The following is a 139,875-nucleotide window of genomic DNA, read 5'->3' on the forward strand; positions in this document are numbered from 1 at the left end:
ATATATTGTTGAGAATCAACCCGACCACAACTGGTTGATACGTATATGAATGCGGGTGCAAAGATCGAGAATGACAATACGCAGACAAACAGAAATACCGAGACAAGATATTTTATGTGGGAAACCCGAAAGGGAAAGACCACGGGGGTCCACAAACCCCAAGAAAAAATTCACTATATATAGAGAGAGGAATACAAGGAGACTCGTAGGCACCAACCTCGAGCTCGTCTTCGTCTAACAAACGGCGGCAGAGTTGCAACTCTCACTCTCTCACACACACTCACTCAGTTATCGTGGCAACAACCAACTATATCATTTTCACAATGATCATCATATATTCTAAGTACTTGCCCTGTGTATATTTATACTCGTATACAAGTTGGGCTATTTACAAATATAGCCCACTAAGGGCACAATGAGGTTATTTACAATTATAGCCCCGAGTCGACTTCGACCGATTCGATTCGAATTAGATTATTCGGCCATGACCGAATCGAAGAATCTGTTTGATTTTTTGGCCTCGACCAAGTTGTTGTCACCTATTCGGTTCTCCTTTTTCTTCAACTCATGCTCCTCTTCCCATCCTAAGGGACCTGTTACCTAACATATATCGCATATATCACTTTGCCAACTAATATATGGGATTGGTGGGTTCGAAACACAAATTTCTCACCTCTCTATTACTCCATAGATAGCCTCTTAATTTACTAGATGCCATCATGGAATGTAGGGGTTGAACCCATGACCTTTGTAGTCTCTGGTGGGCAACATTACCAACTAAGATACATCCATTAGGTTTCTCTCTATTTTTGTCTCTTCCTCTCAATTACTTTCCTTAGTGGTAAGTTGTTACATTGCTAGCATTATATATTGGGTTTGAAACCCAATTTCCTAACTTCTCTATATACATGATCTCCTAGTCTCCATTGGGCAACCTTAGTAATTGAGCTAGTTCTCTCTGTCTCTGTGTGTGTCTCACTCACACGCACACACATGTTGACTAGCGAATATGAAAGAAGGGCAAATGTTAGCAAATCAATTAATGAAATCCCTCATTTTTCTTTTGCTCATATCTCCTTCTTGACAACTATTGATTTTCATTTGAAATTTTAGGTTAATCCCCTTGTTACATAAGTTAATGTATATAGTATAATTAAGTAGAGTCCAACTTATTCATTTTCATAATTTATTTGCAGCTATTATTAATCAAATCCTCCTATTTTTAAGATTTAGAGAGAATTTATGGAGTGATGTGCTACTAAATTACTAATGAGATTAGAGAATTGCCTTTTCTTTACCACATGTAGTTTGGAAAACAAAAAAAACATATATTCTCTAATTCATGTGGCATATGAGCATAGTTTGAACTTTGGTCATTCTCACTAGAAAATATTTTAGGAAAGCGTTATAATGAAAGGGATCACATTTACAAAAGTATTGCATAAACAATCAACATTGTGTCACATTTTCGCCTTTCTCATGTATTAATTGGTTAGTTTGTACATTACCATCATTTATTTAATTCTCTCTACTTTCATAACAACACTTGTTAACCTGAAATGTGGGCCTAGCGAAATTCAGACCTTTTTTTAGTGTGCCAAGTTGAATGGCACAATTTGATGATCAACATTCACCATCTAACCTGGATCTCTTCAACGCGAAAGTAATCGGGGCACATTCCACAAAGTAAAATTTGAAGCGTTTTAGCTCTTATGATAGAAATTGCCATGAGACACAAATTCACACATAATGTGTTCGTGATTAAATTTATGACAAAACTTAGGAAGGTAAACATAAGGCATGTAATGGTTGTAGTTCCTTGGAGAAAGCTTACTTAGAAATTGATTGTTGTAACTTGTGTCCATACCCATACCCTTTAATGATACTATTATATCTTAGCATTGACTTTTTTGAGACATTTCATTCAACTATTTATTTCCTTTCGATGATATACTACAACATACCTATATGGGACATTACATCTTCAAAGTATACATGAGTACGACTAATCTCTCTCTTATTTTATTGTCTTGTTGGCCACGTGATCTAATTTTTCAATTCCTCATGCAACTTCACAATCATGGAGGTGTGATAGTCTTAGAAGAGCGTTATACCAAATATTGAGATTTAACTTGTGATGCATTTTCAAGATGAGGCCCAATTCATGTTATGATGAGAGGGAACTTACACACATGAGCAAATATATAAGAAATGGTTGTTTCTTGCATATCATGGAAGAACCACAAATCCAAGTTGGTTTGAGAACAGAAATACAACCAATGTTGTAGTTTTGAGATAATCTAACTTGAAATTGGATAAGCTTTTTGTTATGACACAGTTATTGTGACATAGTGGCTTGGCAATCAACATGACTATGGCTAAATTCTTAGTGTTGCCCATTGTCAAATATAAAGTCATTAGGTAACCATGTGCTAAGAAGACAAGGTAATCATAAGTGGTCCATAGTTTCATTCAAACCTGGAATTGATATACCTATACAACATCCTTGATACATATTTTAAAATGTGAGAATGGAAGCTAACATAACTCAAAGATGTAAAATTAAAGCAACAATATTTTATGCATCATGCATGTGTGGCACATAGATGGAGTATTTCAACAACTTCATGGAAATGAAATGAAGAATCATACAAAATAGATTTAGGCACCACAATTTAGGAGTTAAGAAAATGACCCCATGTTTCTATTTCTTCTATAACGTGGAGGAAGAAGAACAAATATTTAATACTATCAAAGTTTAAAAGTACATAATGAAAATAAGAACAATGGTGTGCAATCGGCTCCCAAACCACGAGGGAAGTTTACCACAAAAAAACTACAAAAACAAATATCGTACTTTCAATTAAGCCCAAAACATTTTTAAATGGACTCTAAGGTTCCATGTAGAGGACAAAGGAAGGAAAATGAGAATGTGAGTTCATTATTCATATTACACTCGATCACATTGGAAACTTTATGCATTTGGGAATCATGGGACATTGCCCAAGTTCACATATCTACATCCACACTCAAAAGGGAGAGATAGGGCATCACATTGACGTGCATGCACACACATGTTGGAAATAGAAATTGAGGGTTGCTTTGATTTTAGACAAAGCAAGAGGATATGTAACTTACGTTGCCTCGATGTATCAAAAACATTAGATCGTGTCTCTTTGGAATCCCTCAGATTGGGGACTCTAGAAATGAACTCATAAAAGGTTATATAAGCTTGCAAGAACTCATGATGATGATAGAACCATCTTCACATGACACTATGCATGCTCTTTTATAGACCACAAAACCCAAAAAACAACAAAATCTAGCAACTACATTGGTTTTGCATTATAACTTTTACATTATCTTATTATTCTACTATTTTAAAATCCCCACCCAATGATTAAGGAGTGCATTGTAGGGATTCCCATGGCCATGTTGTCCACCCGAGGAACGTTATATTTATCATCATCATCCCCTTGGTCTAAGGTCAACCTTGCTTTCATATATCATGTTTTTTAAGGGTTGAACATGCCTCCTAGGGTTCTATATATGATTTCTAATGTTCAATTTCCTACTCACATCATACTAATTTACAAGATGCTTAGAATTGAATTTGAGGTTGTCTCTAGGTCCAAACAACCAAGCCGAAGAGCTAGCTAGATATTAACGCCATAAGGACAAATAATGCCTACCTTAGAATGACATAGATGAAATATGACAAGTTTGGAGTACATATACCATATGTATTGAATGGATCACTTAGATATACTATTGCAATTTCTTACATAAAGGTTCATTTGCTCGATATGAAAGGATATATATTAATGCATGCATGTACCATTTTGCTCATATGCCTTATTGTTCAATATGGGTTTTAATACCTCTCTCTCTCTCTCTCTCTCTCTCTCTCTCTCATGTGTGCATGTGTCCCTCTCAAAAACTCGACACAACATTTGCATCGGAACTGTCTTTTGAATCTTTCTAGTTATATATATGTACGCGAGAGAGAAAAAGAGAGTGTGTCAATACTCAAAAAGAGCCAGAGTTTGGTGTGAATAACAAGCACATGGAGTATCAAAAACCACTTTATAATTTCAACATTGAGCATAAAGACAAATGCAACAAGCTTAAGATGTATTTAGAACAAATATCAAAAACATGACACCAACATTGGCATTGGAATTGTCTTTTGGCTCTTCCTACTTATATATATGTATGCGAGAGAGAAAAAGAGTTACAAGTGTGTCAATGCTTGAAAAAGAACCGTGGGCTCGGTGTGAATAGCATGGAGTATCAAAAACCACTTCATAATTTCGACATCGAGCATAAAGACATGTGCAACAAGTTTAAGATGTTTTTAGAACAAATACCGATGTACACGTTTAGAGAAAAAGAAAAGAAAATCTCCGACCGTTTCATTACGTTTAAATCACGTCTTCCTTTTCATAAGACAACAAATCAACTACGAAACCAATGATTGAAAAGGGTTAAAGCAAAGACATGTTTCAATGAGGAATTAACTTCTCCTCTTTCTTTTTTTGTAAGTCCCCTTCCTTTTTCCCCTAAAAGTCCCAACAAACAAAAAAATGAAAAGCAAAAAGTGTGATCCTAAATTTCAACTAAACAAGCTTCCCTTTTTTGACCAATGACCCCCCCAAACTAACAAACTCCCTTTTTTTCCTTCTCCCTCCTGCAATCAAATCTCACCTCTTCTCCTTCAATGTCTCATGGTGATGATTTCATGATTTCATGATCTCAATCTCTTCTTCCATCTCCATCTCCATCTCCTTCTTCTTCTTCCTTTCTCATCCAGCCAATGAAAGACTTGCCATCCATTGATCTTTAAAGCCTTCTTCTTAATCCATCACCTAGAAATGGTTTCAATTCTGACATTCTTAATTGATCCTTTGCCTCCTCCCTCTTGCCGATCATAAAATTAAGCGCATCGATGGCGAACTTGACACCCGGAGTTCTCCTCAAGCTCCTCCAACACACGAATCCGGACGTAAAAGCTGCCGCAGGGGAACATCCCTCAGCTTTATTACAAGTGATCAGCATTGTACCTGCCCTTGCTGGAGATGATCTATGGCCTAATCAAGGTTTCTACCTCAAGCTCTCCGACTCATCTCACGCGGCTTTCGTATCTCTTGCCGATGAGCACAATGACCTGATTTTGGGAGATAAGCTGCAATTAGGGCAATTCATTCAAGTGGATAAACTTGAAGCAGGGCATCCCCTGCCAATTTTGAGGGCGGGAAGACCCATTCCAGGAAGGCGTCCTTGCATCGGCACTCCTCAAGACATCTTTAGCACGGCTCTCCCGTCACTGCATACTCAGGAGAACACGAAATCACCATCACTCGTATCATATTTGTCACCGCCATTGACATCACATCTATCCCCAAAGTCATCACATCTGTCACCGATGTCATCAAATCCATCAACATTGATGACATCACATCAATCCCCGATGTCATCACATCAATCCCCGATGACATCACAACCATCCCCGATGATGACATCGCATCGATCCCCAATGACATTACAACCATCCCCAATGATGACATCACATCGATCCCCAATGACATCACAACCATCCCCAATGACATCACATCGATCCCCGATGACATCATGCCCAAGGCCACCGCCGTTGTCTCTTGATCCCATCACGGCAAGGGAAATCGGCCTGCCAAAAATCAAGCCAAAACGTGGGCTCCCTGATGATGATTCAATTTCCCTAGATGATGAAGTCAACTCTGATGGTGGAAGCACTTCCACCAATCTAGATCCCAAAACCAGTCTTATACAGCACAGAAAACCTTATTCCACTCATTCCAATGATGGCAGCCACAAGGGTTTGATATCAACATCAGCATCAAATTCGAAGTTGACATTCTCTCCATCAAAGCTGTCATCGTCATCATCAGTATCATCAACACCAAAGCCATCATTCTCACCATTACCATTAAATCTCACATCATCACAATCAACATTGACATCCAAACAACCATTATTAAGATGTGAGGTTTCATCACCAACATCAGAGTTGCCATTGAGATCAAAGAAGACATTACCGCCGCCGCCGTCAAAACAAACAAAATCAACATTTGAGGAGCATGGAATCCTCTCCAAGTCTGCTGATAGAGGAAGAACTAGTTCTCCATTGGCCAAATCCTCTTCATCACGTAAGGCAGTAGTTAATTCCCGGGTTGCTTGCCCAGCCGAGAGAACAGTCCCATACAAGGGAGTGCCTACCTCTCCAACCATTCACCACACATTTACAAGCTTACGTGAAAAGAAGAAGAGTGTTGTTGGGAATGATCCAGCTCGTGGATCCCGAGACGGAAACTTGCTTTCGAAAGCCCTACGAAAAAGCTGGGATGACACAGGAAAAGATTCCAAAGAACAATCAACCCTTAAAAATTCCACCAATAAGGACAGCACAATCCATGTTCGTACTTTTTTTCATGTCTATACTCTTGCTTTTGCTGTTTTGAAAGTTCAGGTTCGATTGATTGCAGAATGCCAACCTTCAGCATATATGTGTGCCAAACCAAATTTCATGATTGTACTCTCCTAATCACATCACTAAAGTGATTGGATCAATAAAATGACATGTTCCAAATCATATCATGACTAGCGCCAGCTAGCTTGTATATTAGATCAGTGTGTACATAAAACATAACCTGTACACTCCTAATATGCAGGTGATTCATATAGTGAAGAGAGTGTAGATTGGCTGAATAATTTTTGAAGGGCGTCAAAAGGATAGCTACTACCACTTTATATCCAAATAAACTAGATATTCAGAATGGAGAGAGTGTGGATTGGCTGAATAATTTTGAAGGGTTGCACAAGGGTAGCTACCACCACTTTGTATGCAAATAAACTATATATCCATGTCTGTATATGTTGCTGTTCAAATGTTGATCAATACCCTTCATTAACCCCTAATGATGAATTTGTGTATATGCTCATAACACAGCTTGGGTTGTGCATGCCATTATCTCTGTGAGGCGTTCTGGTATTGGTTGCAAAAGAGTGTTGTGTGCATTTTCCTGCATGATCGTTGCATATTTTGTCAATAAACACGTCAAGATGGCTCCTACACTAGCATTAGTTTTTTCATCAATTTAACGGATCCAAATGTAAGACTTACAATGGCCCTTACTAAACATAATTGGTTTTATGTCAAACTTGGATTCAAATCTTATGTTTGTTTCATGGTTTAGTATGAAGACATGTTAATATTGGTAAGATTATCAGGTTTCAGTTCCAAAGACAAGAGCTTCCAACAATCAGAACATCAAACAAGATGCTACAGTGGCTTCCAAAGAAGCAATAGAAGCAAAAACCCCAAAAATCAGAAGTAACACTCAAAAGTCTAGAGAACCCAACCCTATTGCAGTTTCAAAAGAAGGATCAGTAAAGCCCCTTAAATTACGAGGTAATGACAGAAAAACTGCTATTGCAGCTTCAAAAGAAGGGGAAACAAAACTGGGCATGAATGGTCCATCCAGGGTCACAACTACTGAAAAGCGAGATGCTGAAATTCCAGAAACTTTAATCAAGGCTCCAGTTTATAATAAACGATTAACTGATGGGAGTATTCAGTGGGACTGCCTTCCATCAGATCTAGTCACACTTGGAAATGTAAGATCTCACTTATGATGCAATCAATGTCCAGCTAGTTTTCTTAGAGGAAAAAATGAAATGTGCACTTTATTCAACTTTCAGGAGGTTATGCACAAGAGAAATGCAGCCTCATTAGCTGCTGAAGAGGCATTGAAGGAAGCATCTGCAGCTGAAACTGTTCTTAGAAGCTTGAGGTATTAGTATACACATCAAACATTTCGATGTCTTTTCTTTATGTTAACGTCAATAGTTTTATTATTGAACCATTTTTTTTCTAGAAATGACCCCATCTATGTCATGTTATTTAAGAGAGAAAATCTGAAAATGCATAGGTTATGAGAATCAGCACTGCATGCTTTCATCTCCATTTGCAATGTGATTTTTGTATCAAAGGAATTGGTTGAAGAGTCAGGATACAAGATGAAATATTATTATTGAATTTTAATACTTGAGTTCACCATACATTTTGTCCCTGATGTAAAAGTAATCAAGAGGTTATATTATGTGATTAAAAGTACAATGATCCACGATCATATATATAGGGAAAATGACTGGTAGAGCGATGAGGTAGAAGATGATCAAGTGACTATTATATACTTGGATCATAGACCACATGATTTCTATAGACATAGTCACAGGAGATCTGAAACAACAAGCAAAAACCAGAAATCAATTTCCAGAAGCATATTAAGTCATAAATTATAAGTTTGCTCAGGATGTGATATTTCTAACATCATTTGTTAATCATGCTAAACTTTGCTGAAAAATGCGATTTTTCTAACTATAGGAATAATGCTTCTGATTTTGCAGCATGTTTTCAGAACTATGTTCCTCATCCAGCGTTGAAAATCCACAATCATCAGTGGAGCAGTTTTTGGATCTTCAAAAGTTGCTCTCACAAGCAATAGCCGTAGCAGATGCATTTAATGGAATGGAAAATGCAAGCAAGTCAATAGATGTAGAGGCAAATTTAATGCAAGAGTACCAAAGCATTTGCATTGAGAAAGGAAAAAGGGCACAACTATGGGTGAGAGCTGCTTTATCAACTGATTTAGCTTCTTTTACACTCTTGACAAAACCTATAAGCACTAGAGTCTCCAAGAAAGGAACATCATCTAAAGAAACCCCATCCACAAACGATGTATTTCGTGATCAATCATGCCATTTCGCACTAGTGTTGGAAAGAGAATCTGGTGAAGAATCCTTGCGAAGTAGAAATCCAGGCCTTCAGAATAAAATCAACAAGACAAATGACAATGGTGGGTCTGAAGCTCAATCAAAGCCACTTAATTCAGCCAGAAATTCAACACAGAAAATTTCCAGGAAGGCTGAAAATGCTACAGCTATAGGCAAGAGAAAGCTCAAAGACCATCCAATTGCTGCTCAACCTTCACAACAAGCTGATAAATGGATCAAAGGCTGTGGCTTGAAGGACATCTTGGACCTTGCAAAGCAGCTTCAACAAGAATCTCAAAACTGGTTTTTCGGCTTCTTTGAGGCTGCATTAGACTCTGGGTTTCATTTATCGGCTGGAATAGAAACATCTCATAATCAGGATAATAGCCAAATTGTGGCTATGCTATCACAGCTTAAAAGGGTGAATGACTGGCTAGACCATCTAGAAGAAGAAGAAGTTTTGGCTAATACTCTTTCTGGTTTGAAGCAAAAGATTTACCATTTCCTTATACAACATGTGGAATTGGCTGCCACTGCATTGGGCAATCAGACCAAAAGTATAGAAGCCTAGAACCACATTCCGCCTAACAAATACTCTAGTTTGTCTGAAAGCAAGATGTCCGCCATTTATTCATACATGTGCTCTTCCATTGGAAAATAAATCAAGCCAAATCATGTGCAGAAGAAGCATAAGTGTTTCATTCTGATGTCAAAAAAAGGGCAAAGAAAAATGCTCTGAAAGGAAAATTTTAAAACAAATCAATTTGGCTAGAATTCTAGAATCCAAAATATCGTCATGTTGCTTCACAATGTGGAATTAGTTTATCTTGCCTTCGGAAACAGGTCCAATTTGAGAGGAAGAAGCCCAAAAATGCATCTTAAGATCACCCAGTGGAAAAAGAAAGAGAAAAAGAAGAAGAAGGAGAACACATTTCATCCACAAAAAGAAAGAAAGGGGGATGTATGATTGCTTACCTATCCAATTAACATCCCATTTCTGCACGGTGATGGTATCAGCAAAATCCCTCCGTAAACTCTTCAAAAACAGGTTAGACAAGAAATGGGTCCTTTTTATTTATTTATTTGCAAGTCTGGTTGGTTATCAGAAGCTAAAAGAAGGAAGGGGATGAAACAGGGCAGCTTTCATACAGCCATATTAAGTCTTAAGGTTTTTCTTCTCAGAAAAACCCATTGTTTAGCTTTTAACATGTGCAAGCAATTGTGTGTAGATACTAGATACTAGAGATCATTAGGAATATATTGAGATATCATTAGGAACAAATATATTATGTATATATATCTTACAATGATCAATACAGGAAAGAGATATACAAGGGTTATTGGAAGTTACAAGTCACGATACGGGGGGAGTTGTGGCTATATATACCACTTGCGTCGGAAAAGTTGTCGATAACTACCCTTATGCATGTGTGTATCTAACTAGATGGGAAACCGCATGCATGTATGTGTTTGAAAGAAGCATCGACCAAGATAATGTGACACCTCTCCCTCTGGTGGCATTGAGATTTTATATGCCGCAAGCATCTAAAAATGTCCATTGATGTTTGATCCAAAGAAAGAGATATGGTTGATCCAACAACTAAAGTTTGACCTTACACAATCTTGGGACTCTTATTTCCAATGCATACTGAAGGTTCCTTCTATGTTTGAATAGAGAATGATATATGGTTATCCAACCAGATGGGGGAATCGAAAGTCATTTTATGAGGCTCCCCACCTACAATAAATCACACGCATGGAACTATTCTCGTGACCCCCACATGCAAGGGTAGTTTCAAGTCATAGCCTAATCACCTTACTTTCCATAAGCTTTGGTCATTTGTCTCCTTCCTCCTTGATCATGTGTAATCACATTAACTTTGTTGTAAATATTATGATGTCTCGTACTGTGATTTATGAAAAAACATCTATTTTACTTGATATGACTTGTAACTAGGGACTTTGAACTAAATGTTTAAGTAAGGTGTTGCATGCTTCTTTTTTCAAGGAACGTGGCATTGGACAGATGTGACAAACTCAAACCCAACCCATGAGATTATAAACCGTTTAATCCACAATATAATATCTTCTAAATGTATTGATATAACTCTTTCAATTTGAAAAGGCCCATAAATATCTTGATTCCTTTAATAATTGTTAGTTGTAAGACAATGCTTATCAAGGACATGAAAGTAGTAACTTGGCAAAATCCTATAAGTAGACTATTTATTCATTGAAACATATATATGATTAAGTTTGAAGTGTGGAATACCCATCAATCAATCTTTGTGCTTTGAATGGTGGTTTCTAAACATCAAAGAGGTTCCCAATAGTGGGAATTTTTTTTTTGAAAAAGTATGCAAATATTGTAGAGTTTGGACCAATAGATCATCTCAAAATTACAAGTATTATCCCTTCAAAATTACAAGTATTCTATTAATATGCTCCAATTTGTATGCATGTTTTGGTATCACGAACATACTAAAGCCATATTTTATTTATGTCTGTATGCATATCCCTGCCTCCAAACTTGAGAGAATCCTAGTTCAATCCTCGTTATTGGTTTGGTGTAATTACATATGTTGTATTCCGTCAGTCATGGATGCAAGAAGCTATCTATATAAAGTTGTCATCAGCCCCTCTCAAGTTGATCTCATGGGTTCCAAGCTTCTGAATTGTTCTTGTTCTTGTTCTTTTGATTCAAATACTTGCATGCACTACACTGTTAAGCTATCAAATGAAGTCTAATGCACGAGGTAGGATTGAACGGATCGCGAGGGTTGCCAAAGCAACCATGTTCTCAACTCAAGTAGCTTGCGACTTATCTCTTCCATATGCATCTTATGATTTGCCGATCACTTACCCAATATACCAATCTTGCCTTCACAAGGTATCATCTCAAAGGGTCTTGCTTATGCTAAACGTCTAACTTTACAAACACTTAATGATTTTCACATTGTCACTCAAACTAATCCTCATATTCAGATACACACATTCTTCACCATTTAAATACCTATCATACTCAGTTCATGGCTTACAATTATACGTTGAAAATAATAAAAATGATCATAGTATACTGTTGAATGTGTATAAGAATTGAATTACATGCAATAAAAGCCTTACACAAACTATCTTGATCTTTTTTCACATTGTAATGGACATATTTATATGTTTTAGGTGGTTCATCACTTGCCATTCCCTAAAGTAAGGTCCATTGGTTGATTGACTAACATTCACTTTCATCTAAATTTGTGAGCCTTTCTATTCGAAGGTCCCTTTACTTCCAAACATAGCCTATATCCCAAATGTATACATGTTATATCCTTATCATCATGTTCATGCATGCTAGACAACCAACAAATTGCATTGTTCTAAGGTTTTGTGTGATGTTGTGGTTTGGATTATTGTAAACGTTTTAGCCACAACTTTAATTCGTTGTCACATTCTTACTACATCAATAGGAACGACCATTGTCACATGGAGCTACATTATAAGTGTACAATCAATATCTATCTACCTATCCATATATATATAAATTCATATGATCAAGCGAATACATTGTCAAAACAATTGCGATTGCATCATAAAGGAGCCCCATAAGCAAGAGAGAGTCAACAATATAGTACAACGAGTCATAGGAATAGTTAAACGAGCAAAGGTTGGGTGTGATGTGGATATTGTGGAACCATACAGAATAGAGACCTATGTGTATATCCTAAGAAACAAAGAAAACAAGATGGAAAAGCTACAAAGAATAACACAAATGTCTTTGAACATGGAAAGTGTGTGACGGGGGGATGGATAACAAACAAACAATTAGAGATAAAAGTGAAGGAAGCAATGGGAATGGGCCAAGGGTTTGATCTCTTTGTTGTGTGTCTATATCATATCTACAAAACTATAGACATAATATAGACACACAACACATTAAGTGTGATAAAAACGAAGAGTTTGAGAAATGAAAGGAGAGTGACATAGAGGTTCCGCCCAATTATGGGATATGTATATATCGTTGATGTTTGATCGCGAAAGATGCATAAGGTATCAGGGGGGCTATGGTTCAACCGGAGTACGTGGAATGGAATGCCTTCACTTTTGATCGCCAAGTTCGCGCGAGGAAATATGCTGCAGAGTTCAAAAAAGGACATCACTGTTGTGGCAATTGATAGTGTTAGAGAGAAGCCATGGAATCTGAACCAACGAAAGGGAGGCGAATGTGCAAGGTGACATGCCATCATAATTGACATCTGAATTGAATTGGCGTGTAGGGAGGGTTGAGACGAAGTTCGTAGTTGTAGAGTATTCAGATGCCTAGAAGTCTACTAAAGTTCCTTCTAAAGTTTGTTCTTTAAGCGTAGTAGAATTTAGATCCATAGAGTTCTACTAAAGTTCCATCTAAAGTTGGTCATGGATAATGGTGGTGTTTTTTCGTAAGTAAAAGCATTTACTTACTTACGAAGAAGAGAGACAGAGAGAGCAAGCAAAAGCCTTTTCTTCTTCTTCTTCTTCTACACATTCAAAATCTCGCTCTGTACTTTCCCGCCGAATACAACTCTTTCTTCTCTCTCTCTCTCTCTCTCTCTCTCTCTCTCTCTCTCTCTGTCTCTGTCTCCGTGGCCATGGCTGACGACGATAGCTCTGTCGAGGACTCCTCAGACATATTCTCAGGACTTCGTTTTCTTCTCTCTGGCTTCGATCCGGATACATACGATCAGGTATTCTCCATTTCCATGTGTTTTCACTGATCCCTCATCCTCACCCAAAATGTAAACCAAATTCTGCTCGAAAAATCTAACCCTGAATCTAAAACACTTACAACCTAAAATCGTAATCTTTTCCAGAACCATAACCCTGGCCCTAACTTTCGGATTGTTTTGTCACAGCTTTCTGCTGCTCTCGAGCAGAATGGAGGCGTTAATATGGAAGAATTTGATGCTTCGTGCACACATGTAGTTGTCTCGAAATCAGTTATATGGGTAAGCGGAAAGGAGAAGAAAAACAGAAGTGTGATGTAAAAGATGTTCAAAAGAAGATGAATATAATATAAAATTCACTCGATTCCGGAGTAGTATGAAACGTTTGAGGCTTGCTGTGAATTTCAAGTATGTTATTTGAACATATGGACAAATCCGGTGCCCAGAAATGTAGACCCAAACTCAGGGTACTTTTCTTCTGCATCACTCTAAAAATATTGATGAATACAATGCATTTTCCACACAGGTCACTGTCTAGTTGCAGATAAATGTTAAATGAAACATATGAGTTTAGAATAATATCCTGGAGCACATGAATGAATATTATGCAACTTGCATACATGATGTAGTATTGTGGACACTTCAAGAGCAGGAAAAAACACGGGTGAATGGGGTTTGAAGAAATCCAATGTTAATGATTTTTACATTTTGAACTATTTCAAAATTCCCCTGAAAATGAAGGCACATACATCTCTATATTACGAGAAGTTTTAGAGTAAATTCTTCAAAATTATATATCGAGATGTTTGGGTATCTGCTCTGAAAAATTTCATCAAATTTAAGCGGTAAAACATTTGTACATAAAAAAACTCTGAGAGAATTTTTATATGTATCATACTATATATTGAATTCCAAGAATGATTAATTTCACCACAGGATGATCCAATTTGTGAGATAGCAAGGAAAAATGGGACGTTTCTTGTGACGGAGATATGGGTTTCGGATTGCTTGGAGATTGGTGTGATTGCTGATGTAAACCATGTATGTGATTTGATTTCTGCTTTACATGATATTGAGAAGCACATCCACATAGATATGCAGACCTCATGGTCATTTCTTTGTATAAGTTTATTGCATTTTCACCTCACATTGAGATTTCCTAGCTAAATTTTGATGGTTTATCAAAAAGAAATGGTGTGTGTCTGCCTTTAAGTTAATTCTACAAGCTTTTGAATACATAGAATCTGGACCGATAGACACTTGTAATGTGTCAACATGGACATGGAGAAATATAGATGTCTTATTTGGTTTGTCATTTTACTAGATATAAGAGATGGACTTATACCATGCAGTGTCTAGATTTAAGAGAAATATAGATGTCTTATTTGGTTTGTCATTTTACTAGATATAAGAGATGGACTTATACCATGCAGTGTCTAGATTTAAGAGAAATATAGATGTCTTATTTGGTTTGTCATTTTACTAGATTTAAGAGATGCTTTTGAATACATAGAATCTGGACCGATAGACACTTGTAATGTGTCAACATAGACATGGAGAAATATAGATGTCTTATTTGGTTTGTCATTTTACTAGATATAAGAGATGGACTTATACCATGCAGTGTCTAGATTTAAGAGACGGACTTATATCATGCAGTGTTATTTGATAAGTGATATTTTGTATTCTTTATTCTTTAGTGATGCCAATATATTTGCTATCTTTGCTTTATTTTAGCCATGATCACATTATGATGTGATAATTTATGATAGTTTTATTAATTACTTGCCATTATATGTGATGCACCAATCTTGCCACTATTAGAACTCACTCTCCAATTCAAAAGCTTTCACAGAATAACTAAAGGGAGAGTTATATTTAAGTGAACATTTTAAGATCGAAGTTTCATATACAATTTTCTTCAATTTGAATATTGGTCATTCTGTTTTGCCATATTTACATCAAAATCTTTCACAGAATAACTAAAGAGAGAGTTCTATTTAAACACATACGCATGAGTGGTAGGATAGTAGGGAGCGAGAGGTAAGGATCTTTTTTAACATCTTGCAGGTTGTATATAGACCTCTTCGTAATTTGGAAGGAATTCCTGGAAGCGATGATCTTGTCGTGTGCTTGACAGGTTATCAATCTCAAGCTCGTACAAATGTCATGGTAACTCGTTATATACCACTCTTACAAATTTGCAAATATTCATGATTTTTATGGCATAGTACTATATTGTGCAATAGCTACCAAACACAGTAGTGAGATATGATATATTATAGTGAAAGGTACGAATTAGTTTGGAAAAAGTGATAACTAATTTGTTTATAAGAAATTTGACGCATGGTGTGGCACATGTGTTTGTACGACTGATGTGGTTGCATCAAGAACTCTAATGGTATTCTAATGTAATGTTTTAATCTGTCAAAGTAATTGATGTTATGGTTAGAAGGAGGACCTGGTCAAAAGCATGCCAGATGTTGTGTAAATGACTTGTTTGTTACTTTTAAACTACTTGTTTATTTTAATCTCAATGTTAATTTGCAGAGGATGGTGTATTTGATGGGAGCAAAGTTCTCTAAACCTTTGGTTGCAATTAGTGTTACACATCTAGTATGTTATAAGTTTGAAGGTAATAATATTATAAACATTTCTTAATGTTTTTCTTTGCATTTAAGAAAAATTGATAGCATTGTTGATCTATATTAAATATCATACTGTGAAAGAACTTGAGGAGATGATTCTAGAATTGTAAACTTCTTTTTGAATATGAATTTAAGTGTATTTTTCTCGTACTTGATTTGATGGTCTCTATTTGCTTGAGTCCCAGGTTACTCATAGTATGGGTTATATGGTCCTCGAGAGGAAGCTCGCTATATGTTCATGTGTTTGTACAACATGAAAGGAGAGTGCCACATAAAGTCTCTTATTGTCTCTAGATGGTGCTTTTTTGTTGCATATTTTCGTTTCAATCTATCTTTGGCTGCTTGTACCATGGAAAATTTTGCCAAGAGTGCACACAAATGTAATTATCTTCTTCAAAGAAGGATATCCAAGGTTGAAAGGCATTCCATTTGAGTTCATTGACTACTTCAGCTTGACCCTTTTTTGGCTGTTGTGTAGGTTGTTGACTTATGGCTAATCGAGTTCAATGTTTACCTCCTTTTTATAACTTCCACTTGTCCGGTTTCTTTAACTTAACTTTGAATTGTAAAAAACATAGCATGAAAACCCCCCGAAATTGCAAGCAGAAACTCTAAATGCAGCAATTAGCCCTGGAAGACAGAAACTGTAAAATGCAACAAGAAATGAAAGAAAGAAAGAAAGAAAGAAAGAAAGAAATATGAACATCTACTAGAGGGCAATATTGTCCAATGAGACAATCATGTTATTTATATGGGTGAATTCATGTAAACTGTTCCAAAACAAAAATAAAAGCTTTAGGTTTCCTAAAGCTCCACAATCATGATCTTAATGTGTGTGGTGCATTGATTTTTGAGATAGTTTACAAGCATGGAGTGCATAGCTAATGTGTATGGGTAGTGTTGATTGGATTTTGTATTCAAGGTTGGTGCAGTGAAAGGACATTATGACAAAGTTTAAGAATTATATTTGGGTGTCCACATTGGACTGGACATGATGAACAATCTCCATTGTAGTTTTCATTGCTTTTCTTGATTGATGGTGATTCCTCAACATGTTATTGGAGCTAAGGAACTATGGAAGGAATTAGTGATGTACTATTGTTGTTGCAACCCACATCCTAATATAACATTTGGTTTTCTCATCCTTTTGAAGCTTGAGCAAGATTTGCCAAAACGGTCTTGGGTCAGCCGTGTTCACCATTTATTGAATGGGGATGAAGTCTGTATAGTGGGTATCATACTTCTCTGTGATGTAGGTGAAAGTTACACAAATTGTGCCTTGCATTCAATCTAATCTTCACACATTACAAAATTTTTAGCTCTATAAATGCTAAGTTCTTGTCTTGCCTCGATCTGCAGTTGGGAATAGAAAACTTTGGTTTGCCCTATTGCTTTGCGATTCCTATGGGGCATGTTGATGTTCATGTACCTTGGTTTTTGTATGAAGTTCATGAAATGATCTTTGTAGCAGGCTATCTTTGGGAGAAATGACTCCCCTGGGCCGATCACATTTTTTGGGGAAACCTCGATTTTTGTGAAGTTCATGAAATGATCTTTGTAGTAGGCCAGCTATAGAGGCAGTAGCTCCCGTGGTGTGAAGATTGGTTTTGTATAAAGTTATTGAAATGATCTTTGTAGCAGGCCATCTTTGTGGTAAGTGGCTCACTTAGTGTGAGCCCCGTCTCTTCGATATAGAGCTGCCATAGAGATTGCTGCAATATCTTGTTACTTTCATCATGTTGGAGAGGTGTACAATATCGAAAGGGTGGCATGTTCTCAGTATTGAGGCAATTGTTGTTGATCTACTTCATCAACTGTGAGTACTATGATCCTTCTTTGAGTTTTATTGTTGTCATTTGCTTCCATGCTTCAAACATCTTATGTATAATTCTCTGAGATGGCATGGTTTCAATCCGGTTGATGAGGTTCATTGTCTGGAATAATGCCACTGCCGTCATGTGGGATGCTTCCAACTGAGCATGGATGATCTCATGTAGGATGGATGCTTTGCTATGTAAAATTTGTGTCAGAATCATGATTTGTGGATGCTCTATTTGTGTCCACATAACATGGGGAGGCTTGGAGGTAATATGGTGAAACAGTACATGAGGGCAAGAGTGATCATGGTGTCAAATAACCAAATAACCATACTTTAGTATTGGGCTCTTGGAAGTGTGCTTGGTGGCATGGTCCTTCTAGCTTGGCTAGAGCTGCATATCCTTGAGTGAGTTGATCTTTAGTGGCTTGGTTTATAGAGAAGCTTTCAGATTCTTGTAAATGTGACTCCTATATATAGAGAGGAATCCACTTCTTCAACTTGTCCTCTTGATAGCCTATAGGGGAAAAATAACTTATTTGTGAGTCTGCGCAGATTTGTGGAAGATCATGGCCTTATTCTTTTCTAGTTTTATTGTGAGCTCTTTTTTGCATCAAAATCCATGTAAGGCATTGGGATGATTTTGTAGATCTGTATAAGACCTAGAGACCAAGAACATAAAGAAGAATGTGAACATGTATATCTAATATGTCAACTCTTTTGCTGCTGTCACGTGTGTTGTTTGCTACCTCATTGATATAGAGTTTGAAGACGGTATGGGAGAGTGGGCATTCTTGTTTCACACCAATGGTGCTTGTGATAACCTTCAAAGCCCCCTAGAAGCCTAACTTGTCCTGACACTTTCTCATATAATGGACATATACCCCATGCCATGTTAGGATGAATTTTGGGTGCACAGAGTCTTTGTGGGAGATGTTCTCTTATGACATTATCAGATGCCTTGTAAAAATCTACAAAGCATCAATACAATCACATGTTTTGCACCTTTCTAGGATTTGGTTGGCGGTAGAGTACGCTCTCCTAAATCTTGCTTGGCTTTGTGCTCGTATCTCTATTGACCTGGGTGTAAGTGTTGACTACTTCTCTATAAAATTTGGCCAGTGTGTGGTCAATTGTGACAGTTAAATAATTCCTTGGTTGGAAGGGGTCCTCTCACTTATGAACATGCACGATCATGCACATGGTCCACTTATTGGAATGTCCTCAAACAAGGCCCTAGTGAAAATGTGTGCAAGGATTGGGAGAACTGTACTTACTGCATATATGAGGTGCTTGCATTGTAGTCCTGTGTAGTCAGAAAACCTTGTATGAGCTGAAGGTGGAGGAAGCAGGGCAAGTCTTTGAGGATTGTGGTAGAGGGGGCTGGTGAGGGACATTATACAATCTTTCTGCTTAAAAATGCCAGAATTGTGGTTCCTTGATTGGAGCCAGGTTATGGGGTTTTTTGATACGTTGTTAGGTAGAGTCTGAGTGTTTGCTTATGAAGAGGTGGTATAAATTCCAATATTGTGCTTCCTCAAAAGAATGTCTTTTTTGCCTCATAATAGTTTGCACTTGCTTGTGAGCTATTTGTTGTGTAAACACATCTCTTTTGGTTCAGGCATATTTCCATGGAGGTTATGTGATAAAAAAAGCTAGAGAGAGAGAGAGAGAGAGAGAGAGAGAGAGAGAGAGAGAGAGAGAGAGAGAGAGAGAGTGAAAGCCCAGATGGATGTAGCTCAGTTGGTAAGATTGTTCAATGGAGACCAGAAGAAGGTCATGTTTTCAAAACCTACATTCCCCAGTGGCATCAACTAAATTAAGAGAATTTATATGGAGTGATAGAGGCGAGAAAGATAGACCTTGAACCCAAGGCTTAGGATTAATAGAGAGAGAGAGAGAGAGAGAGAGAGAGAGCTTGGAAGCCACAGGTGCCAAGTTTTCTCTGGCGAAACAGATTGGGCTTAAATTGGTTAATCATAAATGGCTCGAAGACTGGTAAAATTGCATAAAAGCAAGGTGCATTTGATTATCGGCATATGATGTTTTTATTTAACCGGAATTTCCTTGGATGGTTTGGCAGTTTGAAATCATGGTCAATCTTGTCTGAAGAGGATTATATGAAGAGGTATTTTTTCATTGTCGAAGATTTGTTTGCATTGATGATAATAGTGCTGATTCCAACTGATCTATGATGCCGTCTCTTTCAATTTTTGTAGTGGTGTGGAAGCTGAACTGCTGGAGGCAGAGGCTAAGGATTCTGAGGATAATGGAAGCAGTAGAGTTGAGGCAACAAGTGAGCATCGAATAAGCAATATAGCTGCTGGAGTTTGTGAATCCGGAAAACAGGAGTTTGTGTCCACTAATAGAGTGGCAGTTAATGGAACTTTAAATTCATCTGGGGTTGAGGCCTCTAAGTCCATGCCTGCTCGATGTGTAGAAGTTCTGGTGCAGGATCTGATAAGTGATGCACAAACAGTCAAGTATGAGGTTGACACTACTGTTGCTGAAAATATGCTCATTGATGACGAAAGTGGAAACTTCCATAGAGGAGATCCAGCTAGGAGGCATCCTATTTCTAGAACAGAGGAGACACTAGCAAAAATTTCTCTAGATCATGTTGAGTGTACTAGTGGGGACATGAAGAATCATGAAAAACCATGTGGAGAAAGCACAAATTCAGTACAAATATTTATTACCAGGAAATCGGAAGCAGTTTCTTCCCCCAAGGCAAACAGAATTAAAACATACAGTAACCCAGTAACTACAGATAATGCTCATTCCAAAGAAAACAATCAGAGTGAAAGTTCCCCAGCTAAAGTTGTGTCAGTAGTGGTAGTGAATAATTCTAAGATATGTTCTCCGTGCAGTGATAACTTGCTAGCCAATGAGCATACTGATACCAGTGAGTTTAAATTAAGTGATTTAAACATAGTGAAGAATATAGATGTACAAGTCACTCCATGCTGTAACATTAACCTAAGAAAGGAAATCTCAGGTCACATGCAAATAGAGGAAAACTATGAGGCATCCTCATATCCTTCCTTTCTACACAAGCATGAACAGCTAAATAAAAGTAATGTTGTGGCAAATGCAATATCTGTTGGTCAAAGTCAGTTAAAGGGTAACAAGAAACGAAAGAGTCTGACAGATAGTAGTTTGGAAACTGTGGTCGGCAACCATCTAGAATGTATCGAGAACACCTCTTCTAGATTAGTAGATACAAACATTGCAATCATTTCTGATATTGATGCTGTTCCTCTAGGGCATCCTAATATTATGACAAATGGTGCAGGATGTGTGACGCCTGTGGATAGAAGTGAAATAAAAGGTAACAGAAAATGTAAAAGTAGGGAAACTAGTATTGTAAAAGATCTAGATGACACAAGCCATACAGAATGTATGATATCTACTCCTTTATCTGTGGTTATATCCAAGTCTACAAGACATTCTTCTGGCTCAAAAGGAAACTTATCTGAAGATGTGCAAGCAGACCACAGTTCTACAGTTACAATGAAACATTCTAAAAGGAAACAGAGGGCAGCCTCACAGCAAGGCCATGAAAAGGATGTTGATCCAATAAATTCATTGTCTTTGGAAAAGTTAGTCTCTTTTGATGCAACTTTTCCTCATAGTACATCAAAGAAGAGTTCAGTTCAAACAACTAAAATCAACGAAAATGTTCATGACGCAATCATTAAAGATTGTGAGAAGGAAGAGGATGAGAATGAAGTTCATGCTGACAACAAAAAATACAATGGCAAAAAAAATGACAGAGATATGTTAGTTGAACGTGCAGAAAACTATACAAAGGTCAGTAAGAAACAGGCAATAGTTAGTGCAAATTGGCTTCAGCATGCTGAGTCGAATTTCCATGAAAGGGAGGAGCTAGTAAAGAAGGGTACAGTAATAAGCAATAGGAGAAAGAAGACACGACTGAATGATAATCAGGATGACTGTATAGTAAAAAAAAATCAGGTGAAAAATAGCAAGGCTGTAGCTCCAAAGAGGCGTAATGCTAAAAATTACATGGCTGTTGATGCCACATTTTGTGATAAAGAAAATGTTGTTACTAGTCAAGGTTGTGAAACAAAGTCTTTGTCCAAAATCTCTAAAACTAGTTCTGTACTGAAAGACTCAACAAAAGTTATTACTTTCCCCAGCAAATGTATGCTTCCAAACATTGCAAAAGAAACATGTTTTGCTCTGAGTGGACGTAAAAGTGAAGTAAAACCTTTTCAAGCTATTGTGAAAAGGCTTGGAGGTAAGCTTTGTAGAGATTCTCACCAATGGTCTCATCAAACAACACATTTAATAACAGTAGGGCAGCTTCGACGAACTGAAAAATTCTTTGCAGCTGCAGCAGCTGGAAGGTGAACTTTGTTATTTGAGTTAACTTAACTTTGTGCAGTCATTTTACGTGTTGACCTTGTTTTCTGCATAATGCCAATTGACAATGGCAGGTGGATTCTCCAAGATGATTATTTGAAAGATAGTGCTGATGCAGGCGTTTTTCTAGATGAGAAGAAGTATGAATGGTATGGATCAGGGATGACAGAGGATGGTTCTATCTGCCTTGAGGCTCCAAGGAAGTGGCGAGAACAGAGAGAAAATTCAGGTTGCTGCGCTCTAGAAGGTTTGCGCATTCTTCTTTATGGGGAGTGCATAATACCATCATTGGTAAGCTTGGTTCAAGGATGCACTGTCCTAAGTTGATTGTTATTAATCTCATCTTTTCTACGTGGGTTCATATTCACCTTATGTTTTTACATCAGGACACATTGAAACGTGCAATTAGAGCAGGTGGAGCTGAGCTTTTGGCAACATCCCCACCCTACACACGCTTTCTGGGGTCTGGAGTTCATGTTGCTATTGTTAGCCCTGGAACTCCCAAGGCTGATTTCTGGGTCCAGGAGTTTCTCAACCATAACCTTGCTTGTGTAACCACAGATTTCTTTGTGAGTTTTGTATGCAAGCCGAACTTGTCTCTAGATCAGCATGTATTGTATGATTCATTTAGTGCAGTTGAGAAGGTAGTGGCACAGCTGAAGAGCAATGAAAGAGCTGAGAAGAAATGGACTGATGCGGAAGCCTGTGATGGTGAAGAGATCCGATGTTCTGTATGTGGCTCATCTGATCGAGAGGATGTAATGCTTCTCTGTGGAGATGATATTGGAAATGGATGTGGCATTGCAATGCACACGGATTGTTGCAAGCCTCCTCTTGCTGAAGTACCCGTGAATGACTGGTTCTGTGTGCAATGCACGAAGCCAGCCTTGCTTCAGCCGAAAAAGAAACCGAAAAGAAAAGTTGTTTAGCCTTTTTATCGCAAGCCATGATTGATTGTTCAACAGAAAATCATCATCAAAGAAATTTTAGCTAGTCCTTTCATCTCATAAGCTATGCTTGATCCAGAATAAAAACAAAATGATAAGAAATGCATGCTAGCTGTTCCTCTCATAAACCTGTCTGCCTATTAATATATAATGAACATGTTCAGTGTAAGGCAGTATAAATTGCTGAGGAACCATCTAGAAAATTTCTAGCTGTTATGTCATTGATGAGTGAACATGAGATATAATTGCCATGCTTGTAGCTCTTTCCATGTGGCCCACTTAATGAATTCCTTCAAATATGTTAGTAAATTGTATTTGGAGCAGCTCATTGTCAAAGCTGCAGTATTACATGATTTTTATCTGCTGTAATGGAATGATGTCTACAATCAAGAATGTATAAATAAATTCTCATGATAAATTGATGGCAAAATAAGTGGTCCAATGATAGGGCATCAATGGCAGTTGAAATTAGAGCATTTTGTTGTGCATTTTGACTGGTTGCCTGCACTACCATGTAGATTTAGATTTGTGATTTTTACCAAAGTCTATATAATATAACATCCTTTGCAATATAACATGACCTTGCTGGGGTAAATATCATATTGCTGACTCAAATATGACAAGAAAGTCAGTAGGTATATCAGAATAATGTAACCATAATTTTCTCAATGCAAACATAAAATCTGGTGTGCTTTGCATCTGAGCTAAACCTGGTTTTTTGCTGGATTTGGTAAAATATATGAAGTCAATCAAAGTAGAATGATGCAACTTCTTTTAAATCTATTAATGTTAGTATCAGTCTCAAAATTCCCTTAATTTTTTCAACACTAAGTCAAGCCAGACTTTGAGATTCTCGTGTTATAGCAGTTGCAGCAATGTCCAAAGCCCAAGTTTGAATTACTGAATTTTTAATCTTAAACTTTTGATAATATTGGACATCAAAACATAGGGTCCTGACTCCTTTTCAATAGATCTAATTGCTTGGGAAAAGGCATCGTCGGCGAGCTCCATATTTCCCCACTTTTGACAAGCGCCTAACATCATGATCCATGTAACAAGGCTAGGCTCATGTGGCATGCTTTCAAGTAAGGTTAATGCTTCATCAAGTTGACCTGCCCTGCAAAGAACATCAAGCAAACTATTATGATGTTTCCTGGATAAATTAATTCCACACTCCTTGTTCATAAGATTCACATAGTTCTGGACATTTCCCACAAGGCCAGCATGGCTGCATGCTGTGAGAATACAGTGAAGTGAGTACTCATCTGGCTTTATTCCTTCATTCTCCATAACCTTGAATAAACTTGAAACCTTTTTGATATCGCCTAGGCGAGCATATCCCATACTTAATGCGCTCCATCCAACAAGATCTTTTCTTGGCATTGAATCAAATATTTTTTGGGCGTCAAACATACTACCACATTTGGAATACATGTCAACAAGAGAAGTCTGCACCGTTAAATCCGTTATCTTAAGTTGGTTAGGTTTGTAGACTTGAACATGTATCTTTTTCCCGGCCTCAATAATTGCTGCATCACCAGCTGTTGTAAGAATACTGGCAAATACCACATCATCTGGCAATATACCTTGCTCTTGCATCTGTGAAAAAAGTCTAAAAACCTTCTCAGTTTCGCCTTCCTGAGCTTGGTAAAGAATCACAGTATTCCATGACACACCATTTGTGAACACGCCTTCTGATTGCATTCGTCCCAAACAATATTCTGCTTCCTCTGGAAATCCATTATGAATGTATGCAGCGATAAGTGCATTCCAGGAGACTACATCACGGGTTTGAATTTCATCAAATAATACTTGAGATTCTAGCAAAAACCCAGATTTCCCATACATATCTATGAGGACGTTTCCAATAAAAAGATCATTTTCATATCCCTCCTTTACAACTTTTGCATGTATTACACGGCCCTTATCAACAGCACCTGCTTTACAACAAGCTTTCACGCAACAAAGAAACATAACACGATCCGGAGACATCCCTTCCAATATCATTTGCTCTATACAAGACATTGCTTCATCCACAAGTCCATGCTCTGAATACCCATCAATAATTGCTGTCCACGCAACAACATCTCTGTGAGGTATCTCATTAAATAATTCTCTTGCCTCCATTATCAAACCACATTTAGCATACATAGCTACTAAGGTGCTAGCGGCACAAGAGGCTACCTCAAGTCCCTCTGTAATAATATCTGCATGTAATTGCAAACCCTTATCTATGGCACCTATACTGGCACAAGCTTTAAGGCTGCATATATAAGTGACTGCATTTGGAGAGATGCCATCACATTGCATTTTTCTTATACAATCAAGGGCCTCCTCAAAAAGCCCTTGCTCGGTATAGCCCGATATAAGTGCAGTCCATGAGACCACATCTCTAACTTGAAATTCATTAAACACTTCTTTAGCTTCTACAAGTAAGCCACACTTGGCATACATATCCACCAGTGTGCTACCAATGAATGCCTCAGCTTCATATCCTTCTTTAACTATATCACAATGTATTTTCTGGCCTAATTGTATTGCTCTTATGCTACTACAAGCTTTCACACCACAAATAAATGTGATAAGTGTAGGAATGATGTCTTCATATTGCATTTGTTCAAAATGATTTAGAGCCTCTTCCCCTTCCCCATGTTCAACATAACCTGCAATTAATGCATTCCATGCAACAGCATCCCGAGATGGCATCCTATCAAGCACTTCCTCTGCTTCTGCAAGAAATCCATTCTTGGCATATAAATCTATGAGACCACTACACACAAAAGGATGCCATTCAAATCCAAGTTTAACAATATCTCCATATATATACTGCCCAGTTTCCATCTTCTTTAACTTTGTACATGCTTTGAGCAAGGAAACTAATGCATGGACATCAAGTTTCATCAGATGTCCTTGCATTTTTGCGAACAAATCAAGGGCTTGTTCGAAATCTCCACATTGGACGTATCCTTGTATCAAAGAGGACCAAGAATACTCGTTCCGATAACAAAGCTTAAAAAATAGCTTTTCTGCTTCAAATAAATCCCCACACTCTACAAACATTGGAACAAGATAATTCCCATATAACCTGTGCGTTTCCAGCCCATACTTAGCAATGTGCATATACAATTGTTTGGCATGCGAATTCTTCTTTGCGTTCCTGAAATTGTGAGTAATATCGATCAAGTCATCCAAAGAAGGTGGCTCTGATGTGTTTTTGAGCCATGAAAGCGTCTCCTTAAGAGTTATACTGTCCCAAGAAGCCATTTGTGAAGGATTAAAAGCATCCTCGACAATTTTTTCATTGGAGATGGTTTCATCAATACCACGCCTGAATTGATATGGTACGGGGAAGGTCGAGATTCCTTCCATGTGTATCTTAAATCATAGAGTCTAATGCTATGAAACCATCATAATTGAACATAGAGCATATGATCTGAAGCGATGAAACCATCATAATTGGACATAGAGCATATAATCTCAGGCGATGAAACTATCATAAACTCAACATAAAACAGAGAATTTCAAGCTATGAAATGATGCATCATTTTTCTCGCATATAACTACAGTCCTCTGTTTCCTCTCGGAAAAGACATGGTGAGCAATCCTATATCATTATCTTTTTAACTACAATAACTTAAGAGGAATCATGAACACTTGTGAACGAAGTTTAGGGAAATCTTCAAATATAGCCTTCGAGGCTCCTCATGCTTTGAGAAATATCACTACATTACCCTCCTAGCCCAAAATGTGAAGTTAATATTCTGCGCACATGATCATAAACCGTAAAATAGTTTCAATGCACATATTTCGGCGAACTACCGTGCTGATTTTTACATACCATGCTCATCACCATGTTGATAATCACATAAATAATCTTAGTGGCCATTGTATGAGTTGTTCGTAAAACAAGTATATATCACCCTAACATGAGTATATATTATCATTATGCTAGAGTCACATCAAGATTTACAATCAAGGTGTACTTTATCAATGATTAATATCTGTAACTAGAATTAGAGACAAATAAGAGTGTTGATAGATTTTGCCAATAAAGGTCAATTAATATTTGTTGGCTTTGCTATTATCTAACCTTTCCAAGTGATACAATTTTAACTTTATTTAGAGGATAAATTAGTTCTTTTTATTTACCAAGGGTACGTCGACAAAGTACAAGGGGTAATTTGATATTACCCCAAAGATGAGACCTATCTTTGACATTTTTAACATAGAAAAAGCACTATATACAATATCACAAATATTTCTAGGATTTAGTAATGGAGACAAGGTCTACATGATACTCTCGCAAATATTCCCCATCAATTTGATTCAATGAAGTTATGAATTGTATGTTCGCGATCTTATTTTTTCAAAGTGTTTCAAACATTAAAGAGTGGTCGAGTGTGTGCTTTCGGATGTTCAAGTTGAAAGCAATGTGTTTGGTGTTGTATCCATTATAGCAAACCTTACATGCTTGTTTGAGGTCATGTAATTAACCAATTTGTCTTACGAATATATCTATGGCTTTACAAATACAACCCAATGGATAAAAACAATCGAAAGGACCAAAGGCTAAAGGCATCTATAGAAAAGAAACAGTGTGGTCTACTTTGCCATAACTCTCATCGTGGTCATGCTTGGACACAACAATTATGTAATTAGAATTGTTTGCACATGGAGATTGACAAAGGTTGAAGCAATGCCTTTTAAAGGCAGTTGATTAGTTGGTATACATGACATGCCACACAAAGAATAATTATAGGAAAATATATTGACACAAGATAGTGATGAAATTGATCAAAAGTTACCTTTCTTCTTTCTTCGTTAAAAGATGGTGTGTTAATATACAGCACTACTAATACATGGTCATGATCACTGGCAAAACATCGAAGACACTAGACAAGTGGCAATTTGGTAAGTCTGACATTGGGAAATGCAAGTGTTGGATATCAAATGGCTGGACCCCTAGTGTCAAAACCCCAGGTGACTCCAATGCGAACTAATAACAAACACAATAAGACCCCTTCCAAACAAGAAATATGATCCACAATACCATCATAGAGAGAAGCAATTTGTGAAATGCAAGTGTTGGATATCAAATGGCTGCACCCCTAGTGTCAAAACCCCAGGTGACTCCAATGCGAACTAATAACAAATACAATAAGACCCCTTCCAAACAAGAAATATGATCCACAATACCATCATAGAGAGAAGCAATTTGTGTCTTACAATTGTACCATATTAAGACCTGGCACCCTAGTTCTAAACCATAATCTTTATTAACCTAGAGGCAAAAAGGTTCATGATTTACTATGCTTTATTTTTCACTCTCAAAGCTTCAACACTATCTACTCCTGTTTGCATGTGAGCTTCAGCATATATATTCTTCATGCAGACATATGCAGCAGCACAAGTTTTGTCCAACTGTATCGATTGCTCAAATGCCCATAATCCAAGCTCCACATTTACCCACTTGCGACAAGCACCCAGTACAGCCAGGAACAGTGGAAGATGGTCAGAAGTTGACACCTTTTGTAACAAAGCTTTGGCCTTGTCAAAATGTCCAGCCCTTCCAAATAGATCAATCATACACGTATAGTGCTCTTGAGATGGAGTGAGACAATAAACATCACGCATTTCACTGAACAACTTTTCTCCCTCCCTTAAGAGCCCTGCATGACTACATGCAGTCAGCAAGACAAGGAAAGATACAGGATTTGGCACAATGCCTTCTATAGTCATTGCTCTATATAGATCCAAAACGATATTAATTTGGCCTAAGTGAGAATATCCGGTGATAAGGGCATTCCAAGACACAATATCTCGTTCCGGAAGTTGTTCAAATACTTCTTGTGCTTTCTCCAAGGCACCACACTTTGCATACATGTCTAACAATGCGTTACCAAGCACAATATCTTTCTGCAATAGCCCTTGCTTTCTGATCTCAACATCCATGTCTTCCCCAATCTCAAGAGATCCTACCATGCCACAAGATTTCATTGCACAAATATAAGTTACTGAATTTGGGCGTATGCCCCCATCTTGCATCTTCTTGAAGCATTTAAGGCCTTCATTAGCAAGTCCATGCTTGGTATATCCAGCAATTAGGGTTGTCCAAGACACGACATCCGGCACCAGAATCCTTTTGAACACTTCCGATGCTTTGTCAAGCATACCACACTTAACATACATGCCTAGCAGAGCATTGGCAATCATAATATCTTTCTGCAATAATCCTTTCTTTCTGATCTCAGCATCTATGTCTTCCCCAATTTCTAGAGATCGTACAATGCCACAGGCTTTCAAAACACATATATAAGTTGATGTATTTGGTAAAACCCCCTCATCTTGCATCTGGCTGAAGCATTTTAGAGCTTCATCCCCAAGTCCATGCTCAGTATATCCAGCTATCAAGGTAGTCCAAGAGGACACGTGTTTTATTTGAAGTTGATTAAATATTTTCCGCGCCTTCCCTAATGCACCACATTTTATATACATGTCTATCAATGCAGTGCACAGTGCAGTGTCTTTTTGCAATAACCCTTGTTTTTGGACCTCAATCTCTATGTCTTCTCCGATCTCTATACATCCTGTAATGCCACAAGCTCTCAAAATGCAAATATAAGTTATTGAATTTGGAAAGATTCCCTCATTTCGCATCTGCTTGCTGCATCTCAAGGCCTCAACATTGAACCCATGCTCAACATATCCAGAAATTAAGGCAGTCCAAGACACAACATTTCGTACTGGAAACTGTTCGAATACTTCTCGTGCTTTCTCCAGTGCCCCACACTTGGCATACATATCTACCAAAGCAGTGTTGAGCATAACATCTTTCTGCAATAACCCTTGCTTTCTGACCTCAGCATCTATGGCCTCCCCAATATCTAGAGAGCCGATAACACCACATGCTTTCAAAATGCACATATAAGTCACTACATTTGGGCACACTCCCTCACCTTGCATTTGTCTAAAGCAGCTAATAGCATCATCACCTAGTCCATGTTGGACATACCCATCAATGAGGGCAGTCCAAGAAACAACATTTCGAATGGGGAGTTGTTCAAATACTCCTTTTGCTTTCTCAAATGCACCACACTTAGCGTACATGGCTACTACTGCAGTGCTCAGCACAATGTGCTCAGGTAATAGCCCCAACTTTCTGACCTCTACATCTATACATTCTCCAACCTCGAGTGACCTTTCAAGTCCAGAAGCTTTCAAAACACATATGTAGGTTTCTAAATTAGGTAATACTCCTTCATCTTGCATATTTTTAAAGCATTGTAAGGCTTCTTTACCAAGCCCATGTTGTGTATATCCACCTATAAGGGCTGTAAAAGAAATCACATCCCGCTTCAGAAGGTGATCAAACACTTCTTGTGCTTCTCTCAATGCACCACATTTGGCATATGTTTTAATCAGGGCAGTCGCAATATAAATATCCTTACTAATCAAGTTTTTCCTTAGCAAATCGCCATGTATTTCTCTCACTTTCCACAATTGTTTGTCCTTTCCCAAGGATTTTATGAGCTTCAAGAGCGAAGATCGGTCCTGGAATTTCAATTCAATGGATGCATTCTCTTTGAGCTCGGTTAACTTGAGCTTAAACAGAGGTGGGTTATCCCATCCCTCTATCCATAAGGGCTTTCTTGTTTGTTTGTCTCTGAAGTCTGTAGATTTTGGGCTTCTCTGTGATGGAAAGCTTTAGGTTCACAAAGTAAAACAAAAACAATGCAAAAACATAAAAGACAAGATAAATGAAATAAAAAACACAAGATAAATGAAATAAAAAACACAAGAATAATTTATAAAATACAAAAGAAAAACTTGGATTTCTTGGTGATGAGAAATTTAACGGTGAAACAAAAACAATTGGGCTTCTGAATAATGAAAAGATTTAGAGCTCAAAAAAGAAGTCTTTAGAATCAAAATTGAAGAAATGACAGGGGATTGTTTGATTCTTTGTTTGCTTTATGTACCTTTTGTTGTCGATGATCCCAGAAAGCAGAGGGGTCTTCGAAGAACACATTCCGTAGGAGGTTTGTGACTATGAAAGATATGATTGATTGCAACAGAGGGCAGTATTTTCTAATCAATGATAAATGAAAAGATAAATGATCATTAATATTTCCAATTAAGATTCTTTGTCTGCAATCCTAAGCTTCTGGTGGAGATGGATATGATATTGTCAGAAATGTCCGTAGGCCCATTAGCTCAGTTGGTTAGAGCGTCGTGCTAATAACGCGAAGGTCGCAGGTTCGAGACCTGCATGGGCCATGAGCTCTGTAAACATTTCAGTATGATTACATTTATTTAACTCATGATTAAAAATGTTCGTCCTTTTGTGAAAAGAACCCATATTCTCTATGCTATCAAAAATGGGAAATGGGTCTTTTTTACATAACTCATGTCTTCTTGCTCATCTTTCTCTTCTTCGTATCTCATTTCCGTCTTATTTGAAATAATTTCCTTCGTTCATGCTTTTCGAAAAGAACACATGTTCTAATGCCATCAAAAACACTCAGCCAAGGGAAGAACAAACCTCGTCAATTTGTCTTCTAGGGATCTCTGTGATAATGGAGGTTGGGTATACAATGGTTATGGAGAGAGTATTAGAGAAATGCTAGTCATATGCAAGTGTTTTGTATGAGGTACTTAGTTAAAAATGATGTATTGCTTTAATTCCTCCCATACACTACTATTCCATTGTGTATCTATCCACAAAGTGGTAACTACGGGTCATTTTTTTTTACTACCAATAATGCAAAACAAATAGAAAGGTCATGTATAAGAAGCATGCATTGACAAAATCTTAATATAAAATGTGAAAGACTAGTTATATCGGGCCTATTAGCTCAGTTGGTTAGAGCGTCGTGCTAATAACGCGAAGGTCGCAGGTTCGAGACCTGCATAGGCCATTTCTTTTACTTTATCCACAATTATTCTCTTCTCCTAACTGATAACGAATTCCAGTCGGATTGGCATGTCATTTATGTATGAGCAAAAAAAGCTTAAGCAGAGCAGGCAAGCTTTTTTGAAAGCTTCTTTACTTTTATTTTTATCCTTCCTACACTCAAAACTCTAATTCACCAATGAGCATTCCCCCAGTGAATAAAGTAGTCTTTTTTTGAAACCCTAATAAACCAAAAAGAAAGGAGACGTAGAACAAATCCAAGGTATGTGAGTAAGGTGTCTTTTGAAACCCTAATAACCAAAACGAAAGGATACGCAGAACAAATCCAAGGTATATCATGTATGTATATGTATGTATGTGTATACATCACTGATCAGTGCTAAATTGTTGCGGGGCTACATGATTTGTGTACATACACCAACACGAGAAGAGCTGGTGCGTAGCTCATACATATCACCAGTCCTTCCTTCATCCCTCAAATCTTGCATTCATTCTTCTTCCACAAGTATCTTCTCCCTGCCCCTCTTCTGTGTCTCTGATTCGTACACACTACTATGTCTGTATGTAATTGGCATGTGCACGCAGATATGTAAGTATGTGTGTATGTATATATAAATTGTATGTATCTCAATTGTATGTATGTATGTAAATGTATGTATATGTGTACGTATGTACGCTTTTATGTATTTCAAACCCCCCTCTGTCATATGTATACATATACATATATAATTGATTACTAGTTTCTGACCATTGCATTTTCAATTCTACTCCATTCCTGTCCCTGTCTTTTTGAAAGTTTGTATATATCTCCTGTCTTTATGAATTTCAACCCCCCCCCCCCCACCTTTTCCCTTTTTTGCAAACTATTGATTACCTGTACTTACATTGCAAAATTAACCTTCAAACATTTCTGAAAGTGATGTCACATAACCATAGGCAAGCTGTGAAGTTTTGTGACATATATCTATGTCTATGTCTATATATATATATATATATATATATATATATATATATATGTAGAGAGAGAGAGAGAGACCATTCACTTAGGCACCACCAGCGCTGATGCTTTTTCTCTTTCTTAATTTATCGCCTAGTTTACTTTTAATGCATAACCTAATAAGAGATTATGAAAGAATACCACAAATTTGATGCCATACATATAATTTGTACATCACATACATACACATATTATGACAGATACATGTGCAATGGGTAGGGTAGATATATACATATATTATATATCATAGCCAAATTCATGGGCTGATCTTAGTGGGCATGCTTCTTGGATGTCTCGGCATCATCGGAAGTCCCGGAGGTCATTTATATGGCTTCCCTATTCTCTGTTATGTCTCTTTGTTTTGATTGCACTGAGTTGGTCAGTTTGGAATATTGGTCTAAAAGTTTTATTGAGCCAAACATTGATGCATGAAGAAAACAAAATTTCAATACCCATTTTGCAAATCAAGAGTGTGGATTTGGAGGATTTTCAAGCTGATCATTATAATGACCCATGGAAATCACAGAACAGAACATCTGTTTCGTCCATAAACCAGGAGTTTATTTCTCCAATTTTCCAAAATGAAGATAAATCTGATGAAAATATGATCTCCCCCATTGGTTTTGTAAAGGAATTAGAACTGAGTGTAGATTTGGAAAGAGAGATTGTCTCCAATAAAAATCAGTCATCGAGTGTTTTGATAAAGGAATTAACCTCACCACAACCCAAGGCTTCATCACGCCATTTGGATAGAGATCTGGTTCCTAATGCATCGCATCATGTATCAACTTATACAACTCACCAAGGTTTCTCTAATGGTATGCCTCACAAGTGAGTTTTGCAATCTATATGAAACAATGGAAATAATAATCACCAAATCTCGTAATTTATATTGTAAGCTACTCAAATTAATCTTTAGTCTAATAAAATATGTTTTGAGCTACTTAAATTAATCTTTAGTCTTGCAATTTATATTGTAAGCTACTCAAATTAATCTTTAGTCTTGTAATTTATATTGTAAGCTACTGAAATTAATCTTTAGACTTGTAATTTATATTGTAAGCTCTGTCATGACACATGAGTGATTTCCAATTAATTACTTCATTTTGAGTTCATAATTGTATTTCTTGTTAAGATCACTTCTGGGGAGTAACCTAATTTTGCTCCCTCTTGTAGTAGTAGATCATGGAAAGGTGGTCAACATCAGAATCAATGGCATCGATGATCCTTACCATGATCAAACAACTTTTAAAGAGGATTTCAACAAGATGCTGCCCACATTCAAGATATTTGTCTATCCTCATAATATGCGAAATGATCCATTCTCTAACATTTTTGCACCGATGGATGGGGAACCTAGTGGCAATTATGCCAGTGAATACTATTTCAAAAAGTCCCTTTTCAACAGTGGTTTTATTACCAAAAATGCATCCGAGGCCGACATGTTTTATCTCCCATTCTCGATTACAAAGTTAAGACATGACAAACGAGTCGGGGTTCAAAAGCTGGATAAGTTTGTGTCATCATACATGGAAACAGTAAGGCAAAAGTGGCCATATTGGAATAGAACATCTGGGGCAGATCATTTCTTTGTTTCCTGTCATTCTATCACTAAATTGGTATCAGACAAAGTTGTGCACCTTAGGAGAAACGCCATTCAAGTGGTTTGCTCTTCAAACGTATTTGTGCAAGGGTATGTGCCTCATAAAGATATCTCAATGCCTCAAGTGTGGCCAAGGAAAGGCACACCATCAAATGCAAAGCTTATAGAGGAAAGGTTAGTACTACCAAACTATGTTAAATTTGCCTTATTAATTTCCGCATTCTGTTCATCGCCTCTCTCTCAATGATTTGGGTCAAGAAAAGGTACTAATGACCAATTGGGTAAATATTCCTTGTTCTCACATCCCCTTTTTCCTTAGTAAAAGCATTATGTGTAGTAGATGAACGTGTATGTGGAATTTGAGATATGTATATGCAGTTTTCTCATACTGAGCAATTAACTTTATCTAGTATAATCATTGATTGATTGATTGATTAATCATGCCACCATCTCAACTCTATATCCCACTTACCTGTATCTAGTATAGTGATTGATTAATCATGGCACAATCTCAACTCTAGATCTAACTTAACTATATCTAGTATAGTGATTGATTAATCATGCCACAATCTCAGGTCTAGATCTAACTTAACTATATCTAGTATAGTGATTGATTAATCATACCACAATCTCAATCTAGATCTAACTTTTATCTCTCGATAATGAAGCTTGGCAATTGCATTAGTGGTGACTACTTGATTTAATTCTTTCATCCCCTTGGAAGGTTAGCTTCCTAATTGTACTTATTTCATATAAAAAAAGTTTAGCACCTAATTGTTGCTACATATTTCATATAAATTTTTTTTAGCTTCCTAATTGTTACTACTTATTTCATTTCATATAAAAAAAGTTTAGCTTCCTAATTGTTACTGCTTATTTCATATAAAAAAATTTAGCTTCCTAATTGTTACTAATTTCATATAAAAAAGTTTGGCCACTATTTATTTCATATTCATTTCTCTTAATTGGGGGGAAGGGGGGGGAGAGGGTTGAACTACTAAGTCTAAGGCTTCACAAGGCACCAATCCAACCCACTAGGCCCAACTTATTTGACACTTGATATCAAAACCATTATTTAGAAAGACCCCAAATGTAGCTTTATGTCCTTGTATGTTTTTTTCTCTTTTGTTTCAGAAAAGTTTTGGCATTCTTTGCCGGAGCTGCAAATTCACCCACACGAGCAGAATTAGTCAAGGTGTGGTCACGCGATAAAGACATTTTAGTCTATTCAAAGCGTATCTCGACACCATACTCGCGGGCGTTGCTTACAAGCAAGTTTTGTCTCCATGTGAAAGGTTACGAGGTGAATACCGCCAGAATAGCCGATGCGATGCATTTTGGATGTGTCCCTGTCATCCTAGCTAATCACTACGACCTTCCTTACTCGAATATCTTGGATTGGGAAGCTTTCTCTCTTGTTGTAGAAGCCTCCAACATTCCATTGTTGAAACAAATCCTCCAAGAGGTGTCGTCAGCTCGATACAAGCAATTGCAAAAGAATGTAATGATGATACGAAAACACTTCCAATGGAACTCTCCACCACGTGAATATGATGCTTTTTACATGGTGATGTATGAACTATGGACAAGAAGGCATGTTTTAAGACCCTTAATCTAAAGACTCCTAATGATTAGGCTATGAGGAATGTTAGGAAATGTCCACTTTTGTGAGCTACTTGTGGGTGTCCACATCGCCCATTACGTTATGAGAATATCTAGATGCTATTGTATTTTTACATCCAAATGGAATGTATCGACATTAGTGTATTTTACATGTAAAGTGTGCATTCTAATCCTTACATTTGCGTAATGTTGTATGCAATGGACTTTGCCTTCCTGTGAGTTAATAAAATTTGTCGTCTCAACAATAAGCTTCCTTTCTTGCTTTCAAAGTAATTCACATGTATATGTTGGTAATCAAGTGTCATGATGCTATAATAATATATAATTATTAGGGATTTGATGAAATAATTGGTGTGAGATTGTAAATTGTCATTGACCTAGAAATAACCCATGTTCACTAGTATATATGAGTATCACAAGATTGGGTATGTGGATCTCATTTATAAAGATTAAAGGGTTTGGAGATCATGTTAGTTATTTTTCTTTGGTTTTGTAAAAACTTAAAAGTGTAGGGAGATTCGAGGATTGGAGTTTAAGATACTTTAGGTGACCAAAGACGGCACATCATGATAAATGTTCACCTAAAGTTCGGTTATCGATATTTGTTTTAATGTTTGTGATTAGAAACCGCCCAATTTCAATAAAAAAAGATTGATGTTACTCTAATATTTTGTTCATTGGAATGTGTGCTCAAATTTCATGAAATAAAAAATATACATATAACTAAATAGATATACTTGCTTGTATTTCAAAATGGTTTGCTACCACTATTCTCCATCGTAAATAATTACAAATATTATGGTGGCTGTTTTTTCTAAGCGATTATTTATTAGTCTCTTCATTTTATTGGATCCAAAGCTCGCCTATTTCAACATGTTGTTATAAGTTTGAATTTCCTTATAAAATAGCATGTTGTTTTCATCATTTGTATGTTTACTCAGAAACAAGTGAGGTATTTTGAACTATGGTTTCAATGCATCTATATAGGTTGAAGCAAAATACATAGACAAATAGTGGTGCACACATAATTTGTTGGTCATGAGAGACCAAATGTTTGTCATCTAAAATGATATGAAGTTGGATACTAGGAAATTAGTTTTTGGGAGACACAAAAGACGTAAATGAATTATGTATTCTACATTCAAGAGGTCTATGTAAAGTTAAAACCTTTTTGGAATCATGATTGGGTAACTTTGAATGATATATTGACCAACTAGTCCTTGAAGTTGGTAAACAATAAAAGGTATAAATTCCCTTAATATAAAAGTTGAGAAAACATTTATACACCCAAAATCTATCTTTTATCCATGATTTCCTTTTGCAATGCAACCATGTGATGTCAATGATAGTTTAATGTAATTGAGATTTAACATTAATGTATCGATGCGAATGGAATAATTGGTGGTGAAGATTAATAGTGCACATTTCGTTAAGATTAAGGGTGGTCTCAAACTAAAAATAGGAAACAAGTTTAAAAATCATTTATTCAAGAAAACAACCCACACATTTTAGGTTACGATGTAAACATTTATCATTTCATTTTGAAAGTTAGGTGATACTCGTGTATTGGATTGAATGTTTGAACACTTTCATGTGATGTATAAAGGCATCAATGCCATTACTATCACATACAAAATAAATCACTCGTGATAGATGAATTGCAATTGGTGGAAGATTTTCTAATTAGCACGGAAATGAAAAACCACTAGCGACCTTGACTAGTTAGCAACTATAACTATTATGAATTGAACTCATGATGAGCGATATAATAAGATATTAAGAGAAAGAAAGAATGAAGGGTGTTTAACACATCGATAATTCCCCGAGCAAAGGACACGAGACAAACATAAAGTATCATTGGTGTTCCATACCATTGATTCACTGAATATTACCTTATGTTATACCTTGGTATTTGAATAATGGATCATAGGAATATAGCTTTGCCTAACCTATATAACCTCAACAATGTATTAAGATGTTGTAATAAAAGGGGTAGCAAGTTCCCTTTACATAGTCCAACACCTAAGGCTCCCATACCACCACGTGTTCCCATACCACTTTAAGGGTTTGCCCTAGTTCCTAGGATAACTAACTAGTTTCCCAAGTATCGCACCTTCTTAACACGTTACAATTCGCTATATAATTGGCCCTTAAGGCTATGCCCATAACAACAATCTTGTGGAAGTCGAATAGAATTACTAGATTTGGGTTACACAATGCATTACTAAAATTGACACGAAGACTCGAACTTATCGGCCAACGGAGTTTGTTTGCAACGTCTGAAAAGGACAAGCAACTCGGGGGATTGGTTGACGGTTAATAATAAATTTACACGATTGCCTCTCCTTTTTTTGTTTTTGGCTATCGATTGGAAGGCGGGTTTAATCCCCACAAGCGTTGATTTGCGATGTAATCGGAGATCTCATGCCACCGGATGAGCTCTCGGGGTCTCATGTATGGTGCCAAAGGGCCCTTATAGAATTGCGGCAGTAGCTTGCTAAAAATAGTAAGTCGCCAAATTTGGAGATGGAGGGAGGTCTAAATCCCTCTCCTCCCCCCAAAATAAAGATTCAAAATGGAAGGGCATTTTCTGGAGGTTTGCTTTTGCTTTGTTTTTTAGATCGAAATTGTCCCCATTTTCATTAAGGAACCGAGATCATGAGTAACGAATAAGTTCATGGATTTCTCTCTGTCGTGAAAGAATTTAGTTTTGGAAGAGGAAGTAGACCAAAGACGAGGAAGGATGGATTCCGAGCGCCCATGGCAATCTTATCATACTGTCTTCACCAATGCTAAAGCAGGTAAGACGAAGAAGAAGAAGAGCCGCACTTTTCTTTTGAAAAAAAAAAATGTTAAACAAGATCTGAAGAGACAAAATGGGACTCTTCATTCTTGTTTCTTTGTATGCTAGGATTATATGCTGCTGTGTTCAGCATGTTTTTGGAGATTAAGCTTAGGAACAACCTACTTGTTGAGGAAATACTTGGAAGTAGTTGTCCTTCTTTCTGGCTGAATACATGGTTTTTATTGTTCCTTTTCGAATTTCTATAGACTCCAAAAACATGTTAAAAAATATAATCGATTTAATAAGACTGAATAGAATTGTTCTAATCTCGAACATACATTAATCAATGAGGAAATTAATCGATACAATTCTATTCAAATTCACGTTTTTTAAATAAGAGCTTCACATCCTCTTTGGGAGCCATAGATTCAGTTACAAGGCCATTGTGACTAGTTTCAGAAGACGTTTGTCAATATGGAACATGGAAAAATCAACGAACAAATTAGAAATACAATTCTATTGAGTCTATTAAATCAATTATATTTTCTAACATTTTTTTGGAAGCCATAGAAATTTAGAAAGGAAGAATAAAAACCATGGATTTAATCAGGGAAAAGTGAAACTACTGGCAACCATCAAAACCAATACTGAACATGCACCGAGATCTATATTATTTCCTAGATTTCTTACAAACGAAGGCGAAACAAAATGAGACTGATATATGTATCAACTCCCATTTAAAAGAAAATATAATGCATGGGAGAAATAATTCAATCACGGTTATTAACTCAATTGTGATTGGCATTTTGAAGCCAATACCTCAATCTATATAGTACAATCAATCTCTTGGTGATAGTAGCTAGAAAATGGCTTTCTTAGAGCCCCAAACCGAAACCACGCATTCACACATTGTAAATTATCTACAGGCGAAAATTTGAGCACACTTACCAAAGGATGAACAGATTCTGGGATCAACTTAAGGAAAAGATCATATTATGCTTCTCTTTATGCTGCTGCTGATGTGATAATTTCACCTGAAGTACATTCTCTTCCTATATGTTATTTAAACTTTTTGCAAAACAAGTGGTTTTGTTAGAAACACAAAAGTCATGATAGTAAGAAACTGAGCAGCCAAAGGCCTACACATGATTCACCTGCAAGGGTGAAAACGTTGGAATAATGATCCCTTTCAACTATTTGAGCATTGATGCACCAGAAAATAATGGGTAAAGTGCATGTATATGAACATGTTAAAGGCTGAACGGACCAGCAATAGCATGGAATAGACGGTGATAGAGATGAAAGCTGGAATTCAATTTTGGTTTATCAAGTAGAAATTTGGGGAGGAGCCATATCTCAATCTAGATGGACGACATCGAAATAGCATAATTTATTTTTGAAAGGTGACATTCAAGTGTCAAACGAACTGCCCTGCACCTTATCTATTGGATAGAAATAGTATTCTTACATTTGTCAATGTGAATCTATATCAGCTCCCCAAAGAATAAAAAAAGGGAGAAAAATGAAGACCACATATGCAGACCTTAGTTTAGGTATGTCATTGCATTGCTCAGTCTATTATGAGATCAGAAGAAGTTATTAATCTCTGTTTCGAGAAGGAATCCGACCTCTCTGTGGGGCAAGGGAGTACAATAGTCAAAGATACTTATCTCTCTTATATCTAGAGATAAAGAGACATAGAGGGAACTTTCTTGAGGGAGAAGTCATACTCACAAATGCGCCTCAGCAGAGAACTTTTACAGATTTCTTCTACATGGATACTACTAGGGATGATCCTCATAATGTACAAAAAAACCTTCCACCCAAAGTGGATTTAAGACTGAGAGGAGTCACAATGGCTAGAGACCATTGGTCTTTGTTGTAGATGTTGTGAATAGGAGCATGGATCTGGGAGCATCAGATGGCATCCGAGACACCCTTCATGTATCACTGAACTTTCCATATTGGATCAACACATGACTTCCGCTTTCAATTGGCAGCAATTTCAGGTTCAATGATCAGCCACCAAATCTGATTGTTGGTTATTTGTGATAACAATTTCATGAAGGGAAACAGGGTAGGAAGCCATTTTGTTTCATTACTGACATTGAAAAATTAACATAAATAGTTGTCATCTTTATCAGGTGCTATAGGTCTTTTGTAGATACTAATATATGTTACTTTTTTCTTTCTAAACTGATTTGGTCTTCACCAGGAGTTAATATAACTTTCTTTTTATCTAATCCTCAGCACTTTGAAAGCTTTCTTCATGACTATGTGTTTTTTATATTTCCTTATCTAAAAAGCTTTATTTAACAATCTACTAATTGCTTGCTAGAATTCTTAAACTATATAAGAGAGTCATAAATCTCGATAGTATGGTAAAAGAAATCTTAATACTTCTCAGTAATTTTCTTGCATTATTCTGCAATATGCTCGAAATGCAGGAATGGATGGAGTGGACAAAGAGAAAGTTCAGAAGGTGGTTTATGAGATGACCAAAGGGTCAAAATACTTTGAACATGAACAGAGAAAAGAAGCCATAATATTGCAACGCATTAAACACATGGAAGCGCAAGCTGCTCTTTTAACGGAAGGTGAACTTGTAAACTACAAGAAGGTGGTTACTAAACATATTGTAAATATAAATATACATATCTGAGGAGTATGATCAATCTTCTTCCAAGCTCCAGCATGCAAATGCAGTTGACACCTTTGTTCAAATAGTGTGCTCATGTGCTCATATGCTTGGAGATTTAGAATACATGATACACATATGATTGGGTAAATGTGTTTGGTTTGGCATTCTCAGTTTCTCATTCATATTCGTTTTGAATGTTACCATTTGGAAGTTAGATTGTCATAAAGGACTAGCCATATAAACAAATTGGAATTGTAAACATATAGGTCTTGTTCTAAGCTTAAAATGCAAATAATCTTAACACATTTTGTTCACATTGTGTGCTCATGGTTGGATATTTAGAATATAGATATATAGTTGGGTGGGGTTTAGGAACAAAATTTGCAAGTGTCCTTGTCACTTGCGATTTCCAATTTGTACTTATTGGCTGGATGTTTAATATTTGGAAATTGGATTGCCAGTCATTTCTTCATCATATTCAACATGCATATAAACTTTTACAAGCCTTGCCTTTTCAATTTATAGGTGTGTAAAACAGAAATGTTCTAGTAGTGAATTGTCAAATTGTTAAGTCAAAGCTGTCTCTTAAATTTTTGGCCTGCGGGATTGCTTTCCCATCTCAAAATTTCAGCATATCTGCTTAGTTTCAGTTAACCACATTGTTGTATTTTGGTTAATGTAGGCTGCAGATATGAAAATTACTGCTTTGGAGGCTGAAAGGAACCTCTCCCGTATTTGGATGCATGTGGATCTTGATGCATTCTATGCTGCTGTTGAAACACTAGAAGATCCATCTCTTGCTGCCAAACCAATGGCTGTAGGAGGGATGTCAATGATATGTACAGCAAATTATGAGGTCTTAGATCTGATTCAATTGAATTTGGGTGGTAAATTATCTGATTTAATTCTTGGGCCCAACTAGTAAGCACATTCATGGACATTTGTATGTTCTGTGTATAGGCTCGCAAATTTGGTATCCGGGCAGCTATGCCAGGCTTCATTGCTTGTAAATTGTGCCCAGACTTGACATTTGTTTCTCCAAATTTTGAAAGATATACAGAGTATAGTGAGAAAGTGCGCCAAGGTATTGTCACCATTTAGTTACTGAGGAGGAAAATTAAGAAGCTTTGATGCTTAACTGTTATTGTTGTAACTTGTCAACATCATCATCATCATGAAGAAATTAAATTTTTTTATTAATTATGTGAATGGTGGCCTACTTCCATTGTTGTTATAGATTTTCATGCATTTTCGTGGGGATAGTGACAATCTCCTCTGTTTATTAAATTTGGATTATGACAGTTTTTCGTCAATACGATCCTCATTTTGTTGCAAGGAGCTTAGATGAGGCATACTTGGATATTACTGAGCAATGCATGCAACGCAATATGACTTCCGAAGCAGTAAGTGCGTGATAGAAATTTTCTACTAATACATCCTATAAATATTCAATGTGCAGACTGACACATTCATCTCAAGTTAGCAGAGGAACTTCGGACCCGTGTACGAGAGCAAACAGGATTAACATGCAGTGCTGGGGTGGGGCCCAATCGCATGATTGCTAAGGTATTTTCTCATGCCAAAGGTATCAGATTGATAGTATTTGAAATGGAATCGTATATATCAATGTTTTTGTGCTTTACATTTCTCACTCCTCTGACAATGCAAATAGAGATTTCATAAGATTGACCATACTATGCATGAAGAAATCCAATTATCTTATACTTGCCAAGCTGTAAAGATTGGCATTTGCAGCTTGCATGCAAGTGTGTTGGATCTATCTATTATTTATTTTTGTCTATTTTTTCATTCTTATTTTGACATTGGTCAAGAAGATACCATCATTAATGAGAATCCAGTGAAAGATACCTAAGGAAGATTTGTGTGGGGTACAAGAAAAGAATGCAGTTCATATAGATCCGGGGGGTTGGAACTAAAATTAGCTATGAGACTAAAAGACTCAAAATTCTGCCGTAAAAGCTGAACTGGAGGAGATAGAAATTCGGTTTAATATTTCTCTCTAGCAACTGTAGTGCTCGTTTTTTGGAGTTTAAGAGGGGTTTCGTAGCTCAATCATTTTTGGGAAAATATTCTTTGCCTCCAATCTATACTATATTTTGATTACTGAATTATTGTTTATTAACATGTCTTTTGAGTACAGGTGTGCTCTGATATCAATAAACCAAATGGGCAGTATGTAGTTCCCAATCAAAGGGCAGCAGTCATGGCATTTGTGTCAACACTACCCATAAGAAAAGTGCAGTTGTTATCCTATTTCAATATGTGTTATCTTTTAAGAATGCTATATAAGATTTGAACTTCTTGCTGGCAGGTAAGTGGCATAGGCAAAGTAATGGAACGGTTATTGAAAGAAATCTGCAGTGTCTATGTGTGTGAAGATTTATTAAAGCAAAGAGCCCTCATTGTAGCTCTATTTTCTTCTATATCATCAGGTGTATTTGATTACTTCACACATACTTCAAACTTGTTTGGGTTGGAATCTATACTTAGCATGTACATATTCATAGTATATCTAATCAATTAAGAATTGGAGAAAGATGATAGATGGTAATTGGTTGGACAACAACCTCAGAATCATATTTGAAATATTTTCCCAACACTAAATTTCTTGATAAGGCTGTGCACTACAGACTTCTTGATGTCCGTGGGTTTGGGCATTGGAGGATCTGATACCCCTCTGGAGGAATCACGGAAGAGCTTGAGTTGCGAGCGCACCTTTTCTGCGATCAGCAGTGAGGAAAAGCTATTTGCAAAATTAGGTATCTCTGCTCTATAAAGTAATGTGAATATATAGCATCAAACTTATATCAGAGTTGTGTTCCTGTGTTGATATTATGAACCACATTTTGTCATCTGCATAAGTAATTTCCAAGGATATGTATGATCCCTACTCCCCATCTCTCCTCTTTTTTCTGATAGATTTTACTGTTTTTTCATTCTTTTTCTATAAAAACTTCTCATTCCGTACATAATGCCCAAAGCCACAGATGCTACCATAATGTGTGGCCACATTTGCTGACATGCAATAGAGAGCTGATTGAAATACCCAAATTTCTGGACATGATAAGATTTTTCATGCAGAAGAAAACAATAGTGCACAACCTTTATGCCTGGAGAGAGAACTTCAGGCATTGCACCAAGAAGCTCTTTAAGTCATAGCTCTGATAAGCTGAAAGAAAGGGCATCGAGTCTTTTGAGTGTAGACTTGAAAGTAGACTTACGAGCCGTCTTATTCCATATTGCATGCTGCATCACCATTCATTACACAAATCTAAATTGCTTAGGCTCCAAGGAATGCACTATTCAATTATAACTTGCACCAAATTTCTTTTGGTAGAGATTTGAAAAACCATATCGATGTGCTACTGTTAAGAAAGCATAAAAGAAATCACCATCATCACCGCAGAAAGTGTTCGAATTGGATTGCACCAAACTACGAAATGGAAGAAAACTTGAGAGAGAAATAGCAGGTCTATGCTATGGTAAATCCACAACATAGACGTTTCCTCAAAAGATACAACTCCGAATTTGGGTTCATCTGGGACTTTAGGGAACTGGCTAATGGCTATAGTCAGTCTCCAAAATCTGTGGGAACTAATTCACCAAGTCCAAGAACAATTCTGTAAGGATTTGGATAAGAATGACAACTTAGCAGCGCAACAACAAAGGATGCTCAAAACAGACATAAAGGAGGGGCTGCAGGCTTGGTAGTTGCTTAGGCAAATTTCCAAATCCAAAACGCTTGATAGTTTTGTAAGTGATAAATTATCAGAATCCCCTCCACTATCTTATTGTCGAGTTTTGTAAACAAAAATCACGAGCTCTAGATAGTATTTTCCTTTTACTCTTGCAAATTAATCTCATGTACAGTAGAGATTCATTTATGTACTTTTAACACTTCATCCTACTTAACCTTTAGTTCATATAAGGTTATTGTCATCAGATCTATCAATGTGATCTGTTGTTTTTATGTAATACAGAAGAGCTTGCAGAAAGTCTCTCAAAAGACATGGCACTTGAAGGTCTGCAAGGTCGTACATTGACATTGAAGCTCAAGACAACAAACTTTGAGGTAAAGTAAAAAATCATGTACCTTATTTATCATGTTCAAAGCAGTAAAGAGGATCATGCACTGTGAGATGAGAAGACTGATGCAAAAAATTATGAAAATTCAGAGTGATAATGATGATATATTAACATCCGGGGTAAACATGAACCATAGAAGTAACTATGACTAAAAACACTCCGAAATGCGTTTAGATGGGAGATTTTAAAATAGTAAAAAGAAAAAAATAAAACCTGAAATGAAGAACTAAGCTTGTTTTCTAATTTCACTGTTTGAACTTCCATGAGTTTGGTTCTGTTGTTTCATCCTTTTATGAGTTCTTGAAAGCTAGTGCAACCTTACGGGGATTCCTGAAAACTCTACCTGATGTGTTCACTATGTTGAGGCATTCTAAAGCAACAGCTTCTCTGTTTCCACTATGTTGAGCCAACATACATCACGTGTTCTCTTTTCTTGCTCAATATCCAGCCTATCATGGTTTCTATTTTCAATATTTCTAGACATGGCCCAATCAATGCGATACCACAGCTCAGTTGATTCAGCATTGACCAACTGTCCTTGATAATTTTCCCAATATTTAATATTCAATTTGAGTGATTAAACATGGACTCAGGTTCGTATGTCCCTTTCTTTTCCTTTATGTGCACTCAGATATTCTTCAACATGCCATTGTTGTCCTGAACGTTTTTTATGCACTTGATTAATGGATGAAGAAATTTTTTGTGATTTTTTGCGGTAAGCATCCAATTTCCCATTCGACATTGGTGACACAATTCTGGAGCATTGCCCTTACTTTCAGTATATACTTGTGCACTCTTCAAAGGGCATAAAACTCTATTGACCTTTGTCCAGTTTCTAGAAGCATTATGGATTATAGGGTTGTGTCCTTAACCCTTTTTTTGTGTATTCTCTATTTCATTGCAGGAGGTTGCTGAAAAACCTCCACAAACCTCAACTGGGAGAGGAACAGGGAGAGAGAATGAGAAAAAATGAAAGAAAATTATGGTAGCGTCTACTAGAGGCAGAAATCTGCCTATGAGACAAATTATGCTCACAAATATTGGTGAATTCAATTTATAATAAATGATGACTGATGAAGTAACATACTAACATTGTAATAAGTTACAAAAAATAGTGTCACAAATCTGTGAATCACTCTAGACTCATATTCATCTCATGGTCACTCGGCACTTCTCTCACTCTCAAACTTGGAATGCTGACAAGGAATCCATTACCTCCACTGGCTTAATAAAATGTCATTTATTTGCAGCATAAAATGTTATCCATGTTCCTTGTACCTGTATTTTGGCTCTGAAGGTACCATGTATTTTTGCAGGTTCGGACAAGATCTGTATCATTGCCCTTCCTTGTCCACAAGAAAGAAGACGTAATGTTTCATGCTACAAAGCTTTTGAAAGCAGAGCTACCTATATCGTTGAGGTTGATGGGTAATGATGTAATGGATATAAATATAAATGCAATATTGAAATAGATAGTTTAATGAGATGGTTTCGTTCTGTATTTGTGCTTGGATATAGAAAGAAAGAAAGATATATTAACATCTTCTAAGAACAAAATTGGCCCATGATACAATTGGTTTACAACAAAAATAGGGTATTTACCCATTCATCGAAAGTAAAAATAAAAATAAAAATAAATAAAATAGAGAAAATGGGAAACTAACCAGCTTCAAATGGATGATAGGTCTCCGTATATCTCAGTTTCATGGTGAATCAATTGACCCTAATCAAAGGACTTTGGCAGACTTCTTTATTAAACCAGTCTGTGGTATCAAAACGTACTGTGAGGACGAAGACCCTACGCAGAAAACAGATATGGAAATTACCAATACCAACATAGATGAAACTATGTGTAGCACTTTACCTTCTCTAAACACTGAAAATGTGCTACAACCTTTTGACACACCATCGAGCTCAGCTTCTAATTTGTGTGTTTCAGCCAATGAGATTGATGAAATAGCAACTTCATCTAGGTTAGACTTTTCTGACACCATGACTTCATGGAAAGCATCATCAGAATTTGAGAATTGTAGGTTTCTGAGTTCTGTTACATGGACTGACGACCACTGCTCAATTTGCAAACTAGAAATTCCATCTGACTTCACTTCTGAGAGGCAAGAGCATATGGATTTTCATGTTGCTGAAATGCTGCAGCAAACATATTCGAGTAGTGATCACTTGATGGAGCTTCCTAAGAGCTTCCAAAAAAGCAAAAGACTTAGGTAAAATTAAATATACTAGATCAGTATAGTGTGTTTGTAACTTGGTGGCTTATGTTGCGTATTGTTTTTTACCTAATGCAGCTTAAATACGAACATGGAAATTACCAATACCAACATAGATGAAACAATGTGTAGCACTTCACCTTTTCTAAACACTGAAAATTTGCTACAACCTTTTGACACACCATCGAGCTCAGCTTCTAATTTGTGTGTTTCAGCCAATGAGATTGATGAAATAGCAACTTCATCTAGGTTAGACTTTTCTGACACCATGACTTCGTGGAAAGCATCATTAGAATTTGAGAATTGTAGGTTTCTGAGTTCAGTTACATGGATTGACGACCACTGCTCAGTCTGCAAACTAGAAATTCCTTCTTACTTCACTTCTGAGAGGCAAGAGCATATGGATTTTCATTTTGCTGAAATGCTGCAGCAAAAATATTCGAGTAGTGATCACTCCATGGAGCTTCCTAAGAGCTTCCAAAAAAGCAAAAGACTTCATAGGTAAAATTAAATATACTAGATCAGTATAGTGTGTGTTTGCAACTTGGTGGCTTATGTTGCGTATTGTTTTTTCCCTAATGCAGCTTAAAGACGAACAAAGAGTTGGCCCCCAAAAAAGGGCGTATGCATAAGGCTGAGGAATTGAAAGAATCTTCCAAATGCCTTCCGATAGATGCTTTTTTCTCAAAAGCTTGAGCTCATATGAACTCATTATCCATCCACCACAAAATTATACAGTTATAGAAAAGTTTAATAAATCTATTGTATAGAAAATTGAATGCTCCTCACATCTAGCCTATAATGAGCTTGAGCTCCATATGAACTTATGCTTTATTCTTTACAAAATTATACATTCATAGAAAAGTTGAGGCAGGCTATTCTATCGAAAATTGAATACTAGTCACCCCTATCCTCACCTCAGTCTATAAAGATATGGCACAGTAGTGTTGAACATATTGTTATCTATAGCTGTGATTTGAATCCCTGGTATCTTTCCAAATGCTTTGGTTTTCAAGACCAAATTTGGTAACCATCAGTAATCAACAAGAAAGCATGCTAAGCGTTCAAGTCTTTGTAAATCACACACACCTTTAGAAAATGTAGGTTGTATTCACATCCTCTTTGGCCCAGCTGAAAGGTTGAGCATTGTAATTATTATTTCATTTTTGGATTGATAGGTTAAAATATATGAAAAATGGTGTACATAAATAAGGCATGATATCAACGTCCAACTTATCAAGCATAACAACATAGTGTTTAGATTCTTTACAAAGCGGCTATCTAGGTAGTGATTGGTGTCTTGCCAAGTTTGTGACCAAATGTAAATGAACATTTGTGAACTAGTATTCTAATGTGAAATGGCAAAATGCATGTTTAGAGTTTTTGAATTTCTCTTGCAGACTATTTAGTTAAACTGGCCAAACAGCTCTTACACCCCTTTGATTTTAGCCCCCTACCATTGTAATGAAGTCATATACAGAGCAGACTAAAGATTAAGAGTAGTGGATGATCTCTAGGCAATAGTTTGAATTAAGAAACTCAAAATACAGTTATTTAGAAATTCAGACATGATACAATCTAATGCAGATATTTTATCCTTAGTGAACTGCATTGAGATAAATGTCCATGTAACATAGTTTTCTAGGTTTTAGTTGCTTTATCTTCCAATATTTGTGCAAGACAAGCAGATGCCCTCTCTCAATATTTTATCACCAGTCTTTACTTTTTGTGCAAGATCTCTGCGATAAAATAATCCATCTCAATGGTTCATTGTTCACTATAGATTACATAAAAGTTTATAGTATACCAAATAGTACTACAAGCCTAAAGATGGGGTTGTTCATTAAAGATTAATAAGTCTGCACCCTCTTCCAATACTTCCAATATTTGTGCAAGACGAGCACATGCCTTCTCTCAAATATTGTATCACCACTCTTTACTTTTTATGCAAGATCTGTGATAATATAATCCATCTCAATCGTTTATTGTTCATTGTACATTACATACAAGTTTATAGTATACCAAATAGTACTAATAGTACTATAAGCCTAAACATGTGGCTGTTCATTAAAGATTAATAACTCTGCACCCTCTTACGAAATTCCAATTCAACAGTTTCTAGAAATTATAGATCAAGAACCAAAGAAACCCTGAATAAGCTCAAAAGAATATCTATCCTTCGATTGTCCAGAATTGTGAAGTGACACAGATACATTAATGTATTTCACAATCAATATAAAATAAAGCCTAGGTAACTAGTATCTGACCAAGACGATCACCATACATAAAAACCACCACACAGAAATGATATCATATTTAGAGACTGCGAATTTCTGATTAAAAGTATGCATGCTCACTATATTCCAAAGATAAGTTATCTACAACGCATACAAGGGGAAGTTGGATCCCAACATTGGAAGCAATAAAAAAATATCAGCAATGAATACAACTGCAAAATTAGCAGAACACTAATGTGCTCACCATGAACAAACTACCTACAAGAGACATCACCCACACCATGATATTTGTATTACACTCTCAACGCCATGATTTAGTACTACTATACTCACCTATGAATACTATAAACCTCTCCTTTTCGTTCATAGCATATATGCTACAGTTTGTACTCGCAAATGCTGATCCATCAATGACAGCATATATTGAGGCCTTAGTACTAGGTAAGAGCTTGCATTTTTTTCACTATGGCAGATGGTACTCTCTCTGCAAGGTTGGGCGATGGCTTTGTTTCAACTGAAAAACGTGTATTCACTCCTGTTGACCAACTTCAGGCAAAGAAAATTCATCAGGAATTAGCGACAAGGGAAAATCAGGCAGCTCTGGAACTTGATCTGGGATCCTGCTTGTTAAGTAATGTCCATCAAGAATTTGCATACCCAATGCCCTTAATCACTCAAATACACAAAAAATAAACTTGTTAACGATGATCACCTTTCCTGGCTGTACATCTCTTTCTGAATTCTCACTTTGCTTGCATAATCCCGTGGAACCTTCTCTGATAAATATTTCATAGCACCCCACAAAGGATGTGTCCTGCCAATAGGAGAATATGTATAAGCAAAACCTCACTCTGGTGTGCATCCTTCATTTATTTATTAACTTTAATTTGCATGCAGCAAAGAAATTGCAACCTTGTTGCTGGAGTCTCTATGCAGAAAATTGCACAGAGTTTTTTACTCTCTTGTAGGCATGTATCCGCGGTCTTAAGGCAAAGGACAGCTTTAGCATGTGTGCCTTCTTCACTTCCTTCATCCAAAATGAGAGCATGGAAATAAAATGCAGAAGCCTGCAAAGAAGAATAGTAAGGGTTTGATGACAATTACATTGTCTCTACCTCTTCAGCCCGTGGTTTTATACCTTATTATGATCAATACTGATAATAAGCAAAGAATTCAAAGATTAAAGGAAAAATAATGGATTTAACGATGCTTAACCACACCAACCAACCCTAAGCAGAAGACAAAAGAAAAATACAAAATCCCATTGGTTCCCATACCACTGAATATGGCCTTGTATTAAACCTTAGTTGTTAGCCAATGATGGATCAGAAATAGGTGAGCTTTGCCTTACCAACTGTCTTAGCATCTCAAGGAGCCATCTCAAAGGAGGTAGTTAGTCCACTTTATATAGCTGAAATCCGTAAGTTCCCAAATTGTGATGAGTTCTCACATGTCCCAAGTCCTAGGATAACCCGTTTCCCACTTACCCTACCTTTAAATCCATTGAAATTAGCCTTTAGAATTTGTTCATCAGGCTATCCCCATAACCTGTGCCCTTTTGTATCACATGTTTTCACACAGTCCTCCTTGGACCAGAGCATTACTTCAACCACTACACAAAATTCTAATTGTTCTAATTTCCTTTTATATAGTGGAACTCCTTAGGGTTCCAGACTGCAATGTGTTCTCACGTGTCTCAAGTTCCTATGATTTGTCCACAGTCTTAAGATAACAGTTTTCCACTTATCCTAACCTTAAATCGATTGAAATTAGCCTTTAGAAGTGGTTCATAAGGCTATACCTGCAGCATACATCCCTTCCTTTTGTATCATGTAAGATGTTCTTGCTTGGTTCTCCTTGGACCAGAGTGCATTACCTCAACTATAAGCAAAATTCTACAGATTCAATATAAGGAAGTTTTTTCTCAGTTCAGCTCCTGAATTATTTACTTTGTATTGTATTCTAATCATGATTTATACTTTTTTGGGCCTCCTAAGAAAATAGAAGGAGAGTTTATATGAAGATCCTTAAATAAGGGGAAATTGGCTAAGGTTTCAGTTCTCGTTGGATAATCCAAACCGACCTACTTACCAATGTGATCCATATCCACCAGATCTCTATAATGTGTCTCCTTATATACCAGTCAATTTGTTGGAATATGAGCAAGTCTGGTTACATATGATGCATTTTCAGGAGGATCTATGCTGAGGTAAGCTCATCTCAATATAACATAAGATCCATCCCCACCTGATTTCTACAATTTGATTCCTCTCTAATATTTCAAATATCAATGTCATTTGTGACACCTTCATGCCTTCCAACAAAGAAAATCACAATGAACATAATTCTCACCTTGGCCTCAGCAAGCTTCCAATTCAGATAAAGTCGATGTTTCCCTCCCCAACCACCTCCTACATGAGCCTGTTCAATATTTTCATGTGCCTATTGCAGGGGAACTTGAGTTTGAGAACTGACACTGTTTATTGCAGGAATTTAATTCAAAATTCATGAAGGCATACAGTTAGGTGTAAACCTTTTGCCAATACTTGACTTGCTCACAGGCTAACCGGCGTTTCACAGCAAGTGTCGCCTTCATATTATCAACCGCCAGTCCTAGCTGAATCTCTACACACTGATATCAAAGAAGGCTTTTATGCATGGTTAATGGGTGCCAAAGTTGGCAGTATATGTATCATAGCTGAATAATTAGCTACTAGCCTGTCCAAGAGCTTGCATTGACAGTGCATCAAGAACATCTTCTGCCAAATCCGCTGGAAGATTTTCCCTACCATGCAAGTGAAAGTTAACTTTAACATCTGTGCATATTATCAACTAATGTTACACAAACCCATATAGCAGGGCATAATGCAGGATTTAAAACTAGTGCTTGGAAGGAGACTCATTGCATTGGGGACATCAGAGATTTGATCAAAACTAGATACAGTTTACCATTACATGCACTGGTAGGAAATCAATACTAGTAATCCTGCATTCTTCATACTAAAATATACCGCAAACAGACTCAATACAAAAATGGCTAACCCCATGCTGTAAACTAAACTACACCCAAGTCCGGGATAAGTTCTCACTTTGATTCCTGGGACAGCTTTGGCATAACAACCTTTACAGCACATTCCAAAATTCCAGCAGCTTTCAGAAACACATCAATAGCCTGCTTCCTTCTATCTGGAAAAATTAATAAAAATTATCCATCCTCAAGCTCAAGATTGATAGTGATTATATGCATCTTCAAGAAACAAAAGAGACAGTCATGCAATGTACATAGTAAATCAAAATAATGAGTCCGGCTACCTTATACCTACGGGGTTTACCACTTCGTATACATCATTTTCAGTAGTTTTTATTGACAGTAGTGCATTAGCTCTCATTAATTCAAGAACAGCCATGCTATGAAGCACTGAAAGTACTTCATAATAATTGTCTGAAATCATTGTTTCCTGCATACAGAATATGTATTAAAGTCAATGGCAGCATGCATTTACAAGACCTGAATGTCACACACTTACAAATTGAGAGAGAAATGGAGTAAACGAAATAAATTGTCTATGAGACCAAACCTGATGCAGTGCATTTGTCCTCTGGACATCATAAATAAACTCAAGCTACAACTGGAAAGTAACAGCTAATCTGAAACAAACCAGGAATTCATCATGATGAGAGAAGTGACTACTTCTATCCAAAGACAGATCTTGGAGGATGTAATACATGAGATTTGAGGCCAAAGACTATTGCAATAAAAGCTGCTGGACCTGACATGAATCTCGCCTCCCTATCTTTGATTTCCTGTTTGTATCTTTTCTGCATTTCTCATATATCTTAACGAATCAGATGTGGTGGGGACCTTAGATGTCTACTTTTGTGATAAAACCAGCTCCCTCTCTCAACCTAAACCCCCTTCAAGATGTAATCTGCATCAGACTAGAGTAATCTAGGTCATTAACAGTTTAGGAGACTATTGGAGCAGACACGAGCATTACTGACATTAGTTTTACATAGATACTCTGAAGGAGGTTGAAATAAATGTCTGTAAAGTAGATCCTATGATCTCTACATATAAGCACATCTTCAAACGCTATGCTCTTCAGACTCCATGGTTCTCACATTCCAGGTCTTGTAATGTAAAATTTAATTACTCATGCTTTTCTAAGGATATGGCATATGATATGCCAAAAGTCTAAGTCTACTTCATGGGGGTTCACTTAGGAATAAGAACATTAACAACCATGTTTCATGTGCTATTTGTGATCTTATTAGTTTTTTATATATATCCTTCACTTTTAATGAGTAGTTCAGGCTGATTTGATTGCCACCCCTTAACGACAAAATAAAATCTGATAACAATCAAATTTTTAAAAATAATGCCAATGTCTTTACCCAAATTTCCAGAAATCTTTACATATATGTGTTTGCCAGAATGTCACTTATTTTGCTTTACTAATTGAGTTCTTACCATGTGCTGCTTAATTTAACCTACTTGTTAGTGTATATGGGTTAATTAATGTTCATTCATTAGTTGCAAGTAGGTTAACTACTGCAGAGTATTTCGTGGTACATTGCTTGATAGAAAAAATTTAATGAATAGAATTGCAGATTCATCCTTTAATTTCGATTAATTTGTTGCACATTAGATAAATCTGGAATAAGTGGAAGCAACAACTAAATTAATTAAAAAATAATTAGTGCACTTTGGATTAATTATTGACCTCTGCTTTCTGCTGGCTGGCCTAGCTATGGTTAGATATTTTTGGGCAGAAAAAAACTCACCTGCTTGATTCACGTATGCCATACAAAACAGTGACATTTTGGAAAATATATAAATATTTGTGACATTATCGTAAATTTGTATTGGCATTTTTTAAACCAGACCATTATGAACTTCCATGCATGCTCATATGTGAATGCTACAGTGAACCTCCTAGGGATCAATTTTAGTTTAAGATAGATGAGGGAAAAAATGCATTCAAAAATCTGCAAATCCAAGCCCCACACCTGTTCTGCATCCTCTTTATTCTTCCACGCAAATTTTACTCTAGCTGTTGACCCATCTCCTACAAGGAGAAGTAAACGTTTAGGAGAGAATTTTTTTACTAGCTGCTAAATAAGAATTTCAGTTATAGGAAACACCTTTTACCCAACCAAGGAATAAAGGTAGATATTCTTCCAATGTTTGCTGAAGATTCGTGACTGTTGTTCCAGCTGTAACAATTTAGATGTAAAAGGTTGTATATTAGATCAAACAAATACATACACTATATCACCTTATTAAAATGAACCCCAGTTTACATATGTTAATAACACATAAACAGAATTTTCTTATGCATTGAGTTTGACGTATTTAACTCATCAAAGTAACAAAGAAAATTCATGAATCCAAGCATAGACACCACAGAAGACTCGCTACGTTTTGTACTGCATAGAGACAAGAGCAGTAGTCTCCTATCATGAGAGAATTAAACTCACGCAAACAATTGCAGCAGTTACAGTAGTGTCATTGATATCGTTGAAACTCTCTCAATCATGTGCAATTCACAGATCAACAAAATAGTGATGCTCATTAAATATGATGTACCTTTTTCCTTCATAGATTTGTATATCCTTTTCAAAATTGTTTTCAAATTCACTTTCTTATTAGTTTACCAAATCAGAAATGCATTGGCATTTTTGGACTAGCAATTGCACCTGAAATTATGACTGAGTCGTATATTCACGTAGGAAAATGCATCATAAATGCACATGCACTAATGTTCTTCAGAATTTTATCGCAATCCAGAAAACTCCCAGATCAGAATTCAGGGAGTTTTTTTATTATTCTCTCGAGTTACCTTTTCATGCATGAAATAAAAATAAATCACGAGAAAATACAAAAAATATAAATTTGAAAGAAAATTTGTGTATTTTAGTCAATTATATTCCCATTACAGGTATTTGACATCTTTAGATATTAGTAGAAAATTCTTACAATTCTGTTGGATTTTGCTCCTTTTAGAGCTAATCATTTCCAACCAGGAACTTCAAACACGTACATAAAATACATAGCTACACGCATGCACCTATACACACACATGTAAATACAAATATACACCAACATCCATACACAATATAGTTATATAATGATTCAAAAAACATTGGATTGATGAGAAACTGGGAAATACCTGGCTGCGAAGCTGATTTGGAAGAATTGTCTGTGATCTCTGCATAAAGGGCATCTGCTGAGGTTCGAACTCGAGATCGGATCAAAAGAATCTGTTCAGGGACCTCTGTTTCTGAATCATTAGATATTTGCACCACAGAAGGGATCCTTAAACCAGGCCAAAACACAAGCATAGCCATGGAATCTGAATCTTCATCCAGACCTGAAGATCTACGGTTTCTCGATGAAGAGAATAAGCAACCCATGAAGGATAATAATAATTAACCAACAAAAAACTATGCAGATCTGTTCAGGATATTCTCTCTGGTTCCTTCTTCTTGGTGATGTCAGATTAGGGTTAAGAGACGAACAGAGATCTCAACGCACACAGAGGGACAACTGAGAGAGAGAGAGAGAGAGAGAGAGAGAGAGCACGTGCCTGTCATATACTGTGGCCACGTGATCAGCTTCCCGTTAGGGTCTGTTCACACGTGCTTTTAAAATTTAGCTACATTGGGTGCGTTTAAAAGGCCAATCAATACAAATACATATATGTATGCTAATTCTTATGAGACGAGGCCGATAGATAGATAGCTCGGCTCGTAATCTCCTCCCGAGAGAGACCGATACTCCGCAACACTATCAATCCCATCATACGTAATCTGTAGATTTCGATCCTGCGATGTATTATTCATAGTATACGTATTCCTACCTTTGGAAATGTACATGTGTGTCGACTTCACTATTCGTAGCTCGGAACCATACATTTGGGTTGGCTCAACAGGTAAGGTTGTTGTCATGCCTTAAAAGTACATGCGATCCTACCTTGTATTATTCATGGCATATGTATTCCGAACTTTGAAAATGTACATGTGTGCCGGCTTCAGTGTCCGTAACTCAAAACCATACATTCGGGTTGGCTCTGCCATAAAAGGTTGGTGGCATGCATAGCTCAGCTAGTGAACTCGCTTGGTTGAGGGCCACATGTTCGACCCCTACATTCTACGGTACGCCACAATGGATCTCTCGATTCCAACACATGACATTCAGATTCTCGGCTGAAAGACACAGGGTGGATCGTGTGCCCCATTGGAGATTGGAATATCCAACTTGGCGATTAATCTCAGGAATATATTTTGGTACCAATTGGTGAAACAAAAGTGCCAATATCTAAAATGGGTAATTAGTTGTTAATATTGGGTTGGAAAAGCCACTAACACAAGGTGTCCCTTTGGAACACTTCACCAAAGGGGTGGTACGGTAAGGAATGTGCAAACCGTAATACAAAACCAATCCTTCCCGGTTACTATCTAGAATGATTAACTCGATACACACATATGATAATCACATCAAGCACAGAACGGTATTAACAAGATAAACAATACGTAAAGCCACATCACTTCTCTATTAATTATCCATTGTTAATTACATCGTCTCTGGATCCTTTTATAGGTATCCAGCTGTGTTACAAACTGCTACCAACCAGCAACCGGCTACGAACTAGTCCAGATCCGGATCAACATACCAATTCCGGGTCCGTTCGTCCGATCTTATAATTATCATAATTTATCTAATTACAACTCCCAAAACCGGCTCCCCGTTCATACTCTGGCCTAACCGGCCAACATAATTTAACTAAAAACTAGTGATTAGAAACGAGCTTACAGAATGGAGGTGAACAAATGACTCCACCATACGATTTGCAATAAACAACAGTCAATAATTGAGAGAGATCTATTGTTGTAAATGAGAAAAAGCATACGTGAGTTGGGTTGTGCTTCACAATTCTTCACTTTGTTATTATGCGCAGTTATTGAATAGCAATTGGGATTGCTCCTCACCATTTGTTAATGTAACTCACCCATGGGTATTATAGTTAGCTTATGTTGTGCATGGACTCTATTTGCACCGCATAAATAAAACCTTTAATTTAATCCAATCAATGAGCCCATCATTTTAGACTATATTCATTTATAAGCTTATGGAAGGTAAACTTTTGGCTCGAGTTTATCGTGCAAGTGGGTTTAGTGAGTATGTGTAGGTTTTTTTTGTGTAAGAACAGGCACAACAAAGTCATTGTTGGTTGGTTTAGTGAAAAACAACAAAATACCCTTGATGTGCTTTTAGTTTTCTATAAGGATACTTGTGTTTTTTCTTTAATTACCATGATACCCTTAGCGTTTTGATAAAAACAACAACAAATCAAAACAACACAAGTATTTACGTGTAAAACTATTAATTAAATTAATTTTAATAATAATACGATTATTATCGATGCTATCATTGGATCTAATTAGCATTATAATCATATTGGTTTTCTACAAGGATACTTGTATGCTTTCTTTAATTACCATAATACAGTTAGCTTTTAGATAAAAACAACATCAAATCAAAACCACACAAATATTTACGTGGAAAACTATTATTTTAGTAATAATAAGATTATCATCGATGCTTAATGCTTAGTGACAAAGATTGCACATGGTTAGCATTCCCAATTGCCATTTCGTACAAAGGTATTCATGTAGAGAGTCATGATTGGTGGGCTCCCATTAGGTTCAACCTTAATGTCCAAGGAGACAAGGGCTAAGGTCAACTACAAGTTTTTTTTGTACCGTTCCATTCAAGGACACTACATATAGGTTCATTTAATGTTGTAGTGTTAAATGCCCCACAACACATATCATTGGAAGTACTTATTGATGATTTGGCAAGTCTTAACCCGTTGTTATTTGAGGCCTCAAACATGGGTTTTTGCTTGGTATTTTAAAAAATGGTCCGAATGACAAGTTGGAGACCTGTTCCAATTTCTACAATATTGGGGATTGCAACACAAATTGGAATATGTGGAATGCTTTAAGCAGGGGATGAAAGCCTATGTGACTAAGTTGGAAGGCATTCTCATGTGGAATTATTGGATGTTAGAGAGCATGCAGGGATCATTTCCTAATGAAGTGCACATTCACATTTTCTAATGGCTTTCCAAGATACTCATCAAAGTCATATGATACAAGCAATATAATTAGTTATTACCAATGATATTATTATTGAAAACAATGAAATAAACGAGGTTGTTATTCCTTCAGACCACCCCTAAGCAAGGGATTTGCGAGGATCCCTAAACACCATCGGCGTCCAATGCCATTGCATATGGTCCAGATTGACGTACTTTGGCATAGATTAGACGATAGGCAACTTGACACAAGAACTTTGCCAAACCAGCAAGGTCTCATAGTCTCATAAAATGAGTATACATATATATATCTTAAGCCTAAGGTGGGGGTATGTACAGTGTGATAAAAACACACACATTTGAGGTAAAAGGGGCTGCCTGCCAGGGGCATCTGGGGAAATAAGGAAAACTGAAGGACTCACCCTGTATTAAAGTTACGAGGGAGACCATAGAGAGGGTTTTGGGTCAGCCAGGAGGAATATGGGGCTGTGAGAAGCGACTGAACAGAGTGATGGAAACAAATTCTCCAATGGACGATGCAGATTATCAGATGGACTGATAAGAGGTCTCTACTGATTCATGTAGATATATATATATATATATATATATTGCTCTCTGTTGCATCGATGAGAGTCTCATCAAGTCCCTATTGTCGTCAATTGCGCGTTGCAAAATATGGTATACTATCAGATCAAACTAGCTGCACATTGAATGTTTGTGATATATTTATGTACGCGTGTGTGTATATGTAGAAAGGGTTATCAATAACTTTGGGAACATATTCCAAATGTTGTGCAGTAGAGGTCAGTATTTGCATTGCAAAAGATAATTCAGCTTGATAAATTGCAAAGGTAAGGGTCTCTTTCCAAGCACAACGCAATTTCATCTTAAAGTCTCATTTGGATTCAAAGAATCAACGAAGAAAGGTAAGGGAAACTGCTCTCACTGTTACGCACATGTAAAGAGTAACCTAAAAAAACTCTTTGAAGAAAGGCAAGATGATTATTTGTTGAGATTATGGGAATAAATTTCTTTGATACTCAGTCAGGATGATCAGAATGAATTTCTAGGATTTTTTTAAGGTTATAAGAAAATGAATTGTATGCCAAACACAATATATTAATTGCATCTTACATTCTCATTTAAACTCACAGGATTCAACTTGACATTACCATCGAGATGATCAGAATGGGTCCTAAGAGATTGTTGTTGATGTAGGGTATTGTTAAGATTTCTAAATACAATATAATTACAACTTAAATTCTCATTTAAAATTATAGGTTCAAATTGAAGAAAGGAGCTTGAGATTACCATCATGGGTTTCTGGGATATTGTTGAGGTTATGACAAAATAGGTTGTAGGATATGGTCGAGACATTATGATAGGCATGTCATATGATGTTGTTGAGTTTATCAGAATCGGTTTCTAGAATGCTGTTAATATTTTCAGAAAAAGATGTTTTGGGATGTATTTAGGATTATTTCTGGCATGGGATTCTGGGTAAAATGGTAAGCTATGTAGTATAGCTCACAATGACAATCTTCTTGTATCCCCAATGTATTTAGAGGCGTTGGGAAAGACAAAGAAACATGTGATAATTAGAAATTCCCAGTATCTAGATTCAAAAGAATGATGATCTTCATAATAGATAGATAGACATGAAGCTAAGCCTTATAGCTTCATCAATGGATCATTTTCATTTCCTAACTGAAAGAGAACTATAGATGTGTGTGAGGGATATATCGCATTATTTATTACTTTTCTCATCTACTGCAGAATGGAGGGCCCAGACCTACAGGTAAATATGACGACATATAAGATATGCAAGGGCAATGGAGGCAACAAAGGAATTGTTTTGGGATTGATGTTTTCTGTGGGCTCCGTGTTTACTCCATGGTGACTATGAAAGGAAGTGTGCGGCCTTCAATTACTTGTAAAGGTGTTCAGCTTTGCAAAGCGTTTAATACAGCTGATCATCAAGGACATATGAACCCTCCAGAGATGTACCATAGTCTTCTCCAGAGTTGCATTAGGAAGAAGGATATAATAAAAGGTAGAAATCTACTTTCCTTGCTAACTTGTAATGGACTTGCTTCACACCCATCTTTTGGGGCCATTCTAATTAGCATGTTTGGCACATGTGGTAACTTGCAAGAAGCACAATGGTTGTTTTGCAGGTTGCCTCACCCTAATCTCTTTTCATGGACTGCAATAATATTGGCATATGCCAGGCTTGGCTATGGTGAACAAGCCATCAATATTTACCATCAAATGGATCATCTAAAACCCGATGAACATTTGTTCGTTTCTATACTCAAGGCGTGCATGGTTGGAGAGTATCTCATGGAAGGTATGCTCTTTCATGGTCATATCATTGAAGATGGGCTTGAACATCATACTGTTGTTGGAAACTCTGTAATTGAAATGTATGTTAAATATGGGATGCTTGAAGAGGCAGGCAATGTGTTTTCCTCTTTACCCAATCCATCTGTGGTCACATGGTCCATTGTAATAGTAGGTCTTGTAGAGCAAAGACAAAGTAGGGAAGCCATATGGCACTTCTGGCAGATGGAATTTGAGCCAGATAGTGTTGTCTTTGGCAATGCATTGAAAGCATGCTCGTCACTACCAAGTCCAGATGAGGGTAGACTGATACATGCTAAAATCATTGAAGGTTGCCATGAAAAATCTTTACCAATCAATAACAGTCTTATTGAAATGTATGCCAATTCTGGCAGCCTGGAAGATGCACAAGGAGTTTTTATTAGAGCTCCTCAGCGCAGTATCATGGCATGGCATGCCCTTATTAGTGCAAATTTGCAACAAAGGGGCCGAGATGAGGATGCACTCTGTCTACTGCGGCAAATGGAATGGAATGACATTCAACCCACAAAATTAACATGGAATTTAGTCATTTCAGGACTTGTTCAACAAGACAAGGCTGACAAAGCTTTTCAACTATTCCTGGAGATGTTAAATAGAGGAATTAAACCTGACTCTGGTGTCCACATAAGTACTCTGAAAGGTTGTACAAATATTAAGCTTGCGTGGATAGTTCATGCTCATATTGTTGAAACCTATCATGAAATGGATTCAACTATTAGGAATACTCTGATAGACATGTACGCAAGATGTAAAAGCTCACATGATGCATGCAGCATGTTCAACAGTTCATGGAAAAAAAATGTAGTCACGTGGACTGTGATGATAAATTGCCATCTTTTGGAAAGAAACTATGATGAAGCATTTCTTTTGTTTGAGCACATGCATGAAAGTGGAGTGAAGCCCAATCATGTTACATTTCTTAGCATGCTCAAAGGATGTTCAACAGATGCATGCATAAGAAAGGGTGGAGCTGTACACCATTATATAGTTCGGTCTCATTTTGAGATGGATGAACTTATATGTAATAGTCTTATCGCCATGTACACAAGATGTGGGCTTTTGGATGATGCATATTGTGTGTTCAAGGGAATGTTGCAGAAAAGTGTGGTGACATGGACTGCGATGATTGCAGGATATTCTCAGAATGGGTGTGTTTTAGAGGCTTCTACACTGTTTCAACAAATGCATGAGGATGGTGTACAACCTAACAATATTACTTGGAATGCGATGGTTGCTGGGTTTGCTGAGCAAGGGCATAGTGAAGAAGCTATTGAAGTCTTTCAACACATGCAAAAGAAGGGCCATCAACCAGATGATGTCACATTCATCGGCCTTTTGAAAGCATGTGGCAACTTAGCTCTACTGAGCCAGGGTGAGGCGATTCATTCATTGATAATTGAAGATGGCTATGATGGTGATGTCTTTGTTATAAACACGCTCATTGATATGTATGCAAAATGTGGCAGCATTGCGCATTCACGTAGAGCTTTTGATATCTTGCCAAAGCAAGATATAGGGACATGGAATGCAATGATTACTGGATATTCGTATTATGAAGAAGATGAGAAAGCTCTTTCGTTGTTGGAAAAGCTAGAGCAGGATGGCATATCCCCAGACCATACCACCTTTCTGAGTGTATTATCATCATGTTCAAATATGCTGGCCGTAAGTGAAGGGAAACTAGTTCATTGTCTCATGGTTGAAAATAATCTCATCTCCGATAAGCTCTCCTGTAATGCACTTATAGACATGTATGCCAAATGTGGCAGTCTAAATGATGCTTATAGTGTGTTTGAAATGACCCTCCATCGTGATGTTATCACTTGGAGTACAATGGCAGCAGGGTATACACAACAAAACAAATTTGCATCTGTGATTGAAGCTTTTGAGCAAATGAAACGTGAAGGCCTTGAACCAGATGATGTGACGTTTCTCGGCCTTCTCTCAACATGTGCTCAGATGGGATTTCTACATGAAGGCTGTTGGTTGTTCTCATCAATGACTGAAATTTATGGTCTTACACCAAAAATCTCTCATTTTAATTGTCTAGCTACGCTTATTGCCAATGCAGGTTGTTGGAATGAGGTTGATGATTTCCTACAAACGATGCCATTCCACCCTGATATAATTGGCTGGACATCATTGTTATCGCGTTGTCGGTCACATGGAAATGTAGAGAAAGGAGAGCGATTCTTCAAACAAGTACTCACAACAAATCATAGGGATGCTGCTAGCCTACAACTGATGTCGAATATTTATTCCGAGGCTTGTATGCGAAGGAATGGAAATGAGATTGGAGAGCTAAAACAGTTTGTTAATTCATGGAAGAAGCCAGGGAAGGCCTTCATAGAGGTTAATGAAATTGCCCATGCCTTTGTTGTGGGAGATACAACCCATGGTCAAAGTGATTTAATCTATTCAAAACTTCATAGCTTGGCTATTAAAATGAAAAGTGAAGGTTACACACCTTATGATAACCAAATGTAATGAAAATTAGTCACTAAGTAATTATTGTAAAAGACAATGAAGATACCTAAACAAGCATTGTATACATGTGATGAATTCCCCAACCTACATTAACGGCCAAGGTTCACTTTGACACTGTGTAACAAAACCTTTGTTTAGTTTCTTATCTCCATCTCACTTTGCACACATAACAAATTGTCAAACAAAAACATGGACCTATCACATTGTAGTACTTTTTTAGTAAGTAGTGAAGACCTAAACTTTCATCTTATATACTCAAGGATTGGCTATTACTACATTCCATGTCATACTAAACAATTGGTCACACTTAAAATTGTTGGTATTGCCTTCTTTTAGTCATAGCAAATGGGCACCAAGTCATTGGCTTTAGTCATAGCTAGAAAAGTGTTGATTTAAATATGTAGATCAAAGCTTACCAATGAGCATTGGTAAGAGGCCTCGATCCTGGGCTTAAAATAACTAAACTCTTTTTCTTTTTTGCCAAGAAAGGGGAAGTTTAGTGTATATGATGATTGGATGAGGTTTTGCTTGCATTTTGCTTCCAACTATGAGATGACCTTGATTGAATTTTGTGTCACATTGTTTACCTATTGTGTTTCTAAAGTTTGATGTATGTTACCATTCATACCATATTCCAAAAGAGAAACCAAAATCATTGTAATTTGCACTAACGATATTTTAGAATAGCCATTAAAATTCGAAAATTAAAGGTATGCATGCAAAATTTTAAGATATATTATAATAAATCATTTGCAACGAGGTTTTGCTTGCATTTTGTTTCCAACTATGAGATGACCTTGATTGAATTTCATGTCACATTGTTTACCTATTGTGTTTCTAAAGTTTGATGCATGTTACCATTCATGCCATATTCCAAAAGAGAAACCAAAATCATTGGAATTTGCACTAACGATATTTTAGAATAGCCATTAAAATTCGAAAATTAAAGGTATGCATACAAAATTTTAAGATATATTATAATAAATCATTTGCAACAAACACGAGGCAAAGGTTTGGTATCATGAGCTTCTCTTTCATGTTTCATGTCAAAATTCTCCTAAGCAAGAAGGTATAAATAACAATGTATAAAGTAGTGGTAGAAGAAGAAGAAGAAATGTGTTAACGTCTCTAAAGAGTTCAATGTTGCCATGGAGGTTAACATGAAACACAACTTATAGCTTGTTCACGTGCTCAAAGAAAATGAGAATTAGCAAAACTTTGCATAAAAGATAATAATAATAATAAGTGAGACGCTATATTGGTCATGTTTAACCTTTTGACTACTGCATCATCTTGCACAATTATGATTTACGAGTCTTAACATTGAGCTTTCGATGCTTCCCAATGATGATGACGATTGTATGTTTGTGGAGATCTAGGTGTCTCCAAGGTTGTCTTATGTGTCTCCTAGACTTGAGTTTTATGGCTCTGCCTCTCTCTCTCTGGAGTAATGACCTATTTAGATGAGCTCATCTCTCTTTCTCTCTCATGTGGGTAGTGAGGGAATGTTAAGTTAGATGTCCCTATGTCTTTGTGTACACACTCACTATAGTAAGATAGATGCAATAAGAAGGGGGGGGGGGGGGGTAAAGTGTCTTGAAAGAAGAATTAAATGGGATTGGGTGATATGGGAGAAATCCAATCAATATTTGAAATGGCACACTGCACAACCAACCCTAGAAAAAAACTTTTTTGGTTTTTTTTTGAAACTTTAAATGTTTTGACCCTCATCTAATGAAAGCAAAAAAAGCTGCCACCTTTTTGGGCTGCTTTTTTGTTGCTGCTGTTGTTATTGTTCTTCTACCTTCATTCAATCAATGCCCAATAAGGGGGTGAGATGGAAATGTGTGTTCCCTATAAACTTAGATACACACATGGATAGGCTTATATTTCTGTCTATCTACATATGTATAAACTTGTATCGAGATTCTAATAGATGGATGGATGGATGGATAGGTAAATATATCTAATACAATCCAATCAAATCAAATCAATCCTATCAATTATTCTAGCTCTTCCTCCACATGCCTTGAATGAATGAACACTCATTATGCCCCCCAATGACTACTACTACTCTTTGTCCATTCAATCAATCTAATCTTATTATATCATTCATTCCATTATTATGTATATATGCTTCCCCATCATGATCTCACCATCATATATGCAACAAGTGCTTCATAACCCCTCCCCACCTTTTGAGCTTTAACATTCAAAGTCTTCTTCTTCCTTTCTTTTTTTACCTTTCTAGAGTGTAGTGCCCCATGCTATGTTTACATTATCTATGTGTGTTAGATTATATAGATATTTGTGTGTATTCATTCCTTTATTCACTACTCCTTTCATAATATTGTAAATGTGGACACAAACTCTTATGGGACACGAGGACTGTTTTTTCTCTTCTCTTTTGTTGTTGCTTAAGTTAGATTGGCTTAAGATTTGATTCTCTCGTTGCTTTCGATCACCCCCTCTCCCACACACCCGTGACAAACACACAGAAAATTGATATTCAGGTCATGTTTTGATGTCAAATATGAGAATTTGAGAATAAGAATCAAAGTTTTTATTGGTGGTGGTTTATATTTTGTCATGAACTTTTTTTATTCGGCGTCCTTCTCTTCATGGTAATTTGGATAAACCTCGTATTTGAGATCATATATTCACCTCCAAAGTTACAAAGTCAGTGTAAACTCTAAGTGTGTCCACTTATTCCATATATATTGTAGATAAATCTTTTGTTGGTTTCCTTTTATTGTAGCAAAAAATCTATTGAAAGGTGTTACCTCCTAGGTATGAACCACATATCATTCAAATCTTTTGCATGGTCTTATGGGTATTATCTCAATCTTTTACATGGGCTTCAAGGATTGTGTGTCATCATCAAACTTATATCAAGAAAACACATACTCCTCTTCCTTTTGTTCTCATTTAATATCATATTATTTATCTTTTCTTTTTTGGACTTTAAAATCGAAGATCTCAAGATGCAATTAATCATTCTTAAAAATGTTCAAGGGATTCATGTTGGCAATTGATAAATAGAATTTAGGTTATGGTATGAGGTTCTAACGTGATAGTTTGTTAATCTATATTGGTACCATACATGATAATCGCTTTAGCAATTCTATATTTAAGTTCTAACCCAAAATTATTGCAATTGGATATCAAACAATTTGGAATGAATTCCACGTACATACCTCAAAACTCTTGAGTCTTTATTATGTGCAAAGGGTAAATTCTTTGTTGCATTTGGGAGATTTACCCCTATTTGTTCACAAAATACTCACATATTTTCAAAATTCAAAAAATAACCTTCCAAAATCTCAATTTACTCATTCTTCTCTCCACAAGCTCTCTCTCTCTCTCTCCTCCTTTCTTGCTAGAGAGTGGTATAGAAAGATACATTAGAACTTTCAAGAAATGAGGGGTATTATAGGAATTTCATCTAAATGTTAGGGTATTTTGGTAAAGTTCGGTAAAAATCAAATCCTCTTTACATGGCTTTTACTACATGGTATCCTCGTTTTCATGTTTGTGAAGAGAAATTTCATAAAAGTACCATAGCTCATAGTTTCGAATTTGGGATTAGGTTATTATACAAGGCAATTTGAATTGAACATTACACATGTATGATTTGATGATATTGTAATTATTGGTTTAGAAGGGAGGTTTTTTGGACACAAGTTAAATGATGTCTTAAATACTATGCTAGAGTCATGGAAGAATTAGAAGAAGTCTTCATATTACAATTTACAACACCATAAGCTAGGGTGGTTGACTAGGCCCCAATCGTGTGGCCTATAGTTTAGGAGTTAGCTTGCGGGTGAGCACAGCTTGTTCAACACAAACCATTATAGTCTATGGTCAAGCCTTCATTCAAAATTTGGTACATCCTTCACCATTGACCAAGGCCTAAAAATCATGATGACCTTTGTTTCGAGAAATGTGGAAAGCCTATTTTTAGTTTAGTGTGTATGGTATTCCGATTATGTGCCTATTTATATGCCAAACATATTAGTTCACAATTACACATTTCCTTCGATTATGTGTCCTAGTCTTGTTGACTCCATTGGTGTAAGATTTTGAAGGTTCGAGGTCCTTGATTGTTGGGAATTTTCTCCATCGATATGTTTGTCTTTTAAGGGATTAATTACACGCAAATACACGGGGTGTTCATATCTATGTGTAGGAAGATGGATGAATGAAAATGTCGTAATAAACCTTTTTGCGAGTATTATACATTTGTCTTGGTGTATAGACACATTGAAAATGGTGAATCTAGCTCATCTACCACATGAGAATTAATGCATAAGGAAACAAGAACGATGAGAACTCGTGAACTAGAAGTTTAGGAAACGTTGCAATTATATCATAATTTTATGCATGATTATCCATTCAACGGGGAAAAACCGTATGGTAATTCTTGGAAGAAAGCATATGAAGTAGACATTTGGTAAATCCTAAAGGTGATTGATTATGTAGTTATTTATAGTTGTGCAAATTTTACTCAAACTTCACGCCACATGTTGATCATGGCCAATTACCACAAGTAATGTGTGCAAATATCAATTACTTCAACGATATCCATAAAGTATACAATACATTTATCAGCATGTCTTGTTGAGTAAATATGTTCATAAGGTTACTTTGTAAAATACATATTTATATACTCGAGACCTTATTCATGCATTTGTATAGTATGTACATTCGCACACATGTGTATGTGTATGTGATCATCAACATTACACCGTCTTAGTACATTGTTACACTAAACATCACATAAAAAAAATCATAGCTCAATGTCATAAATTACATGATTATTACATTCCTACAGTAAAAATAAATGTTTATTAACGTTTATATCGAATCATTTGGAATATTATTGCAGTGATTGACGGCTTGAAACGTGGGAACAATTTCCCATATGCTTTTGATATGTGCAATTAGTAATGATGCAACATGGAGCTAGTACAAATAAAATATATGAAGCATTCTAAATGTCGAGCCTTGTATTTGCATCAATAAGAACCTATAGCACCTAATAAACCTCGACTTTGTGTTATACATCTCCTTTCATGATAGAAAGGAAATCCAAATGAGGGGATGGAAGTAATCTAAGGAGTAAGAGATGTAGTTTATTATTTCTCACTATAAATCCCATTTTAGGACACAATGACATGTGGGTTTTTCTAGTGACAATTTGAATGAATGACCAAAACATGTCATACTATGTAATATGATTAGGTTGGGATGACAATGATTACATATGTATGTTGATGATTTTGAGACTAAATAAGTTTGCCATGCCCATTTAGCAAAGTGCAATAACCACCACCACAATATAAAGATAAATACATTTATTTCCCTTTTTGTTTGAAAATTCCTGTAGCGTTTGCACATACACAATTCACATCAATAACCCGATGATCAATGTTTCCTCTCCTACTATAACTAAAATAACGTTGGTATAATTTTAATTAGACAATGTCAGGTGGGAACGAAAGTTACATTACCTTATACAAATGGTATCCATCAGTAATGTGTAAATGTTATTTGGCGAACCTTGCTCTACAACACCGTGATAAGAACAACATATATACATGATTAAAATCATTGACCTTCATTTCTGATGGTTGTTCTAAAAATTTGCTGACCTAGGTAAACTCCCATATGGAGGATTGAAAGGTGTATGTTTGGAGTTCTAGTGTGAATCCAACTATTGTCTTACAAATGGAGATACGGTAGAAAGAAACAAGAAAGAAGCCAAAAATCTACTCATATGCTGTCAAGTTCAAAAAAGCGATAACAACGAAACTTCAAAGTACATGTTTTTTTTTCGGTATATCATATGAATTACAAAGTTTATTTAACAATGAAAAATAACTTATCGAACAAATTGTTTTCTACCGTGTGGTAGGATATGTGAATGTTTTTGAATATTTTAAACATTAACCAAAAACAATAATAATTCAAAATAACGCCTTTGCAAAGATGGTGGTCCATGTGACATGGTTCATGGCTCACAACATTCTCTCCTTCTCTCTCCCTCTCTCTCAACTTCTCTCTCTGTATGTCCCTATCCATCAACTTCTCATCAAGTTAGTTGTACCAAACTTCCATGTCTCTTTGAATTTATGCATTAACAACTATTCATACATAATGCAATAATTTTACTTACTATAGTATTGTAAAAGCAATATGATGTGAGCATATTATTTACTAATTCGATTCTTACTTACTTACATTTTGCCCGTTTGTTGCCGCCCCATCCAGAAACCTTCACCATAACATTATGACAATTTGTTTCAAAAGCGCCATTCATTGTGATGAAACCTCCAAGATGTATCCATTCTCAGATAACGTATGAAGGGCTATGGCTATACAACATTTAATTTTAACATAAAGATTGTTTTAAATCAGGGCACAATATTTCTTGCTTTGCAAGTCAACCAATGTATTGAGGTCCATCGTTGCAAGGTACCAAAAACTCTCTATCATGCATGAATCTCCTTCTTTATTTGAAGATATGCAACTTGGAGAAACTCACATTTATTCTTGTAAGCAACGGGTCTTATAAAAGTTTCTATGTGTAAGTATCTTATTCGAAGCTTTAATAGGTGATGGAATATGAAACAACTTATTGTATGACTATGGACAGTCAAGTTCTTTTAATGATTGATAAATGTATGATATGGAACAACTTTTCGCGTAGTATAGACCATATAAGATTGTTGATAAGAAGTATGGAAAGAACTCATAGTATATGATAGATAGATTTTATGGTTCAATTTAGATTTATGGAGGTGTTAATGAAGTGTTCCCAATGTTTAGTTAATGTACGCTACAAGGTTGCGACGATTTGAAAACAGGAAAAATGTGCATGACCTAAAGTGGTGCATAAGCAATGAATCTCGTCTCCACAATGCACTGCAAGATACCTAGGTCTAGTTCACAAAGGGGAAACATGATAATGTGGAGAGCTTAACATCAATATGCACTGACATTCACGCCATGTTTGAACAACCGAGCATCTAGATAATGTCTCCTTCCAACATCGGCAAGAAATCAATACTCCCCCTACTCGAAGATCTCCAATTCTCTTCGATGTTTGCATAGAAATCCTCTACGCCACAATTTTAGATGTTGGTTGCATTTGCTATTAGAACTCAAATGCTTCTTGATCCCCCAAATCCAACTCAGTTTGAGAACCTCGTCAAGATCTGGCCAAGGGAGCTTGTTTCATGTGTTCACGCATTTCATGCACTTGTTACTTTTCGCACGCTCTATCACGGAAGAACCGGAGATGTCTTGTTTTGGATGGGGGCTAAAACCTGATACGAGTTCCGGGAGGGGGTTCATCGAACACTAGATATGAGAACCCGTCTTCTCGCTTGCGAGGTGAGGCAAATTTTTCGTCCCGATCATCAAATGCTATAAGAAACTAGGGTGAGTCTCAGCCTGGAACCCAAGTCCACCCCACAATAAGAGGACTCTTGGTGGTAAACGAGCGGAAGCAACCAGACTTTGGTTCGGGTTGGAAGAGAGAGAGAGAGAGAGAGAGAGAGAGAGAGAGAGAAGACTACAAAACAAAACTTATGGTCTCTTAAGTGTCTACATAACAAACTTTTGTTGGATATGAGCAGAGTTTTAAAGCATAGACAAAAGAACAAAAGAAAACAGAGGAGATTTTACACTACATACATATACATATGTATATGTTTTGTGAGTTTTGCCAAGCTAGCTATAGCCATAGCCATAGCCATAACCATAGCCATAGCCATAACCATAGCCAAAGCTAGTTAGTTAGATAGGCCTAACTGGTTATGAGTCTATACATATGGTATTATTGTGTAGTTATTATTATTTTTTGTTTGTTTTGGTCCATCCCAAAGTTAAGCCAAATAGTTACATTCTGCTAAGTTTAGTAAGAACTCATTTCTCTGTTTCTGCAGGGGTTTGCACAGTCTCTACTAAACCCCTGAAATGATAGTAAGCTATACTCAGCCCAGTTTTAATTGCAGTGACAGAAAGAAGGCTTCAAAATCAGAGAGAGATAGAGAAGCCATGTCTTTCTATTAAGAGTTCTCAGAATGTTTGTGAAATCTCAAATTGCTTCATCATAGCTTTGTCTGATGAAAATCAGGGTTCCCTGTGTAAAAATATCCTCTTGCTTCACCATAGCTTATCTGGCGGAATCAGGGTTTACTGTCAACTGGGCATGTAGGTATTGCTTTGCTTAGGTTCCAGTTGATGAAATTAAGATTTTCTGTCAATTGGGCTTTCTCTGCTGTAATTAGGGTTTACACGGATGAAATATTACCATTTCCGTTTACTGGGTTGTTTAGTATTTAGGCTTTCCTCTTACGAAACCAGGGTTTTCTGTCTACGGAGTTGTCTAGAGTTTAATGTTTCCACCGATGAAAATAGGGTTTTCGGTCAACAGGGTTAGTTAGGGTTTCTAAGATGAAATCAGAGTTTTCTGTGAAATTTGTTGTCTAAGACATAAGGATCCTTTTGATAAAATTAGGGTTTTCTATCAAGTGGGTTAGCAAGGATTGGAGGATTTCTATTGAATAAAAGTAGGAGTTTCTATCAACCGGGTTGTCGAGGCTCTGGGTTCATCTGATGAAATTAGGACTTCTGTCTAGCCAGAGCCTGCGTTGCATTCAGCAATGGAGTATGTGTACTTTCAAAATCTTAGAGATTCAGATACTTGAATAGGAAAATAATTTCCTTTCAGAGAAAAGAGAAGAAGAAAAATATGATAAAATGGAAAAGTAGAGAGAGAGAGAGAGTGAGAGAAAGAAATAAGCCGTCTTTTCCTTGTCTTCTGACTATTTGTCCACTCTTTCTTCAAGAAGGATTAGGGTTCAGTAAGGAATCAGAATAACACTCTTTTCATATATACACATTTATCTCTCTCATCCATCAATCCCTGTCAAAGCATTCAATTTGATTCAGAGAAAATGCTGAATACTACTTACAATCATGCCTTTTTTCAAATCCTTAAATGAACAGTAGAAAAAGAAAGCTTTCATCTTCTTCTAACTATGTTTCTGTATTAGAGAAAGAAGAACATGGGATAAAGCTGAGTTTTTTCCATCTCTCTCGGTTTCTCTCTGTTTCTTACAGGCTCTGCACATGGATCATAGTGCATATTCATCTACTCGACAGAAAGCTTCATTTCTCAGAGGTAAGGTAATGATGGTGCATTTTTATTGTACTTTGCTCCGTTTCTAGTTCACATAGATATCATCTCTCTTCATTTCTTTTCTCTATCTTGATCTTCAGAGGTAATGATAGAGACGATAAGTCCTTTTCCCAAGTCCGAGGTATACTAGAGATCACTGTATGTTGATTGTGCTCAGAGAGAGATGGGTTATATGAATGAGCATGAAATGGGAAAGTAGAGCTTTGGTAGAAACCAAGGTATGCTAGAGAGAGAGAGAGAGAGAGAGAGAGAGAGAGAGAGAAATTCTATTAACATAAAATTGAAAGTAGAGCTTTGGAAGATACCAAGGTATGCCGCATAGCACTGTATATTGAATTTAAAGAGAGAGAGAGAGATGCTTCAATTGTACGAAAATAAAGTAGAAAGTAGAATTTAGAGGCAGGGAAATGTGTTGTATTGCATATGCATAAAACCGAAAGCAGAGCTTTGGAAGAAACCAAGATATGCTAGATAGCTCTGATTAAAGAGAGAGAATCTTGAGTTTTGGGAACATAATAAAATGGAAAGTAGAATTTAGAGAGAGATAGGTTATATCCATGAACATAAAGTGGAAAGTAGAGCTTTGGAAGAAACTAGAAGCCATTTAGAAACTGCCATAAGATCTTCTTGTTCAATCATAATCCACAATTGCCATGATACATCTTGGTGGTTGCTCAGTCTCCCAGAGATTTCCTCATCATGGAGGGTAATTGCGGTTGTTCTTCCAAGTAGTGTGAGAGATAGTGTTCAGCAATATATTAGCGCCATGAATCTGTGATCTTTCCTCATATCATTCTTGCTGCTCAACGGAGGGTAGCTAAATGCATGTGTAAGGATCTTGATTATAGGTTTCCAGTAGAGAGAGAGAGAGAGAGAGAGAAGGGGGGGGGGGCAGAAATAACTTAGCTTCTTGATGGGTTCCAATTAAATCTATTGTCTCTCTCTGCAGACTTCAAGTTAACAAAAAATTATGGATAAGCCGAGCTTTCGTAATCCTATGGAAGACTTATACTCTGGGAACCATACACGAACCTCATGGAGGGTATAATATTATTGCTTCACTAGTTCTATTCTCTTCCTCTTCTTTGAAGATGCAGTCAGCATGTCCATCATCTAGACTTTATTGTTTATTGCTCCCTTGATACATACGAAGCTGTATATTGGTAGCTCTTTTGGGCTGATAAGACCGAAGGGGACTTTATTTGGACTGATAAAACTAAAGAGAGCTTTGTTTGGGCTGAAGAGATGGCGCCCAGTGGCTTCTTCTGTATGTCTGGGCCTGTAGCACATGCAGATGATGATGATGAGAGCAAGTATGCAGACCAACATATGGATAACCAAAGCACAATATCATTGCATTCATCACCTCTTCATTTCAAACCAAAGCAAGAAACACATAGTGGGTCTTTGATGAAAGACAATGATGGCGTTAAAGGCATGGGTCAAGAAGGTTATATGAAATATATCTGCTCAGATGGCATGGGCAAAATCTTCTGGCCATCGGGTGCGTTCTACAACGGTGAGGTCATGGACGGTAATCTGCATGGGGTGGGTACTTATACCGGAGCAGATGGTACTGTTTACCAAGGAAATTGGATTCTGAATAAAAAACATGGATTTGGAAGGAAAATGTATGAGAATGGAGATGTATATGAAGGGTTTTGGAAACTGGATGTGCCTGAAGGTCAAGGGAGATACTTTTGGAGCAATGGAAGTGAATATATTGGTGATTGGAGGAGTGGAATGATGTGTGGAATTGGTGTTCTTAAGTGGGTTAGTGGAGATAGTTATGATGGGGAGTGGCTGAATGGGCTACCTCACGGGCATGGTATTTACACCTGGGCAGATGGAAATATCTATGTAGGAGCCTGGATACAAGGTTCAAGATGTGGTGTGGGTAGGTTTTGTTCACCAGGAAGAAATCGTAAAGATATTACGAGTTTGCCTGGTGTTGCAGGCATAGATTGTAAAATGCCTTCAGTTGTTGGAGGAAATCGGCTAATGAGCTGTGATGTTTTCCCCATACAAGAGACGATGACATCAAGCGAAAAGTCTTCATCTGAGAAGTTGATGATGGATATGCTTTCTTCCATTGGTGGATACAACCAAGAATACAACCTTGTTTGTGAGCGGCCGCGAATGTCTGATACATGTGGGGATGGTTTTTGTAAATCACCGTCAGAAGTTAATCTCTGTGATTCCTTTTTCGCTAGGCCAAGTAGCTTCCAGAATGAGTTTAGTTTAGGCATGATGTCTGAGTCAGAGAGTGAGAATAGCTCACAGCAAATGGAATGTGGAAGGCGAGTTGGAGAGTACATCAGGAAAGGCCACAGGAACTACAGTCTAGTCCTTGCTTTGCAGCTGGGAATCAGGTATCTATTTGGTTAGTCTGCCAGATTTGGCATCCATTGCAAGATTGGGACTTAAAATCTATATTTTGAGCTTTTCTCATTGTATTATCAGGTATTCCATCATGGAAGGTGCACATTGCAAGAACAATCAACTTTTTCCTTCCGACTTTGGGCCCAAAGCTGTGCGGAGTGTGGACTTTTGCAGAGATCATTCTCAGTCTTATTACGTTACATCTGGATTTGAATGGACTGACTATTGTCCTGCCGTTTTTAGGTTTGTCCTATGATTTTGTCTTGGAATGTTAATTTAGGGGTGACTAGTATTAAAAAGCTAATTACAAGATTCATCTTCTTCAGAAATTTGAGAAAGTTGTTCAAAGTGGAGTCAAAAGATTATATGTCATCCATTTGCGAAAGTGGTGACTTTAGAGAGCTTCCTTCTCCTGGGAAGAGTGGCTGTGTATTCTATTTATCACAAGACGAGCTCTTTATGATAAAAACCTTGAGGAAGGCAGAAGTGAAGGTATATCTACTAGTGCAATTATCTAATTGTCAATTTCAGAATATTATAGAATAAGATCCATATCATCATATTTCATGCTAGTTAGCAATGACTGAAATATGAGCCTGTAGCGACTGATGCGAATTCCATGTCTCCTCTGATAATTGTATAACAAAAACTCATCATGCAGATGTTTCTCAAAATGTTACCAGAGTACTATAATCATGTCTGCATGTACAAAAATACTCTGCTTACAAAGTTTTTTGGCCTCCATTGTGTCAAACTTTCAGGTGGTCAGAAGGTATGTGGATACTTACTGTGCAGTATATGCTCTTTTAAATTGCTGTATTTGAATGCCAAGAATGTTGGTTGTCAGGTTCGCTTTATGGTGATGGGCAATATTGTTTCTTCAGACTCACAAATTCATAAGATTTTTGATTTGAAGGGTTCTTCAGATGGCCGGACCACAAATAAATCTGAGATTAGGGGGAGTACTATATTCAAGGATCTTGACTTGGATGTTGTATTCCACCTTGATCCATGCTCAAGGGAGAGAATGCTAGAGTAAGTATTTTTCTTTTTTGTACCCTGAATAGCATGACTGCATCATGATAATGTGCTTGCTGCCAAGTCTGAACACCTGATCAGATTGTCAGGGAAAAAGAGTGATGTAAGACTTGTCTTTTTGCTAGCGTCCCAACTTTTGCTAACAACTCATATCTATCTTTATTTATGAGGGAACCATTTTTATGCATTACTCCACCATTCATCATTTATTAGGGAACCTTGCATCCTCGAAAGATAACTGTTCTCACATATAACTCAGAATCTATATGTTCGATGCTACATTTTCCACTAACAACTCAAAATCTTCACTCAAACGGGAATGTTATAAGAGTTGCTTTTTATAGTCTCATTCATGTATTATTGTGTAGGCATTCTACTGGTTGCTCGTGCATGATTGCATCCTATATTAGTAATGCATTCTTGTGTATAAAAATAAATATAATGAGAGAAAGATTATGATGATATGTTAATGTCCAGGGCCCAGGGGGCCCAGCATGGCCCAGAGAGAGAGAGAGAGAGATTCTGTTTTACCAGGCAAATTCGAGTTGATTGCAAATTTCTTGAGTCTCAACATATCATGGACTACAGCCTGTTATTAGGAATTCATTTCAAGGATCAGCCACCAAAAGGGTCATCTTATAGTCAAGGACTTGATCAGGCGGTTTGCTTGCGGGATGAAATGATAGTACCAACCACCATTTCTAAAACTGGTATGTTCTTTTAAATCCTTCAATTAAATTTATCAGATGATCAGGCGTTTTCATAGATAGAAGATTTTTATTAGATGAATCTGTACCCTTCTGCATTTTTATGAATAGAAGAGTTTTATAATATGAATCTATGTCGGTCTTTCTTCCTCTTTGGTATGGTTCAATCCATTTTTCAATGCATTCAATGCTGTACACAGTATTCATAATCTGTACCTGCTTTTCGATAGTAGAGGAAATTCCTTGGTTCTTGCATTTTATATGGTAATCTTATGTTATTAGATAGAAGCGTAATTTTCATGTCGATGTCCTATGTTTGTGGTGGGTATGGAAGTATGCCCACATTCATTTCAACACACAAATGGCAAGTTGGTGTGCCTTAAATTGAGCATTATATTACCTTCTTTTATTAAAGTGTGGAGTTTCATTCCTTATTGTAGATTCATGTTCAGTTCAACAAACCGAGGAATCTACTGCTGTCCAAGGAAGAAAAAGCTCTGTGGAAGCAGATGCAAAGGAACATAAAGCTGTCGAAAGAACAACGTTAAGGTGATCATTTAATCAGGTTTTTTTATTACCAGTGAGGTAATTATAACACGCACTGATTATTCTTCCCCTCAAGAAACAGCAGGAATGACATACAAATTGGCATGAAAATGCATGCAAAATCTTGTCAGAGCAATTGGAAATGTCATCATAAGTCATGCACAACAGGCCATGAAGTTGTTCTTTACATGGGTATCATTGATATCTTACAGGAGTATGACTGGAGTAAAAAATTGGAACATGCATACAAATCAATACAATCTAATCCCCTTGCCATTTCAGCTGTTGATCCAACTCTTTATTCAATGCGATTTCAACATTTCCTACATCAGATATTTGTATTGAATAATTCAAGCTTACAAGGTTTTGACGACACCTAGTTCCAGTTAGTAGTTGTAAATATCAGAGTTGTATGAATAGTGTGGATATCAGATTGAGCCATAGAGATGTTTTAAGAATATGGCATATCAAGGGGTATCACATTCTCTTAGGGATGTTCGACAAGATTATATATCAACTTATATCGTGAACATGATCATACAATGCTTCCAGTAGTACAGTGGCATCAACATACCTATGAGAACAGCGTAGAGTCGGAAGCTTACATGATCAGTTGCATGTATGGTCCATTCTCATTTGATGGGAATGATGTCTATGCACAATGCTCTTTTGCCTGACAGAAAAAGATTGAAAGAAAGATGTATCAGTTGACAAAAAAGGTTTTTTTATATAACCATTCCACTTGGCACAGGAAGTTGCAGGTTCCTGGTGATATGATCGATTCTTAGTTAGTATAGTAAAGATGGTTACTGGCAGCTGCAAAAACTTTCAGTGCCATTAATCCTTTGGAGATGTTATAATATTCCACTATATATTTACACTAACCACACAGAAACCAGACTCCCAGTGTAAAGATGGCAGCTCCAATTCAGAGATTCTCTTGTAAAGATATATAAAGTTCTGTACTCATTCATACATGACACTGTTGCCCTCCATTGGGAATAAAGAAAAATGCAAAGTATACAAAAAAATTCACATGTTCTTGAATGATTTCAATTTCATATTTTGTTTCATGAATTGTTGTTGGTGATTTCCACAGTGACTTCCATATTTAATTGGAACTCTGGGATAGATTTAACATCACATTTCATCTCAATTCTGCCTCTCTCTCTCTCTCTCTCTCTCTCTCTCTCTCTCTCTCCTATCAGGTGTAATGCAGGGCACATCATAGAGTCTCTTTAAGTGTCTTTTCACATGATGACCCGAACAACCAATGAAAATAGAAGTTTGAATTCATCATTATATTTGCATTTTGTTGGAGGTTTTACAGTGGGCAACAAGAATGGGGAAAAGTTGCTTTAGTGGTCTTTGGCCCAAAAATGCCTTAGGGGGGTGTGTATAAGACACTTGTGTGTCGATGTCATTCATTTACTGTCTATTTTCATTGGTTCAAGTCAACAAGTAGAGATTTATCTGCTAATGTCTAGTAATAACAAGTTACTAACTTTTTAGATGTCTATTGTATTAATTAAATATCTAATAAAATATCAATGATTTGATTTAGTATTAACTAACAATTAAATGTCTGTTATTTCATGTCTTAGTAGTTAATCATTACTCTTCAAGTAGTATAAATGATAGTGAAAGGCATTGAATAGTTGTCTTCTGTCATTGTGTTTAAGTCTCTTCCTTACTTTCTCTCTCTAATGCATTAAGACGAGAGTGAGGATGAGTACCTCGCATTACAAGGTGAAGGATTACAATCATTTGAAAATGTTTACCACAATTAATCATGCAATCCATCAAGGTCACAAAACTTCTTTGAGCTGGATATATTTACACCCATCTTTTAGGCATGCATATGCTCTCTACTTGAGGATAGGAGCAACCATAAGAAAAAGGTCACATATGCTTCCACCATATACACGAATAGAAGAAACTCTTTGTAAATTGTAACTCTCTTCTTGGGTCATGTAATTCTTGTTACCACCCTCACAAGAGTGATAAAACATCATGATTAGGAAAAACTTGGCAAAAATGGTCTCATAGTAATGCAATGAGTTTACCCCAATCTTTCTATGATTTGTACCATTAATGGCGTCTCTCTAAATACATACAAGCTATGCTTGATCTATTGTATTGCCATTTTGGCCTTTGGATCTTTATTTTTTACACAGAAATAGTAATGTATTAATTATGAAATATTGAAGTACAATGAATAGGGATGCAATATCACGATCACCCACCACACATACATGTTCTCTCATTTGGTGAGGTGCATCAAAATATTGTTGCAATATAATAGATGCACATAGTTATATACAATCAATGTTGATGTGTACATGTATTAATAATTACAGCACTATGACATGGAATTTGTATCATTAAGTATATTATGAACACACTTCGTTTATAATATAGACATGGGCTTAACCTTCTTCAAATTGTTGTTTAAACCTCCAATTTTGAGTCAAACGATTCTATTATTCTACAATGGTTCAATTAGGTTTGACTCCCACCATATAGACCATAACAACCCTCATTTTTGGATATCATGTATACCAACAAATGGGTGTTTTCAATATCTTGTAATGATAGACCTGATGGCCCGAACTCTTATTGTACCAACCTCTTGTAATTTTACAACAAGAAAGAAAGATTTATTAATGCCTTTTAAGAGGCCATAATGGCCTATAAGATTAAAGAAGGGATCATTCCTTAAAGTGTTGTCTCGTCTCTAAGAACAACAAACCAAAGTAAATGTAAATGAATATAAAAGTGGTAAAAAATCGCATGTTGTCAAGTTAAATTATACTTTTTTTCTTTGAAAGATCTCTAACAAGAGTGGATCCATAATGGAGAGACCTTTGAAGCAAGGAAGCCCTAGCAATAGTACTATATCTCCCATACAAGCAAAACTTACAATACCATTGTATATGTGCAAACCTCAAGTAGGTAGGTGGAAGCAACAATTTGCAATATAACTCTCTAAGATATCCTCTTTTGATTCATATCCACATATAACAAGCATTGAAATCCTTATACATAACATGTACTCTATTATGGAGCTCTTGCTAATAATGTCATATCCCCATACTAAGAAAACTTACAATATCATCATGTAATGGTAGATATAGTGATTTCTCTAATAGGTGTAAACCTAGAGTAGGTAGGTGGAAAGTAGCGATTGCAGTTATATGGCTCTCTAAGATACTCCACATCTACATCATTATGCACAACACACACCCTATCATGGAGCTCCTCTTTGTATGATACCACCATTCGAGCCTCTAGTGCTTCTTAGTATCCTAGGCAAAGAATGGCATTGAGTCCATCTATATCCTTGTACATCAGGGAGCTTACTATCGATGCATTGTTAAGCATTTATGTACATAGGAATGCCTATGTTCTTGAAGGCATCTTCAATATAATTAGTGTGTAACATGTATCCTTGTAGAGCAATTGTGATTCCACAAAGTCATGTGCAAGGTCTCATAGTTCATACATGATCATGCAACTCTCTTCTTTGTATAATGACCTTGTCATCCCCATTGAAAACCCATGTTCCTTCCTTTCTTGTCTTGAGCACTTCTGGCATATTTTCTTGGTGACATGCCTAAGGTCTCATAGACCATACATGATCATGCAACTCTCTTCTTTGTAATAATGACCTTGTCATCCCCATTGAAAACCCATGTTCCTTCCTTTTTTTGTATTGAGCACTTGTGACATATTTTCTTGGTGACATGCGTAAGGTCTCATAGACCATACATGATCATGCAACTCTCTTCTTTGTAATAATGACTTTGTCATCCCAATTAAAAACCCATATTCCTTTCCTGTCTTGAGCACTTGTGGCATATTTTCTTGGTGATGTGATACTTGAGCCATAGTGAGCTTGTTATCTAAATATATTTTTCACCCTCAAGTGCCTTTCCCTTGTATAGGAAATATTTTTTCTCTTCCGTGTCCATTCTATGAATGATCATAGATTTAGGCCTATACTCTCATCTCTTTTCTCATTTGATGCTGAACCAATTGGAATATCTTATGTCACGATTTTTGTTTTGATATTCCCGATATCTTCTTGCAAGTTTCCTTTTTTAGCCCAACCAACAACTTGGACATGTAATGCACATGCTTTGCTCTAGCTTCTTCTTCTAATGTGGCACTAATCCAATCCTCATTATCTATCCTTGTTCCTCTTTTCCTTTTCACTATCTCTATCTAGTGAGCGTGTGCATTAATCTCTTTTAAACCATGTTTGGATTGAGCTTTGCATCGTTGACTATCTCTACCCATGCTTACATTTCTTTATTTAGACTGTCTTTAACTATGAAGACACATTTTCTTACTACATTTTGTCCTTTTTGTAAATTGACTTTAATGGCCACTAGCTTGACATTATTAGGGAATGTTTCATCCTTCGGGTACTTTGTCATATCATTTGTGAGTTCAAAGTTGGGCTTCCTTAGGAAACCTGCCTTGTCTTTTGTAAGGCTTCTAATAATTTAGAATCTTAGATATTCGAAGAGGCATGTGACTACTTTTTTTTTTTGGTTCTTTAATCTCCTTTTGCATTTCTTCTTTCAAGGCGATTTCTATATAATCTCTCACACAATTGATCTCTTTTGTATGTTATCAAATGGCATAAGAAGATATAACCTTTCCCCCCTTGGACATTTAACAAAACATGTAATTTGTCAAGTGCCTTGCACACCCACCCATTCATGCACTACCTCAAGTGCTCCCCTCTTGTCTTTTTTTTTTTTTTGCAATATCTTCTTGGGGTTCTCCATCGGCTGACTTATATTCGTGTGTGGTGAGAGTCAATCGAGAGTCCATGGTGTTCTGTTTATTAGGACAATGGATACAAGGATGATGTGGGGCAATTATGTAAGGGAGTTAGGGTAAGTAAACCTTGTAGGAAAACACATAGAATTAGAATTAGTATCGTCCATAAAAAGAAGCAGTTTTGACCAATGGACATTTCAAGAATCGAACTTGAGATCTCTTTTGCACCTAAAGCGAGAATCATACCACTAAATGCAAAAACCGACTAAAATAGGATACAGAGATTAGGTAACATCGGGCACAAATGAGGGCCTTCAAAGCCTTTTCGTCTCGCTCTTCTCATGCTTGCCTTTTCTCGTGGTGGCTTTACGTGTTAAAAGCGATAAACCAAAGCTTTTACTAACATTCGTGTGCAAAATCTACGCACAAACTATGCGGATGTCTCTTGGGGGGATTTGAACACAGGACCTCATGACTCATGAAAACCTCTCTATAATTATATTTAGTACACACTCCAAAAAACTAATTGAGAGAGACTAATCTGAGACTAGTCTCTCTCTCTTCTCTCTCTTCTCTCTCTCTCTCAGAGTATGTATTACTATTATAATACGTATGTTAAATAAAATTAGGTTTTGCCCACGTGTCTCTCTGTCTTCTCCTGCCTCCTCCTGCGAAACCCTAATCCGCAGTCGACTGCTATGGCGAGGGACGAAGACGACGAGACTGAGGACGATCCCCCTCCCAACCCTAACGAGGAAGAGCGCCATATCAACGAAGAATACAAGATATGGAAGAAAAACACGCCGTTTCTTTACGACCTCGTCATCACTCACGCGCTGGAGTGGCCGTCCCTCACCGTGCAGTGGCTCCCGTTCTCTGATGACGGGAGAAGTAACCACGGGAGCTCTGAGGATGATGGCAATGACTTATTCTCCGTCCATAAGCTCCTGCTAGGAACTCACACTTCAGATAATGAACAAAACCATCTTATGATTGCAAATGTTAAGCTTCCCCTTCAAGATGTGGATATAGATTGTCGACAATACGATGATGATTCTTCAGCTGGATATGGTGGATTCTCTGCATCTGTCTTTGGAAAGGTACATTCTTTCCCTCTATTCTCTCTCTGCCGCTGTATTGCTATCAGGGATCCAAGACGCTGCGCATGTTATCTTGCATCTTACTTTCTCATAAAATTCGAGATAATCTTTTACTTCATCGTGCATTCAGGATTTTGTAAGCTTTGAAATATTCCAATGATTTTACTGTGTAATTTAAAGCTTATAGGCGCGTTGTCATCGTTATACATGTCAGGGTTCCAAAATTCTGTATTTGGTATGGTACATTTTACTGTTTACTGAATCTGTTATTATTGTCCGTTTTATAGTTTCCTAAGCTTCAAGGATCTGCTGTTGTAATGTTTGTACATTTTATGTGTTTCAATAATATTCAAGGCTCTGTTATTGGTTTGGAAAATATGTGTTTGCAAGGCTCTATTTTGATTTTTTGCATTTTATGGGTTCATAGTCTACTGTATTGACCCCTATGCTCCAAGACTCTCCTTTTCAATGTTTTGGGTAATTGAAACGTTTTTTTTGTCACTATACATTGTGAGGCTACTAGACTTTGCCATGATCATACATTCTGTATTTTTAAGACTGATATGTATTGTACATTTTAGAGTGCTAGCATTAACTTGAGAATGATATTTTTTGCTTGGTCACATAGTCATTCTAGTTGGGAAAAAGAAAGAAATCCTGAAGAGTCTGTAGTTATAATAATTCATTCTTGTTCAGGTTCAAATAATCCAACAGATCAATCATGATGGTGAAGTGAACCGAGCTCGGTATATGCCGCAGAATCCTGTCATTATTGCAACAAAAACTATTAGTGCCGATGTCTTCATTTTTGATTCCACGAAACATCCATCTAAACCATCTTATGAAAGACGATGCTCGCCGGATTTGAGGTTGCGAGGTCATAAAACAGAAGGCTATGGATTGTCATGGAGTACTCTCAAAGAAGGATTCTTGTTAAGTGGGTCAGATGATGCACAGATTTGTCTTTGGGATATAAATAGCTCTATCAAGAACAATGGAGTTGTCGAAGCAACAAGGATTTTCCAGGTCTTTTATTCTCATCTGTTTCTATTTTCTTTCATTGTTCAAATAAAATATAAAGAATGTCTTAGCTGCAGAAAGGTTTGGAAAGGTTGTTAAAATAGTTTCTTTGTTCTTTCAATGTCTAGATTGAAAAGTCAAATGCATAGTTAACCTAAAGATCAATGTTGTTGACAACAGGAGGTAGTTGTTCTCTCTCTGCATCATGATTGCATCAGTAAAATGTAATCGGTATCTTTTGATAGAAAATTGATAAGAAAAGCTTTCAGTTAACTTTAAGTGTACCTTTGCTGCATTGGTCTCTGCATCATCAGTTGGATGCCTGAAGAAGCTTACCCTTCAATTCTATATCTTTATTTGCAGCGGTTGTTGCTTAGTATGTGAGAGAAAGGTCCAATGAGTTATCATTTGGGATAATCTTGTTTATCACTTGACATTTATGTGTTCTTATTTAGTTTTAGTTTTTTATTGAATTATATGTATAAACCCTAAACATTTCCTAGCAGTGTTTTTTCTAGTCCCATGAAGGTGCTAGTTTTTGAACCAATTAGTTCTCTTAAACTAAAACTAAATGTTCCTGGAATTTATTTCATTCAGGCTCATGCTAGCGTGGTTGAAGATGTGGCATGGCACCCAAGTCATGATTATTTATTTGGATCTGCTGGGGATGACAGGCAGTTGTTAATCTGGGATCTCCGAGCATCGAATTTGGAGAAGCCTTTGCATGCTGTGGAAGCTCATGGAGCAGAAGTAATTATAATCTAGGAATAACATCAAAATGTTGGATATGTTCTGGATTTTCCCTGAATAACCTTTAAAAAGCTAACATAATATCCCTCGTTTCCACAACATTTACTACTATAGAGGATATTTGTGTAAATTTGGAAACTTGTAAGTATTTTGGTAAAATCCGAAATGTTAGTCTGCAACTCTCCAAAAGTGCTGTAGTGTCGCGAATCATTCAATATTGTCTTCTATTTTTAACTATGTGAATTTTGTTATGTTAAAAAATTTCAGGTAAATTGCTTGGCTTTCAATCCTTTCAATGAATGGGTGCTCGCTACTGGATCTGCAGATAAGACTGTAGCTCTATACGATTTACGCAAGCTCTCAAAATCCTTGCATGCTTTCGTTAACCACACGTATGTATCTGATTCCTTGACGTACAGATTTCTAGCTGCATGGTTGACTCTGTGACATTTCAGTCATTATTAGGTAGGTAGGTTCATCCAATGCTTCATTTTCACAAGGATGCTGCACCAGGATTTGTGATATGCTAGTTGGTTTCATTTGATTTTGCTAACCTGTTTCTACTTCACTGGTTGCATATGCAATTTGACTAATGAAGCAGATGTTTATTTGTTAATGCCTTGAATTATGAATTCCTCCAATAAAATATTCCAAGGCAGATGTTTTGCAATGAGTGAATTTGACTATTGTTCTGCATGCAGAGGACTCTACATATTTATCTTACATTATCATTGGTGGCCTGATCATTCTTAATGGCCTTAAGTGTGATAACTCATAAGCATGTAATGGCGAGTTGCTGTTTTTCGCCAAACTTTATATCCTTAGAAACAATGATCAGTAGTTATTGCTATATAAATATCAATCCTGGAAAGGAAACTTTTGTCAGCATATTCAGCGCATTCATTTTAAATATGTTTTTCTGTATGTGGTAATATCCTTGCTTCTTGCAAAGTTGGAAATCACATTAATGCATGTATTTTTGCTATAGCGTCATGGCTGAGTTTGCGTTAAATTGCTGAATGGACCATTTTGTATCAGAAAATAGTTAAATATTGCACTGAATAACTCCAATAGTATATTGCTGACTTCTGTTACATGTTTACCTTTTGCTTTCTTTTCTAGAGATGAAGTATTTCAGATAGGTTGGAGCCCAAAGAATGAGACGATTTTGGCTTCATGTGGTGCTGATAGAAGGCTGATGGTCTGGGACCTTAGCAGGTTCGTTCTACTTTCTTGCTTTGTGGATAACCTCACCAATCAATTGGGCATTGCTATCTTCACTAATTATGACTTGTTTTGTTCTTTAGTTGTTATCCTCACTCTTCGTGCTTGCTGTTATTCTTTTGGTTTTCGACTTTTGTTGTCCTCGTTAATCATGGCTTTCTTGCCGTCTTTATGCTTTTGACTTTTCTTGTCCTCGCTAATAATGGCTTTCTTGCAATATTTATAAATCATGATTGTCTTTATGCTCTATTTCTCGCAATTGTCTTCTCTAAGGTTATGTTTAATCATTTATTTTGCAGAATTGGTGAAGAACAGACTCCCGAGGATGCAGAGGATGGACCCCCGGAGCTTTTATTCATACATGGAGGCCATACAAGCAAGATCTCTGATTTCTCTTGGAACCAAACTGAAGATTGGGTAATTGCAAGTGTTGCAGAGGACAACATTCTTCAGATATGGCAAATGGCTGAAAACATCTATCGTGATGAAGATGATGATATACCAGCTAATGGGATGCCTCTTGCTTTACCATCATAGTATATAGTTATCAAGGAACATGTACCTAAATGTGATTATTTGTAAAGGTATAGATGTGGCAATATACAGTATTCTGTGTATTTATATGCTTTTAGTTGCTAGAAGATATGGAAAAAAGATGGAAAGCTTAGAAGCCTCCTGTATAACCATACTAACAAAAATTTGTTACCATTCAATAATGCCGTCAACCCTTGTGTTGTGATGTACATTCTATATCAGAAGCAATAAAGGAATCACCAATTTGTGTATCGTGTAATGATATGATTCTGAACTTTAATAAATGTAGTTCTCTTTTCAGTATCATTGATTTTATGCAGAATCAAAATTGCGTATGTGGTTCTATTTCTATTGTTGCATTTGCTAAGGAATGTGATCAATATGCTGCATAGTATTTAATATGCATTGATCTAAAAAGCGCTGAAAGCAGAATGACATTGGCTATTGAGAAATAATAAAATGATCTAAAAACAGATGAAATAAAAAAGACAAAAGCTGAACATGCGAGAATATAATGCTGTGTGGCTTAAGCGGAAAGGCCACAGGAAAAACAAACCAAAATAAGTGACGTGGTAGCACGAGCTGAAGAGACGCCAATGAATGAGTTGTGACATTGGCATGGTCAGGATTTGAGTTATTCATGAAAGGTAAGAGCAGGGAGTGGAAGTTAATGATGAAGCCATGCAGAGAGTGTGCCATTTCTTCTTATTTTAGGAACATGAAGAAAGAATATGGGTATGACGAGGATTATTTGCAGAGGGCATCATCTTAGCGCAATTTTGAGTTTCGAGTGAAAGCCGATGATGATGAAGCGAGATGTGTGCATAAAAATATATGCTATTTCTTTCTTTCGGAGCGTGAAATTAATATGGGTGGGGCAGAGGAGGATTTAAAACAGATATTTTCTTTTGTAAAAAACTAGGAAAAGCAGATCCTGTCCGCCAGGCAGTGGTCCATGTAGTAATGATTCCATGTCCGGCAAGGTCAGATTTCAGACCACTATATATATATATATATATATATATATATATATATATATATATTATTAGACTGGCTGTGGACGGACATAACATATATTATTAAACCGGCTGTGGACGGACATAACATATATTATTAGACCGGCCGAGGACGGACATAACATATACATATGTATGTTATCCTCCTCATTCCATAGATCCAGAAACCCTTGGAATCTAAAGACTTCATATGGGTTTTGGTTGGGCCCCAAGAAAACAGAGCTCTCTGTGCACTGTGCCATGTCTAATGGGGCAGGGCGTGAATTGGGCGGGGCTGGCGAAAGAAGAAAAGGTCCCCTGAGGAATCAAGAGGGAACCCCACGTCGACCCTGCCAGGCCCACATCAGAACATTCGCAAGATCCCTGTGGAAACTGATCAGATAAAAGATACGTGGAGGTAGAATCAGTGGGCGAAGAGACGTGGACTGCGCCGCTTTCATCGAACAAAAGGATAGCCTGAGAGACGGAGATTGCGTCTCCAAATGGATCTTTTCATGATGGCTCGAGTACAGATCCCTAATTCTAACCCTAATTTAAACCCTAACCCTATTCTACTCTCCTCTTCTCACAACGAATATCTCCCACGACCCTTTCGGCCATACCAAGCTGGACAATCTCGACGCCATTTGAAACAGAGGGTTTTCAGATGCTTGTGTTGTGATGCGAGCGCCGAACATTTTGGACGCACACATGCTTCCTTTTCAGGACACAGTTCCTTTCTTCACGACCTTATGGATAAAGCTGGCATAGACACCAATCATGCAAAGGTTAATACGGCTTCCTTTCATTGCGTTTATGCTGGTCTGGCTCTTTAGGCTTTGGAATCAAACATCCTCATTAGGGGTTTTTGGTTCGACATAGTAGATGAAATCATCATTGAAGGGTTTTTTTATTTGGAAGGTTAGGGATCATCTTCATCATCATGCATTCTCATCATTGTCACTGTAACCATGATGCATCGTTATACTCATTCACCCTCATAGTCATAACCATCAAAGTTCAACACCATCATCATCATCATCATTATCATGCACCACCACCATCTTCATAATTGGTAGTATCACCATTACTGTTCCATTAACATCATTATCAAGGATATCCTCATGATAGTAGGGTTTCGATTGACAGGTGGCCCGGGAGAACTTCTTTAAAGAGGTGCATAAGCTTGAGAGTCAAGGAACCAATTCTTCCACTTGCTCTTTGGATCTTGCAAGAGCTGCTTTAGAGGTTTCTGCAGAAGATGATGCTCTTGTTTCTCACTCTCCAGTGCCACTTCCCGTGGATTCTTACTTGGAAAGGCTCACTGGTATGGCAATGGAGTTTGCTGGACATCACATCTCACCTCAGGATCAGACACCTGATGTCATTCTCCGTTGCTTGGATGACTACCTATATGGCTACAAGGTAAATGAATTTGTTTGGAAGTAATGTGTCTTGAAACTTGTACACTATCAATTTTTTCTGGAATCTCTTGAATAAGAAGACTTGGAAAGAAATGGCATTTATGGCTTATGGGCTATGTTTTATAATGATGGTGAGCAAAGGTGCCTTGTACTGTATGGCATTAGGGATCAATCCCAATAGCCCACATAAAAATATCTAGTTAGCAATATTATTATTGGTATGTATCTTGGATCTTGTAAGACGGCTACAACATAGAATCCTTACTTTCATGTCATTTTGTGGATACATGATTTAAGTATCGTGAACTATAAATTCTTATAAATGTTGGTGTTATGGGTTATGGTCATTGTTTTTGTCTTATGGAATCTTATATTCACATTATGCAATGTGTTTTGTTGTTTTTAATAATTCATTATGATGTGTTTTTAATGTCATTATTTTCACAGAATTTCCAAAGACGATCTTCCAGTTACACCGGAGATGCAAGGGACTGCTATCTTAACATGGTAAAGATTATTTTAATGATTATATTTCAGTAGCTCAAGTCATTTCTATGTGGTTATTGTGAGGGTATAGCAAACATTATAGAAATGATTGCTAGGTCTTAACACGAAGAATCGGGAATCCACTGATGCTGGGCCTGATCTACAGTGAGATTATAAATATACTTCATTCTTGGAAGGTGATAGATTTTACTGTTAATATGGAGCTCTCTGAAGATGATAGCTCTCTCCCTAAGCCTATAGTTAGAAGGGAAGATGATGCCAGTAATGCACCTAATATACTTACCTATGATAGGTTGCTTGTTGGGGTAAGTATTGCAGCGTATTTTTTTTCCCCAAAATATCATTCTCTACCAACTATTCATATCAAATAAGAACAATGATATTGGTTGGACACTCATAGATTTTGACCAAACTAAAGCAAATATACTGGCCTTGGAAACTTCTCAATGGAAGCACAGAGGGAAGTGAATTTCTGAAGGCAGCAGATGCGGCTTGTCAAGGGAAACATATGAGTGCAGGAACACCTATGCAAAGCCTTTTTCCAGCACCTAACAATATAATGTATGAAATGTGGCATATTTTAAACTTTAAATGTGATGTATATATCTAAATCGTATATATGCATGTATGTGTATATCATATATACATATATGCTTGTAGAGTTTGTATAGAGATATCTATTGTGTATTTATGTATATTGTGTGTGTCGATGCAGGTGTAATATATGTATGTGTATGCATACATTCTGTATACATGCGTATTGATGTGTTTGTGTTGATGCTTATGACTATGTGTGTTTGTATTTGTGTATGTGTAGTTGTATCTATATCTATACACAAACACACACATTTACATATGCTGTATATGATATGTATGTCAGATGTATAACTTTGATTGACTTAAATACAGGGGATCACAAATTGCTTCTGCAAGAGCTGCCAATCATCGCTTGCAACGGGGCATATGGACAAGCCCAAGCTTTGGGGATATGCGATGTGCTCTCTCTGGTATTACTACTGACTAAAATGTTACTAGGCATATGATTGAAATTCATAGAAGTCCATATGGTCCTCTGACACAAATTCCAAATTTAGGCATTTATATGAGGTTTCCAATTTCACAGCATCAGAAAGGCTTGTTATCTTAGGTAAAGATTTGAAGGAATTGCGTGACTATGGCATCCTTCTATACCACTGTGGACTTTATGAGCCGTCTTTTACATACTTGTGTTCATACAAGGTATGTGTATAGTTGCAGTTATTATTCTGAAACGGCTAAAATAACTTATGAAACCATTGTATTAGACACAGGATTTTTCTCATTACAGGAAAATCAGAAACTCATGCAAGATGGAGATGAATTTGTGCAAGGCACGTCTGGTGAGGCGGAAGCGAGTGCTTTGGAAAATGTTATGTTCCGATTGAGGCTCATTTTGGCCGAAGAAGAAAGTCAAGACTATCCTGCTGCAGAGAGTTCTTTTGAAACTCCATTCAATGACCCATGGTGATTGTAAATCATGTTTATAGCTGTATGTAATTGGTTGTATATATGTGTAAGTATATATGTATTGAGAGAGAGGGAAAGAAAATACTATCGTAGGAAAAGGTCAATATGGTCTGTTAGGCCCAGCAATGTAATGTATTATATTATTTGCAAAGGTAAAAAAAAAAGATTATTGATTACAACCTCTGATTTGCTGAAGAGTTCTGTGAAGGGTGGGTGCTTGAGTTCTGATGATAGCACTCTGTTTGATTTCTTTATTTCTTGTTTCTCATTGAGCCACTTCCTCTTTCTTTGTGTTGCACATAATTTCTAATCAATCCATGACTTTTGTCTATGGTAGAGCCAATGAGTATTAACAATAATAAACCAAATTCGATGACGTATCACAAACCAAACAAGACGTATACCACAGCTGTGCAGACCAAAAACTGCAGGCAATTGATCAGGCCAGAACTAATTCATTTCTCCTGCAATGCATCAAGTCATTCAACTGGTAGAGCGATGAGTAACTCGCTGTAAACTATCATCTTCATTCTATCAGGAAGGCCCTATGATAATAGACCACTTTACTAGGACTAGGTTGAAGCCTTTTTTACTATCTTTTTCTATCCCAAAAAGAAGTGCCTTTCTCTCTCAAACTCTTTTTATCTCTCTCTCTCTCTCTCTCGCCAGCCATTGTATTACACATAAAAACTCTTAAATACCCTTCACAATATTTCTTTATTTTCCCAAAATGCAAGCCTATTTATCTTCTCTCGCACTATTTTTCTTGATTTGGCTTTCATCCTTATCATCATTCTCCTCTTTGTGCTCATCCCCAATGCACCTTGTGAAGTTCATACTAAACCAAGTTATGTCTTGGCTCTACTCCACTTTAGCAACAACTTACGTCTTCGAGAGTTTGGTGACTTTGTAGGATGAACATGAGTCTCTGTAGAGTGACTCACGGAAATGCTGAAGACAACAAAAACTGTTGAGTACTAGATCTTGGAGATTATTGCCTGACATGTTTGATCCACAGAGAGCACCTTGTGTAGTTCATCATACCTTCATTGCATGACTTGATGGTTTTAAAGCATCTCTAGAATCATTAACAATTGGCAATGGTTTGGTTCAGTTTGAGAGGGTAAAAAACGAACTGTTTAAAATTTTTGAAACTTGAACCCCGAAACTGTTAAATTTTTTCAAACCGTTAAAACCGTGGTTAGGTTTCGGTTTTCAAGTTATGTCAAAATTCAAATTTTAAATTTTAAATTTTTTTAAATTAAAATATTTCATTATTTTAGACAATGTGGGAATAAGGCCTGAAAATGAAAAGATTGTTTAAAAACAATTAAATAAAATTTTTTAAGTAAAAAACCATTAAACCGTTTAAACAACTGTTTCTAACTGTTAAAACCGAACTATTTAAAAACACCTCAACCGAACCCAACCGTTAAGCTGTGGTTTTGCGTTGCCGACTTGTTAAGAATCATTCTGCACTTGCATCAAGATTATAAACATGGGTCTGTAGCGAGCTTAAAATTGCTGCTTTTTTTCAATATAGAAAAACATGAATATTTTTCGTGCAAACTCATAACTATATTTGTTGCATGTTAGGAATACTATAATGCAACTATAACTGATTTACTCTTCAGCCCAAACAAGGGTCCCTTTAGTTATATCAGTCCAAATAAAGTCCTCTTCAGTCTTATCAGCCCAAAAGAGCTACCAATATACAGCTTTGTATGTATCAAGGGAGCAATAAACAATGAAGTCTTGATGATGCACATACTGACTGCATCTTCAAAGAAGAGGAAGAGAATAGAACTAGTGAAGCAATAATGTTATACCCTCTATGAGGTTCGTGTATGGTTCCCAGAGTATAAGTCTTCCATAGGATTACTAAAACTCAGCTTATCCATACCTTTTTGTTAACTTGAAGTTCTGCAGAGAGAGATAAGAGATTTAGTTGGAACCCATCAAGAAGCTTAGATTTCCCTCCCTCCCTCTCTCTCTCTCTCTCTGTCTCTCTGGAAACCTATAATCATGGTCCTTACACATGCATTTAGCTACCCTCTGTTGAGCAGCAAGAATGATTTGAGGAAAGATCACAGATTCATGACGCTAATATATTGCTGAACACTATCTCTCACACTACTTGGAAGAACAACCGCAATTACCCTCCATGGTGAGGAACTCTCTGGGAGAATGAACCACCACCAAGATGTATCATGGCAATTGTGGATTATGACTGAACCAAAAGGCTTCTAAAGCTTCTTGAAAGCACACAAGGGGTAGGTTAGCCATAAAAAAAAAAGGTTCCACATAGATGCATTCCTTAGCCGTTTATGGGCTGGAAATATGTGGTGCGTGGGAACCTATTGCAATGTTTAAAAAGAGAGATTATTAGCCGGGAATGACATATACATAACTGCACTATATTGAGTCCTGTGAAAGCTGCCAGATGCATTCTAATGTGCATCACAGGGACTGGGTACATCAAATATACCCCCCTCTTGGCAATGTAGTACAGCACAATGGTTGACGTAATAACTAAGGAAATGGAATTGTGGCAAAGGTGTTGGCAAGGGAGGATCTCTCTACCAAGTTGAGAGTAGAACTCCAAGAAGTAAGACATTATTAATTTGCAATTTTAATAAATTAGTGTATGTATGTATCTCTCTCAATGTGGTCATTTATTTCAAATAAAAACTCTCGTAGATTGCTAGCCCATATTTCTTTCTTTCACTCTCTTTCAAGTTGCAAATCCCATGCTGCCTTCAATTTCTCTCTCCCATCTCATCTGCTTTTTTGTTTTAAGGCTTTAAGCAATGAAGAAAACCGTCAAGCCAATTATCTGACGAGTTAGGCTGATGAGCGATGTACATAAACGTGTATAGATGGAGTTGAGAATATGGGGGATAGCATGCTTACTTAGAGAGAAAAAGTATTATGTTATCGTAACCAATGTTTTAAGTAGATTGCGACACCAACATATAAACTTGTTCAGGGGGGAAATGAACTATTTGTTCTTGTCCCTGATCATTCTCCTGGTCTGAATGCCTTATAGCCACATTATCCCATGCCATACAAATTACTTCTCCTATTAGTCCTCTCTACATGTACAATAATGATCTAATGATTCGGTGATTACATGCCATACACTTATCACTCACATTGACTTAAGAATACAACATTACCAAATGTTTCCAACCAATGCAATTTACAGTCATTTATTAAGAATCCATAAATGTTCACTATATCATTACTCACCTGACTGCCAGCCAATCAACGCAATATGTCCATTTCTATGGTTGCAATAATTGCAAAGTAACAAAATCTTCAATTCAAACTCAGATCTCTTTTACAAAAAAGGTGTATAAATTTTTATCATTTCATAAGCTCGTCTTCAGAATGAGTTACATCCTCAGAAAGGCCTCAATTTGCAAAAGCTGTTTTATACAAGAGCAAAAGAATATGAGACAAAAAGATTTCCTGTGTTTCCTCAAGCAAAATCAAGGTTTTAACTCTTTTGTTTGTGCTTCTTTTTAGCAAGAGCTACATGAGAAGGCAATAATGCGGACGACACTTCCACCACTGTAGAACTTTTCCTCTTTTTGTTTCTAGCTGTGGAGTGATTTTTCAGTATTTTTCCACAAGAAGTTTCAGTAGAACCATTGTCTTTCACATCGGTTATATCACCATCATCATTACTTCCGATTCCAGTTGAGAAACGTGAGCCTTTCTCATCTCCTTCCACAATCAGAGCATTAAAATTGATCTCTTCCTTAATTTCCAATGGATTCAATATAGACATTGAAGAAAGTGTGTAATCTAGAAGAAATGTACTCCTGAATAGTCTATCAATCCTACTGAAATGCCTCTCAGTGTACGGTAAAATTCCTTCAATAAGCTCACGGAGCCCTGCTACCTGAATATATTGGAAAATGGATTGAAGTAAAACGAATTAATCATATATCTGGTAACCAGTACAACAGAGTATTACTTAATAGGGCAATATACCAGAAAATAACCTTTCATTTTTCATAAATGACTTAGAGTACTCTAGAACTTGAAACTGCCTAAATATCTCACATTTTTTGGAAGTCTTACACAAAACAAGAGGCATTTCTGTAAATTTACTCTAACTATAAGATCTTCTCAATTGAAAAACGAGTGGTCACTCTAGGATAATATAAAATACCACAGAAAACAAGCTCTCATTATTTGGAAGCCTTACGCAAAACAAGCAGCCTTTATGTAAATTTAATCCAACTATAAGATCCTATCAATTGAAAAAGAAGTGGTCATTCTAGTAATAATATAAAATACCACAAAAAACAATTAGTTATAACATCTTTCTCAGTGAGAAGACAAGAAAAACCCTCAGCACGCCTTCATGTACTGATAAGATACTCCCACTGAGGAAGGTAATTTCTTCAGCCTAGTTATTGCAGAAGTATGTTATAAACAGAAATTTATATAAACATCATTCTCACCTGAAGAAAAACTTCTGGCGTAAAAATATGGAAGAGTTCTGAAAGCACACGCTGTGCCACATGGCAGAATTTGGGCTTCGTGTTCCACTCTCGGATATATGACAATAGCAATTGAATATGTCCCTTGTCAAGAGCTTTCAATACATTTGGTAATTGCAGATCTGCCTTCCCATTTCTGAGATAAAAGAAAAAACAAAATTACAAAACAATGAAGTATAAATGTTTCTATTTCTCTATCTCAATGACTGAACCCTTTACTTGAAAAGCTCAGTGAAAACACCAAGAAGTTTGAATGGCCTCTTCAACTCAAATGCAAGTTGTATGGCCTTTGCATAGTTGGTATCAGCTAGAGCATTAGACAAGTCTTGATCCTTCAAAATTTCCTCTTCCTGCAATCCATAACAAAAAGGAACTCAGAACGCATCACAATTGTTTTGAACAAAAAAAGGGGAATCTGTTGATTTCGACACCTCCCTATGTAAGCACCCACTTGAATTTCATCGGATCCCCATTGAGAGAATCAGAAACACATTAAATATATAATAAATTGAGCTTTAGAAATCATTTTTGGTAATATGTATAAATTTTATGCAATAGAAATTCCATGCAACATTTATAAAGGGAAACTGTTTCAAATAGGACGGTGAAATACTTTAAGAAATAGCTTTAGAGAGAAGAATTAGAAAAAAATAGCAATTAGCCATAAATATTGATTAGGATCATGGGGTCCTCATATTTGCTTAGGTGGGTGATTAGATTGCTACGCTTTCAAAAACAATAGATTGGCACCACTCTAAGATACAATACTAAATTACATTTGTCACCAAAAAAAGACTTAGTGGTCTGGCTCTTTCCATTCAAGCCATAGGTCAAGAGTTTGACTCAATCTGGTTTCCATATAGAGAAGAAACAAAATAACGAAATTTATTGCTGACAATGGACTTTTTTCATAGACTTCACCTCTTTTCTTTTTGCATCTTCTTCATCATCCTTTGTGCAATCAAGCCATACATTTATTATAGAATCACTTCCACCACTTGCCAGCATCTCATCTTTATTGGCATTCACATCCAATGCCCAGATCTACATATTCAAGAGGTAACCAAATTACTTGAAACTGATCAAACTTTAAACAAACATGAACATACCGAGACACAACAAAAAATATACAGAACATCATAGAGTCGTTTGACGATCACTCTGTCACACAAGCCATGCTTAAATCATAAAAATCACATACCTTATCTTCATGATGATCAAAGGTGTTTACACACTCATTTGTCTTTATAGTCCACAATTTCAACAAGCCATCCGCACCTGAATCATTTGAAATTGGATTATCCAGAGAAGTATCCTGATATCCTTTAATTTAAAGGACAACTACCTGCAGAAATGATTTGGGTGCCTCGAGACAGGAATGATGCCCGGAGAACACTCGCTGTATGGCCTTCAAATGTCTTAAGACATGAACCATCTGCAAGAGCCCATAATTTGATGGTCTTATCACCCGAAGCTGTCAATACACATTGATCCACTGGTGAAAATTGTACCGACCAGATGCCTCGTTTATGGCCACGCAGCACGAGACCAGGAACTAACTCCGGAAGTTTCCAAATGCGTGCCGTACGATCCTATCCAAATTTCAATGGTTTAGAATAATTACCCAATAAAACAATGGAGAACTTGAATTATCGAAATTTCTATGTAAGGAACTTGCATTGTGGAAAATGATTTTGTGAAGACATTGTTTGAGAAAATATTAAATAATATTCAGTGTAATGATCGTGAGGTCAACATATTAATGTTCTTGGAAAAGAATGCAATATTAGAGAAATTGATTTAGATTTTTAACTAGCAAAGTATCATTAATTAATGTACAGATAGAAAACATTGGGCTTTAGCAACTATCAATGCTTACCTGAGATCCAGTACAAAGAAGACTATCGTTTGGAGCCACAGCCACGGAGTTTATGTCTTTGTCATGAGCTGCAACTGTGGATAATGAAGAAAGCTTTTTGGGGAGCCCTTCGTGACATTCATCAAAGCCTTCAAGGCTCCATACCTTGATTGTATGATCACTAGCACAGCGCACATACATCATATAAAAATGAGGAATAAACACGACAACTGTGAAAATGCCATATACATCATGTAAATATGAGGAAATATCCGGACCATAGACAATTTGAATACCCACCTACTTCCACTAACTAGAAACTTCCTAGACTTCCTAGAAAAAGCCAGAGCTCCAACGGCAGCCATGTGACCTTCAGCAATGGCTAAGCAAACTCCAGATTCAACATCCCATACTCTCACCTATAAAAACATTGTAGTAATGTCAAGAAATCATAACAGAAGAAAATGCTCCTTGACAATTTGACATAACAAAAGAAAATTACCATATGATCTTTTCCTCCAGAAGCCAGAAGCATGGTCTGGTGATGTGAAGATAGACATGAATCCAAACATAACACAATATCTTTATGACCAAACAGCTCTTGTCTGCAGGTCATTGTTGTCATATCATATATTCGAATCTACATCAAAGGCAATATTTGCGTAAGCCAAGACCATATTGAACGAAAAGAGACCATATAAAACATATAAAAAAAGAGGAATATTGAGAGAGTAGTAACATAGCACCAACTAGATGATATCCCATTAGTTGGGATGAGAAGAAATCATGACCAACAATAAGAAGCATGCCACAATAAGGCTCCTCATATCAATCTAGAACAACCATATTCTGAATAATTATCACGAATACAGACAAATAAGGTCTGAAATCTCACTAGCTACGTTGCTGTAGGGTGGAAACCTTCGGGTAACTAAGGTAAACTCACTCCCATGTAAGAACAAACGTGCTGAGCTTAAAATGACTAGATTGCTAAGATGCAACAAGCAACGTGACGTTCTTGAAAATGGGCAGCCTAGTGCGAGGGAATACTCAAGCAAAAACAAAAAGGGCATCTTACAGGGGCATTCTAGATTTTTTCTTAAATCATTATATCAAACTATAACTCCAGTTGTGTCAAATCATAGTATTTTCTTTAATTTTTGCATGCACTTACTGCACCTCAAAAATAACTGTAAAGATTTAGATGTATTTGATATTTGTCTGACATACATTAAGGGAATTCTAAGAAAGCGGGAATTACTTGCTCCAAATTCGTTGCAACTGCAAGCAGATTCTTATCTCCAGGAATAAACTTCAAATCGATGACTTCGTCATTGTATCCTATTAATCTTTTACTGATCTGAAGATCAGAATCACCTGAATTACATTCTGTGACCGTGAAAAATAACAATCGTTGGTCCCCTGTCACACACATAATACCATCAGCTGATGGCAGTAAAGTCACACCAATAAGTCCTCTTTTCTCTTCCTCCTTTTCAGATATAGTTGCCATCACATTAGATGTTTGTTCATACAGACATGTAGCACTGCAAATCAGAAGTTAATATGTTTAGGTATGGGTGATATACAGGCAATTGCTCTTAAAGTATGAACTGCAAATTCTCACCCTTCGGCAATCCAAAGCCGTACAATTCCGCGTTCACCAGCTGTTAAAAAGCATATAGGATCTGATCGACTTCTCTTCGCCTTCTTAAGCTTGTCTTTATTACATATGTTCATTAGTTTACTGTCGCATGGAACTATGGAAATAGCTTCAAGAGGTTCATATACAGGAACTGTTGACTGTAGACTGAAATCCTTCATATTCCATATATTCACAACCTATAAATTGCATTAACGCAATCAAACTAAGTCTTCAGGTATCTTTAAACTAGTTATAGCCACTCAAAATAAACAGCATGATTCCTAAACAAGGTAAATTGTAAACCTTAAATAAAACCGGTCTTGAGCTTAAAAACTACAAATGTAACCTTATCTCTTCCAGCAGTGAGCAAGCAATTGCTACTATTGGAGAAAGCCATACTTGTAATCGTTGAAAAGTGCTTTTCCAGAACCGCAACACATTTCTTTTTCACCAGGTCCCATATGCGGACGGTGGCATCATCGCCTCCTGAGAAGAGCTGAGGATTTGTGATCAATTTAGGAGAATCAATCCATGAAAGTAAGAAAAATATTCTATGAAATTGAATTATTTCCCCTTAAAACCATGTTACTATTGCTACAGCCCATAAGTAATATTTTGCGACAATTTATGGGAAACCTCAACAATGCTCTCGCAGCAGGATTTCACATAAATACAAGAAATCTTCTATGAAATCAAAACCATGATGATATTGATACAGCTCATAACTTATACATCATTACAACATGCATGAAACCTGAGCAATGCTCACCAAGAGATTATCTGGATCTGGATGAAACATGACTGATGTGACAACACCATTGTGACCTCGAAATGCATGAGTACAGAACCCTCTATCAGCATCCCATACAAATAAAGCTCTATCTGCACCAGCTGTTGCAAGAAGTCCCCCAGAAGCATGCATTGCCATGTCTGCAATTGGCCCTTCATGAGCCTACATCAATAATACAATACAACCTATAACTAGTTACGTCTTAAATTTTATTATATACTTAAATATAAGCTATTATTTATATACTAAACTTAAAAGCAAAGTTTAAACATAACTATCTTGAAAGTCTGATATCAAAACGCCATAAAGATAACAACAAATTCTAAGTCTCCCATTCAGATTATAGACATCATCAGCTTTCCTACAGAGCTACACGATCCAGAAGTTCCCAACCACAAATTGATGTGGAAGGACAAACAAAGCCTACAGAACATATATAATTCATCGATGTTCTGATTATAAGGTTCAATATAAACTAATGAATATTGTTGTGTATGCAGCATGATGCATCAGTAAATTGATTTCCAAAAGTTCCAGAAGTTTAGTTTAAGTTCATATGAATGAGATACCTCCCTTGATCATCGATCACTTGGATGAGTTAAATAATTTATCATGATATATGAATGTTTGATTTTAAATGAAAATTAATGTTGAAACACATGTTCTATCGAAAACTGCATTTAAAGCCATAGTACTTTGAGTTGAGATAGAGAATTAAGAGAGGGAAAGAGAGAGATAAAAGTTTCAACAAAAATAAGCAAATAACAAATAAATGTAAAGTAGAAATGAGCATTATAACTGATGCAAATCTACACAATAAGGGAGTGTTCATTGCAATTGTATCTCCATAGTGATCAAAGTAGTAAGTCTCCATGAATATATGCATGGACTCTCTGTTCAAACCATAGTCGAAGTTTCAATGAGAACATGCAAAGATAGCATATTGTCACAGCAGATACTAAATGCTAACATGTCATCACACTAAGAGCTACAAACCAGTTGTATTAGGTGGCATCTGAAGAATCCTTTAGTCATGATCTTGAAACAAATAGAGGCTGGAGAGAAATGGATAGAGCGGACTTGCACACTCTTCCCTGGTAAAGAAATCAAGGATTATGAGCATCTTCACTAAGATGTGACGCATTCACAGCCAGACAACAACACTACCCAACATCAATTTCTGTACCAATCAACCTCATGCTTCTCCAAGTTGGACACTCCAAGCCATGCCTTACTCAAGCCTAGTAGTCTGATCGTAAGAAGATAAATGATTCACATTTGTCTAAAGTATACATTATGCACCAGAAGATGAGACTGTCTTGTAATGCTCTTTTGGAGTCCCATAGGTCATGTTCTTACCTTTCAAGGATATTAACATATCTCTAATTAAAAATCTCTCTCAAAAATACTATCTCTATTCCATTCTCTTACCATAGTGAATTTTCTTGTAAACATGGTTCATATTTCTAGCCTTCCAAGGCCCTAAAATAGCGTTATCATCATCTCTATCAAACATACAATCTACATCCCTCTCTCACACACATTTCCCAACTGTCTTGTACCGCTTCTCAGGGTCCTCTAGGTCAGGTTTGTGGGCTTCCAAGGACATTAAAATATTCTCATCGCATCTCTCTCTCTAAGATATGATTTGGCTAACACGTTACCAATCCAACTTATACTATCGATATTCCCTCTCTCACACACATTCCATATCATTTTTTCCATACCTTCCATGATCGGATACATGTACCAGAGCTCAAGCTCCATAGTTTGACTTGCCGACTTCGACTAGCTGAGAAGAGCGAGGAACCATTAGGCATAAGTGCTATCGCAGTGATGGGTTCAGAGTCTCCCTCCAAGGTGGATGTCACGGTACCACTCTGCAGGTCCACAACCTTAACCTGGTCATGACATGCACATGCGACGAAAGAAGCATCAGAAGATATTGCCACAGGGCCCCCTGTGTAGAACATTTGCACTGCTGAGGTGGACTTGTAGTTCTTCTTCAAAAGAACAGGGGAGGTCGCCATCCCTATCCGTAGAAAAAGAGGCAAAACATATAAGAAACGAGTTTGAGTTTTTAAACCAATGTATGCGTCAATGTGTGTATGTGTGTATGTGTGTATGTGTGTATGTGTGTATGTGTGTTTGTGTGTATATACGCAAGCATGTATACATATTATATATATATATAACCCTCAAAAATGCATCGAAATAGATGTTATGGAACTAAAATACAACCCAACCCTCACTTAGGTACGCAAGGGTTCTACAACTGCAGGGTGAGGAATAAAAAGGTCAGATGATAGAAAGGAAGGTGAATTAAACCAGGGTAGACATCGCTGACTGGCATCCTCATAGGAGAAGTTGTATGTACAAATATATAAGGTCGAGCAGTCCATCAGGAGACCAGTAGCAAATGAAAGGCAAGGCACATAAAGAGACTGATGATGACGAAAGCAAGACATATTCATAGACACCATGTAGACTGAGATCTGTTAGAGTTCTCCATTTTGTTTAGATTTTCTCAATGTTTTCCCTTCTTCCACTCCTTTCATTTTTCCAGGAGAACATGTATGGAAAAATATATAATGTCAAGCAGGCGATTGAGAAACCAGTAGCAAATGAAGATCAGGGCACATAAAGGAATTGAGGTGAAGAAAGCAGGTGATATTCATGGATGCATGCAGATCGAGCTTGAGGTTTTAGTCTGATCTTTGATTCCATAGGACCCATTTGCATGCTTGTATTGTATCATGCTCTAGTTCTGTTATTTGCTTTTCATAATTTGAATGCTTTTATTTAACTCATTTGAATGATTTTGGTCCTAATTTCCACAACCATTATTGACTACACATATCTACATGAAAACAATTAACATTACCTCTAATGACAATATTCTATGTCTCACTCTGTATCTCTGTATCTCTCTATATATATATATTTCAGAATCATATGTTAGTTTTCTGGAAAACTGCAGCAAAGAAGTTTTTCAAACAACTAGCACAAAACCATGATTGATGTGTGTTGCTGATCCCTTGGGCTAGGCAGAAGTACTCGGCAGAAAAGTAGCTACTTGTGTATATCAACGAGAATGCTATACCCTGACATGTAAAGAGCATACTGGCCCCTTGGAACCATTCGAATTTTGAAGAATTCGAATTTTGGGATGCCATATACGAGCATGGTGTAGGGGAACAGTAGCATTAATCAACCCTTTTCATATTCAAAGAATTATATCAATGAAAGTTAACAAAAAAATTTAAGATTAGCTGCAAGAGACGTATTTAACAGAATGTAGTTTGTAATTAGTTTCTATTTCCTTCTCGCAACTCTTAATGACAGAAGCTTTTCAAAGTCACGATTTTCACTGTTGGATTTGTGAGAAGAGTTGTCAATATAGCATCTAACAATGGCATTACGCAAAAGAGAGGAAGCAGCACACGAAAATCTCATGACTATACCTGTGATTGAGAGGTTACCCGAGGACACCGTTCTTATGAATTGAAGAAATTGGGGGGGGGTGCCCTGTTTGCTTGATACGATCGATGGCAGAGTTCAGCACTGCGTGAGGAGGCCGAAGACGATGGATGATGAACGGGATGAAGCAGTTAGGGTTTTATGAGGGCTGTTGCCCGTCACTTAATATGTTCAATGACTTGAATTCTCAGTTAAGTTTAGGGTTTTAGATGGGTCAGGGGCAGGGGAGGGGGGGGGGGGGGGGGGGCTCATGTTTTTTGCTTCACTTCAATCTCTCTCTCTCTCTTTGTCAAGATGTATGTATGTAAATCTTTTGTTTGGGCCTCATACAGGCCATTTGGGCATCTTAAAAGACATTAATACATATCTTTCTTCTCCTTTTCTGTCTCTCGATCGCCCCTTGGATTGTGGTTTGCCGAAGGTTCTATTGAAGGATGAATGTCAATTGTGTCATTGCTTCACATGCATGCAACCATGATTACGTTGCCAACATAATTAATGAATGCAAGTTCCCTACCTTGTTTGTTCACCAAACAAACTCATTCTTCTCATCAACGCCATGTGTGTTATAGTCTCTGACATACTCAAAACTTAGGCATCATTCCCTATGATGTACATTTGCAACATGCAAATCGAATGACTTGATGGTATCTTCCTCTGCACTCTCAAGAAAGGCATGCAAATTGTGTTCAACAACGTGATACTAGATTGGGATTATCTTGATACTGGATTATGAATGCCTCCCGATATTAGGAAATTGACGATGATACATGCAAATGGTTAACTAAGTATAGTGTTTAGGACATTAGAGAGGTCATAAAGGGTAAAGATGTATATCCATGATTACTAGGTGTACATAGACCAAGTGCATACAAGTGACAATATTCTGAGGTTGGGACAAGAATTCTCTTATATGTGAGCTATGTGTGAGGGCTAATACATTGTCACATGGGGTAAGGGTGTGGTTTTATTAATGTACTTATAATGATAAACATGCCTCCTCGTCCTCTTCCATTCCATCTCAACTCCCATAATTTATTAATGTAATGTATTTACATGGTGTTAGAGCCCTTGGATTTGAAAAGTTATGTTTAAGTTTGTTAACAACTCAATCCCATATCTTTTTCATTATTCACAACTTTAAAACCCATATTACGAACAATAAACATGAAACATCAACTCTTATCAATGGCTAATTAGAATTAAGGGAAGCTAGTATCATTAGAGTTCTAGATGTAGATTCTAAATTACATAGTGGAGATATGGTGATAGGAAAACCTATTTTCATTTTATTTTCTTGGTAATGTCAACGTTCATAATACATATTTAGGAGCAAATCATAGGATTTACCACTAAACCAATGTGCTAATATATTTCAATATGGAGAATTTTAACAAGGCAACACTATGTATTTATAAGCCATAATTAGTGTGGATGCCTATATTGCCTTATATTATACTTAACATTGTACTTCGTAGTTGGTGGGAAGTTAGTTACAAAGTCATGTTTTTTGAACAAACTATTAGGTTGTCTCATCCCTCAAACTTTGAAGATATGTCTCTACAATGAACAGATTTTAAACAAAGAATTGTATTGAATGAACTTGAAGTTACACAATATGACAACTATTTAGTTCGTGGATGTTTAAAGTCTCTTACGTGTTTAGTGCAAAGGTAATATTAGCACATAATGTCCTATTATTTTTTCCCAATTATTAATCGCACATATACCACCACTAGGTAATGGTATTTCTACACTAGATCAAAGGCTATTAATATCGATCCTCAAGAAAATAGAAGCAATATGATACATAAGAACAAAACCATTTTGAACCATGAAACAAGAATATGAATTTGCCTTCTGTATGTTATATGGATTGGTAAAGCAAGTTGCATATGACATTCCATCCTCTTTAGGATAATTATTAAGCAATAATGCATGGAATCTACACTTGTTTCTAATAGAAAACAAGTTTGCCTACAGCTGCAAGAAAGAGGTAGAACCTTCAATAACGATGCAGACGTTGTTGTCCACACACTCACCGTTGCCACTCTGTTGCATCTTTTTCGTCAAAGGTCTAAAACCTTAACCATTCTCCTACTCTGTCAAAGTGGCCACATTTGGCCCCAATTAGCTCATCCTCAATTCATTGGCACAGACAAATAATCTAACCAAATTAGTTACTATGACATCTTGGATGCCCTCTAGTACATATACTCAGATTACATTTGCCTGACAATCAAGTCAAAGCTATTTAGCTTATATGGGCAAAGCAAAGCTCTTTGAAGTACCCCAAGTTTTCTATTCAAAATTTAAAAAACTACAGTATTTCCTAGAATAATTAATAATACTACACACCCCTTCACCTATGTGACATACCTTGGGTTGCTCAAGAGAGAAATAATTCTCTGGCCACATGCATAATCCCACAACATAAAATTGAAGTTTAAATTTAGTTGAGAACAAAGACAATGAGGCACGACCTTAGATGGAGTTTCAGTAAAATAAATAGTGATTTCTGGTCAAATAAAAAATTACATCCTTTGTAATGGAACATCCATATTTATAAACATTACAGTGTACTGTGGAATCGGCAGTCTATATTTTCCAAGAATGAACAAGTGTCTATTTCTTATGGGCTTTGAAAATGGTTTTTTGCATGTATGTAAGTTCAGCAATACTCTCTTTAATATCCTCCAAAGCTCTGTGAGCTTTTTTCTTCGTTGGTGCTCGTTTTGCATCTGCAAAAATTCTCTCTCTCTCTCTCTCTCTCTCTCTCTCTCTCTCTCTCTCTCTCTCAATACACACACACACACACATATCCCTGCATGAGATTAAGTTTGCTGGCGCTTGAACAAGATGTCTATCTAAAGTTTTTATTGATCACAGCAACAATAGTTTAGCTGTAAGTAAACAAAATAGCAAATCAATTCCACAACAAAACAACAGAAAAAGTCTGATTATGAAATAATCAACTCCTTCCAAAGTAGTTTGCAGTTGACATATGGAAAACCATCAGTTTGTTGTGTTTGATTTCATGGTTTTTTAGGCAGACAAAAGCTCATGCAGAAAGAACTGCTCCAATGGAGAATAAGACAAGGCTTCCTAGCCTAAAGGAATGCTATGTCTTTTACATTGTCTTGATATGAAAAACTTCATTGAAAAAGTAAGAACATGCTTTTTAGAATTCTTGAAAGTTTAGAATTCTAACTTCATCATTTTTAGTGTGTTTCATAAGAAAATAATAATGTAAGAAGATAAATTTAATATGTCAAAAATCCTTACCATTCGGAAACCAACGGAAACAAAGAGCTTTTATACTGCTTACATCCACCACAACATGAGAGAAAACCGCTGCCAAATCAGGCATATATTTCTGTCCACATAACAGCAAAAGAAAATTAAGCAAACCAAGATAACATGACACACCTGGTTGATCAAGTACTATATGCCTGCTTGAAAAACGCAGATTACTCCTAGTACAGGTGGCTCTTTAGATAGCACACCCTTGTTATCTACTTCTAGTTTCTCATAAACCCATTGATATCTTGGACCTTTGTAATGGAGAGCAAGCCTGCACACTAGTGTAAAAATCCCTATCATGATTTTCCAGGACTAAAGCAAACACCTCCCTTATTATGATGGTAAAAACATATCATGTGATTATGTTCAATTGTAACATTTATGAAAGGCATAATTCCGTTGAGGTATTTCAGAACTGAACAAGTTGTCAAGATGATGATTCTTTTGACAGGCAACACATATCATGTCATTTACAAAACAAGAAGTCCATTGAAATCTTTCAGAAATTAAAGGAAGTTACAATGCCATATCTTTTGAACTGCAATTAACAAACACTCAGACGTTGAACCTAGCATCATAATCATAAAAAGACTATTCACGTGTTTCACAAACCAACATATTGTCCCAGCAGCATCACATCTTTTCAACATGATAATGTACAGATGCAGAATTCATGACATAAAAACATAAGTTGTGAAAACACAAAAAAGCAGATGTGTCCATAATTACATATCAATGTGCTTCTAACAGAAAATTAAAGAAAGTTCAAAATAGACATAAACCCAAAATACTGACCCGAAGAAATAGCAAATCTACATAAACAGAATTTCCTGCTAGCAATGGCTGTTTTGTTCCATCTCCTATATGCAACCGAACAAAATTCAGCACCTGCAACAAGAACAGTAGTTGCAATTTAAAATATCAACACTCACAGCAAGAACAGTAATCTAATGTTCATTTACAGAGAAATGCTTTTATTATATCAGCATACATGAATCATTAATTACTTAACAAGCCACACTTGCCCCCTACTGGAATAATTCCAATATCACAAGTGCTTCTAGATTCTCTGCATTTTTCTGCGATCTTCACATTTATATCTGATCTTGATAATAATAATAATAGCTGTTCTGAATATATTATCATTACTGAAAAGACGTGGATTTGTGCAAAAACAGCAGCTGCAAATTTGAGCTTCTTGTTGGGCTCCAGAGAATCTCCCACTCAGAAAGTGTTCATGGACAACCTGGGAAACTTTTTTTTACACATTGGCTCTCCAAAATTTTAAGATCTGTTTGCAGAATTTGGAGTTTCAGTGGTGTGGTGGTTACTTGATCATGACTTGTGTTGTGCTGTCTCACAATCTCAACTATTTGTATTTGCTGCTTCCTTGAGAAATAAATAAATGCGTGTGAATCACAACCTTCAGGGACAACAGAACTGTTGCAACAAAATCTTTTTAGCTCTCTTCCTCTCTACAGGTGTGTACACAATAATCTTCAATCAGGGATGCCAACCTTTGCAAGCTTGACAAGTCTAGTCTCTTCCACCAGAAACGTTTTAGAGTTCTTATATGTAAAAGCATTCCAAATATGGAATCTTCTCTAAAAAAATTGTGGTTACTTGATACACTGACTGTTTTCTACAGGATAGAAACGTATGAATGGAGCCAGAATTGGAGAGATTTGGAAAGTCCTTTAATCTAGATGATTGCCCATATTATAAGACAAAAAGCATCAGTGTGCCATGATATGATCCTGGCTCATTTGGGAGCTGCCACAATAGCGACCACGGCCTGATTAGTGATGTGTACTGTAAGGATTTGAGCATTCTCAAAGCAAAAGCACTCATTATTAGCAATTATGTCATCAAAACAGCTCATAGAAAATAAGCAAATTATCATTATTGATATCCTAAAATACATGAATGCATCCAACCACTTGAAATAAATATAAATGCACTATCCCATTCCAATATATAGCTCTCTACTATCAGGCCCTCTCATAAGAATACACATCCCTCTCTATTGCACTCCGTTGTGTGTGTGGTATGACTGCTCAAGATTTTTTCATGTCAGTTGGAGATTGCGACAAGCTTACATCCACCCAAAATTATGGTGCTAATTGTGCCATTTATTCTCTCCATTTTGTTAATAATAAAGGAATACCAAGAGGCATGCTGGTCTTTGGGACCAACGAGGTGTCAATTTCCTTGTTCATGAGAGATTTAAGTTCGTGGATGTGACAAACTAAGTCTTAATGACTCTAAAATTGTAGGAAATGTTTCTTTGAGGCGAAAATTTAGCTAACTTGGTCGTTCAATTGGTACTTTGAGACTGGTTTCCCGTTTCTCGCTCCTATACCATGTAGGAATTTCATAGCTGTAGGACACGATGTAACTCTCATTTTTCTCTATGATATGGGTGGCCTTGGGGTATGGGTTATATTTCCAGTCTTGCAAAATAGTTCTATGCAGCTGGCAGAAGACTGAGGACACAATTACCACAAATGTCATTGTCAGCTGTTGTCTTCAACATATTGTAGACAGGTTGCAATATTTTTGCTTAGTTATATCACAGCTCTTACTGTCATGGGTTATGCATAAATTGGGATTAATGAAGGAGTTCCAAATTTTAGTCCCTTTCACAAACAACGATGGTAATTTTCTGACTTTAATGTTTTCTGAGTAAACAGAAAGGAACCATGTTTTCAAATAAGTGTCCAAGATGATGAGACATCAGACACAACAGGGTGGTCTCAGGCAGAAACCTAGATCATTATTATATAATTCCAGATGAAAAAAATGCTTAAAAGTCTAGTCCTAATTGTCCAAAGAATCACCAACAATGGAAACTAGATGACATACCCTCCCTTAATAAAAGAGAATTTCTCGAAAGGTGAGGTTGGATCCATTGACCATTTATACCATCTCTGATCAAGTTGATTAGTAATAAGGGCTTCCTCTAGTAATTAAGACACTGCAAACCTATGTCACATGTCTGCAGTGCTTTTGTTGGCAAACATTCCTAATAGACTTATGATCCGTTTTCCCAAATCAAGTTTTTTATAATAAATGTTTATCCACAATCAAAAGCTTGAAGAATCAACAAGACCTCTTGTTCTGCTTCTTTCTCTGTTACATTGCTTCTCCGAACTCCTTCAATGAGCCCTACATACAGAACGCAAAAGCATGCAGTTTTTTACCAATTAATCTAAACAACAGGAATAAATATATATAATATACACAATAAAAACACAACATCATAAGTTCATGGAAAATGCGAATTAAATCTATGCTTATGTAAGTATGTCTATAAATCCAGTCTGTTAATGATCAGCACATAAATATGGCACCCAGAAGATCAGCATTGGCTGCAACCTATTCTTATAGATGTATGTGTATACTGTGAAGTATGACACAGGTTATCAGAGTCTGAATCTCACCGCTAGCCCTGTGCTGTGTTTGACACCAGTCACCCATGCTTCCAAGAAGCTCTTCAGATTGATTGATTATCAAATCTGGTCCCTAAACAAGCACGTTTAGTCAGGTTTTATATACTTCAGGTTCAAAGAGAACTGCTGTTCACTTACAAACAGTCTGATTTATTAAACTAGGTGCTACAATATCAGGAAGAAGAGACAAGCCGCACAGGTTATAACTGACATGCAAAGCGTTTATAGTTGAGAAGATACTCTAAATCTTTAAAGCTAATCCAGTGTAGAATAAAAACCTACTGAATTGTTTACACATAGGATTTAGAGCTGTAAGTCCCCAATCACAATTGATTATACAATTATAACCTTCATAGGAGTCTAAATATATATTTACAATTATGAAAAGTGGGTAAGAGAGGAGCAGAGAGTCAATTAATACATTTCATTAAGAACAGTTAAAAGTATAACATCATTGACTCTTATTTTCACACCATCTATTTGTTAGGCCATACATTAACAATTCCTAGCCCATTGGAAACATGTACACAATCCAATCTGGTTACTTTTGACTATGGTCACAGCCCAATCAAAGCCACTAACATCAGAACCATTAATCCCAAATAAAGATACCTTTTAAACAACCAACCTGACGTGATGCAAACAGTCAAATGGAATAAGCCATAAAGTAAAGGTAAATATTCTAGCCCATCCAAATCTCTCCAATAATCTATCAATATAAAAAAAATGTTCCAGCTAGATATTATAAATACATCTGACAATTTTTAAATTTTCTTAAATAAGGAAGCAAAGACTTCGCCTTATAACCAACCTTGGAGATCAGGAACATCAAGCACAGCCATATAAACAAAATTATTAATGCATGTGATAAAAAAAACAAAGGATAAGATGACTCTAGTCCAAACACATGACCAGGTAAACAAAGCAATGAGACTAACCTCTACATGTTCCTGCAGTTTTCCATCAGTAATCATACATGCGATCTCCAAGATCCTATCCTTCTCTAAATCCAAGCCTGTGACAAAAAAAGTTGTCAGATGATTTTAAAACGCCAGAAAAACACAATTTTGGCATTCTTCATAGTTTAAATTTCAAGTCACAAAAACAATTTTATCATAGTTTACACTGGTACTCTCCCTCATGTGGATTAATTTTGTGAATGAGACCTTACTTATGCCCTTGATTGGCATGTCACATGGAGAAGAAGGGTGATGGTACTAAAGAAGGTTATGATGGTTCTTCGTTGATGATTTTTGTGGCTATATTTTTGTCAAACAACTCTCTACATCTCGTGATTTTTAGCAAGAATAATCCTAAGCATCATTGGTCTTTGTTTAACCTTGCAAGGAGGGTCTCTGCTTTCACATCCTATCGTTAGCCTTGTGCAAAGAGGCAATGATATCTCAGCCTTGGTTCATAAATAATGGTAGTGACAAACATATTGTTCCTCTGATTTTGTATCCCAACAGCACAACTACAAGATTTCTTCCTTCAAAGCCATACAAGATGACCTAATAATAAATCCATCCTGTGAAAGTATGTGTTGTTTTGTATGTATGGCCTAATAATAGATCCATCGTTATGAGACTGGTACATTCTTTCATTTGCCAATAAAGTGATATCAGTTCAGATCCTTCTTTTCTTTTCTATTGTGGTTCTTTCCAAGTGTGGACAAACTAATCTGCAGTGTAAGGTAGTTCCTTTGGGTTTATGCCATGATATTGAACCATTCCTGCATTTAGCATACCAACAATGAGTGTATCCCTGTTATCCCAGCTGTTTTGAGAACATGCCAGCACTGAGTTCATATATTTTAGGAGCTATCAAATCCATTAGATACAAATCACGAGCTGGAATAGCACCTCAGTCAATATAAGACTGGTTCCATCTTAACCTGGATTATATCATAGAATAGGATTAATTTTTTTTAAAGGACAGAGACATTAAACGAGTATCAGAAAATACATAATCTATGTAGTTTTTCTGGATTGTGATCTGCCGTATAGAAATCATTAAGCAGAATATGGGAGTACAATAACTTGCACTCAACAGTCTGAGCAAAACGGATCTAAAAATACTAATGCTGGCTTTTTTATGTGCCGAAACTACAATTACAGGTTACCACAATGCTAATATGTAACAATTAGTAGATAAGCCAGATAAGTGGCATGTCAAGTGTTACTAAGTTTGATTGAGCTTGAATTCAATATGCATAAGACAAATAAAGATACATCAAATGACTCCTCAGGTCAACTGCATAATGCCAACAGTATATGTCCCTAGAATATAGAAGTCGTTAAGCACTTAGATGTAGAATATCAGCATATAGATTTGGGTGGGCTATTGTCTGGATGCCACCCCCCTGGACCAGGATAGGGGTGATTGGCTATGTTCTATGTGTGAGCAGATGTGGCAGTCTCACGTGGGTGTAGTATGGGACATGGTTTTGACTTAGAGATACATACATATCTGTAGCCTCTATTTGAGACTGATTGAGTATGGGTTTTATTGTAAAGAAGCGATTTTTCGTCTGATGCATTACTTCAGCCTCTATATTTTCTAGTTTTAACAATTTCCTAGTTTAACCAACATACATCGTCAAAAAAGAAAGAAATTGAAGGAATAAATAGAAAGACTAGGGGGGGTAAGTATTACCTGTCATCTCGAGGTCAATCCAAACGAGCGGCCATTTCAACAACTTCACATCTCCTCCACCTTTCTTCTCAGGAAAACAGGGAGCAATGGCGGGGAGGATTCTCTGGGTAGGAAGAGGAAGAGGAAGAGGAGGAAAAGGAACTTCTTCCTCCTCTTCACCATCATCATCCGCGGCTTCATCGTGGATGCAGAGCTTGGCAAGAACAGTCTCCACGTTCTTCTCCTTCTTGATCCTGGCCTTCCGGGATGGTTTCTTCTTGTCGGAGCGCATGATGGCCCTCTCCACTGTTTCTGCTCCCGCGGCAGCAGTTGCTCCTTCTTCCTCTTCTGCTTCTGCTTCGGAATCGACCGACAAAATCGAGAAGATGTTGGAGCTTCTTCTGGCCATGCACACAGCAAAATCAAGGGGAGAAAGAGAAAGAGCAGCTCAAAGAAGAGCAGAGAGTTTAGCAGGGTAGACAGACAGACGCCCGCGTACACGCACTCCAGTCTACACATACGTACGTACGTACGTAAATACATACATATACGGTCTACACATGCATACAATACGGTGATACATCCAGACATATATGGTCTATGCATACATACATACATATATGGTCTATATGTACATACATGCTACATACATACATATATGGTCTATACATACATACATGCTATATACATGCATATATGGTCTATGCATACATACATACAATACGCTCATACATACATGATGTACGTACATGTTTCGAGGACTATAAGGGTAGGGGGTGTCATTTACTTCGAATGCACAGCCCGGTGGCCGCCAAGGACCTCGCCTTTCGCACCCACTCAATCATCACCACTCTCTGTAAATATTATACGACATTTCATGGACGTCTTATGCTTTTATTGTTGCCTCGACGACATTGTAATGCTGACAAGTGTTGATGGGTATCTATATCCCAAAAATGTCACGACCTTCCCTGCTCGCTTTTTCTTTTTCCCTGTTATTAAATAATGATGTATTGATTATGAAAGTCTGAGTGGCGAATCTATACAGTCGCGTATAATAAAAGGCCAATGCAAATTATGATTATGATGCCTTGGCCAACCTACGAATCCTTATCCCTCCTTTGTGTCGACCTCCACGAAGTCTCCAACAAAGAGAATTGTCATACCAATATGCTTTTTAATTGTCGAATGTGTCTTCAAGCCCCATACCAAGCATAGAAAACAAAAGACATACCACACACCCATCGTAAAGGGGATTTCAACATTCCACTCATAGAATCCAAATAGCCCTTGCCACTCGACAACTGATAAATCAATGTGGACAATGTTCATTTTTAACTGTGCAAATAAAATACATCATAGAAGTTATACTTCATATTCACAAAGCAGCTCCTAGAGGTAGTCCATCCACCAAGACCTTTCAAATAAACGCCCCTAGCTTTGAAAGGAATAGAAATTTGCCACACTATTTGGATTTTATGATTCCTCATTCATTACTAACCCATTCTACCATCCATGCATACCTAACAATTAGTTTACGATATACATAAATTGTTTTTACTTTGGCAAGGCTTTTTATGACTTTGCAAATGTCCACTCTGCTTTGCAAAGAAGGCATTTCTTGCGTCTTAGACATTGTTGCATGGTTAGTTCTAGGAATATGAAATCCTTGTCCTTGTTGTATGAAAAGCCATTATTTATTGTTTGGTTCTCAACATGGCAAATTCTTCCCTATGGATGAATGTCTTCCCATTGGAATGAATCTAAGCATGCTTCCCATTGGAAAGGATAAATATAACTTCTTCCCATTATGCACATCATGGTCAAGAAATGGAAACCATCTTACACTTATTGTAGACTTGCTCATTGGCCAAGTCATTTAGACGCATATTACAAGCATCACTTTTGCCAAGGTTTCTTGGGAAATGATTGGGAAAAACTTTTGGCTATTTGGGTTGTTTCTACATGGTCTATCAAGAAATACTAAATTCATCTAATGGGCAAGATTCCGGACACTTTGGATCACCCACAAGCACAAGGTCTATGGTAAAAATAAAATTAAGGATGCTAGCTTATTCAAGTAATCGCTCTATTCCCTCGTTTACGTCTTATGAAGATCCCACTCCAAACTTACATTCTTTGATTTGAGTGGCTCTAAGCTCTTTTGTTTCTACTCAATACTTAGTAAATCTCTATTTGTTATTACTACGAGTTTTTTGTTATAAGCACAACCTCAAGGACCAATTCTAAAGGCCAAATTTGAATGATATAAAGGTAAAATAAGTGGGAAACTAGTTATTCTAGGGCGGAGACAAACCAGAAGGATCGTACCATAATCTTACATTAAAATCTCTCTTTTTAGGTGAAAGTATTGTAATTGCAATACAATCTAAATGCTCCTGGCACATGCATTATAATTTTGCGCTAATATACCAAGCATGATGCACGTACAAAATGAAAGATCTTGTTACGAGATATGAGCTCTGCATTAGCTTTCACTAATCAATGAACATTGGATCATGAAGTTTCCTTTGTGATCCCAACCCTAGGAATGCTAGAGGATATGTATGATATCGCATTTGCTCTCTATAGGACACCAGTTGTTGGGTCATGACACATGCACGCGGGCGAGCGATCGATCCATATGACCCACCTATATATTATAATTTTGCTTTAACATACCAAGCATGATGCACATACAAAATGAAAGATCCTGTTACGAGATATGAGCTCCACACATTAACTTTCATTGATCAATGAACATTGATTGCATCAAGAAGTTTCCTTGCGATCCCAACCCTATGAATGCAAGAGGACATGTATGATATCACGGACATGTATGATATCACATTTGCTCTCTGTAGGACACCAACTGTTGGGTCATGAGACATGCTGCAACCAGAACGGCAAAGTGGTCACCAACAAGAACCAGAGGTGCAGCTCGACGCAACTAGACAAAACCGACCACTGGCCAACGACACCAACAACCAACCCTCCGGGCAGACGCAACAACAGGGCACCGACAGCCAATGGCTCCGGTGGATTGGAGAACAGATTGCCGGAGTGGTATACTACATAGAGGCGGAAGAGAAAGCGTAGATGGACCGGTTGCTTGTCACAACCGGAGAACTAGAGATGGCCCGGTCAAGGATCCAGAGCCTAGAACAAGACTTGGACCTGGCCATAGAAGAATTGGCCAAAATGGCCTTAACCGGACCACAACTCCAAGTATCGGTGACTCCGGTAGATGTACAGAATAAAGAAGCATCGGCACATGTACATAGCAATAAGACCGCGGAGACGGAAACAGTCCCGAAGATAGTGGCGGCACAAGGAAAAGAGCTTGCTGAATTAAGAGATGAACTGGCCACACAGGAAGCATTACGCACCCGAGAGCGGGACTTGAAGAAAGCGGCAGAAGAAGAGCAACGAAAGATTGTTGAGGACCTCCGCCGGGTCGAAGAGAATCCGCGGAAAGGACATCAGGCCTATGACCGACTGAAGGAGGAGAAAGAGAAGGCGCTGCAAGAAAAGGAGAAGCTGCGACGGATGGCAGAAACAGAGATCGAAAGGCTGAAAGAAGAACTCTGTCAACAGAAGGACCGGGAAGACCGCGCTCGCCGGCAACCCAACCAAAAGCTGAAGCAGAAGACCGATGATTTTGAGCACCTGCACCGGGACTACAAGCACCTAGATACGGAGCATAAGAAACAACAGGAGAAGATGGCAGAGCTCCGATAGGAGGTGCATAGAATTGAGACAACATTGGCGGAGGAACGGGCGGAAAGAACCACACTACTGGAGGAAACCGCGCAAGAACGGATGGAGCTGCATAAGCAACATTATGAAGAGAAGGAAAGAGCGACGATGGTCTTGCAAAGGCTGCAGAACACCTATCAAACCCAATTGTCACATTACCGGGAGCAGGAGGCGGATACGGTTGCACTGATCAAGCAGTTGAAGGACGAACGACAAGCCGCGGCGCAAGAACGGATGGAGCTGCATAAGCAACATTATGAAGAGAAGGAAAGAGCGACGATGGTCTTGCAAAGGCTGCAGAACACCTATCAAACCCAATTGTCACATTACCGGGAGCAGGAGGCGGATACGGTTGCACTGATCAAGCAGTTGAAGGACGAACGACAAGCCGCGGAGGCACACAGGCGGGCGGGCGATCGATCCATATGACAACTTGTCCACCTAGAGGAAACATATGTAGAGGAACCAGCTTGTCCACCCTTTCTCTGTCACTAACTAAATACAGGGGAGGGGCCAAGCTGAATGGTTCCTGAACGTCCTGTGAAGAAGCTTTCTGCAGGAAGTAAGCTCTTATCTGCATTCCCAGGTAGCACACCAGGACATTCACAAGAGAAACCCACAAAACTAAAGAAAACCTCGTTTACTCTTTCATCACTGCCAGAGACCCTCCCCAATGATCTTGAAAACGTGAGAGATGAAGCCACCTATGCATCTCTCTTGAGATGGTGTGGCCACAACAAAGACCTTTCTCAAGGAAGAAACATACATCATGCTATTGTCAGGTGCGGCCTTTCAAGGAGCCATTTCTTGCAGAACCATCTTCTTTATATGTATGGAAAGCTTGGACAGATACATACAACTTTTTATATCTTCGGTAGTATGCGTCGAAAAGATGTGTTCTCATGGAATTTCATGATAAAAGCATGCGTTCAAGAAGGCCAAGGCAACCATGCAATTGACCTTTTTAATCAAATGCAGAGAGAAAGCATAATGCCAGATAATATCCTCATTGTGAACCTTTTGCCTTCGTGTGATTGTTCCAATGGCATCAGTAAACTACATGCTAGGCTTATTGGAAGTGGATATGAAGAGGATCTAGCACTTGGCACTACTCTTATAAAATTATATGGAAAATATGGTTGTGTCGATGCTTCAAGAAATGTTTTCAACAAGATGGTTGATATGGACACCATGTGTTGGACTGCTATGATTGCTGTATATGCTCAGCATAAGCAAATTAAAGAGGCCATGAAAGTGTTTGAAGGAATGGTACAGTTTAATATATGTTTAGATGATGTTACTTTTCTTAATGCTGTATCAGCTTGTGCTAGTTGTGGAGATATGTTGGAAGGAATGAAGGTTCATTTTTTGATGGTATACACTGGAATGGAGTCCAATCAAGCACTAGATAATGCTGTTTTGCATATGTATAGCAAATGTGGCACAATTGATGATGTCTGGTACCTTTTTAGAATGATGGACGAGCCTGATGTAGTCTCATGGACAGCAATGATCACATCATACGTCCACCAAGGTTCAGTCATTAATTCTTTCCAAGCGTTAAATCAAATGCATGAAGAAGGGATTTTACCGAACAAGTTAACATTCATGAGCATTATAAGTGTTTGCACAAGCCCAAGGTTTCTAAAACTAGCCACGCATGTGCATTCTTGCATTGCATTCTCTGAGTACATGTCAGAAGTTTCCATATGTAATGCGCTTATCAATATGTATGGCAAATGTGGAGATGTCTATGATGCATGTGGAATATTTGAAAATATGCGTTCTAAAGATGTGGTTTCATGGAACACCATTATTCATGTGTGTACAAACCATGAACAAGGAAACAGTCCCTTTCAGTATTTTAAACAAATGCAGAACCAAGGGACACTTCCAGATGATATCACCTTTGTCAAGGTTCTGGATGCAATTTCCAACCAGAGATCATTACATGAGGGAAAGCAAATACATGCCTGTATCTATAGTAAAGGTTTTGAGTCCAATATTGTTGTTGCCACAGCCCTTGTAAATATGTATGGAAGACACGGTTGTATGAAGAGGACATCTGTGTTGTTCGATGAAATGTATGACCGAGATACGATAGCATGGAATACCATGATTGAGCTACATGCCCAAGAAGGGGAAGAGAAATATGCCTTCCAAGTGTATGAACAAATGCAACAGGAGGGAGTATTACCGGAAAAGTCCACTTATGTTAGCATTCTTTCGACATGTAGAATCCATAGCATGTTAACTGAATGTAAGTGTGCACATGCTCGGATTATGGTCAGGCAATGTGGCTTGGACCTTGTTTTAGGCAATGCCCTTCTTAATACATACGCAAAATGTGGTTGCCATGGAGATGCATGGAAGATGTTTCAAGACCTTCATGTTAGGGATGTAGTTTCATGGAATACGATAATTGCAGCATATTCACAAAATGGGAAAGCCAGAAAAGCACTTCAAATATTTTTGTCAATGAGAAAGGAAGGGGTAACCCCAAATGGGGTCACTTTTATTAATATACTCTCTGCATGTAGTCATTGTGGTCTAATAGATGAGGCATGTCAAATTTTGCTTTCTATGCATTTGCACTATTCGATAAAACCAAATGTTGAGCATTATAATTGCATAATTGATCTTATTGCTCGGATGGGGCGACTTGATGAGGCTGAGAAGTGGTTGCATGAAATGCCAGTGGAACCAACTTATATTTCGTGGTTCATTCTTCTCAACTCATGCAAGCACTATCTTGATGTGAAAAGGGCTCAAAATACTGCTGAGCGAATGCTTGTATTAGACCCAAATGATGCAACCCCCTATATACTTCTGTCAAACATCTATTGTCACATCAATAACGATGATGATGCATTCTCAAATCTGCATGTGACTGAAGATGAAGGCCTAAGCATTCCTTCAGGTCACACTACATTGAGGCAATTTGAAACAAAGAAAAGAGTGCATTCCACATAAGTGCCTCAGCAGACATAACAAGAACAATTAAAACCCTCCGTATCATATACTATGCAAATCTGATCTGCACCACACTAGTGGTTGTTCTACCAGACACATTGATTTAGGTTGTTCTATGAGACTGGATTTCAAAGGCAAAATGGCTCTTCAGAGTTGTTATTAAAACGAAACATTCATATACATTGCAGACAACCTTGTGTAGAAATATTTAGGTAGAACATACCCAGAACAATCTGAAAACTAGAATGAAACCACTAATGTCATAATTGCAACGCTTGTTGAGTTATGAGATTAAATTCCTCTATTTAATTGCATCACAAAAGCAAATGATGAATACATATCTACTTGTATTTTGCAAACCATCAAACAAAAACTTTGTATCTTCTCCAAAATACAAAAATGACTGGCATTTACATAAATGTAAGTACACTATTTAATGATCATCATAGTATAACACAAATTTATACTCTTTCTGGGAGCTCTCAGTAAAACATCAAGCTAATGTAGTTTTTATGGAAGTCGCATTATGCCAAAAATTTCTCTGCAAGCCCATGTTATCCATTTAATGATCATCGTAGCATGACACAATATATCCTCTTTCAATGAGCACTCGTCAAATATCAAGCTAATTATGGAAGACATTATACCAATTGTATACAAGATCGATATGATTCTCTACAAACCTATGTTCAGCAATATCCATGAACAGACAAACAGAATGTAACTTATTAAGCAAGCACATCATAATTTATGAAGAACATAAAAATTCACATCACAGTAATGAATTTGCAACTTGCAACTAAAACAAAAACCCAAAGAAGTCATCATTACGTAAGTGTCATCCATTATTTTCTCATTATCGTCTAAAGTTCTTAATGATCTCATTACCAGACTGCGAATTTAATGATCTCAAGTATTTTCTCATTATCGTCTAAAGTTCTTAAACTTTACTACTCAGGTGGGTAGCTTAGCGCCAACAAAATTCTTGTTCGTAATCAGAAATTAGCAATTCATTCATGCCAATAATTACAGCATCAAGCATCAGCAAACCTGCATCAAAAGCAATAACATTAATTCACATTATATACCCTCTATTGCGTTAACATTAGATGATATTCTATTATGTCCATATACTGATGTATCGCTGTAACATTAAACACCATCACCAATATTTAAGCACATACTCGGGTTGCTTACTGAAAGGAGTTCAAGAAGCTTACCCAAGTTCAGAGAGTGCCAAGTGAGCTTCAGCATAATCCTTGAAGAATTCCTCCTCATCCTAGTTGAAACAAAATACCATCAAAATACTTGGGTATTCACAGAGAATACATGTATAAATCCTTATCAATGTAAAAACAAGAAGTTTTCAAAATACCTTGGCATATATCTCAACATATGGACGGAAGGCTGGGTCGTTGATCAAAGCCTTGTCAGACGGAAGCTGAAGAAGACCCTCTTTCTCACCAGTCACAAGCTCACTGGATTTAGAAAGCCAAATCTCACAAAGCCATCCATTTGGAAGACATCATCATACGATAAAACAAAGTCACAATCTCACAGAAAGAACGCATAAAATTTTAGAGTGCCAAATTTATCGATCAAATACAGAACTGATATAATTAGCAATCAATCATGTATGCTTCTTACACGAAGTAAGAGTTGTCAAAACATAGAGGATTGGACGTCCATGCTCCTTCAAAACCTGATCTGTCCTTGTGGCATCTTCCCTGTAGAGAGGTTAACTTTCAGTAATCAATTGCTTTCTTTACATAAAGTTATGAGCGTTTAAGAAACACTAACCAGTGTATGAGCTCCAGAAAGAGCAACAATTTCCTTATCACCGAGACCCATATGACCAAATACAGCTCGAAGATGATCAGAACCTGGAAAGAATGGTACAATCATATTGAAAACAACCTGGAGAACTTATAAAAAGCAGCTTCCGCAAAAATGAATGTACCCTAAATCCAGCACAAGGAATGCACCCTTGCTAGCATGAATTTATACTAAACAAGTCAACCAAAAATCCAGCGAAGTTTATGTACCCTAAATCTAGCATTAACATATATGAAATAAATCCTAAATCTAGCAACATATAGATACCCTTAGTGGCATCAGGCAAGCGACCCTCCTCTGGACTCTCAGTCTTATCCTGAAAATGAACAAAAATGGTTAACAAACTGATTTAAGAGTAATAAATGAACTAACCTATGATCAAAGGTTTATAAATGAGGTAGTTAATGATGTCAATAATGTGGGATGCAGAAGTCATAAAAAGAGATCCATGAACACGTTAGTTTATCATGTCAATCTTTTATATGTAAGAGTCAGTGATGAGCTTGTTAATTATATCACGAAGATTAGATGATTGAGTGAGATTCTATAAATGAGTTACTTAAATCATCTCGATCATTTCTGAAGCATGATAGATGAGCTAGTTACTCGTGCCAATGGGATTAGATTACTGATATTAAATTCATAAATGAACTGGCTAATCATCACCACAAGAGTAGATTATCGACAAGGTTGATAAATGAGCCAGTTACTCGTCTCATTAAGTTAACATGCAGCATGCAGGTGGTATAACTCAGAAGGGGGACATTTATCCCTATAAGTTTATCATGGCATAAATTGCATAAGTTGTAAAACGATCAAGTTGATAAACTCTCTAATTAAGAATGAATATCTTATCAGTGACGTATTACTAGCTAGTTATTCATCTTAATGCTAGTGTCATTAGTAAACAAGTTAATCACCAAATTAATTTATTACCGGTCGTCCAGGATGGAAAGGGATCTCAGGTCCTCCAGTGATTTCAATGGCCACAACACCAGCAAGCTATAAGCAAATATATCACCAGAAAATCATTGAGCCATGTACTTGACAATTGTAATTTGGATACAAGAACAAAATTGTACAAGAATAGACAAAAGTACTAAAATACCTCTGACTTGGGTATTTGTTAGAATACCCCTACTTATAAAAATTATACTACAATAACCTTTACTTTTTAAAAACTGTAAAAGAGGCAATTACAGTGCTACAAGAACCAGCTAATAAGGGTACTTTGCGTCGTATATTAATTGCTAGCATGTTCACATTTTTTAGCGTTCACAAGAAGCCCATATTACTGCATCTAGAATTCAAGTGGCACTTCCCTGTTAATTTTCTCATCCAGCTTTCATCTACCTTTCAGCTATCTAGCTTCAATCGTCAATATAACCTCACTTACATATGCTAACTTTTACCCGTTTCCAATAGCCCACTCATGTGGCTTCTCATCCAGTCGCATTTTCCTACAAACCTTCTACATTTCTTTCCTTCGATGTACCTACCAAATTTTCTAGTACGGAAGGAAACTGGTAATGTTTGAAAAACTTTGAGAAATTGGTGCACATCGTCCTGGGATTCTATCGTTCTCTCAATACAAATAGACAAAATCGCAGCTATACCTGATAAAAGTCTGCATAAGAGAGGATTGGAAACTGATCTTTGATAGGCTCCAAGAGGTTAATGGCGATCTGAAGGCCAGCGTTAGCACCATGGGCGAGCTCCGCAGAGTTCCTTATAGTTCCAAAAGGGCCACCTGTCTTTGTAGAAACATCATATGTTCCAGCAGCATGCCATCTACAGCACAAACACTAAATACATTTATCCTAGCCAATAAATATCTATTATGCATGCATTGCAATTTGCATTAAATCAGATTTATATCCAAAACGATTTTAAGAGATCAGATAATCTGGTTTACAGGGCACCGCAAGCTTTATAGAAGAATTTGAGAAAGAAAACGAAAGATTTCAAGAAGCTTATTATTTTCTTTTAGAAGGGAGACTTACGCAAGGCGAACTATTATGGGTGCACAGTTCTTATCTGCAGTTCACAAGTAGAATTGACCATTATGTTAATGTAACAAAGTTTTAAAACAGAAATATAGAATTGATCTGAACATAACTGCAAGATTTTCTTATATGCACCTGCTATGAGAGCCCTCAACTTTCTCTTGGCCTTGGTGACTGCAGACAAGTAGTCATCGCTCACTGTAGGATAAGCTTTCACCATTTTGAAGCAAAACCCCTGCAGCAGTAAATATAAGCCAAAGCTTTCTATTGCACCAATTTAGGAAAGAATAATTATCCACACTTAATCGATCTCCATAGAAAATCTAATTTCAATAAGATTACATTCAAGTAACTATACACCCAAAGAATTTCCTATATCCTTCAGAATATTATTCAAAAAAATCGAAGCAGAAGAAGCGAAAGTATACGTGTGCATTGCCATTACGTAAAAAAATCAGGAGATATATAGACGTATAAGTATTCCATTAAAAAGGTGGACTTAGTGTCTAAGGAGAAATAGATACTGACTGCATACTCATAGAAACAATAGCCAAAGTAGACACCAGAAGACGCCATAGAAAAAGAAGAAGGAAGACAACCTCGTAAACCCAATGGCGATGATGAACGACACTGATCAGCACCCGAAGAAACAATAGAAAAACATCGTAGACAGAGGAATCAAACGGGTAAGAAGAAGACGAAAATACATTGAACAAATGGGAGATGTGTACTGATCAATACTCTCGTAGTTGCAAAAAATTGGCAAAAACGGTGGAGACGTCATCAACTCCAAGAACATGAATACTATCAGAATGAGACTTGCTGACAGAAACTGTACGTAAAATGGCTAATGAGACGGATCAAAATATTGTAAAATGGGGACTTCTAATCGGGAAACAATACCGATCAGCATACAGAATGTAGAAATAGCCTGATCACACAGGAAAAGTTTGCACTTTTTGAGAAGGTAGCAAGTCAAATAGTGGTAAACTGAGTAAAGCATCTCAGTTACAAGCGGAAACAGAAGAATCGGGAGGAGAGAAGAAAATGTGTATATCTTACCTGAAAGTGTAAATTGTGAGCTGAGACCTAATGATAATAGTAAATGGGAGAGACAGAGATTTCGATTCCAAAGAATATAGATCAAAATGCAAGATTAAGCAACTCGGATCGGGGAAAAAATAGAAAACCATTTAAAATAGACACGGGGAGGAAACCTAAGCTCAATCTGATGGAAAGACCGCTAGAAGCCTGCATTAAACAGAAGAATACGAAATTTGAGGAGGAGAAAGATTTGTGTGAGAAAAAAGAAACTCGGATATCAATAGAACCAGTTGATGAAAAGAGAGGAAACACGCATTGTTCTTATACCGCGAAGATATAGGAGGGAAACGATAGCACAGGTGTTCGGAGAAATAGAAATCGAAGGGGAAGCAAGGGGTCAAAAAGCCTCGGCAAAAAGAATGTCAAGAATCAGTAGAAATAGACGAAGAACATGAAGAAGAAACCATGGTTCTTACCTACGAAAGATCAAGGGAGTGAGTGGGGGGGGAGGATTGAGCAAGATCGGAGGAAAAAAAGAAAGCAAAACATTAGAGTAGGGCCATTCAGAAAACAGAATGCGAGGCAGAGTAGGGTTCTTCTGAGGAAAGAGAAAGCTTGGGAAGTGTAGTAGGAGAAGAAGAAGCCATTGATGATAGGAGTGAAGGAGTTTCTTCTTACCTGACTGACTGACTGACTGATGGACAGCGATGGCGAAGGAACAGTGAAGAAGACAGAGAGAGGAGGAGACGAAGGCGAAAGCGAAGGCGAAGGAGAGAGAGAGAGAGAGAGACTATAAATACGGCGATTCTTGTATTTGGTGGGTCTTCGAAGGAAGCAGCAGCCCCGTCGGATGTGTTTGGAATCGACGGTGGCCTGAGGCTCTTGTATTCGACGGATCCGATTGCTTTGATGACCAATCCAGTGAACGGCCCAGATTGATTTTGGCGTGCGACCAAAAAGCCCTACCACTAAGTGCCCCCACACGACACACACCCACACGTGCGTGCCCCTTTTTTTTTTTTTAATGAAGATATCCTGTCATTAGTATAAACAAATTACAAGATTTTAAACCTCTATGTAATCGGCGGGGGAAACAACCATTTCGGTGGCTGAAAATGCCAATAAGGAGTAGTGTACCTGGATGTCACAAATGGAGTAGCTGTCCAGATAATAAGAAACTCATGCCGTTGAGCAATTTTAGCATCAGAATCTCCCACTATACCATCCCATTGACCCTTCAAAGCATGAACTATCTCTAACCAAATATTTGAAATCACTTCAGCAGGTGGTGTTTTCAGATTATGGAAAACGAGAGAACACCGAGCTTTCCAAATGTGATAGACAGTGGTACTACTCAATATCTCCCATATTGGCTGAACTTCCTTCCTTACTCCTGAAAACTGTAATGACATCAGTGATAATGTACAAACACTTCCATTTTTAGTGTAAAACCCATGGTCCATAGATTCGATGCCATAATGGAACACATCACGGGCAAGTGATGTCCAAACGACCATGCCCCAAGTGAGAACCAACGGGGGAAAATAATTAGCGAAAATTCTAAGGAGCCGTTGCCATATCTGTTGAGAATCAATGCATTCCCATAAACAATGTTTTTGAGTTTCCGTTTGTAAATGACATCGAGTACAACATGAAGACACTCCCATCCTATGCAACCATGTGCCAACCGGCAACGCCTTGTGTACAACTAACCACTGTACATGTAATATTTTGTGTTGCTGTTTTCTTGCCCATAAGATAGCCCAGAATTTTGCAAGGAATTGGGGAGTAATACCTTGTTGATTCCAATATTGAGATGCAGCTGGTACCACATCACGTGTATCTGAAAGTACATGTCTTCCCAACTGTACAGAATATTGGAAGAAATTGAACTTGTTACCCGTGTAAGGATCTGTCCAATGATAGTCAATTGGGTCCCAATCTAATCTGAATACCGGTCTTTTAGCTAACACCCACAGCTTCCAATGTGTCCTTATTTCCTCTATCATTGGATCAATATACCATTTACGATCGGCATATCCAATTATCCTTATCTTGTGCTCAATGGCATAGGGGTAATCTATCACCATTTCCCCGGACTGAGACAATTGATTTGTTTCATCCACCTCAAACAACCGGTATGTCTTATCATTTGAATAACCCTTAACAGCCAAGAGTACTTCCAATCTTGAAAAAACCCCAATCCATCTATGGTTAGTGTTATTGGGTGGTATGGGTTGTCTACTCATAGCTTCTTGAATTTGTTGGTACATTATATGTCCGCCATGCATATTACGTAAGATTTCTTTTTGTTCTTCCAACGATCGCGATAAAAATTCTTTCCAAGTCTGAATTGTTTTCGCGGGACCTTCTGTCATTTTTCCCCACGATAACCATTGTCTAGAACCCAACACAAAACCATCTGATGTTGTAAACAACGGGTTCCAAACTATCTTTTGTCTGAGATACTCAAGATAATGTTTGGGGTTCGGTTTATTGCGAAGCAAACCAGGTAGTACTTGTTTCCATGCTGCAAATAATGTCCTAATAAATTTGTCTTCCCATCTAGTGGCTGAAGGTACTCGGAAATTTTCCCTAAATATCCAATTCACATCCTTTGACCAGGGAGCACCTAAGCGAGGAAAGCAATCTGAGCAACGGTCAAGCAATAATACTTTCCATATCTCTTGCCCTGGCATAAATCCTCTAACGAGCAACTTACTTAACAATGCTCTTGATTGGTCCACTGGATCAATAATACCTAATCCTCCTTTAGAGCGAGGTAAGGTAATAACATCCCATTTCACTTTGGACCGAGCATTGCCTTCTGTTTTACCGGACCACAAGAAGTTCCGAACCAATCTACGTATTTTCAGAATACATGACTTGGAGAATATCCAACATGACAAAACATACCATGTTGAAGCCAATAAAACCTGATTAGCCACTACAATCCGACCAGCAAAAGATAGCTTGGCTGAACTCCATAACAACAACTTTTTCCGCAGTGACAATAGGAGGGGTGCCACTTGATTTTCCATTGAAAGATCAATACCTATCGTACACCCTAAGTATCGAACTGGACAACCTGATGGTATCCATCGAAATTGCGGGTGTGGACTCCATAGAGGAGGCTCTACATCCCCCACCCAAAATGCAAAGGACTTGTTCCAATTAACCAGTGCACCCGAAGCCTTACAAAATGTGGATATGGCCAATTCTGTTTTCTGTAGATTTTCCAAATCACCTTTTAAATATAGGGCAGTGTCATCTGCAAATTCAGCGTCCCTTACTTCTATATGTGAGAATGGGATGCGTATTCCGCGTATACCAATATCACCAGCATTCAAAAAGGAAATCATTGCCTCAGCAAAAAACAGAAACAAGAAAGGAGCTAAAGGACAACCTTGTCGAACTGATCGAGAAATAGTAAACAAAGGTCCATAATTCCCAACCAGTAAGACTCTGCTTTGTGCCGAATTATATAATGAAGAAATACCTTTTATCCATTCTTTCGAGAAACCAAAACGAGCCAGTACACCTTGTAAAAATTCCCAGTCAACACGGTCATAAGCTTTCTCAAAATCAAGCATAACAATGGCCAACTCTTGATTAGATTTGGCTGCCAAGGCAGCAGATTCCCAAAATGTATACACATTATCCAATATGCTCCTTTCCTGAATAAAACCTGTTTGCGACGGATGTATAACTATAGGCATTATAGTACCAAGTCTTATACTAAGCGCTTTAGCTAGGATTTTATACACCGTATTCAGTAATGTAATTGGGCGCCATTTCTTGATGTCCAATGAAGGACCTTCTGATTTAGGGATAAGGTAAATTATTCCTTCTGTAAAATGTGAAGGCATAATGCCCTCTCGAAGAATTTGTTGGAATGCTGTACATAAATCTGATTTAAACAAGTCCCAATATTTAATGAAAAATGATGGGGTTAATCCATCCATACCTGGACAACTATTCTTAGGCAAAGCTTGAAGTGCTTCACTCAATTCCTCATGAGTAAGAACGTCTTGAAGACTGGCATTCATATCCTGTGTTATTCTTGAACTCATTTTATTCCATACACAAGACCGACTTATTAAATCCTCATCGGAGAATGAAATAGCTGATAGTAGGTTGGAATAGTATCATGTGGCTATTTCTCTCATCACTTTAGGGTCAGATGAGATGGTCCCATTCTCATCTTGTAGTTGTTTGATTGAAACCGCATTATGATTGGGTCTTATTGCATGAAAAAATTCAGCTGTACATTTATCACCCATTTGGGTCCAAGTAGATGCCCTATTATGGTATTGAAATTCTGCACGCTTTTCTAATAGTACAGCAAGTTCTTGTTTTGCTGACCCAATTTTCTCAGCAATCCAAGTACAGTGTGGATAACGTTCTTGTAATCGTTGTAGAGAAACAAGAGAAGTACGAGACCGTTTCTCCTTTTCTTGGATCATAGAGAACCTCTCCTTAGATTTACCCCTAAAAAATTCTGAAATACATCGTAAGCCATTAGCTACCCGCACCGCCATTGATTCCTGTACAACATCCTTTTGTGACCATAATTGAGCCACTTGTAAGGAAAAGCTATTGTCTAACAGCAGATTTTCAGGAATCTTCATATTGGAGAATTCTTTAAGGTTTTGGGTTGATATTGAAAGAATCACTGGAGCATGATCAGAGAAGGTAGTCCCTGGCATTATATGTATTGTACCAGTTGCTGAAATAAATTTGCCAGATACATAGAATCTATCCAATCGATATGCGTATGGGTATAGGTATGGGTATGGGTATGGGTATGCATATGTGTATGTGTATGTGTATGTGTATGTGTATGTGTATGTGTATGTGTATGTGTATGTGTATGTGTATGTGTATGTGTATGTGTATGTATGTGTATGCGTATGTGTAATGTGCATGTATATAGTGTGTGTGAGCTTCACATCTTGTTTAGGAGCCTGCACGAATCAAAGAATATGTCGTGGATTCAAATGCCCACTTGAAATGAGAGTGAAAGATACTAAGAGCCAAACATTATGTATATGCTTCTGATTCGGGTTATTTCATGATCGAGCAAATGATTCCTCGTGGCTTTCTGAATATTAGGAATGTGTTCGAAGTGTTTTTTGTCGAGAGTGTGTTGCATGCGTAATCCATTAGAGGTACACATTACGGTCAATACCTTATTAGTTTCGGCTAGTTGAGCTTGTCAGTTATTCAAGGCTTCTTTTATAATTAGTGTATGCTTGTTTCACGAGGTAAAGAGAAGACCCTACATGAAGCATTTGATGTATTGTTGGGCAAGATTTGGGGGGATGAAGCATGCTCTCACACCCCAATAATACATATAGCAGCCCCTAAATAACCTCCGAAAACAAAATCCTTGGAGTTGTTTCACGATCTCACTAAAAAGTTAGTTTTCTTTTGCATAAGACGAAGAATCCCTCTAATGACAAATAGCAATTTTGTATGACAAGAGACTAGAAAGTTAGGCCCTCCACCTACAAAATGATGTTTGTTTGCAACTAAAGTAAATTTCACACTCTACAAACATGATTGTATGGATTACTAAAACACAAGTAAAATATCGATGTACAAGCAATTATGATCTCGACAAAGAAAATGATCGATGAAATTAACATCACTTGATAGAATTATTGGTTGAGAGTCGAGACAAGAAGGTCACTTGTTCACCCCTACATTGCATACCAAGGAGAAATTATGGTGATTCGAGAGTACAAGAAAGAAAGATATGGTGATGCCTTATTTAAGAAGCCAAAATGGGCTATAAGACCAAATCAAAGATTACATCTAAAAATGTTTTGTCTTGTCTTAGGAAAGAAACGCTAGCAAAAGTGAGAACATCCCATGAGTTTAATTTAGGGGCTCAAATATGAAGGGATGTCATGTACGTAGAAGAAGATAGCATCAAACAATTTTTATAATTTCAAAATTTTAGTCATGTGCTATTGATTGAAAAGATGACAAAAAAGATTCAAAGCAATTGATATCAATGTCGGATTTACTGTGAGCATGTTTTGGATCCTATTTCAATTTTATACTTGGAATGATGAAAGTGGCATTATCTCAATCTTAACCTATGGGGGGCATCTTCTAAAATGGATGATAAACAATATGTAGTAGCTATTCATTTGGAAATTTTCAGCCATCTAACAAGTGCTAAAGTGTAAAGAAAGGGTAATTGTTTAGTAAAAGTTTAAAAAAAAGGTAAAAGTTTAAAAAAAAAGGTGTTTTGTATTTACCACTAACAAAACACTAGTTGGATGTGTAACAACTGGAACTAATCTTATAATGCCCATTGTGTCACATGAAGAAATATATAATTGCCTAGTTGTGGAACATAGACTTGTTGGATCAAGGGGGGTGACTCAAGCTAATTCTTATGTCCATGCCAATCTTTTTACCCCCAAGCCTTGCTATCTCCTCCATATTTGTCTTCATTATAACTTATAAGTATAACTTACATAACTACAAATCATATCTCATTGCATTCAATTAGAAAACAACATTATAATGTTTGTCCGGGGACTCATGGTTCATGTCGAACGTAAAGAATAGATCCCACTCGTGAGCAATGATACAAACTAAAACCAAAGGGCCTACGAAAATGACAAGGTTTGTTGGCCACAATGTTTATCTAGACAGACAAACTGGTCGGAAGTGAAGTGTCGCAAAGTAAATCGGCAAACTTAAAAGCTACATTCCTTTGGAAGATGTTATAGTTTGGATTATTCTCATGATTGATTATTGTATGAGATATTGATGATAATTGGCTCTATAATGACACTAACCATTTAATGGCATCATCATCTCTCACATTCAAGGAAATTACATACTAAAAGAGAACCAACAGACTTTCCAATTAAAGCTAAAAGAAAGCATTTGGGAGCTTCTGTTAGATGCATATCTATATTTGAAGCTAAAGCTCTTTCTCCTATTCTCTTGTCGGGTTGATTTTTGTCAGCTCTCAAAAAACCACACCAGAATATGGAGGTAAAGCAAACAGTTTTCTTTTATAGCTCATTTATTATTGATCAATGCTCTTGTTCTAGATCGTGTTTAAACTCTTTTTATTTTTGTTTTTAATGGCTGTTTTCTTTTCTTTGTTGCTTCTTATGTGATGATAAGAAAAAGGAAGTATGGTGAGAATCAGAGCTTGCCATAACTCTGCAGTTTTTGTTTTGTCACAGTTCTTCCACACAGGGCATGCAAAAGACAATAAGGCACTTGTGGAGATGCTGAGGCATCAAGGTGTAATCAAGTCACAGAGGGTTATGGAAACCATGGAAGGAATTGATAGGAAGCTGTTTGCTCCTCAAGGAATCCACTCTCCTTATGTGGACAGTCCGCTGCCCATCGGTCACAATGCAACCATCTCTGCCCCTCACATGCATGCTCTCTGCCTTCAGTTGCTGGATGGGCACCTGTACCCTGGCGCCCGTGCCCTTGATGTTGGCTCCGGTATTCGTCTTTTCCTGTGGTCTTGCTTTATTGCTTTGCCTTTTCATCCAACTGGAGATTGTGTTTTTGATCTGTTTTTTGCTAGGGCCTCTCCTTCCTTAGGCCATTTGGTTATAGCTAATTTCCTGTATTTGTGTAGGTACTGGATATTTGACTGCTTGTTTTGCTCTCATGGTGGGGGAGCAAGGCCGTGCCGTGGGTGTCGAGCATATACCAGAACTCGTGGAAAGCTCCATAGAGAATGTTCGGAAAAGCAAAGCAGCCCATTTACTGGAATCTGGGAGGTTGTCCTTGCATGTTGGAGGTACATATTTGATCAAATGGGATTCCATTCATATGTCCTAGAAGTATAGGTAGAAGATTTCCTTAATCCTAGAAGGCATGCAAAAAAAATCATTCTTAACTTCTTTAAATGGTGTTTGCTATATGAGGATGTTGACCAATTGGTTTCTATGGGGGTTTGTATGTGCTATATAGTTTGAAATGCGTTTAATTCTTCACTATGTTGCTTTAGAAGGGTTTAAAGTACAAAATCATTTTTGTACACAATGTATCTTTCTATGAAGTGACTACATGCCTATCATTTGTTCATGTTGAGTGCAAAATCATTTGGGTTCTAGTAGGGTTTAATGTCAATATCTATGTCTAATATTGGGAGGGGATGCCTTCATATTGCAGATGGGAGGGAAGGTTGGCCAAGTGAAGCTCCTTATGATGCCATCCATGTGGGAGCGGCTGCATCGCGTGTTCCGGATGCCTTGTACAAAGAACTGAAGCTGGGTGGCCGCATGGTCATTCCCGTCGGTGATCTCTTTCAAGAGTTGAGAGTGATTGATAAACAAGCTGATGGCACTTTGAAAGAATGGTCCGAAACAGCCGTACGCTATGTCCCCTTGACAAGCAAGAAAGAACAATTGCAATGCTGATCTTATGTTTAAGATGGGTCTATAATATGTGAAGGTCCATTTCATGGACCTGGAATGTTGAAATTTGGAATTTTTGTTTTGGGTTGATGATGATGTATATAAGGTCCCAATTACTGCATGAAAATTGTTTTTTTTAGTTGGAAATGTGAAATATGAACTCTAGTTTTTTTCTCTATCGGGTATGTGTAAAGTTCATGAGTTGTTCTTCTAAGAAGCTGGAAATTTTAAAGATGGGATATTGTTTTTGTTTCATTGTTTCAATTCTATCTTTAGAATATCCATATGGGTGGCTAATTTTAACCTAGGAGTGTTTTGCCCATTGCTAAATATGGGAAGCTACTCCTGTGGTGTTGATGATTAGTTCCCCTCTCCTGTGTAAGGAGCACCTCCCACACCAACACACCTGGGGGTGTTCTGCCCATTGTTATAAATAAGGGAAGCATTCCCGGTTTGGTCTGAGATTGTGTAGGCATTTACTATTGCTACTTATTTTTAGGCCTGATCAGCTTGTGCTGCCTACATTCACACGCATCAAGTCCAAACTCTGGCATAAATTATGGTCTCTAGTTCATGCAAGTGTGTATGCATACACATACATACATGCACAAGTGTGTTATGCATACACATACATACATGCACAAGTGTGTTATGCATACATATACATATATATACATATGAACATGTGTTATACATACATGTATGCACATGCACATATATATTTATATTGAAGTTTGAGAGTCGAGACACTTAAGCACATGAGAATTTTAGCAATGCAGAAAAGTAAATTACAGACATTCTTTCCGAACTAAAAATTCTACTCTTTGTCATGAACAAGGACCATCACTCTTGGCATTCATAGAAATTAAAGGCATATGGCACACAGATATTCTAATTCTCATCTATGTCATTTTCCAGTCCTTCCATCTTAGTTGGCTCTTTTTTTCTCGTCATTAGCAGTACATAATTCATTGGTTGGCTAACTCTTTGTCATGAACAAGGACCATCACTCTTGGCATTCATAGAAATTAAAGGCATATGGCACACAGATATTATCTTTCTAATTCTCATCTATGTCATTTTCTAGTTCTTCCATCTTAGTTGGCTCTTTTTTTCTCGTCATTAGCAGTACATAACTCATTGGTTGGCTAACCAATGGCAATTTTGTTTGTTTTGGATAGGAAACTGTATAAAATTGACAGAGATCTGACCTAAAGTTTGGTAAGGAAACCTCTTCTCTAAAACAATCTTTGTCCTTACTAATTTAAGAGGTACCATAAGGCTAGAAATTCCTTATTGGTTTAAGTGCTACCATAAGCTAGAATACAATTTTGTAAATATCCATCTATCATTAATGATTTAGATGGACACACGAATTATAGCACAAATTATAGCTTTTCGCAAGGGCTATCTTTTCAATGACAAAATAAACTTCACCATATTCAAGAATATATCTAAAAATATCTTGCAATATTCAGCACAACGAGCAAACATTCATTTTCTACAAAATTCTTGATTAACCAGAGGTCGACCATAGAAAAGATAACACCACCATTTTTTGAGAAAATATATAAATTCTGTTTCCCACAAAAAGGGGACATTCAATTTTCCAGACAAAGTACAAACTCATTCAACAAGGGGTTTATCAAGGTAAAGAACACCCACACTACCCATTTCTTACAAAAATCTGCACTATTCTTATGAAGAAAAAACATTAATTTTCAAACGAAATATGTAGTCAGATTTTGACCATGGGTTGAAATTTGAGCCATCAGTGTAGCGAACTTCAATTATGCATATCTTTGAAGACTAGATAGAGGCTCCCAACTATGTACAAAGAATTCCACAGCTTGACGATACATATTTGTGCTATTATAGATGCACAAGGAAAAGAAAGTCTGATCAAGATTTCAATTGAACATAGAACACATCACAGCATTTCCCACTCTTCATCTGATGAGCTGTGCTCAGTAGCAGAGGGCACATCATAAGCACCGGTCTTTGGTTCAGAAAATAGAGAATAGAATTCATTCTCTTTCCTGCCGCTAACAACACTGAACAATGGGGCACCATTTGCCTTCCTCTCGAACTGTGAAGCTCTATCACAGAAATTAGCAAAATCCTCTGGCATTCCAATCAAAATACAGTATTTAGAGTTTTATACATTTTCTTATCTAATATAGGCTACGCAAAATGATAAAAAAGAACAGTTTTGACCTTGGTCTCGACAATAGAAGCCAAGAGCAAGGGATGGATCAATAGAACTCAGTGGCATATGTTTGATATGGCTGTAAATCATAAATCCTCCCAAATTAGGCTGGTGATCAACACTGGTTATACACACATAGACCTTTGACAATCATGTATTATCAGCTACCTGCAATGGTATGTACTTGTATCCACCTTTGGATTGTCCGGCGATATTATACAAACCTGCAGGGGGGTATTATTGTATGTAATTCAAAAAAGCTTGGTAATTGATGGGTTCAGGACAGGTATAATGATTAATAGGAGCAATTTGGACATTCATTTTTCGTTGTGAAAGTTGAAGTTCTTGGATTTATGAAAGACATATTATGAAAGTATTTGACATGCATTAACATTATGCAATGAAGACTTGAATCAACCTGTTGTACTAGATGAGGATCGAGATAAAATACTCTATCATCTTTGACACCAACAAGGTATGTTGAAGCTCCAGGTTTTCCACCTATCACCCCGACACTTTGTGGAAAAGTAAAGGTTTCTGCTAATAATGGAAGATACCTGCAAGGATCATATCTTACAATGAGAACAATTCAAAAGATGCAAATCTCATTAGTATCATCGTTAGATACAGATCTACCTGGGATTTATTTTCTTTAATCCAAGGACAAGAGGAATAAGAACCAGCAGTCCTGACCATTCACTTCCACAATCAACCCACCTAGAGCATATTTCCATGACTGCATCCATATAGAGGCAAGGAGCCCCACCTCTTTCTCCATAGTTCTCTCCTGAAACTACATGAATAGCAAATGGCATTCTTCTTCCAATTCCTCTACGCAATCTTTCTGACTCTGCAAGAGCTTGTAATGAGCAGCAGATTGCGTAAGGTCCTAACCACAATCCTGCCATCAACCCATAGGGGGCTCCATGCAAGAGTATGTTGTGGATCGAAAAGGGACAATCATGAGAATACGAATCCGCAAAGTATTGCAAGATTTCCAAGTAGATGCGTGAACTGGGCTGCAGCATTAACATGGGACCAACTGAAATCAGCTACTCCTGCAAAGTGTATACCCAAAACTAAATCACCATTCCCCTTCTCAAATCTATTATGACATCAGGAGTGATTAATGATGATGACTGGAGTTGGACTAGATTTCTATGGATGTTTGTATGTCAATTCCCAAGTGCACACCATGTGGGTAGGCATCGATTTCACCTCCAATGAAGAGTGCATTCACAAACTTATATGCTTCTAAACATTAACCTCTCTCCAACTTAGGGTGCATCACACGCTGGCAATTCCTAGGAACACATTAATTTACTCAATATCATGTTTACCTGGGATGGAGAGTGCCTCCAGGTCCTACCAAGAAAATGGCAAACCAAAGCCTGTAAGAAACAAAAGGTTGTCAATGTCACAAAACCATTTCAAAATATTTGGAAAGTAAATGGCATTGCAGATTCGGGAAAATAATCAAACTGATTCAAAATAATTGGAATGTTTATGAAGTTACAAAATCAATTAAAACAAGTGGAAAATCATTGCATAGTGAAACCTGTGCAAGAAGCATTTGACAGCTCCGGATCATACAACCCCAACCTACGTCTGTAGTAAATTTTCGAGATCCTACTGCTTCAAATCCTATTTTTAATAGACAAAACATCAAATAAAGGTTATAATTTTGAAGTAGCACGTGATTAAAGACAAGAAATAGGGTTCTTTGGCAGTAAATTTGCCATATCCTGTCAAAGAACATGAAGGAAAGACCCCATATATCTTATATTTCAAAGGAAGGATTAAGATTTTAAACACCTTTTCTGTACGTGATGTAGACCCGAGAGCGAAAATCAGCTTCAAATTCTTCGTTCATTTCAATATGTCTCCCTTCATCGTCATCATCAGAGGTAAAGGAAGAGATTGTAACATAATGTGTTCCTAAAAACCATAAACTACCACCATATATGGATCTCTGCGGGCACCATTTACAACCCAGAAGCCGCTCCTTGAGTCGATAAACTGACATATTTCTTCCAGAAAATCGCTCTTTCAAACGACAAACCCACATATTTCTCCCGGAAAACCGCCACGTTCTCGCCTTACCGCTCGGCCTGAAAACTGCACCACACAAACGGCGGTTTCCCCATGCCCTTTGCAAGAGAGAGAACCAGAAGGAATGAAACCGTTTGGGGCTTTCAAAACCACCAATGATTTGGGCGTCTGGTGGCAGACCGCCAGCGGTTTCAGGAGGCAATCCATGGTACGCAGGATTCAGAGAGGGGTCGATTTCGAAGGGTTCGATCTCTGCAGAGGAATCCTCTGGACCCGTCATGCCTTTTTGGACAGAGAAGACAGCGATGGCTACGCTTGGATGAATCTGTCAAGAAGAATCATGGAGTCAATGAATCTGATGAAGATGAAGGAGGAGAAAACCTCTTGAAAGGAAATACAGAGGTGGGTTTTTCTTAATTCCCGAAGATGCCCCTGATGAATCTGATGAAGATGAAGGGAGGAGAAAACCTCTTCAAAGTAAATGTTTTTCTTAATTCCCGAAGATGCCCCTGAGTATTTCTTCTTTCTTTATGGTCAAAACACAACACAATTTGCTTATGGGGCCAAATTTGGTCTTAGAAGACCTTAATACACATATATCTTTCTTTCTTTCTTACGTTAATAGTCCCAATAAAAATGTATGTGAAAATAAACCCTAGCCTACACACTTGAATGGGTTCCACAAGTTACTTGTGTCCTATCCACGTCTCTTAGAGGCAGGCACATGGAAAGAGATGCATAACTTAATAAAAATTCTGTCCAACAACTATGAGAAGGCTTGGTGGCTAGAAATGCTCACCATGTCCAAATTTCCGCCTCCCTCCTCAAGTAAACAAGCAATGTAAATGTGCATGGGAGAAGATTAATAAAATAGTTGGTCATCAAGAGGTTATTCAAATACTATATGCTCATGTCAACTCATACATCCTAGAGTGCTAGGTAGAAGACCACGAGCAAACGTAGGACGATATCGACTATAGCCTAGACTCAAGAGCATCAATGACGATGCTACTCTTGTCTCTATATATAGAAGTTATACTTAAGAAAATCCTTGTGTTGGCTCAATGTGTTCTCATTGGGTGCATGTCTTAGTATTCATGGAATCGTGTCTCCACGCCAATATCATTTGCCAAGGGGTTCAGGTTGCCATATTCCCTATTGATGTTGAGTCAAGGGAGAGTTGTTGTCTCACACTCTTGAGCCACAAACTTTCCTTACCATACCATAACTTTCACTCACACCTCACAAAGACAAATCTAATTAAGAAGTAGTTAATATTGTGCGAAGGCTTAAGTGTTAACCATATACCACAAGTAAAAGAGATTACACTCCATAGTTTTAACTACACCTCGATTAAATACAAAAGTTGCCACAACACATACAAAATGAAGGAGTGATTAAGGTTTGGATAAATCTCATTGGCATTAATCACTCACTTCACAATTATATGAGAGAGAGAAAGACGAAGGGAGACAACTCTAGTTTAAATCACCAAAGGGGGGAGAAGACCAAAAGTTCAAAAGCAAGCTAAAAAATAGTTTTAAGTCCCTATTTATGGAGTTTTCTTCAAGCAAACATCAATTAGATATAATCCTCTGAGATTGATGTTAACATTCATAATGACGGCGATGCAAATATACGTTGCATATTACATGACACAAGTTAATATTGCTCCCAACGTAGCACAAATTTATGCCAACTAGTATTGGCAATCTCTTGTAACCCTAGACAAAAGGCAATTTTATTTGTATT

General features: G+C 37.1%; 17 protein-coding genes and 2 non-coding genes across 32 annotated transcripts; 12 read left to right on the forward strand and 7 right to left on the reverse strand.

Annotated features, from left to right (window-relative positions):
* The first annotated feature begins 4,656 nt into the window (after positions 1 to 4,656).
* Positions 4,657 to 10,818, forward strand: LOC147868733 (protein CORTICAL MICROTUBULE DISORDERING 2-like). Its single transcript, XM_087322923.1, has 4 exons — positions 4,657 to 6,451; positions 7,267 to 7,653; positions 7,738 to 7,829; positions 8,446 to 10,818. Exons 1-4 carry the CDS (start codon positions 4,949 to 4,951, stop codon positions 9,380 to 9,382), a joined length of 2,919 nt encoding a protein of 972 aa, XP_087179049.1. The 5' UTR covers positions 4,657 to 4,948; the 3' UTR covers positions 9,383 to 10,818.
* Positions 10,819 to 13,378: 2,560 nt separating this feature from the next.
* Positions 13,379 to 23,747, forward strand: LOC147868734 (transcription coactivator). The gene is made up of 10 exons (XM_087322944.1): positions 13,379 to 13,526; positions 13,695 to 13,787; positions 14,442 to 14,546; positions 15,576 to 15,677; positions 16,056 to 16,140; positions 19,901 to 19,967; positions 20,053 to 20,097; positions 20,189 to 22,342; positions 22,433 to 22,649; positions 22,745 to 23,747. The coding sequence occupies exons 1-10, from the start codon at positions 13,431 to 13,433 to the stop codon at positions 23,285 to 23,287; spliced, it is 3,507 nt and encodes a 1,168-aa protein (XP_087179070.1). The 5' UTR covers positions 13,379 to 13,430; the 3' UTR covers positions 23,288 to 23,747.
* Positions 21,971 to 26,814, reverse strand: LOC147868735 (pentatricopeptide repeat-containing protein At4g18520, chloroplastic-like). Its single transcript, XM_087322956.1, has one exon. It carries the CDS (start codon positions 26,672 to 26,674, stop codon positions 24,203 to 24,205), a length of 2,472 nt encoding a protein of 823 aa, XP_087179082.1. The 5' UTR covers positions 26,675 to 26,814; the 3' UTR covers positions 21,971 to 24,202.
* A 980-nt stretch (positions 26,815 to 27,794) lies between these two features.
* On the reverse strand, positions 27,795 to 31,381 carry LOC147868736 (pentatricopeptide repeat-containing protein At2g03380, mitochondrial-like). The gene is made up of 2 exons (XM_087322932.1): positions 31,285 to 31,381; positions 27,795 to 31,007 (listed from the first exon to the last, which is right to left on the reverse strand). Exons 1-2 carry the CDS (start codon positions 31,332 to 31,334, stop codon positions 28,613 to 28,615), a joined length of 2,445 nt encoding a protein of 814 aa, XP_087179058.1. The 5' UTR covers positions 31,335 to 31,381; the 3' UTR covers positions 27,795 to 28,612.
* Positions 31,382 to 31,508: 127 nt separating this feature from the next.
* TRNAI-AAU (transfer RNA isoleucine (anticodon AAU)) lies at positions 31,509 to 31,582 on the forward strand. Its single transcript has one exon. It is a non-coding gene; the product is annotated as a tRNA-Ile (tRNA).
* Positions 31,583 to 32,149: 567 nt separating this feature from the next.
* Positions 32,150 to 32,223, forward strand: TRNAI-AAU (transfer RNA isoleucine (anticodon AAU)). Its single transcript has one exon. It is a non-coding gene; the product is annotated as a tRNA-Ile (tRNA).
* A 1,004-nt stretch (positions 32,224 to 33,227) lies between these two features.
* LOC147868739 (putative glycosyltransferase At5g03795) lies at positions 33,228 to 36,614 on the forward strand. 3 transcript variants are annotated; one of them, XM_087322967.1, is made up of 3 exons: positions 33,228 to 34,034; positions 34,393 to 34,993; positions 35,954 to 36,614. In XM_087322967.1, the coding sequence occupies exons 1-3, from the start codon at positions 33,506 to 33,508 to the stop codon at positions 36,435 to 36,437; spliced, it is 1,614 nt and encodes a 537-aa protein (XP_087179093.1). In that variant the 5' UTR covers positions 33,228 to 33,505; the 3' UTR covers positions 36,438 to 36,614. The 3 variants fall into 3 exon arrangements, with proteins under 3 accessions (XP_087179093.1, XP_087179101.1, XP_087179109.1); XM_087322975.1 differs by having other exon boundaries at positions 34,399 to 34,993; XM_087322983.1 differs by lacking the exon at positions 33,228 to 34,034 and adding an exon at positions 34,059 to 34,110.
* A 2,457-nt stretch (positions 36,615 to 39,071) lies between these two features.
* LOC147868740 (DNA/RNA polymerases superfamily protein) lies at positions 39,072 to 49,090 on the forward strand. Of its 2 annotated transcripts, XM_087322995.1 has the most exons (14): positions 39,072 to 39,243; positions 41,675 to 41,847; positions 42,551 to 42,724; positions 42,829 to 42,952; positions 43,171 to 43,271; positions 43,348 to 43,434; positions 44,030 to 44,125; positions 44,201 to 44,321; positions 44,520 to 44,648; positions 45,870 to 45,961; positions 47,292 to 47,403; positions 47,660 to 48,197; positions 48,279 to 48,701; positions 48,785 to 49,090. In XM_087322995.1, exons 1-14 carry the CDS (start codon positions 39,186 to 39,188, stop codon positions 48,894 to 48,896), a joined length of 2,340 nt encoding a protein of 779 aa, XP_087179121.1. In that variant the 5' UTR covers positions 39,072 to 39,185; the 3' UTR covers positions 48,897 to 49,090. The 2 variants fall into 2 exon arrangements, with proteins under 2 accessions (XP_087179121.1, XP_087179127.1); XM_087323001.1 differs by lacking the exons at positions 48,279 to 48,701; positions 48,785 to 49,090 and having other exon boundaries at positions 47,292 to 47,411; positions 47,660 to 47,963.
* A 1,440-nt stretch (positions 49,091 to 50,530) lies between these two features.
* LOC147868741 (uncharacterized) lies at positions 50,531 to 57,002 on the reverse strand. Its single transcript, XM_087323013.1, has 11 exons — positions 56,611 to 57,002; positions 55,583 to 55,654; positions 55,448 to 55,506; positions 53,757 to 53,895; positions 53,527 to 53,623; positions 53,156 to 53,222; positions 52,971 to 53,069; positions 52,790 to 52,879; positions 51,350 to 51,504; positions 51,150 to 51,251; positions 50,531 to 51,057 (listed from the first exon to the last, which is right to left on the reverse strand). Exons 1-11 carry the CDS (start codon positions 56,852 to 56,854, stop codon positions 50,967 to 50,969), a joined length of 1,215 nt encoding a protein of 404 aa, XP_087179139.1. The 5' UTR covers positions 56,855 to 57,002; the 3' UTR covers positions 50,531 to 50,966.
* A 3,555-nt stretch (positions 57,003 to 60,557) lies between these two features.
* Positions 60,558 to 64,587, forward strand: LOC147868742 (pentatricopeptide repeat-containing protein At4g19191, mitochondrial-like). The gene has a single exon (XM_087339563.1). It carries the CDS (start codon positions 61,363 to 61,365, stop codon positions 64,411 to 64,413), a length of 3,051 nt encoding a protein of 1,016 aa, XP_087195689.1. The 5' UTR covers positions 60,558 to 61,362; the 3' UTR covers positions 64,414 to 64,587.
* A 7,715-nt stretch (positions 64,588 to 72,302) lies between these two features.
* LOC147868743 (phosphatidylinositol 4-phosphate 5-kinase 2-like) lies at positions 72,303 to 79,339 on the forward strand. Of its 4 annotated transcripts, none has more exons than XM_087323030.1 (10): positions 72,303 to 72,629; positions 73,546 to 73,611; positions 74,574 to 75,996; positions 76,088 to 76,249; positions 76,333 to 76,498; positions 76,668 to 76,778; positions 76,854 to 77,041; positions 77,579 to 77,754; positions 78,192 to 78,300; positions 78,380 to 79,339. In XM_087323030.1, exons 3-10 carry the CDS (start codon positions 74,870 to 74,872, stop codon positions 78,675 to 78,677), a joined length of 2,337 nt encoding a protein of 778 aa, XP_087179156.1. In that variant the 5' UTR covers positions 72,303 to 72,629; positions 73,546 to 73,611; positions 74,574 to 74,869; the 3' UTR covers positions 78,678 to 79,339. The 4 variants fall into 4 exon arrangements, with proteins under 4 accessions (XP_087179156.1, XP_087179162.1, XP_087179149.1 ...); XM_087323036.1 differs by having other exon boundaries at positions 73,546 to 73,606; XM_087323023.1 differs by lacking the exon at positions 72,303 to 72,629 and having other exon boundaries at positions 73,077 to 73,611.
* Positions 79,340 to 83,717: 4,378 nt separating this feature from the next.
* Positions 83,718 to 87,973, forward strand: LOC147868744 (histone-binding protein MSI1-like). Its single transcript, XM_087323047.1, has 6 exons — positions 83,718 to 84,191; positions 84,888 to 85,217; positions 85,809 to 85,961; positions 86,229 to 86,353; positions 87,084 to 87,179; positions 87,485 to 87,973. Exons 1-6 carry the CDS (start codon positions 83,790 to 83,792, stop codon positions 87,720 to 87,722), a joined length of 1,344 nt encoding a protein of 447 aa, XP_087179173.1. The 5' UTR covers positions 83,718 to 83,789; the 3' UTR covers positions 87,723 to 87,973.
* Positions 87,974 to 89,166: 1,193 nt separating this feature from the next.
* Positions 89,167 to 92,332, forward strand: LOC147868745 (uncharacterized). 6 transcript variants are annotated; one of them, XR_015530054.1, is made up of 8 exons: positions 89,167 to 89,502; positions 89,864 to 90,139; positions 90,586 to 90,645; positions 90,741 to 90,950; positions 91,046 to 91,206; positions 91,555 to 91,652; positions 91,740 to 91,884; positions 91,982 to 92,039. XR_015530054.1 is itself a non-coding variant. In XM_087323052.1 (8 exons), the coding sequence occupies exons 1-8, from the start codon at positions 89,218 to 89,220 to the stop codon at positions 92,150 to 92,152; spliced, it is 1,386 nt and encodes a 461-aa protein (XP_087179178.1). In that variant the 5' UTR covers positions 89,167 to 89,217; the 3' UTR covers positions 92,153 to 92,332. The 6 variants fall into 6 exon arrangements, 4 of the variants coding, with proteins under 4 accessions (XP_087179178.1, XP_087179180.1, XP_087179181.1 ...); XR_015530055.1 differs by having other exon boundaries at positions 91,973 to 92,030; XM_087323052.1 differs by having other exon boundaries at positions 91,769 to 91,884; positions 91,973 to 92,332.
* Positions 92,333 to 95,471: 3,139 nt separating this feature from the next.
* Positions 95,472 to 104,541, reverse strand: TOZ (Transducin family protein / WD-40 repeat family protein). Of its 2 annotated transcripts, XM_087323069.1 has the most exons (15): positions 104,426 to 104,541; positions 102,689 to 102,993; positions 100,941 to 101,123; positions 100,518 to 100,667; positions 100,154 to 100,368; positions 99,788 to 100,073; positions 99,029 to 99,166; positions 98,827 to 98,945; positions 98,548 to 98,707; positions 98,014 to 98,260; positions 97,870 to 97,946; positions 97,590 to 97,712; positions 96,888 to 97,018; positions 96,630 to 96,804; positions 95,472 to 96,061 (listed from the first exon to the last, which is right to left on the reverse strand). In XM_087323069.1, exons 2-15 carry the CDS (start codon positions 102,989 to 102,991, stop codon positions 95,654 to 95,656), a joined length of 2,715 nt encoding a protein of 904 aa, XP_087179195.1. In that variant the 5' UTR covers positions 102,992 to 102,993; positions 104,426 to 104,541; the 3' UTR covers positions 95,472 to 95,653. The 2 variants fall into 2 exon arrangements, with proteins under 2 accessions (XP_087179195.1, XP_087179198.1); XM_087323072.1 differs by lacking the exons at positions 102,689 to 102,993; positions 104,426 to 104,541 and having other exon boundaries at positions 100,518 to 100,657; positions 100,941 to 101,081.
* Positions 104,542 to 106,935: 2,394 nt separating this feature from the next.
* On the reverse strand, positions 106,936 to 114,268 carry LOC147868747 (Polynucleotidyl transferase, ribonuclease H-like superfamily protein). Its single transcript, XM_087323076.1, has 7 exons — positions 113,852 to 114,268; positions 112,135 to 112,211; positions 111,188 to 111,269; positions 110,857 to 110,912; positions 108,540 to 108,632; positions 107,727 to 107,817; positions 106,936 to 107,182 (listed from the first exon to the last, which is right to left on the reverse strand). The coding sequence occupies exons 1-7, from the start codon at positions 114,237 to 114,239 to the stop codon at positions 107,067 to 107,069; spliced, it is 903 nt and encodes a 300-aa protein (XP_087179202.1). The 5' UTR covers positions 114,240 to 114,268; the 3' UTR covers positions 106,936 to 107,066.
* Positions 114,269 to 118,086: 3,818 nt separating this feature from the next.
* Positions 118,087 to 120,572, forward strand: LOC147868748 (pentatricopeptide repeat-containing protein At2g03380, mitochondrial-like). The gene has a single exon (XM_087323084.1). It carries the CDS (start codon positions 118,112 to 118,114, stop codon positions 120,560 to 120,562), a length of 2,451 nt encoding a protein of 816 aa, XP_087179210.1. The 5' UTR covers positions 118,087 to 118,111; the 3' UTR covers positions 120,563 to 120,572.
* Positions 120,573 to 121,458: 886 nt separating this feature from the next.
* LOC147868749 (L-ascorbate peroxidase 2, cytosolic-like) lies at positions 121,459 to 124,695 on the reverse strand. The gene is made up of 10 exons (XM_087323092.1): positions 124,540 to 124,695; positions 124,402 to 124,435; positions 124,015 to 124,189; positions 123,335 to 123,400; positions 122,666 to 122,714; positions 122,363 to 122,445; positions 122,210 to 122,289; positions 121,938 to 122,040; positions 121,783 to 121,841; positions 121,459 to 121,612 (listed from the first exon to the last, which is right to left on the reverse strand). Exons 1-10 carry the CDS (start codon positions 124,622 to 124,624, stop codon positions 121,597 to 121,599), a joined length of 750 nt encoding a protein of 249 aa, XP_087179218.1. The 5' UTR covers positions 124,625 to 124,695; the 3' UTR covers positions 121,459 to 121,596.
* A 7,755-nt stretch (positions 124,696 to 132,450) lies between these two features.
* Positions 132,451 to 134,040, forward strand: LOC147868750 (protein-L-isoaspartate O-methyltransferase 2-like). Of its 2 annotated transcripts, XM_087323107.1 has the most exons (4): positions 132,451 to 132,471; positions 132,669 to 132,939; positions 133,079 to 133,243; positions 133,618 to 134,040. In XM_087323107.1, the coding sequence occupies exons 1-4, from the start codon at positions 132,466 to 132,468 to the stop codon at positions 133,863 to 133,865; spliced, it is 690 nt and encodes a 229-aa protein (XP_087179233.1). In that variant the 5' UTR covers positions 132,451 to 132,465; the 3' UTR covers positions 133,866 to 134,040. The 2 variants fall into 2 exon arrangements, with proteins under 2 accessions (XP_087179233.1, XP_087179227.1); XM_087323101.1 differs by lacking the exon at positions 132,451 to 132,471 and having other exon boundaries at positions 132,591 to 132,939.
* Positions 134,041 to 135,580: 1,540 nt separating this feature from the next.
* Positions 135,581 to 138,516, reverse strand: LOC147868751 (cysteine protease ATG4B-like). Its single transcript, XM_087323118.1, has 8 exons — positions 137,887 to 138,516; positions 137,630 to 137,715; positions 137,412 to 137,462; positions 136,708 to 137,090; positions 136,490 to 136,628; positions 136,240 to 136,295; positions 136,080 to 136,150; positions 135,581 to 135,986 (listed from the first exon to the last, which is right to left on the reverse strand). The coding sequence occupies exons 1-8, from the start codon at positions 138,401 to 138,403 to the stop codon at positions 135,793 to 135,795; spliced, it is 1,497 nt and encodes a 498-aa protein (XP_087179244.1). The 5' UTR covers positions 138,404 to 138,516; the 3' UTR covers positions 135,581 to 135,792.
* Between the last annotated feature and the right edge of the window lie 1,359 nt (positions 138,517 to 139,875).

The sequence above is a fragment of the Azolla caroliniana genome, unplaced genomic scaffold (genome assembly GCF_043228905.1).
Source record: "Azolla caroliniana isolate FFs.n. ecotype wild unplaced genomic scaffold, voAzoCaro1.0.p SCAF_1, whole genome shotgun sequence".
Classification (NCBI taxonomy): Eukaryota; Viridiplantae; Streptophyta; class Polypodiopsida; order Salviniales; family Salviniaceae; genus Azolla; species Azolla caroliniana.

Excerpts from the sequence above, each read along its gene's own strand:
- LOC147868733 (XM_087322923.1), top strand. The coding sequence starts at position 4,949 with ATGGCGAACTTGACACCCGGAGTTCTCCTCAAGCTCCTCCAACACACG. Across the intron at positions 7,654-7,737 it reads ATCTAGTCACACTTGGAAAT|GAGGTTATGCACAAGAGAAA; the intron begins GTAAGATCTCAC and ends TTCAACTTTCAG. Across the intron at positions 7,830-8,445 it reads ACTGTTCTTAGAAGCTTGAG|CATGTTTTCAGAACTATGTT; the intron begins GTATTAGTATAC and ends CTGATTTTGCAG.
- LOC147868734 (XM_087322944.1), top strand. The coding sequence starts at position 13,431 with ATGGCTGACGACGATAGCTCTGTCGAGGACTCCTCAGACATATTCTCA. Across the intron at positions 13,527-13,694 it reads ATCCGGATACATACGATCAG|CTTTCTGCTGCTCTCGAGCA; the intron begins GTATTCTCCATT and ends GTTTTGTCACAG. Across the intron at positions 19,968-20,052 it reads CATAAATGGCTCGAAGACTG|TTTGAAATCATGGTCAATCT; the intron begins GTAAAATTGCAT and ends ATGGTTTGGCAG.
- LOC147868735 (XM_087322956.1), bottom strand. The coding sequence starts at position 26,674 with ATGGAAGGAATCTCGACCTTCCCCGTACCATATCAATTCAGGCGTGGT.
- LOC147868736 (XM_087322932.1), bottom strand. The coding sequence starts at position 31,334 with ATGTGTTCTTCGAAGACCCCTCTGCTTTCTGGGATCATCGACAACAAA. Across the intron at positions 31,008-31,284 it reads GGGATCATCGACAACAAAAG|CTTTCCATCACAGAGAAGCC; the intron begins GTACATAAAGCA and ends GTGAACCTAAAG.
- LOC147868739 (XM_087322967.1), top strand. The coding sequence starts at position 33,506 with ATGTCTCGGCATCATCGGAAGTCCCGGAGGTCATTTATATGGCTTCCC. Across the intron at positions 34,035-34,392 it reads TCACCAAGGTTTCTCTAATG|TAGTAGATCATGGAAAGGTG; the intron begins GTATGCCTCACA and ends TCCCTCTTGTAG. Across the intron at positions 34,994-35,953 it reads GCAAAGCTTATAGAGGAAAG|AAAAGTTTTGGCATTCTTTG; the intron begins GTTAGTACTACC and ends CTTTTGTTTCAG.
- LOC147868740 (XM_087322995.1), top strand. The coding sequence starts at position 39,186 with ATGGATTCCGAGCGCCCATGGCAATCTTATCATACTGTCTTCACCAAT. Across the intron at positions 42,953-43,170 it reads TAGTGAGAAAGTGCGCCAAG|TTTTTCGTCAATACGATCCT; the intron begins GTATTGTCACCA and ends GGATTATGACAG. Across the intron at positions 48,702-48,784 it reads AAAAGCAAAAGACTTCATAG|CTTAAAGACGAACAAAGAGT; the intron begins GTAAAATTAAAT and ends TCCCTAATGCAG.
- LOC147868741 (XM_087323013.1), bottom strand. The coding sequence starts at position 56,854 with ATGGGTTGCTTATTCTCTTCATCGAGAAACCGTAGATCTTCAGGTCTG. Across the intron at positions 55,507-55,582 it reads ATTCCTTGGTTGGGTAAAAG|GAGATGGGTCAACAGCTAGA; the intron begins GTGTTTCCTATA and ends TTCTCCTTGTAG. Across the intron at positions 51,505-52,789 it reads GGAAGCTTGCTGAGGCCAAG|GCTTCTGCATTTTATTTCCA; the intron begins GTGAGAATTATG and ends TCTTCTTTGCAG.
- LOC147868742 (XM_087339563.1), top strand. The coding sequence starts at position 61,363 with ATGCAAGGGCAATGGAGGCAACAAAGGAATTGTTTTGGGATTGATGTT.
- LOC147868743 (XM_087323030.1), top strand. The coding sequence starts at position 74,870 with ATGGCGCCCAGTGGCTTCTTCTGTATGTCTGGGCCTGTAGCACATGCA. Across the intron at positions 75,997-76,087 it reads GCTTTGCAGCTGGGAATCAG|GTATTCCATCATGGAAGGTG; the intron begins GTATCTATTTGG and ends TTGTATTATCAG. Across the intron at positions 78,301-78,379 it reads GTCGAAAGAACAACGTTAAG|CAGGAATGACATACAAATTG; the intron begins GTGATCATTTAA and ends CTCAAGAAACAG.
- LOC147868744 (XM_087323047.1), top strand. The coding sequence starts at position 83,790 with ATGGCGAGGGACGAAGACGACGAGACTGAGGACGATCCCCCTCCCAAC. Across the intron at positions 85,218-85,808 it reads AAGCAACAAGGATTTTCCAG|GCTCATGCTAGCGTGGTTGA; the intron begins GTCTTTTATTCT and ends TATTTCATTCAG. Across the intron at positions 87,180-87,484 it reads ATGGTCTGGGACCTTAGCAG|AATTGGTGAAGAACAGACTC; the intron begins GTTCGTTCTACT and ends TTTATTTTGCAG.
- LOC147868745 (XM_087323052.1), top strand. The coding sequence starts at position 89,218 with ATGGATCTTTTCATGATGGCTCGAGTACAGATCCCTAATTCTAACCCT. Across the intron at positions 90,646-90,740 it reads GGGACTGCTATCTTAACATG|GTCTTAACACGAAGAATCGG; the intron begins GTAAAGATTATT and ends AATGATTGCTAG. Across the intron at positions 91,653-91,768 it reads TATGCGATGTGCTCTCTCTG|CATCAGAAAGGCTTGTTATC; the intron begins GTATTACTACTG and ends CCAATTTCACAG.
- TOZ (XM_087323069.1), bottom strand. The coding sequence starts at position 102,991 with ATGGCGACCTCCCCTGTTCTTTTGAAGAAGAACTACAAGTCCACCTCA. Across the intron at positions 101,124-102,688 it reads CATGTATCCGATCATGGAAG|GCTCATGAAGGGCCAATTGC; the intron begins GTATGGAAAAAA and ends TTATTGATGTAG. Across the intron at positions 98,946-99,028 it reads CTGGAGGAAAAGATCATATG|GTGAGAGTATGGGATGTTGA; the intron begins GTAATTTTCTTT and ends ATGTTTTTATAG.
- LOC147868747 (XM_087323076.1), bottom strand. The coding sequence starts at position 114,239 with ATGGCCAGAAGAAGCTCCAACATCTTCTCGATTTTGTCGGTCGATTCC. Across the intron at positions 111,270-112,134 it reads AACTGCAGGAACATGTAGAG|GGACCAGATTTGATAATCAA; the intron begins GTTAGTCTCATT and ends GTGCTTGTTTAG. Across the intron at positions 107,818-108,539 it reads TAGATTTGCTATTTCTTCGG|AAATATATGCCTGATTTGGC; the intron begins GTCAGTATTTTG and ends TTATGTGGACAG.
- LOC147868748 (XM_087323084.1), top strand. The coding sequence starts at position 118,112 with ATGGTTCCTGAACGTCCTGTGAAGAAGCTTTCTGCAGGAAGTAAGCTC.
- LOC147868749 (XM_087323092.1), bottom strand. The coding sequence starts at position 124,624 with ATGGTGAAAGCTTATCCTACAGTGAGCGATGACTACTTGTCTGCAGTC. Across the intron at positions 123,401-124,014 it reads CTTATGCAGACTTTTATCAG|CTTGCTGGTGTTGTGGCCAT; the intron begins GTATAGCTGCGA and ends ATTTGCTTATAG. Across the intron at positions 122,715-123,334 it reads CTTTCCATCCTGGACGACCG|GATAAGACTGAGAGTCCAGA; the intron begins GTAATAAATTAA and ends GTTCATTTTCAG.
- LOC147868750 (XM_087323101.1), top strand. The coding sequence starts at position 132,618 with ATGGTGAGAATCAGAGCTTGCCATAACTCTGCAGTTTTTGTTTTGTCA. Across the intron at positions 132,940-133,078 it reads TGCCCTTGATGTTGGCTCCG|GTACTGGATATTTGACTGCT; the intron begins GTATTCGTCTTT and ends GTATTTGTGTAG. Across the intron at positions 133,244-133,617 it reads GTTGTCCTTGCATGTTGGAG|ATGGGAGGGAAGGTTGGCCA; the intron begins GTACATATTTGA and ends TTCATATTGCAG.
- LOC147868751 (XM_087323118.1), bottom strand. The coding sequence starts at position 138,403 with ATGACGGGTCCAGAGGATTCCTCTGCAGAGATCGAACCCTTCGAAATC. Across the intron at positions 136,629-136,707 it reads TTAAAGAAAATAAATCCCAG|GTATCTTCCATTATTAGCAG; the intron begins GTAGATCTGTAT and ends TGATCCTTGCAG. Across the intron at positions 136,296-136,489 it reads ATCCTCATCTAGTACAACAG|GTTTGTATAATATCGCCGGA; the intron begins GTTGATTCAAGT and ends ACCCCCCTGCAG.